At 52.4% G+C, this 116,621-nt stretch overlaps 4 protein-coding genes, 2 long non-coding RNA genes and 1 other non-coding gene across 10 annotated transcripts; 3 read left to right on the top strand and 4 right to left on the bottom strand.

The window, feature by feature from the left end:
- Window positions 1-3,796: 3,796 nt before the first annotated feature.
- On the bottom strand, window positions 3,797-8,406 carry LOC145544736 (uncharacterized). Its single transcript, XR_014081607.1, has 2 exons — window positions 7,171-8,406; window positions 3,797-4,630 (listed from the first exon to the last, which is right to left on the bottom strand). It is a non-coding gene; the product is annotated as an uncharacterized LOC145544736 (long non-coding RNA).
- A 21,112-nt stretch (window positions 8,407-29,518) lies between these two features.
- On the top strand, window positions 29,519-54,757 carry CYB5R3 (cytochrome b5 reductase 3). Of its 2 annotated transcripts, none has more exons than XM_081587842.1 (9): window positions 29,519-29,592; window positions 39,055-39,186; window positions 42,640-42,712; window positions 43,090-43,196; window positions 45,340-45,469; window positions 45,928-46,011; window positions 46,214-46,299; window positions 49,699-49,798; window positions 53,618-54,757. In XM_081587842.1, exons 1-9 carry the CDS (start codon window positions 29,572-29,574, stop codon window positions 53,788-53,790), a joined length of 906 nt encoding a protein of 301 aa, XP_081443968.1. In that variant the 5' UTR covers window positions 29,519-29,571; the 3' UTR covers window positions 53,791-54,757. The 2 variants fall into 2 exon arrangements, with proteins under 2 accessions (XP_081443968.1, XP_081443969.1); XM_081587843.1 differs by having other exon boundaries at window positions 46,214-46,303.
- On the bottom strand, window positions 48,836-59,581 carry LOC145544731 (uncharacterized). The gene is made up of 2 exons (XR_014081602.1): window positions 59,389-59,581; window positions 48,836-49,921 (listed from the first exon to the last, which is right to left on the bottom strand). It is a non-coding gene; the product is annotated as an uncharacterized LOC145544731 (long non-coding RNA).
- LOC145504151 (U12 minor spliceosomal RNA) lies at window positions 59,220-59,369 on the bottom strand. The gene has a single exon (XR_014052129.1). It is a non-coding gene; the product is annotated as a U12 minor spliceosomal RNA (small nuclear RNA).
- Window positions 59,582-59,675: 94 nt separating the features above from the next.
- On the top strand, window positions 59,676-80,957 carry POLDIP3 (DNA polymerase delta interacting protein 3). Of its 3 annotated transcripts, XM_081587835.1 has the most exons (9): window positions 59,676-59,810; window positions 69,989-70,379; window positions 71,135-71,221; window positions 72,181-72,276; window positions 74,088-74,267; window positions 74,860-74,937; window positions 76,466-76,595; window positions 77,698-77,764; window positions 78,702-80,957. In XM_081587835.1, the coding sequence occupies exons 1-9, from the start codon at window positions 59,752-59,754 to the stop codon at window positions 78,877-78,879; spliced, it is 1,266 nt and encodes a 421-aa protein (XP_081443961.1). In that variant the 5' UTR covers window positions 59,676-59,751; the 3' UTR covers window positions 78,880-80,957. The 3 variants fall into 3 exon arrangements, with proteins under 3 accessions (XP_081443961.1, XP_081443963.1, XP_081443964.1); XM_081587837.1 differs by lacking the exon at window positions 71,135-71,221; XM_081587838.1 differs by lacking the exon at window positions 74,088-74,267.
- Window positions 80,958-85,134: 4,177 nt separating this feature from the next.
- Window positions 85,135-93,204, top strand: RRP7A (ribosomal RNA processing 7 homolog A). Its single transcript, XM_081587805.1, has 7 exons — window positions 85,135-85,217; window positions 87,094-87,236; window positions 89,182-89,307; window positions 89,966-90,083; window positions 90,359-90,456; window positions 90,741-90,939; window positions 91,654-93,204. Exons 1-7 carry the CDS (start codon window positions 85,145-85,147, stop codon window positions 91,737-91,739), a joined length of 843 nt encoding a protein of 280 aa, XP_081443931.1. The 5' UTR covers window positions 85,135-85,144; the 3' UTR covers window positions 91,740-93,204.
- Window positions 92,128-113,680, bottom strand: SERHL2 (serine hydrolase like 2). Its single transcript, XM_081587803.1, has 12 exons — window positions 113,581-113,680; window positions 112,632-112,781; window positions 112,404-112,517; window positions 112,022-112,063; window positions 111,588-111,607; window positions 111,093-111,167; window positions 109,336-109,445; window positions 108,848-108,927; window positions 101,254-101,288; window positions 95,342-95,424; window positions 93,393-93,489; window positions 92,128-92,568 (listed from the first exon to the last, which is right to left on the bottom strand). The coding sequence occupies exons 1-12, from the start codon at window positions 113,582-113,584 to the stop codon at window positions 92,449-92,451; spliced, it is 930 nt and encodes a 309-aa protein (XP_081443929.1). The 5' UTR covers window positions 113,585-113,680; the 3' UTR covers window positions 92,128-92,448.
- Window positions 113,681-116,621: the final 2,941 nt, after the last annotated feature.

Here is a 116,621-nt window from a genome sequence, read left to right as displayed (position 1 = left end):
ATTTTTTTCCGGTGGGCGGGGTGGGGGGCGGTGCTTGTAGGATCCTCCTGCGTGGGTTGTAGGATCTTAGTCCCTCCACCAAGGATGGAACTCTGCCCTGTGCAGTGGAAGTGCAAGCATTGAACCACCGTGGAATTCCCTGGAACCAATTATAAATTTTTATCAATCATATATCTGAGAAGGGACTTGTATCTAGAATATAGAGAGAATTCTTACAACTGAAAAACGGCAACAACAAAAAACAATTAAAAATGGACAATGGATTTGAAGACATTTCTCCAAGGAAGATATACAGTGACCCAAAAGTACGTAAAAAGATGTTCAACATCATTAATCATTTGGGGAATGGAACCAAAGCCACAGTGAGATCCCAACTTCACCCCCACTAGGATGGCTATAATCAGAAAGATGAGGCTGGAGGACATAAAATGGTGTAGCCGCTTTGGAAAACAGTTGGGTAATTCCTCAAAAAGCTAAGCATGGAATTACCTCATGACCCAGAAATTCCCTTCACCAGTATATACCCAAGAGAACTGAAAACGTGTATCCGCACAAAAACACGTATATGAATGTTCTTTTGTTTGGCTGTGCCGGATCTTAGTTGCAGCATGTGGTATCGAGTTCCCCAACCAGGCATATAACCCAGGCCCCAGGCATTGGGAGCACAGAGTCTTAGCCACTAGACCACCAGGGGAAGTCCTGTGTACTTGAGTGTTTATAGCAGTGTTATCATTATAGCCAAAAGCGATAACAGTCCAAATATCCACCAACTGATGAATGGATATATCCATACAACGGAATATTATTCTGCAATAAAATGGAAGGAAGTACTGACACATAATATAACACAGATGAACCTTGAAAACATGCAGAGTGAAAAAAGCCAGAGAGAAAAGGCTTTAGAATCGTATGAATGATTCTAATAGAATCATATGATTCTATTTATATAGAATGTACCAAATAGGCAAATCCACAGAGACAGAAAACAGATTAGTGGTTGCCAGGGAGGGGCTGGAGGGAAAGAGGAAGGGAAGTGACTGCTAATAGGAACGGCGGTTCTTTTTGGAATGATGAAAATGTTCTAAAATTAGTAATGATGGTTGCCTAATTCTGTGTATATACTTTAAAAAAAAAAACAATGGGGCAAATGTTATGGTAATAATATTATTTTTAAATGTATAATTTATATTTTATATATTATATGTTTACTTTATCTGTTTACTTTGGTCCCAGGGATAAGGAGATTAACATGGCCTTGTGGCAGTCCCAGCTTCCAATTCGGTGAAACCGTTGATCTGTCCACTGTTGGAAATATTCCCCCCTGCAAGTTTCAGGAGAAGGAAACAAAAATTCTGTGAGCAATAGCTGGGTATAGTCATGATTCCTGACTGTGTGTTTTGTTACAGAATATGTTGGTCTCTGATTCATAGACAGTGTAGCCTCTAAGTCAGGGCCCTGTTCTTCAGGTGTCCCTTCCCAACTAGTCATGCCTTGAGTCTTCATGGTATGGGTCATGCCCCGTTCTCTTGGACCAGCTGTTTCCTTCTCTTTTTAAAAAAAAATTTATTTATTTTTGGCCATGCTGGGTCTTTGTTGCTGTGCACGGGCTTTCTCTGGTTGCAGAGAGTGGGGTCTTATTGCAGAGGCTTCTTTTGCTGCAGAGCACGGGTTCTAGAGCGTTCAGGCATCAGTAAAACACGATACATGGGTTTAGCTGCCCCCTGGGATGTGGGATCTTCCTGAACCAGGGATCGAACCTGTGTCCCCTGCATTGGCAGGTGTATTCTTAACCACTGGACCACCAGGGAAGTCCTGAACCTGCTGTTTCTGAGTGGCAAAGCATCTTAGAGACAATAGGTTAATAAAGGCCCACTCTGCCCTGGCTTGTAGATGAAGTGTGCACAGCTGGGCTCGCCCAGCTATCGAGCAGGACAGGGGTAGGGGAAGCCGCAGCTCTGACCCCAGCTCACTTTAAAGTCATGAATGAGATGTGACCCCCCCATCCCCACCCCACCCCCACCCCCACCTCAGCTGAAACGTTTAGGAAGAGTTCATTTTACTGGAAAGGAAACAAGGATTGAATAGTGATGGCTGAGAGAGAAAGAATTTTACCATCAAGATCCTGCAAGATAATATTCAAAACGGAAACGATGATGAACCAAAACAATGTGAATGGACTGAAAAATTATTGTTGTTGTTGTTCAGTTGCGAGTCGTATCTGACTCTTTTGCAACCCCATGGACTGTCACCCACCAGGAAAGCTCCTCTGTCCATGGGATTTCCCAGGCAAGAATACTGGAGTGGGTTGTCATTTCCTTCTCCAAGGGATCTTCATGACCCAGAGATTGAACCCGAATCTCCTGCATTGGCAGGTGGGTTCTTTACCACTGAGCCACCAGGAAGCCTATACTGAACACTGCTGAACTTTATACTTAAAAATGCCTGAGAGGGGACTTCCCTGGTGGTCCAGTTGTCAAGATTCCACGCTTCCAATGCAGAGGGCACAGGTTCAATCCTTGGTCTGGGAACTAAGATCCCATATGCCTTGCAACCAAAAACAATTATTTTTAAATGAGAGGATACATTATATGTTATGCATATTTTACCACAATTAAGTTTTTAAAAATGATAATAAAAAGGAGATGGGAAGTGTGAGGCCAGGTCAAGAAGCTCTATGGCAAAGTCAGTGGCTGAATTTGAAAGCCATCCAACAGATATGTGTCAAGGCTGACTTGTGCTTAAAAGCCAGAAATCCCAAACTAGAAGGCCCTCAAATTTCAGGGAAATTGAAACCACTCACTATTTGCCTTGAGCAATCCACTGTTTTTAAAGCAGCATGGAACTCTCTCATGACAAAACTTTCTTGGTCTGAAAGATCACAGCTGACTCCAGTGAATAACCATCTGTTTCAATGGGGACGGTGGGAGGGGAGGATGATGACAATGATAATGGTGATGATTGATGATGGTGGTGGCAGTGGCAGCTAACATTTTCCAGCCTTTATTCTCAACTAAGCACTATCATGGCGTGCTAAGTCATTTCAGTCGTGTCTGACTCTGTGCGATCCTATGGACTGTAGCCCTCCAGGTTCCTCTGTCCATGTGATTCTCCAGGCAAAAATACTGGAGTGGGTTGCCATGCCCTCCTCCAGGGGATCTTCCCAAGCCAGGGATCAAACCCGCGTCTCTTACCCGCGTTTCCTGCACTGGCAGGCATGTTCTTTACCACCAGCGCCACCTAAGCACTTTTTATATGCTAACTCATTTACTCCTCACGTTCAGCCTTTGAGGAAGAGTGTATATTGACCCCACTTCGCAAGATCTGGAAACACCTTCTAAGTCAGGATGTTTCATTTGTAGTCAATGTCATTTTGACATTGGTCTTTCCACTTCTGTGTTTGGCCAGTCTCTGACTCCTGATGAGGCACGCGAGGTGAGTCCCCCTGGATAAGATCAGAGAGAGGCCAGCATGGGGATGTGCCCCTGGAACCAGCTACCTGGCTTTCCTGCCCTCAGACCTCTGTTCTCTGCCAATGCTGCCCTGTCACCCTCTCTTCCATTTCTGCCTCTGCCTTAGCCTCGCCATGCTGGGGCTCCAGGCTCCATCTCCTGGCAACCCCACTGCCCCTTTCACTTCTGCATTTGTCTCCCCCACCCCCCCAGCCTCCCCATTCTGTTCCCTGTCCCTCCCCATTCTGTTCCCTGTCCCAGGAAAGTCCCCACATGCCCAGAAACCTAAGAGAAGCCAAATAAACCTGAATAGTTCATCACCAGGAAACTCCACATCCTAGCCATACTGGAAAAACAAGCGTTTTTGTTTTGTTTTGTTTAATCAGAGTTCATGAAACCTCCAATTACTTCACAATGTTTTGGCAGAGAACAAAACAAACAAAAACCAGCATTTCCCAAAATGGATTTCTGGCTATTGCAAAATGATCGTAAACTGTCCCTACTTCCCAGAGAGACTGAAAGGAAAATTCGTTTGCAAACAGCTTCTTACTTTTCATTTGGGTTTTAAATATAGTCTGACCCCTAGTTCAATTACAGAAGGTCAGAACTGAGGTTGAGGGAAAATATTCACACAAAGAAAAGGAAGACAAGATCAGCATCCAGTCCAGAGCCAAGAAACTGCTGGAAGCCCTCAGCCCAGCCCAACCCTTTCCCATCAAAAAGCCACAGAATTTCAGGACTGAAAGTTACTGTAGACCTACTGGTCCAGCTGTTATATCCCTGGACAAGCATTTTCCCTTCCATTTGGATTGTCTACAAATTACCATGATTTGATATGTGAAAACAAACACTGAAGTTAACAATGGCTTAAAGAAGGTAGACTCTTGAGAGTCCCTTGGACAGCAAGGAGATCAAACCAGTCACTCCTAAAGGAAATCAACCCTGAATATTCATTGGAAGAATTGATGCTGAAGCGGAAGCTCCAATACTTTGGCCACCTCATGCGATGAGCTGACTCACTGGAAAGACTGAGGGCAGGAGGAGAAGGGGACGACAGAGGATGAGATGGCTGGATGGCATCGCCGACTCAATGGACATGAGTTTGAGCAAGCTCCGGGAGATGGAGAAGGACAGGGAAGCCTGGCGTGCTGCAGTCCACTGGGTTGGACACGACTGAGTGACTGAACAACAAAAGAAGGCAGAATTATTTCTCTTTTCTCTTAGGTAAGAGGCCAGAAGGGGGAAGTCAGGGCTCCAGGATTTATCTACTCCCCAAATTCATTCAAACACCCCAGGCTTTGGCTACCCTGTCTGTCCATTCACACTCAGTTTTCATCTCATGGTTCAAAGCAGTTGCTGCACCTCCTGTCATTGCACCCATACTCAGCCAGCAGACCTGACCCAGAGATCACTCTAGTCACTTCTGCTCTCAAGGGGAGCTGGAGGAAAACAAAAACAGTTGTTAGTTGGGAAGCCAGGTGCCCAACCGAAAAATCTCTTGCTATATAAGATAGAAAAATGGGTATTAGGGAGGAACTGGCCATGTCTGCAATAGAGGGCTCCTATGGGAAAATGCAAGTCATTTTATGACACAAATTTCCAGAATTCATTGTGCTGAAGCATGAAGAATGTCACATTTTGTTTTATTTGGAACTTGCTAGCATCTTGGGCACAGTTCCACTTTGTTGTTAATGCCAAAATCACATCTCAAGAAAAAAATGTAATGGCTATTGGACTTGGCTGCTGGTGGACTCTGGACTGTTTAGGCTTGATTCTGGGCTCTCTTTCTTACAAGGCAAATGGCTTTGGGCAAGTTACCTACCTGCTTGTGACTCAGTTTCCTCATCTGTAAAATCAGGGATGTGGTAGTGTCCAAAGATGACCCCAAACAGACCCAGCCCCCCATTCACACGGACTCCTCCTTCATCAAGACTGAAGCTTACATCTAACCCTTGAGTCTGGGATGAGACTAGGACCCAGCAGAAGTGCTGGGCATGCCACTCTGGGCCAGACTGTTTAAGAAAACCGGCAGTTTCTACTTCTTCCCTCTTGTACCTGATGCCATGCTGTGAGGAAGCCTAAGCAGCTGCCTGGACAGGCCCGCATGGAAGATAACTAGGCTCCTAGCTCATCCAACAGTCTCCACTGAGCTCCCAGCCTTGTGAGGGAGCACTGTGGGAAGGGAATCTTCCGGGCAGTCAGCTATCCCAGTTGATGCCATGTAGAGCTGAGGGATGATCCTGCCAAGTCTATGAAATTGCAAACTGTGAGCAAAGAAATGATTGTTGTTTTAAGCTGCTAAATTTGGGGATGGTTTTTAATGCAGCAACAGATGTTGTTGTTTAAGCACTAAGTTGTGTCCACCTCTTTTGCAACCCCATGGACTGTAGCCTGCCAGGCTCCTCTGTCCACGGGATTTTCCAGGCAAGGATACTGAAGTGGGGTGCCATTTCCTTATCCAGGGCATCTTCCTAACCTAGGGATCGAATTCCCCTCTCTTGCGTTGTAGGCGGATTCTTTACCACTGAGCCACCGCTGAAACTCACAGCAGTAGATGACCAGAAGGCAATTTGATATGTACAAATAGGATGCTGTTGAAATAAAAACTTTAAACATGTGGCACTGGTTTAGGAACCAGATGGTAAGAAGGGCCTCGAGGAAACTGTTAGTGAAGCTTAAAGAACCATGAGGAGATTGCTATTGGATACTGAAGAAAATAGGACCCCAAGAAAAACAAACATCATATATTAACACATATATGGGGAATCTAGAAAAATGATATAGGTGAACTTATTTGCAAAGCAGAAATAGAGACACAGACATAGAGAGCAAACATATGGACACCAAGAGGACAAGGAGTGGGGGAAAGAACTGGGAGAGTGGGGTTGACATATATACAATACTATGTATAAAACAACTAGTAAGAACCGACTGTACAGCACAGGGAACTCTACGCAGTGCTCTGCGGTGACCAAAATGGAAAGGAAATCCAAAAAAGAGGGGATATATGTATACGCACAGCTGTACAGCAGAAACTAACACATTGTAAAGCGACTATAATCCAATAAAAATAAAAATAAAGTAAGTGAAAATAACATTTGAAGAAAAAACTAGGACCCCAGTAGGTAGCCAAGGTTGGATAAAAGCAGACACTTGTGAGTAGATGCTGAGTGAGTAGGTGGCCTCAGTTTCCTCATCTGTGGAATGGTGGTAATATAGACATCCTCCTCCCAGAGCGGTCGAAGGAATGGATGAGTTAAGGTGTGTGCACAGTGTCCGGCATATAGCAAACATTCCGCTTTCCATCATCAGCATAATCATCTGGTGAACAGATGAATGGAATCCATTGCAAGACCACAAGGTAGACAGGAAAAGCTATAATTAACCCCATTTTACAGATGAGAAAATTGAAGCTCAGAGGTATTAAAAAGGTTGCCAGAGAGAGAATGGGTACAATTATTCTCATTTTAAAGATGAGGAAACTGAGGCTCAGGCAGTTAAGTAAGAAACTCAAGGTCAAAGGCAGTGTCAAAGGCGGTCCCAGGCTCCCCCACTGTCCTCAGTCACAACCCCCTCTTTAGAATTCTGCCCTAACCCAGCAGGATTTCACAGAAGGCACAGGTGGCCGTTGTCACCAATGGCCAGGAGGACAAGTGGCCTGAGGTGATGGGAGGTTCTGCAGTAGCTTGAATTTTCCAGTCAAATCTGCCCTGGGACTCACCGGCTCAGGTCTCACTGGCTCAGGTCTCATCTGCTCAATGCTGCAGGGAGTCCCCTGGGAAAAGTTGGCTCAGGAACACCCCACCTCCCTCCCAGTGGGCTCAGAACCTGCGCCTGCCTAGGTGGATGGAGGTGGGGGTGGGGGAGTGTAGTAGGCGGGGGCCGGGGACGGCTTGGGGTGGGAGGCTGCACTTGGAGACCCTCAGGACCTCACCCCCAGCTGGCTGGTGCACCATTATTGCGTCCTTTGGGTTTAAGGTGCTGTGTGGTTGGAACTTCGTCAAGAAACAGAAATTACCCGGAGGGGAGTGTTAAGAGTTCCTAATGGGTAGCAGACAGCAAGGGCTGGGTGTCTTTCTGGATTTTTAGTCAAAGGATGTAGTCTGTTTGGAAGGAAGGGAAGTGGAAAGGCATGGAAGGAAAGTCCAGAGTGTGGAAGTCAGAGGCGGGGTGGACTGGCACCTACGGGAGGTTTGGGGTCGGGGGCACTGCAGTTCGGAAAGGCTCACGCGGATGAAGAACGTTCTTTGTGCCCGGCTCTGAGCTCCATGAACCCGTCAGGTGGGGACGCCCAGCGGCGAGCCGTCCACAGGTCCCGCCCCACGGACCCCGCCCGGCGCGGCCTCCGTGCAAGCTCTCCATCCCACCGACCTCTGGAGAACCAGGGGCGCAGGAGAACTAGGGGGACCCGGCTAGACGAGCTGAGCGCAGCGGGGCAATAAACCGGAGAAAGGCAGACGCGGGAAGGAGCTGGAGGGGGACAGGAAAGGATTTTTGTCTTGAGCGCTGGGGGGGCTCGGTGCTGCCTCCTGGGATGCGGACGGCGGGGCTCGGAGGCGCCCGGGGACACCAGCCGCCTCCCGGGGAGTCTGCGGGCGCCCTCGACGACGGCCGCGGGGCGGGGGACTCAGGTCTCGGCAGGTGGACCCCCGCCCCTCACAGGCGCCCCAGCGGGCCTCTCCCACCCTGGCTTAGGGCCCCCCACCCCCAGATCTCGCAACCTCAGGGCTGTGCCCCCGGCCTGGAACCCTTCCTCCACGCGTTTAACTGCGCGTCCTCCCAGGCCTCCCCAGCAGCTTCCCTCGGCCGTGCACCTCGCCCGGGGACAGCTTCCCCAGAGCCCCACAGCCCTCGGGTCCAGCGTCCTCTCCCCTCCCTATCGAGGGGTCCGCAGGCTCCGACAGACAGACGCCGAATGAACTGGAACAGCTGGAGCGCCGGGGACGCGGGGCGCGGCGGGTCAGCCCCCCTCCTCCCCTGCGCCAATGGACCCCAACGCCCGCCTCCCAGGGGCGGCCACGTGGGTGGAGGCAGAGACCGCAGGACCCGGCGCCGCCGCCGGGAGCCCTTTCCTGGCCCGAGGCCGCCCCCTGGAGGCCAGAGCCTCCCAGCGGGCACGTTCCCCGGCTCGAAGCGCCCCCTAAGTCTAATCTCTGGCCGGGTGCGCCCCTGAGAGCCCCCCTCTCCCCAGCATCCGCACGTGCAGGTCTCTGAATCAGACCGGGCGCCTCCTGGTGAACACTGGAGCAGGAGCGGCCCGGAGGGCAGATCTGAATCCGCCAGCAACCGGCCTCTCCTCTCAGATTCCCTCCTCTGGGTGACACGCACACACCCTGGGCACACACGCCCGTGCCGGCTGCACATACTTGACACAGCCCACCCCACACATGCAGACAGACCCTCGCTGGTGACACGCGCTCACCCACATCCACCTGTGCCTGCTCGCACACGCGGCCACAGCAGCGCCCCTTCTGGAAGGATGGTCCACCCTTCTGCCCACCTCACCTCGCCTGGGTCATCCCCAGATGGTGCTCCCCAGGCCTTGCACCCCCTCTCAATCCATCTTGCTCAGGTTAGCTGCAGGGGAGGGATATGCCCCTGCTCAGTCCCTCCGTCCTGTCTGTAGCCCACCAGGCTCCTCTATCCAGGGCATTTCCCAGACAAGAATACTGGAGTGGGTTGCCGTTTCCCCCTCCAGGGGAGTCTCCCTGACCCAGGGATGTAACCAGAGTCTCCTGTGTCTCCTGCATTGGCAGGGTCTTTACCCCTGAGCCACCTGGGAAGCGGGGGCTGGGGTAGTATTGGTAGTTCCCAGAATCCCCCGGGGATGTCCGCCTTCCAGACTAGGCCCTTCCACTGCCTACTCGCACATAACCCACTCATGAACCTGGCCCCTGGGAACAGAATACGGGATAAGTTAGCCCTGCTGTAAGAGTGGGATTGACAATGACTAGTGTGATTGCACCTTAACTCAGCGTGAGGGGCTATGTTGGTGGAATTTTAGGTCATGTGAAGGGCTGTGGCGGGGGAGGAGATCTCAGTAATCTCCCCCAACCTCTTTATTGACTAATTTATCATCTTTCCTCCTTGATTTGAAACGCCACCTGTATCCTTTGGTCTGTTTCTGGACTCGCAAATGGTTCCATTGATGTCCACTCTGCACTGGATAGGGCTTCCCAGGTGGCGCTAGTGGTAAAGAACCCACCTGCAATGCAGGAGACATAATGAAATGCAGGTTTGATCCCTGGGTTGGGAAGATCCCCTGGAGGAGGACATGGCAACCCACTCTGGTGTTCTTGCCTAAAGAATCCCAGGGATACTGGAAGGGGAAAACATGTACACCCATGGTGGATTCATGTCAATGTATAGCAAAACAAATACAATATTGTAAAGTTAAAAAATAGAAAATAAACTAATTAAAAAAAATTAAAAAAAAATAGATGAACAACAGGGACAAAAAAAAAAAGAAAAGAAACTAATTAAAAAAAAAAGAATCCCAGGCATGGAAGAACCTGGAGGGCTACAGTCCGTAGGGTTGCAAAGAGTTGGACACGATTGAGTGAGCACACACACATACGCAATTTGCATTACAGTTCACACTTGGTGTTACAGAGCGCTGTGGGCTTAGACAAACGCATAATGTCAGGGGTCCACCATTATGGAATCACACAGAATAATTTCACTGCTCTGAACATCCACTGTTCATCCTTCTCCCCACTCCCCTAGGATCCCAGGCATTGATCTTTTTATTGTCTGCATAGTTTTGCCTTTTCCAGAATGTCATATAGCTGGAATCATACAGTAAATAGCCTTTCCAGACTGACCTCTTTAACTAATTGATAGTTTGAAGTTACTCGACATCTTTTTTGTGGCTTGCTAGCCACATTTCATTTTAGTGCTGAATAATATTCCGCTTTATGGATGTATATTTCACTATTCATTCACCTATGGAAGGACGTCATGGCTGCTTTTAGGTTTCAGCAATTATGAAAATATTATGAAATTAATAATTTAATATTAATAAATCATGAAATCATAGAACTGCTAAAATATCCATGTGCAGGTTTTTGTGTGGACATAAGTTTTCAAGTCCTTTCAGTAAATACTTTGGAGTGTGATTGCTGGATCATATAGTAAGGCTGTTTAGCTCTGTAAGAAACCGCCAAGCTATCTTCCAAAGGGGCTGCTGTGCATTTCCACCAACGATGATGAGACTTCCTGTTGCTCCACCTCCACGTCGGTACTTGGTACTTGGAGCTGAGGGTTTTGTTTTGTTTTTCAGTTTTTTAGATTTTAGCCATTTGGATTTTAATAGGTATGTAGTGGTATTTGGACTGCAAGGAGATCCAACCAGTCCATCCTAAAGGAGATCAGGCCTGGGTGTTCATTGGAAGGACTGATGTTGAAGCTGAAACTCCAATACTTTGGCCACCTCATGCAAAGAGTTGACTCATTGGAAAAGACCCTGATGCTGGGTAGGATTGGGGGCAGGAGAAGGGGACGACAGAGGATGAGATGGCTGGATGGCATCACCGACTCGATGGACATGAGTTTGGGTAACTCCGGGAGTTGGTGATGGACAGGGAGGCCTGGTGTGCTGCGATTCATGGGGTCGCAAAGAGTCGGACACGACTGAGCGACTGAACTGAACTGAACTGAACAGAACTGAATTGAACTGAACTTAGTGGTATCTCACTATTTTAATTTGCAACTGCCTAATATGTATTATATTGGCCATTTTTTCCTATGCTTATGTGCTTATGTGCTTCTTTGGTGAGGTGTCTGCTTAGATCTTTTGCCCATTTTAAACTGGGTCATTCTTTTTTTTCTCATTGTTGAGTTAGAAGAGTTCTTTGTATATTTTGCATATAAGTTACCAGATATGTGTTTTTAATATTTTCTCCCAGCGTCTGACTGGTCTGTTTGTTCGCTTGATGGATTTCTACTTAAAAAGCCTGTTGCTGGGCTTCCCTGGTGGCTCAGTGGTACAGAATTCGCCTGTCCATGCAAGAGACATGGGTTCAATCTCTGATCTGGGAAGATTCCACATGTCGTGGAGCAGCGAAGCCCATGTGCCACAGCTACCGAAGCCCACAAGCCCTCATGCCCCTGCTCCATGAGAGAAGCCACCACAATGAGAAGCCTGAGCATCTCAACGAAGAGTAGTCCCCACTCGCCGCAACTAGAGAAAACCCATGCTCAGTAACAAACACCCACCACAGTAAAAAAAAAAAAAATCTTAAAAAAAAAACCCCCAAACGCCAAGACTTCCCTGGTGATCCAGTGGCTAAGACTCCATGCTCCCAATGCTGCCTGAGTTTAATCCCTGATCAGGGAACTAGATCCCATATGCTGCAACTAAGGCCCAGTGCAGTCAAATAAATAAATATTAAAGAAAAAAGAAGCCCATTGTTGCCACTGCCTCTGGCTTGGCCTCTAACCCAGCTTCTATCAGTAGTAAGGATATATTGATCCCTGACTTCCTTGTCTTCCTCTCAGTGGATCTGAACCTTTGCAGGAGAAAACGGTCCATGTATTAAGCCCCTACTTCCGCACGTGTTGTAATGAAGACTGAACGCTTTCATCTTTATAAAGCCCTTGGAACAGGGCCTGTGGAAAATTGTAATAACAAGCATTACATCTTTTAATAGCGAATAGAGTCAATCCTTCCTCATTACTCTTCCTTTTCAGAATTTTCCTAGCTATTTTCACACATTTACTCTTCTAGATGAATCATTTGATTGATTTTTAAATATCCTGTTTGGATTTTTTAAATGAGTAAGTAATTCAGAAAAAAAAATGGGCATTTTAATGCTGTTGATTAGATTTCTCATTCAAGAATAAAGCCTGTCTTTTTATTTCAGTCTTTCTTCACATAGGACTTACACAATCCTTACCTGGGGTTATTCAGGGGGGGCCGTGGTGAAGGAGGAAACAGACAGAACAGGCTCCCTCTTGAAAGCAGGACTCCATCTTGGGCCGGACTGTGGACTTTGGGCTATACGCCCAGTATCTATGGAAATGACATACCAACGGGAAAACCAGACCCCCCTCCCCTCCACCAAAGGAAGAGCCCAAGAGCTCGTATCTAGACTCTCTATCACCTAAAAGAATACCCGAATTATCTATGTAATCGAATAAAATCATACATTCTATTATGCTTATGGGAGTATGACCACAGGCCTATTGATAATTGTCTACTGTTAACTACCTAGGCTTAAGGCATATGAATCATGGGTAACCTTTGATTATATCTTTCTTTTCTTTAGTTCAGACTAGTTTCAGGGAATTTGAGGAGGTGGGTTTGGGCATGTACACTTAAGGTATACAAGGTTTTCACAAAAACTGGTCGGGGTCCTTGGCTAAGAGGAGACTCTGCATTGGGCCAGCCGGTGTAATAAACTGCACTCCACTATCTGCATTGGTCCTTCTGAGTGAGTTTGTTTCCCGGAACACGTGGCTACAACAGTGTCAGGGGTGTTAGTATTCCAGCCTTCTGCAGACTTTCTGGGACCTGAAAGGTCACCTTTGCCATCCTGTCCACACCAGTGAAAACACGGTGTCAGGGGGCGGGGAGGGATAGCCAGTTAGCTGATGACCTCCTGGGACTGAATCCCACTTTACAAATTACAAAGCTGAAAATTCCAGGGGCCTGCCTAAGACCCAGAGCAGGTAAGAGGTGGAGACGGGATTCAGAGGGGTTTGCCTGTGGCTGTCCCTCGTGGGAAGGAAAGGCAATGCTTGTTTCCTCTCCTTTCAGGATTTTCTGTCATTCTCATATTGTCCACCTGGGGGCGCCGGATAACAAAGTTGTGAAGGGAGCTTTGCCGAGAGCTCTGGTCCCCCTATTCCCTCTTGCTTCCGCTCACCGGCTCCTCCTCCACGCCCGCCCAGGGGCCCAAGCGAGAGGCCTGGCCTGTGCAAGGTCACACATCAAGACGCAGGCGGTCTGCCCCACTCGCTGGCCTCTCACGGGGCAAGCCAGGCCCTGGGCCCTGCCCCCTCACCTCCTCCATCGCCAGAATTCCCTTTCCTTCTCTTTTCTCCTCCCTTTCCTTCTCCATCTTTGTCTTAAAGCCGAGGGCCCACACAGGTGACCTCCTGGGGCTGCTCACAGGCTTGCAGGAGCTGCCTGGCCTTCCCTCCTCCTTGGTGCCCCCCTCTGCCATCTCCCTCTGTCACACCTGTTTCTGGGCCTGCACCCCTTCCCTGCAGCTCCCAAAGGCAGGCCCACAGGGGTCTCCACGCAGTGTGTAGGGCACACTGACAGCATGAGGTCCCCTGGGGTAGAGAAGTGTGTCTGGACAGAACAGCGCTCCACAGGACTAAACCTCAGGGGGGCTGCCTGGGGTCCTTTGCCCTTGGCATTGCCAGCAGGAATGGACTGTGGGACTTGACTTTCTAGTAACCAGACCCCGAGCAACTGACCAAGAACCCAGAGTGGCCAGGTTTTAGTTTACACAGAGGACACACCTTAGTTTATACAAAGGGACTCACCTGAGTGTGGGCACATCCCACTGGGGCTAGGGGTTCCTTGAGTCAAAACCTAAATAGTGTATTAAAAAGCAGAGACATCGCTTTGCTGACAAAGGTCCATGTAATCAAAGCTATGGTTTTTCCAGTAGTCATGTATGGAGGTGAGAGTTGGACCATAAAGAAGGCTGAGCACCAAAGAATTGATGCTTTTAAACTGTGGTGTTGGAGAAGACTCTTGAGAGTCCCTTGGACTGCAAGGAGATCCAACAAGTCACTTCTAAAGGAAATCAACCCTAAATACTCATTGGAAGGACTGATGCTGAAGCTGAAGCTCCAATACTTTGGTCATCTGATGTGAAGAGCTGACTCACTGGAAGAGACCGTGATGCTGGGCAAGATTGAAGGCAGGAGGAGAAGGAGGTGACAGAGGCTGAGATGGTTGCATGGCATCACCGACTCCATGGACGTGAGTTTGCACAAACTCCGGGAGATAGCGATGGACAGGGAAACGTGGCGTGCTGCAGTTCACGGGGTCACAAAGAGCTGGACACGGCTGAGCGACTGAACAAGATGTGGTGGGCATTAACTAATGTGGACTGTCACGGAGAGACTTCTGTGAAGAAAGCTCAGTTCAGGGTGAGGACACCTGGCCACCTCTGACCACTCTTTCTGTCCAGAGGACAGCGGGCCCCCCTCGGGCCTCTGGTCATCCCAGCGCACAGCTAGAATGTAGTCCCATAATCTCTGCTGTGCTTATCTTTATGGTTACTTTCTATTTCTGACAAGGGATATTTGTCCTCTACTTGTGATGACATAGTTTCTTTTTTAAGGAAAAAGCAAATCGATTTAAGGACTTAACAGAGGAGGTGGGGCTTAGGGGAACAAACCTGTCAGAGGCCCTGGGGTGGCTGGAGTTTGGGAAATGGAAGGTGTGCTCTTCTGAGCCTCCCAGCCACCAGGTAGGTGGTATCGTCCCATTGCACAGATGAGGAAACTGAGCCCCGGAGCAGGGAAGTGACCGTGACAGTGAAAGCCCTTTGGGTGGGAATGTGCTTCCCTCTTTCCCCCACTGCCCTCACCTGGCATCCCAGAGCCTGGGCCCCTTCTCATGGGCCCAGGAGCCCACACCTTGGCTGGTACCTGGGCTTCGGGGCTGGGATGGCAAAGCCCTGGATGTCGGGGGCCTGAGCAGCAGTTCTGTCGCCAAAGCACTGGGCTCCTGAGAGGTACCCCCTAGTGGAGGAGGGAGCACAGACCCACAGGAGGGGTGTGTCCCACAGAGGATCTGTGTGTGTCTGTCTCCACGCTGCATGGGCTTAGTTAGGTGGGATCCTCCCGGACCAGGAATCGAACCTGTGTCCTCTGCACCAGCAGGTGGATTCTTAACCACTGGACCACCAGGAAAGCCTGGATTCAATTCTTTATGCTGTGCTTGTTCCCATGAGGTTAGGGCCAGAGCCAGAAGCATAAAAGAGCCCTGAATGCCAGTCCACACACCAGCCGTGGGGCCGCTCCTGCCCTGCTGTGGGCATGTCACAGCCCCTGGGAAACGGGGCTGCTAACTCTGTCTGTAGCCCACCCAGGGCTGCAGTGTGGGCCCAGGGACGTGGTAGGCAAGCTGAGACTGAAACCCGGCCCTCACCAAGCTCTTCTCCTCTCCTGGACCCTGGGTCTCTCCCGCCCATCTCCCCACTCAGGATGCCGTCATGTAGTCAGGCTCCCTCTTCTCCCTGGTGGCTCGTGGACGGTCAGTTAGTGAAGGAGCTCGCGGACTCAGAGGTGCATGCGTGCCTGAAGCAGCTTGCCTTAACTGGACATCCCCTTGGAATGTGTTGATGAGGACCCCAGACGTCTCTGGAGGTTGGGGCTGCTGCCTGGAGACAGGCCCTTGCTTTTGGCCTAACCCACCCCCATCAGGTGGGGCTTCCCTGGTGACACCGTGGCCAAGAATCTGCCTGCCAGTGCAAGAGATGCAGGTTCGATCTCTGGGTCAGGAAGCTCCTCTGGAGAAGGAAACAATAACCCATTCCAGCATTCTTGCCTGGGAAATCCCATGGACAGAGGAGCCTGGCGGGCTACAGTCCATGGGGTTGCAAAAGGGTCAGACTAAAGCGGCTAAACAGCAACAGTAACCCCCACCAAGGCAGCGTGTGGGACTTCCAGGCTTGGCTCCCAGGGAGAGCTCGAATCTTCAGCGATTTGAGAAGCCATCCGAGTGCAGAGTTAAGCAGTCATTTCACCCACCTAATTTGCAGGGTTTTTTTTTTTTTTTTTGGCTGCACCATGCAGCGTGCAGGATCTTCGTTCCCCAAGCAGGGATCAAACCCATTTCCTCTGCAGTGGAAGCATGGAGTCTTAACCACTGGGCCAGCAGGGAATTTCCTGTCCTGTGGAAACGTTTTAAGCAAGTTGCCTATATCAAACTTTTCCATGGAATTCAAGTTTGTTTTCACAGAAACCCCCACAATTCTTCTGTTAGCCCTCAAGTTTCAGCAGCTTGTGTAACACTGAATTACTTGAAGGGTTACAGTAGAAAGGACTCAACAGGCACAAACGGGTTTGGGGACAAACATCCTGGAGCTGGCTCGGGTGGGGATGACCTGGGGAGGCGCACAGTAGGGCTCCTGCAGGCATGGAGGGACAGGGGTGTCAGAGAAGCGAGCAGGTTGTGCCAGCTCTGGGTCAGCTCTTCAAGCCCGGATGCCCTGATAGTTTCCACTCCCTTTCTATGGGCCAAGTGAGCCCTCCAGCGCCCCCCACCCCTCCCACACACCAGGACCTCCACCCCCCGCCCTGGAGTTGGGACTCCTCATCCTTGTGGCTGCCACATTCTCATCCCACATCTGGTGACCAAAACCTCTGGGAAGTGATGAGACGCCCCCTCACTAAAGTCCACCTCACCCCATTCGTTTCTTTAAAACTAAGGTCAGGACTGGGTGAAGCCAGAGAGGCTGTCTCCTCAGGCCCCAAATTGAAGGGGTGCCCAAAAGCAGTGATTAAGACACCCAGTTAACAGTGGGCAAATCCCTGTAGCTCATGGGGTAAAAAATCTGCCTGCAATGCAAGAGACCCAGTTTCAGTCCCTGGGTTGGGAAGATTCTCTGGAGAAGGAAATGGCAGCCCACTCCAGTATTCTTGCCTGGAGAATCCCATGGACAGAGGAGCCTGGCGGGCTATAGTCTGTGGGGTTGCAAAGAGTCGAACATGACTGAGCAACTAACACCACCCATAGGGTCTGAATGGACATTTCTCCGAGGTACGCAGAGTCCAACAAGCATATAAAAAGATGCCCTTGAGATCATCAGCTCTTAGGGAAATACAAGTCAGTACCACATCACACCCACTAGCATGGCTATAATCGAAAAGACATGATAACAAGCACTGGTGAGAACATGGAGAAATTGGAACCCTCATACACTGCTGGTGGTTATGGAAAATGCTTTAGCAAACCGGTGGTTCCTCAGTAAGATAAACACAGAATTATATGACGCAGGAACTCCACTCCTAGGTATGCCACCAGGAGAAATGAAAACATGCCCGCACAAAAATTTGTACACAAATGCTGTTCATAGTAGCATTACTCATAATAGCCAATAAGTGGAAAACAGCCCAAATATCCATAAATAGATGGATGGATAAATAAGTATTTATCCACGCAATGGAGTATCACGCAGCCAGATCTTGGCTTCTAATGCCATTCTCCAATAAAAGGAACCTGGTCTCCTTGGAGAAATGCCTGATCTTAGAACTAGGACAGAGATTATACAGAATGTCTGGGCTTGTCTGGGCTTCCTGCTGTAGCTCAGTCAGTAAAGCATCTGCCTGCAATGCCGGAGACCTGGATTCAATTCTTGGGTAGGGAAGATCCCCTGGAGAAGGAAATGGCAACCCACTCCAGTATTCTTGCCTGGAGAATCCCATGGACAGAGGAGCCTGGCAAGCTACAGTTCATGGGATCGCAAGAGTCGGACACGACTTAGCACTATCCTTCTTCTTTCTTGTACAGTATGAGCCTAGAGCATTTTGTAATGCCAGAAACTATGGAAAGACTCACACACACACACACATACAGACATGTATACTGTGTAAAAGGGACACGGGCCAACTGAAAGAGCTCCCAACAGGCAAAGGTTGAATAATCTGAAGAACATAAGAAAGGAAGGAAGGGAGGGAGGAAGTTTCAGATGAGGTACTGGGTGGGGCTAGCCTTGGTCACCGGTCCTCGGAGGCTTCTGCTGGTCACCTGTCTTCACGAATCAGCATGGAAGAGCTGAAACCGAGTAGCTCTTTGCTTCTTCCTCCATGTGCCCAAGAGGCTTCTCTGGGGAGACTGCCTGGGTCCCGGTGGCCCATGTACACCAGGAAGACCCCTGTGCTATGGCAATATAGCCCACCGGGAAGCAGGAGCAGTCAGAACCATCTTGTCTTGTTGTGCAGGGACCCAGTGGAGGCGGGAGTGGAAATCCAGCTCGACACCCAGTGTGGTCACTCATCAAGCCCTGGATCCCAGCGTGGGGCCGCGGTGGGGGCCTCCCCCAGAGAGGCGCCTTTCCCTAACTCACACAGGGCGTCCCATGGGCCAGCGCTAGTGCTGCACGCAGACCCCTTGGCCGCAGGATCTGCATTCTCCCTTAGCCTCTCCCCTCTTGGTCCAGCCCTGGGTCCATCTCGCCAGGCAGGGCTGGGAGCCTTCCCTCCTCCGTGTGTCCTCAGGGAGCCCTGCCCGTGCCGGGAACCGTCCCCCTGGCCCAGACTGCTGGCTTTCCACTCTCCCAGGCTTTCCCCTGGGGCGGTGAGCACATGGAAAGGGAAAGAGAAAAATACAGGGAAACGAGAGAAAGCAGAGCCCCGATCAGCATCTCGGATCCTATCTCTCCACACAGGCAAAGTGCCTGGCACCAGGGGCTGGCCCCCTTCCTCCTTGGTTTGTACAGAATCACAGTGTTTTTTGTTTTTTTAATTTATTGATTGGTTGTATTTGGCTGTGTTGGGTCTTTGCTGCTGTGTGCGGTCGGTCTCTAGTTGTGGCAAGCAGGGGCCACTCTTCGCTGCAGTCTTCAGGCTTCTCATTCCGATGATTTCTCTTGTTCCTGATCAAGGGCTCTAGGTACACAGGCTTCGGGAGTTGTGGCGCGTGGGCTTAGCATATGGGATCTTCCAGGATCAGAGATCAAACCCATGTCTCCTGCATAGGCAGTGGATTCTTTACCACTGAGCCACCAGGGAAGCCCAACAATAGTCTTTTAATTTGCTTACGGATGTGAAATTTGAGCAGGGCTTGTGGGGGGCGGCTTGTCTGCTCCACAAGGTATCAGCTGGGGTGCTTAAGGGGGGCAGGGGGCGGGGCAGCTGGAGGTCCTGCTTCCGGGATGACACACTCACATGGCTGGCAAATTGCTATTGACTGTTGGCTGGGGAGCTCAGCGGAGCTGAGGGTCAGAGACCTCGGTTCCTTGCCACATGGACCTCCCTGTGGACTGCTTGGGATTCCTCACAGCATGGAGGCTGGGTTTCAAGAGCTAGCTCCCGAGGGGTGGGGGTGGGGGATACCTTGGAAGATTGGGATTGACAAAAACACACGATTATATATAAAATTTATAATTAATCTACCGTATAGGACAGGGAACTCTACTCAATGCTCTGTAATAGTCTACATGGGAGAAGAATCTGAAAAAGAGTGAACGTATGTGTATGCATAACAGATTCACTTCGCTGTACACCTGAAACTAACACACCGCTGTAAATCAACTACACCACGATAAGAATCTGAAAAAAGAGCAAGCATCCCAAGAGACAAGTGGAAGCCACCAATCTCTTATGGTCTGGCCCCCACCACAATGGCAGCGTGACACTCAGTCAACAGAGCTTCTATTGGTCAAGAAGTCACAGAACTCAGATTCAAGGGGAGGAGACACAGATTCCCATCTATCAACGGATGGAAAGTCAAAGAATTTACAGATACGTTTTAAAACGCTTTAGGGTTGCTAATGAGGATTAAGTCAAATCATGTAATCATGGTCTCAAAAGACCACTCCATGGATGACTTTAAATACAAAGAGGGGGCAAAAAAGACCTTTATATGGAGAAGCCTGGCAGACATGGCTGGGCCAAGTGATCAAAGCTGGCCTCACAGTCAAGGAACAAACTGACATCATTGCTGCTTCTTTAAGAAGCCAGGCACCCTCCCACCTCAGGGCCTTTGCACTTGCTGTTCTCACTGTGGAATGCTCTTTCCCCCGTTATCCACAGGGCTTGCTTGTTGACTTCCTGCAAGTCTGTGCTTTAATAGCATCACCCCTGGAAGGCCTCCGTGGCTGCTAAATAAAACAGCAACTCCCCCCTACTAGCTGTGTCCCTGTGACTCTGGTCTGCTGCTCCTTTCTCCAGTGAAGTCACATGTCTATTTTTTAAAATTATTTTTTATTTACTCTCCACCTACCCCCAATGTCAGCTCTTCCAAGGCACTTTTGTCTGTCTTGCTCACTGCTCCAGCACCTGGAATAGTGCCTGAAAAGAGAAGGGACTCAGTAAAGATACGAGGAATGAGGGAATTCCCCGGTGGTCCAGTGGTCCAAGAGTTCCATGTTTTTGCTGCCGAAGGCATGGGTTCAGATTGGGAACTATGATCCTGTAAGCCATACAGCATAGCTCCCCCACTCAAAAAAAGATATGAGAAATGAATGAAGGAATCTGGTGGCAGCATCTCGGTGTCACCTCCTCAGTGAGGTCTCCCTTGATTTCACTCATAAGTGAAATACCCAGACCCAGGGTTCCTCCCTACTGTTCTCAGCTCAGTCCTTCTGTGTGTCTCTGGGGACTAAGCCGCATTCAGGTGTGATTCCTCAGCCTAGCATTCAGCATAACATAAACACTCAGGTAATGATGCTTCTAATTTCCACCTGTCCATAGAACTGGTTTTGTAAAGCAGGTTGACACCTGACATCTGAATTCATCCTCCCCATAGACTTTTGAGATGGATGTGTCACCCCTGTTTATAGCTGGTGACTGGCATAAGATCAGACAGCTGATTGGGAGCTGAGCCATGCCTAGAACCCGTTTCCCGCTTCCTCAGAAGCAAAGAGTATGAAAATTACACTGTGGGAGCACCTCAGGAGGATGTTAGAATCAGCAGCACCAGAGGTTGTGACTCCAGCACCTGCAAGGCCTGCCGCTGGAAGCTGGTACGGCAGGAGCCTCAGATTTGTCACAAGAAGCGAGAAATCCTAGCTTGGCAATTGACTCAAATGCAGCTCAAACCCAGAACAGACTCTACGTGGGCGGGATGCCGACCTTCGGCCAACAATTTGCAACCTTTGCTCTATCGGATTCTACTAGGTTATAGATAATCCCTCACTTTACAGCCGATAAAACTGAGGCCCAGAAAGGAGAGGAATTTGCCCAAGGTCACACAGCAAGAGTCAAGATTTGGAAATCTCTGATCTGGAGAAGGCAAGCTTTGGAGGAAGTGACACAGACCCCCTCACCCCCTAGTCAGTCTCTGACCTTCTCTGGAAGGTGGCTCAGGCCAGCAAAGAATAGGAAAACAGATGCCTAATTCCAGGGGCAGGAGGCTGTGGGGAGAGCTGAGTTTCAGAACCCAATAGACCTGGGTTCAAACTCCATTCCCAAGCCTTGCCAGCTTTGTGACTTTGGGCCAGGCTCTTCCCTCTCTGAGCCACGGCCTCTCCTCTGTAAGAAGGAGACAGAATGCCCTGATGACTCACTCTCAGGCTCGCTGGCCCAGGGGTGCTGGCCAGATGCCACTGGCTCCATGGGGTTTGAGATCCTGCTGGCCGGGCCTGGAGGCCTCTGGAGAACTTGGCGCGGTTGCCACAGTGCACACAGTGCACCAGTTCCTGTTGCATCAACATTCCAGCTCCGCTGGCACAGGGACTGCACCAGAGCGGACTGTGTGGCTTCCAGAAAGGTCTCCGGTGACACCGAAGCCGCCCTCCGGTCCCAGCGCCCCCTCCCTGCTGAAGCCCATTCGCAGCCTGAACAGGTGCTTAATTCTACCAGTAAAGCCTCGGTCACTGGCTAAAAAGCGATTCCAGTCCCTGCTGCTCATTCCTTCTTTTTTTTTTAAAAAAAAAAAAACAAACTCTCTCCATGGACAGAGGAGCCTGGTGGGCTTCAGTCCCTGGGGTCGCAAAGAGTTGGACACGACTGAGCGACTGAGCACACATGTTCTCTTCGGATTGCAAATGCCCAAGGGGATTAACACATCAGCTCCCAACATATCATCTCACTGGTCTCTCCAGACACTCAGCTCTGAGTGCAGGTAGGCGGGTGGTGAGGCTGGTTCTGGCTGCACCCCCTCCTGCCTCCAGGAGCCAGGAGACACAGCCCTCCTCTCCCACGGCCCTTAGATCCAGCCATCTCCTCCCACAGCAGGAATGTGGCGGCGGAATACTTTGGGCAGAAATGCCTCCCAGGCGGTCACTCCAGAGTCCACCATCTGCCCTGGCCCCATGTCCCTCCTCCCCTGCCGCAGAGCCACTCTCTCTCCTTCTGAACTTCAGATGCTGGTCTCTACTGCCGCTCAGACTTTCCCTGCCCCCCTCAAAGTCCCGCCAAAACTTGCCCCTCTCCCATGCCAGGAGAGAAGCCTCCTGCCTACTTGCCTACTCGCCCCAGCTGGGGGGCCTCGGGCCCCAGCAGTCCTGCCTCCTGAATGCTCTCTGCATCCCCTGACCACTGGCCTGAGCCTCATAGCATGTTGCCGGCCACCGCAGTCTCCCCCGACTGGTCCCTGGCCTTTAGTTTTGCTCCCCTCTGCCCATGCTCCATAGCCAGAGAACTTTCTAGAACTCTTGGGAAGTGGACCTCCGAGCTTTCATCCCTTCTTTCAAAGCTGTCAGCTACTATCAGAAGAGCAGCTCAGCCTAGCATTCAAGGCCCCGCTGACTTTACCTGCCTCATTTCCTACACGTGGTAACACGTGCCATACATTTTTAAAATTTACTTATTTATTTTACCAAAATTTGTGAGATCACCGTCTGCCCCTTTTGAAAGTGCTTTCTTTTTTAAAAAAAAAAAAGAAAAACATTTATTTGGCTTCCTCGAGTCTTAGCTACAGCAGGTGGGATCTTTCATTGCAGTGTGTGGACTGAGCACTTGGGGCACACAGGCTTGCTCCTTCACAACATGTGGAATCTTAGTTCCCTGACCAGGGATTGAACCTCCGTCCCCAGCATTTCAAGACAGATTCCTAACCACTGGGCCACTGGGGAAGTTCCTTGAAAGTGCTTTTAACTCTGATTTCTTCCTGATGATTTTCTTTCTTTCTTTTTAAATTTAGGTATAGTTGCTTTACAATGTTGTATTAGTTTCTGCTGTATCACTAAGTGAATCAGCTCTATGTGCCATACGTTATTTATTTATTTATTTATTTATTTATGTGGCCATTCCACCCAGCATGTGAAATCTTAGTTCCCCAACCAGGGGTCAACCATGCCCCCTGCAGTGGAAGCCTGGAGTTTTAACCATTGGACCACCACGGAAGTCCCATATGGGCCATACATTTTTTTAATTCCCCATACCCGGGTGAAAAATTATTCACTGTTTCTCTGAAATTAAATTTGAACTATGTCCCATATTTTACCTGGCAACCCTAATGTCAGTCCAAACCTGCTGGACATCTTGAGGTTTTAGTTTAATTTTTTTTAAATATAGGTATGTTTAAGTGCATAGGTTCCAAAATCACTGCAGATGGTGATTGCAGCCATGAAATTAAAAGACACTTACTCCTTGGAAGGAAAGTTATGACCAACCTAGACAGCATATTAAAAAGCAGAGACATTACTTTGTCAACAAAGGTCCACCTAGTCAAGGCTACGGTTTTTCCAGTAGTCATGTATGGATGTGAGAGTTGGACTATAAAGAAGGCTGAGTGCCAAAGCATTAATGCATTTGAACTGTGGTGCTGGAGAAAGCACTTGAGAATCCCTTGGACTGCAAGGAGATCCAACCAGTCCATCCTAAAGGAGATCAGCCCTGGGTGTTCATTGGAAGGACTGATGTTGAAGCTGAAACTCCAATACTTTGGCCACCTGATGCGAAGAGCTGACTCATTTGAAAAGACCCTGATGCTGGGAAAGATTGAGGGCAGGAGGGGAAGGGGATGACAGAGGATGAGATGGTTGGATGGCACCATTGATTCAATGGACATGAGTTTGGGTAGGCTCCGGGAGTTGGTGATGGACAGGGAGGCCTGGCGTGCTGTGGTTCATGGGGTAGCAAAGAGTCCGACATGAATGAGAGACTGAACTGAACTGAACTGAAGTGCATAGGCATGTATAGGTATGTTTAAGGCTTCCCAGGTGGTGCTAGTGGTAAAGAATCTGCCTGCCAATGCAGGAGACATAAGAGACTCAGGTTTGATCCCTGGGTTGGGAAGTTCCCCTGGAGTAGGAAATGGCAACCCACTCCAGTATTCTTGCCTGCAGAATCCCATGGACAGAGAAGCCTGGTGGGCTACAGTCCATGGGGTCTCAAATGACTGAACGACTTTCACTTCATGTATAAGGGCAGAATCTTGGAATACTTGAACTAACTAAAAAACGACTCATCCTTTAGCTGAAATTAAAATCTAATTGGGCATCCTGAATTTTTATTTGCCAAATCTGGCAACCTAGGTCCTACATAGGTAACAGAGACCAGGGGGGCTGGCAGGGGTTAGACAATCCCAACCTGGCCCCTGATGCTCTGCCCCGTAGTTGGCCTGAAAGCCTCCTTTCCCGGACTCCTGCCCTGGTCCATGGAAGGGATGGGAGCCCAGAGACTCCTTGGGAGGAATCATTCCACAGCTTCCCACTTCTCTCCTCTCTCTGGACCTAGTTTTCTCCTATATCAAAGTTTCCTCCTACACAAAAAGAAGCTCATGGTTTCTCTGCCCTGTTTCCCCGCCTCTCCCAGGGATCTGAGACCTGGGTAGAGCAGGGGATTCTCAGCCTACCAGCCACACCCTGAAGGCAAACAGGCTTGTGAGAGTTTCTGTTCTTGGGCTCGCTGAAGGGCCTTGAGGAATGAATAAGACAAAGGTCCTTTCTCCCCCCCCCCCCCAAAGTACCTTGTAAACCTGGCTTCCCAGGTGGCTCAGTGGTCAACAATCCATCTGCCAAGCAGGAGTCATGGGTTCAATCCTTGGGTAGGGAAGATCCCCTGGAGAAGGAAATGGCAACCCACTCCAGTATTCTTGCCTGCAGAATCCCATGGACAGAGGAGCCTGGTGGGCTACAGTCCATGGGGTCGAAAAGAGTCGGACATGATTTAGCGACTAAACAGCAACCTTGTAAACCAATTAAACCACCTTAATGAGAATTGTTTCAGACAAAGATCATCAACGGATGCTAAAACCATTGGAGGAAAGTTTGTTGGGAATTAGGGCATTCACACAGTATCAAAAGAAAAGTTACCTTTACAATAGGGAGACCAAGCAGGTGCCAACAGATCCGTCACCTGCCCCGTAATCCAATCTGTCCACTGGTTAAAGGAGACTAAAGACACCTGCCAAGTAAACACCAAGCCTGACCTGGGATTGGAGCCTGGACCAGAGAAAACAATGGCTAGAGAGGACATTATGGACCAACTGGGACAAGTGGAATGTAGACTGGAGATAAGATAACTGTGCTGTTTCAGTGTTACATTCCCTGAATTTGGTGCTTGCATAGTGATATGTAGGAGAATGGCCTTGTTCTTGGGAGACACGTGGTGAACGGTTCAGAGGTGAAGGGCCATTTATCTGCAACTAAATTCTCCATGGTTCAGCCAAAGCAAACAGATAGGTAGGGAAGAAAGAAGGAAGATGTCAAATGCTGCTGTTGTTGTCCTTCAGTCACTAAGCTGTGTCCGACTCCTTGTGACCCTGTGGACTAGAGCACACCAGGCTCCTCTGTCCGTCACTATCTCCCAGGGTTCGCTCAAATTCATATCCATTGAGTCAGTGATGGCATCCAATCATCTTATCCTCTGTCACCCCCTTATTTTCCTGCCCTCAATCTTTCCCAGCATCAGGATCTTTTCGACTGAGTCGGATCTTCGAATCAAGTGGCCAAAGTATTGGAGCTTTAGCTTCACAACAGTCCTTCCAGTGAATATTCAGGGCTGATTTCCTTTAGGATTGACTGGTTTGATGTCCTTTCAGTTCAAGGGACTCTCGAGAGTCTTCTCCAGCATCACAATTTGAAAGCATCGATTCTTTGGCGACCAATCTTGTTTACAGACCAACTCTCACATCCATACCTGACTACTGGAAAAACCATATAAGAGTTGGTGAATCTGGCCAGTTTATCATATTGTTCTTGCAACTTCTTTGTACATTGGACATCCTTCCAAATACAAAGCCTGAAGGAGGACTTTCCTGGTAGTCCAATGGTTAAGAATCTGCCTGCCAACACAGGGGACACGGGTTTGATCCCTGGTCCGGGAAGATTTCACACGCCCTGGGGCAACTAAGCCAGTGTGCCACAACACTGAAGCCCGCTTGCCCTTCGTGCTCTGCAGCAAAAGAAGCGGCTGCAGTGAAACATCCGCCCACCACAACGAAGGGTGGCTCCCATTCGCCTCAACTGGACAAAGTCCAGGTGCGGCAATAAAGACCCGGTGCAGCCAAAATAAATAAATAAAACAAAATTTGTAAAAGCTGAAGGAATGCGCACCCAGAATAAAATACCAGAAGTAGCCCTTTACCAGAGAAAGGTCTTGGCCTGTGGTCATATAGTGAATTGGCTGCTGAACCCGCCCCACTGGGTCTGAGTCCCCAGAGTAGGGATGGGCCCCCTAATCAATGTCACCCCTCGTTCTTCTCACGGCTCCCTCTCACTTGCCAACATTCTGCCACTGAGGCCTCCCTACAGTTAAGCAAGAAGTGAAGAGCCCCTTTGGAGTCTGGGGAGAAATTTACCCTGCAACCCTACAAAGAAACTGGGCCACAACTCCCTCCTGCGAGGCCAAGCCTGGCATGCGGGTTATTTTCTAGAGAAGCCTTCAGATGTAAGCAGAAGTGAAATCCTCTTTGCACTTTACACATAGAAGTGTGTCAGCAGGGTGAGGTGTAAACACAACAGGTTTTACTGTAGGGAGAGTAAAATGCTTCAGTAATTTATATTGATTGTTATCGTGTAAATTTTATATATCAAAACATTGATGAAAAGGCTCAAAAAGATAAACAGGAAAAGAAATGAGCAGTTAATATGACCTTCAGAGAGGCAACAACAGCAATGATAACTTTAAGAGGAATGCTATTTCCTTTTTGAGTCTACTAGTGCATATAGTAATTTAAGTGAGAATATAAGACAGAAAAAGAGATTCAATCTTAATTGTAATCTTGTAGGATTTTTTGTTGGACTAGTGTCTATAGCCTTGATCTAAATAGGATTTAAGTTTTGTTGATTTAATGCCACTTAGGTGATGAGTCTTTAGAGGAAAAGCCCTCTGGGACTCCTTCACGGCTTGTGAGAGGATGATTAAAAGGGGAAAGCCAACTTAGTCACCTCCAAATTTCACAAGGAGAAGAAAACTCAGCATCACACATCCACATTCGCCAGAGCCGTCATCGGTCCAGGTGTGACAAAAAACAGGGAGAAAATTAGAAGTGACTGGGGGAGACGCAGAGGTTGGGGGTGACCTGCTGCTCTCCCGGCCTCTGTGGAAGGTGGCTCTGGAGAGGGTACCTGTGCCGTGGGTAGCCTAGGAAGCACCCAGCACTGGGAACTTACCGGCTGCACACGCTGATGTCAAGCTTTCCTGTTTGTAATATGAAAATTGTGATCCTCAAAGCTGAAAGCATACCTAACTGATCTGCAGTGACATTTACCCTCATGCTCTATGGTAAGAGGTCTCTCTCCCTGTCCCTCTCTCCATGCTGTGCCCAGTGTTCCCTTCTTAAAAATGATTTATTTATTCATTAATTTATTTTTAGCTGTGCTGGGTCTTTGTTGCTGAGTGCTGGCTTTCTTTGTTTGCAGGTGGTGTGGGCTTCTCATTGCAGTGGCTTCTCTTGCTGTGGAGCACGGGCTCTAGGCGCGTGGGCTTCAGTCGTTGCAGCACGCAGGCTCAGTAGTTGTGGCTCATGGGCTTAGCTGCTCCATCGCCTTATGGACACTTCCTGGACCGACCAGGGATTGAACCTGTGTACCCTGCATTGGCAGGCGAATTTCTAACCACTGGACCACCAGGGAAGTCCCAGTTTCCCCTTTCAAAACCAGCTGGTCACTCCCCCACCTGCCTAAATCCTCCAGGGTTCCCTACAACCCCCTATCTCCCAGTTCCCTCCACCTGGGTCCCCAGACTGCCTCACCCTGACCTCACATCACACCAGTGCCTCCAGGTCCCACTGTATTAGCCCCTCTGGTCTTGCTGACCCTGCGTCTGTCCACCTGTTCCCCAGGCTCTGCCCAGCTCCTTCTGCCGGGAAGGCCCAGCTGTCCTCTGCCTTGCTAGCTCCACACTGCAGGAACACACTGCCTGCTGCAGGCTGCTGGTCACAGTACCAGGAGCTCATGTTCCGGTCCAAGACCATTCCAGAAGAGCAAGGCTAGAGAGCCCCGTGGGGCCGGCATGGGTTCATCCAGAACAGATGCCCACTGCCTGGTTTTAAGTCACTCAGTCAACAAGTATTTATTGAGCACCAACTATATGCAACTGGGCTTCCCAGGTGGCTCAGACGGTAAAGAATCTGCCTGCAATGTGGGAGATGTGGGTTCGATCCCTGGGTTAGGAAGATCCCCTGGAAAAGGAAACGGCTACCCATTCCAGCGTTCTTGCCTAGAGAATCCCTATGGACAGAGGAGCCTGGCGTGCTACAGTCCATGGGGAGTCACAAAGAGTCGGACAGGACTGAACGACTAACACAATCCTTTCACTGCCCCCCCCCAACCCCCTTTGCTACCATATGCTCTGTGCTAGGCTCCAGGCATGCAGGCAGCCCAGAGTTCACTGTGATGGCGTAGGACAAGGGGCAGGCCACCCTTGAGGAAACACACGGGATGACTTCAGCTCAAGGCTAAGTGCTGGGAAGACCACCAGGGGCGGCCTGCAGGGGGCGGGCGGGTCAGGGTCGCTTACTGAGGAGGGAGCATCTGACCTGATGCCCAAGCAGTAAGGCGCGACTGACCCTGAGGCAAGTGGGGATGGTCTTCCAGGGAGAGGAAACGGCCTGGAGGTGGGAGCCGGCCAGTTTGAGGAACGAACGAGAAGGCCCCGGGGAGGCTCAGGGGCGCGATCAGAAGGCAGGCCAAGCGAGGGCTTCCTCCTGCCAGCCTGGGAAGCCACAGAGTTTCCGGGTTTTATTTTAGAGCCCAACAATGGGGCAGGGGGCGCCACCTTCTCCCCTTTGGGGACGGCCGACGAGGCCCAGAGACCGCCAGCGTCCTACTGGAGGCCACGCAGCGGGTCGGCGGGCGGGCTTTGCGCGGGGGCGGCGGCCGACAGCGCCGGCCGGCCACGCGTCCCGCCGGCCGCTCTCCGGGGCAGCTTCTGGCCGCGGACGGAAGCGGGCGGGGCGGGGCCTGGAGGCCGGCCTCCCGCCCCCCGCGCGCCGCCACTGGGCCGGGCTCGGCGCGCCCCTCCTCCGGGGTGACGCGGCCGCGGGCGGGCCCGGGGCGCGGCGGTGTCGGCGGCGGAGCGAGCGCATCGCGGCACCAACATGGGGGCCCAGCTGAGCACGGTAGGCGGGGAGCGGGGCGCCGGCCGCCGCGGGCCGGGGGGCATCGCTGCAGACCGGAGCCGCGGGCACCGGGCCTCCATCTCGGGCAGGGCCGACTGCGGCCGGCCTCGGGGGCGGGGGCCCGGCTCGGACGTGGGGCGCAGGACCCCACCCGGCCCCGCCCTGCCCGCCGCGCCCCGGCCGTCCCCTGGCGGCCGTGACTCAGGCCCCGGGCTCCTGCCCTCCGGCCCGGCCCTCCCGGCCGAGGGGCGTCGCCCGGAGCCGGGGTTGGGGTGGCGGGGGTGGCCGAGCCTTCCGGGGGAGCCCCGCCCCTCTGCCCGGCCCAGGAGGGCGGGCGTGCCCGCCAAGGATGGGCGAGTGCGGGGTGGAGGCGGTGAGACAGACTGGTGACCCCGCGTGTGAGTTCACGCGTGTGAACACGTGTGAAGTGTGAGCGGTCGCCTCTGAGCGAGTGTGAGATGTGTGTGTGACGGGGGTGTGGGTGTGACGTGTGTGCGTGTGCAACCGTGTGCTCAGGGGTGAGGGACGCTAAGTGAGTGTGCAGCTGTGCGGGAGCGTACACAGGTGCGTACCTGCGAGTGTGGGCGTGTGGAATGGGGGTGTGTGTGTGCACACGTGCGATGTTGCTGGATCACGGAGTGTGTTTTTTTACCACCCACCACCCCTGAGCCCTGTCCTGGGCTGCATGCTGGGCTCTGGTTTCTCTTAACCCAACAAACTGGCGAGGCCCCATTTTACAGATGAAGAAAATGCCGCCGGGGCCTTGGCCTCCCGCCCGGCTGGCGGAGTCTGAACTCCCGGGGCCACAAAGTCCACTGTCACGCTGTCACGTCGGCCGGGCCCGGGGCCGCCTCCTTTGGGATTCCTCAGAAGCCGCAGTGGGGGTGGGCGGCCCGTGTTCCGCCTGGGGCCTGTGGCCAGGTCCGCCCCCCGCCCCGCACACTCTTGTCCCTGGGGCTGGCTGGGCTTCTCGGGGAGCAGGAGGCCCTGAGCCTCTTGCCTGGCCTCCTCCCCCACCTCGTCCCTCCGGCTCTGGGGCTCCCCCTTGGATGAGGCAGAAAGCCTCCTGGCCTGGCGCGTTTGCTCCTGAGCGAGTGGCCCAGCCTGGGACTCTGGGGGCCATTCAGACCGAGGGGCAGCTTTGCTCAGGGCAAGCTTGGGGGCATCAGCCCAGCTCAGTCCAACGTCCTGACCGTGTTCCCAGAAATCGTCTTCCTCCCTCACCACTCAGCCTCCCATCCCCCAGCCCAGACACCCCCCCACCCCTTGCTGTTTTCCCACAGGGCTTCTCACCTTCTAGCCATCCGCGTTGCCTGGATTTGTCTCTGGATCCCTTCGAGGGGCTTTTCCTGGTAGCTCAGACGGTAAAGAATCCGCCTGCAATGCAGGAAACCTGGGTTCCATCCCTGGGCTGGAAAGATCCCCTGCAGGAGGGCATGGCAACCCACTTCTTGCCTGGAGAATCCCACGGACAGAGGAGCCTGGCGGGCTGCAGTCCACGGAGTCGCACAGAGTCAGACAGGACTGAGTGACTAAGCACGCACCCTGGGATGTGGCTGCTCAGTATTTTTGCTGAGTAGCCAAGGACCCCTTGTAGCCCCTCCGTGAGGGACAGAGCCCCATCTGAGCGTCAGGAAAGCTGCCCCAACTCCTGAGCCTCCTCTGTCCAAGGGGTGGTGGGGTGGCCCCTTCCTCGCGCGCCCTGCTGGGGTCCCCGCTTGGCCCAGAATACCCGGAGCAGACCCCAGCCCTGCCTCCAGGCACAGAGGCTCCGCACAGTCTGCAGGAGGCCCGCTCCGGCTCAGGGCACCAGACTTCTTATCAGGGAAGTGCAGGCCCTGCAAGAGGCCTCCTCCCACTCAGGGAAGAGGGGTTAGCTCTGGAGTCTGCCAGCCACCTGGGGGTACACACTGGGGGGCTTAGCCGGCCAGCCCCGACTCTGGGTCCCCCACCCCCAGCACAGTCGTGAGCACTCAGTGGACCCGGACAGGGCGCCACCACAGGTAGAATCCAAGGCTTTCTCCTGCCCTTGGCAGCCCTGTGCCTAGTCCGTGGTCCCAACCCCCCGCCCCTGGGCAGCAGGGCTGGGTCTCCCTTGCGGAGGGTGGATCGGTTCTGCACCCGCCCCTCCTCCTGGGTTCCCTTCACCCCAAGCCCTGAGCCAGGAGCCCTTTGCTGCAGGACTTCCTCTGATCCCTCCTACCTCCTGAGAAGGGGGCTATGAGGGAGGTGGACGCTCAGATCCCAGCTGGACAGCTGGTGGGCGGGCAGCAGGCAGGTAAGCCTCAGCACAGGCGGCTGGCACCTTGGGAGGAACACGCCTGCCAGGTGGAGGTCCTGGCAGGTCCCTTTGCTGGCAGGTCCCTTTCCCTGCTGAGACCTGACCTGGGTAGAGAGGATGGCAGGGTCCCAAGGTGGGGTGGGGGAATTCCAGGGGGTGAGCAGCTGGCAGGGTGCCACACAGGGGTGGCAGGGCTACCCAGCCTCTCCGCTATGTTGGGCAGGCTGGGGGCTCCCTGGAGACACCCTGGCACCCCGTTTTCCTCTCCCTGTCCTATGTTATCAGAGGCGGGGAAAGATAGGTGGGTTCCCTGGTGGGCAGAGTGTGACCTTTGGGGCACCAGGTCAAGGCCTGGGAGGCAGCTGTCCCCTAGCCCCCCGGGTGGCTGGGGGAGGTGGTGTGTGTGTGTGTGTGTGTGTGCGCGCGCCCGCTCCTGCGTGTGTGTGCAGTGCACTGAGGAGCTGGGGTGGGGCCTTAGCCTCGTCCGTCCTGTTTACTCTGCCCACTGTTTGCAGGGGTGGCAGGGCGTCCCAACCCCTTGTGAGTCTGGTGAAGTCTCCAGTTTCCCAGAGACAAAGCTTTGGCCTTTCCACGGCCCCCTTTTCTCTGCCCATGTCCGTCTCCCACCCTGGCTTGAGCTCCCCAGGAAGGAGGACCTCTGCCCTGTGTCCCCCGCATTCCACACAGGCCCTGCCACCTGTGCCCACTGGGGTTTGTGTCCTGAAGGACCAACTGACAGCGAGAGTCTGCCCACAGCTGCCCCTTAGGAAGGACTTTGTGCCAAGTCCACCCCTGCTCTCTCCAGTGGCCACACTGTCCGCGGGGGCAGAGATGTGGTCGCGGAGCTCAGTCCACAGACCGAACTGGCCGCCAGTTCTCACTCTGCCTCAGTGTCCTCACTGAAGTAGGGTAGCTGTAGTGCCCGCGTGCTGGGCTCAAGGACCAGTGCTCATGCGGGGCGGCTGGGCGCTGGGACTGGAAAGGCTGCTAATGTTTACCCATCAGTCCCGGGTCAGCTCCTTCCAGCAGCGGCTCTAGCCCCACCTCTGGGAGGCAGGTGTGTCTGGCAGGTTTGGAAAGAGCCAGGAATTCAGGATCCACCCCTCTGGCCAGTGCCTGGTGGAGGGCCGATTCCCACCCTCCCCCTGGGGGCATCTGATCTTTTGTCCTGGTTACTGGAACTTCAGACAAAGTAAGAGAAGTCAGAGAGACTGCAGGGTAGGGGCTGGTGCTTGTCCCCTTGTGAATTTATCCACAGATATTTACCAAGTCTCTGCTCTGACTGCTGGAGATGAGACACCAGGTCCCTCGCCTCCCTGTGTCTGCCATTCTGCATTGTGATCACGCGTGGGGAGCTGGCCCAGCCGTGTGAGCCCCAGGCTGGCATCCAAGGCACACAGAGCTGGTGCCTGGAATGTGCAAGTTCTGTGTGAGGGCCAAGGCCAGTGTTGAGGGCTCGCCTTCAGAGCTGTTAACGAATGAGCCTTTTTCACAGCTCAGTACTGCCCTGGGTTGGCACTTGGGGCAGGTGAGAGATTGGTGGGGAGAGACAGAAACTGGGGAACCGGAGCCCAGACTCTACCCTGGGCCTCGCCGAGCCGATGAAGAAGCCACCTGGCCCGTCTCCCACAGCTGAGGGTCGGTGAGGAAACACGGAAGGTGCTTTGCAGACTGCGCAGCGAACTGCAGGCCATGGGTGTGTGTGAGTCACTCAGTCCCGTCTGACTCTTTGTGACCCCATGGACTATAGCTCGCCAGGCTCCTCTGGTCCATGGAATTCTCCAGACAAGAATACTGGAGTGGGTTGCCATTTCCTTCTCCAGGGATCTTCCCAAACCAGGGATCGAACCCGGGTCCCCTGCATCGCGGGCAGATTCTTTACCTGCCGGCCAGGGATCTTGGTTATCAAACCTGGCTGTACATGCACTTAAACAGCTGTGCTGGGAGGAAGTAAAACTCCTGGGAGCACAGCTCCACTTGGCTCTTAATGTCTTGTAAGTTTATTTCCAGGGCTGCCAACAATAGTGATTTCCTGCAAATGTAACTTGGCTCAACTTTTTTCCTAAACAATGTTCCCAGTGGATATGCCTTCCCTGATAGACGTGGAAGGGGCCTGGAGCAAAGGAATCATCAGAGTGCCCCACCCACATCCCCGGGGAGTTGGCAGAGGGCAATGGGGGCTCCGGAAGTCTGCTAAGGGCTTGATTAGCCAGGAAGGGGCCAGGCAGGTGAGATTTGAAGTTTGAGCCGGACTCTTGGAAACTAAAAAGGAAAGATATGTCCTGGTTGGATGAGGGAAGAGTGTGCAGAGGCCTGAGGCAAAAAAGGGTGGTGACCAGGTGGTAGGGACCTTGAGTGTAGGTAGTGGGGAGCCGTGGTGGTGGGTGTTTGGGGGTCGGAGGGAGCAGCCTGTTTGTTTGGGCAGCTGGGGCCTGGCTGCGGGAGGTGGGAGATGGGATTTTGGTGGAGCCGGGGATTTGGGCTGTGGGCTCCAGGGAACCTGTCCTGGGAGGTGCCTCCAAAAGAACCAGACTACACCAGACTGGGTTTCATGGCCTTTGGCAAGTCACTTAACCTCCCTGAAAAACAGGGACAGCAGTCTCACTTGTTTTGAGCATGGTCCCTTGAGGTCAGACTTCCCTTATGCTTAACTGGATGATAGTCACGGCTGCAGCCTAGGGTTGAAGTGAGAATTAGCTCAGGATTCACAGCCCACTCGTGGAGCAGTGACAGCTCGGGGACACTGGCCACGTGTGCTCTGTGCATGGCCTTTTCCAGCCTCGATTCCGCCCCCCAGCCTTAGGTGGGACCGTCCTCACAAACTGCAGGAAGGTGGAGCCTGGGGAGGTGAAGATTCTCTCCTGAAGTCCTGAGTTGAGTCTCAAACCCAGGTCTCCTGACCCTGGAGTCTTGGGCTGCCATCGGGCCTTTTTTTCCCCGATATTTATCTTATTCATTTATTTATTTGGCTGTGTCCGGTCTTAGTTGTGGCACATGGGATCTAGTTCCCTGACCAGGGATTGAACTTGGACCCTCTGCATTGGGAGCGAGGAGTCTTAGCCACTGGACCTCCAGGAAAGTCCCCCCAAATGGGCCCTAAATGAAATTCATGGTGGGAGAAATAGCACGTGGTGGTCAGGACATAGTAGGTGCTGGGTCAATGAGCAGGAGGCCAGAGACGCTGTGTGTGGCCCTGGGCAGGCCCGGAGTTGGGGGGGGTGGTTGTGCCGGGGTGTGTGCTGGGGCCAGCTCCCTCAGGCCTTCCCTTTACACCCACTGGTACAGACCAGGGGCCCCGTGGGATGAGGCCTTGGTTGCATGCAGCCTGGAGGCCCTGTCTGCGGGAGAGGCACTGTCGATGGTGTTCTGAGCCCAACAAAAGGCTTGTAACCAAAGCTGCAGCTGGGCAACTTGAAGCCGCTGGGCCGGTTTGGGGGGCAGGGCCAGGCCTGGTGTGGAATTCCTGTTGCCTGTGCTCTTCCTTTGCTTGTGGTGGGGGCCCCGTGAGGGCAGTAGAGAAAGTTGCTGTGTGTGTGTATGCACGCACGCACATGTGCCCACATTCCCCAGGTTATAGACCCCTCCGTGACCCTAGCTCCCTACCTCATCTCATGTGCCAGCTCCCCTGGGTGGTAGGCCAGTCAGTAGCCCTGACCTTCTTTCCATAGATAAGAACACCAGGGCTCAGAGAGGCCTCAGGTACTGGCAGGGCTTCTAGGAAGGGAGGGAGCAGTGAGGCTCGGCCTAGAGAGGGCAGGATCTTCTCAAGGTCTGCAGAGGAAGCAGAGAGGCCTCCCTGCAGGCAAGGAACTTGGCTCTGAGCTTCCTGGTGGCCAAGGAAAAAGGGGAACTTGTGCAGGTGTGATGAGAAGAATACGCACGGTCATCTACTGTGAGAACTAAGCTCAAGGAGGTACCCTAGGGAGGATGAGTGAACAAGCTGTGAGACCGTTTTCTTGAGAACCAGTGTTTTGGGAGAACTTTTGGTTCTTCACTTTTTATTTTGAAATAATTTCAAACTTACAGTAAGTTTGGAAGAATGCATAAAAGAACCTTTATATACTCTTCACCAAAATACACCAGATGTTGACATTTGCTCTATTTACTTTATTATTGTATGTGTGTATTTTAAACCGTTTGAGAGTAAATGACATTATGTTAATTCTTTGCCTCTGAATACTTATGTCTGTCTCCTAAGAACAAGGACTTGCTTTTGCATAACTGCAGGCTGGTGATCAAATCAGTAACATACAGTGCTATTGTCTAATCCATGGGCCTTAATGCGTATTCCGCCAGTTGTCTCAGGATTGTCCTTTACAGCTGTGTTTTTTTTTTCTTCCCCCCTGGCCCAGAATCAAATTCAAAACCACACATTGCATTCAGTTTTTCTGTCCTTTTGGGCTCTGTACAGTAAGTCTCCACCATACGATACGAACCTTGTCCCTGATCCTCAGGGGAAGTGGAGGTTTTCCCAATGACTAGAAACACAGGGGTGAAGACTACGTCCATACACAAGAGCCTTCAAGTTGCAGACTTTGAAAGATGTGAACGTGTGTTCCATCAGCGTCAGGCGTGAATGAAATTAACATTGTCTTGCTCGCCCTCTGTCTCCTCTTGCTGACAATCCTTCAGTTCTACCTTCTCCCACCTCTTCTCCTGCCTCCAGTCTGTAACTCTTCTTGTCTGTTTACTGATGCCAGACCCTGTGTGCCAGCTGTTGTACTGGACTACTGAATTGATCAAGGTACTCTACTGTAGGATTAAAAACGTCTTTATTTTTTGTTTGTGATTCATTTGTGTGAGAAGTATTATAAGCCCATTACAGTACAGTACTACATAGCCGATTGTGCGAGTCGGGTGCCTGTGTCAGACTTACGAACAAATTGGACTTAACAAAAGCGCTCTTGGAACAGAACTTGTTGGTAGGTAGGGGACTTCCCTGTCTTCATTTCCTCTGACTGCACATAAATTGTTGCAAACTAGATGGCACAAAGCAATCGAAATTCCTTCTCTCACTCTCTGGAGGCCCAAAGTCTGAAATCGGGGTATCGGCAGGGCGCGCTTGGGGGGCCGAGGGGAGGGTCCTTTGCTTCTTCGTGCAGCCCTCTCCCCTGAATCTTCTCTTTCTTAGAAGGACACTTGTCATGGGATTTGGGGCCTACTGGCAGAATCCAAGAGGATCTCACGTCCAGATCCTTAGTTGTGTTTTTTTCCCGGTTCATTTATTTCGGCGGCACTGGGTCTTCGTGGCTCTGAGAGCTTTCTCTTGTCATGGCAAGCGGGGGCTGCTCTCCATTGGGGTGCCTGGGCTTCTCATTGCGGCGGCTTCTCTCGTTGTGGAGACGGGCTGTAGGTGTGTGTGTTTCAGTAGCTGCAGCAAGGGGACTCTGGCAGTTGCAGCTGTGGGCTCTAGGGCGCAGGCTCAGGATTTGTGGCGCTCGGGCTTTCGTTACCCTGCAGCATGTGTGATCTTAGTTCCCCAACCAGGGATCGAACCCGTGTCCCCTTCATTGACAGGCAGATTCTCATCCACTGTACCACCAGTGAAGTCCTCGTTGGTTTGATTACAGTTGCAAAACCTCTTTTTCCGTCCCCCAGATCTGGGTGGACAGGTCTTTTGGGGGCCACCCTGCAACCCACCAGAGCCTCCTTTAATCTGGAACCCGTTCCTCAGCCTTCGTTTCTCGTGGCTTTGATATTTTTGAAGGGTCGTGCCAGTGGTCCCAGAGGACAGCCCTCCGGTGTTGCCTTGCGTTAGAGGCGGGTCCTGAAGAAGGCACGGGGTGGTGTTGGCCCCTCTCTCTCCATATCAGGAGTTGCCTGGTGTTGCCTGGCCCCTTTCCTATGCTGCTCGCTGTTTGGGGTGGGGTCTGCCAGGTTCCCTGCTGAAGGGCTGGTCTTGAGGCTGTTCTTGTCTTCTCCTTGGGTCTTGCTTGTGGTCCAGTTTGTGGAGGCTGCCCAGGACACGGCTTCCGGATGGCCCCGGGTAGCCGCTGCAGCCACATACATGCCCGGCGAGGTTGCACGCCTGCTGGGGGACAGCCCGGGTTAGCCACTCTTCAGGGCTGATTTCCATCCTGACAGCCAGGAAGTGTGACTTCTGACCCCCATTTCTCAGATGGGGAAGCGGGGCAGAGAGGCTCGGTGGGCTTCCCAGGGACAAACACAGCTGGAAAGAGCAGCAGGCCAGTTGCCTTTCTTTGCAAGGATGTCCTCTCCAGGGAAAACCTAAGCATTTTTATCTGGCCGTGTGATTTGAGTTTTCTCTGTTTTCCAAGTATCCATACCACCTCAGAGGGTCTTTGTGAGGCTGAGAGTATAGGGGGGAGGGGGCTGGTGAGGAAGAGCCTCTTAGAGCCACATAGCAGAGTGGGCATGATGTTGAGGGCGAGGACCGATGTTTTAAGAGCATGGCTGGGGAGGCGGGTGGACTCAGGCTTGAATTCCAGCTCCCCACCTGCCAGCTGTGTGCCTCTCTGAGCTGTTCCCTTGTCTGTAAAGCGGTGGCGATGTCAGCACCTTCTTCAGGGTCGTCATGAGGTTAACCCCCGTGTGGGGCTCAGCATGGTGCGGAGAGCTTCAGGGGACCTTGCAGATCACCTTTGTCCGGTTTGGTTCAGAGGAGGGGAAAGGACTCGACCAGGGTAACCCAGCCAGCAAGGAGTAGAGCTTCCCAGCGTCCAGTTTAGTGCCCCAGCTGCCCGTCACACCTGAAAGCAGAACCCCAGGGCTCAGGGGTTTGTCTGTAGAGAACTAGCACTTGACATCACTTAATGGGGTCAGGGAGATTGACTCGAGGGGGGAGGAAGGGAGCACAGGTACGCAGTACTCAAGGTTAAGCACAGGTACTTGGGAACTTTGTGCTGAGCTCCCTGGCAGCCAAAGTGAAAAGGGGCTACATGCTCAGTTATGTAGCTTTCTTTGTCCCTGTGCCTCAGGGGAAATGGAGCTTTTCCAGTGACTCAGTAACACAGTGATGGGTTTCATGAGTTTGAGTTTTGTATTAATAGCATCTCCCAGCTGGCACCAAGATGGTGCCAGCGTCCCTGGATGAAGTGGGGAGAGGGTGTTCCTGGCAGAGGAGCAGTCTGGAGGTGTGGACCAACTGGTGTATTTGGGGAAGGGCAGGGGGCAGGCCCTCCCCGGGGCCAAGCTGACCTCTTGGGTCTGCCTTGTTTCAGTTGGGCCACGTGGTCCTCTCCCCAGTCTGGTTCCTGTACAGCCTGCTCATGAAGCTGTTCCAGCGCTCCACCCCGGCCATCACGCTCGAGAATCCAGACATCAAGTACCCGCTGCGGCTGATCGACAAGGAGGTCAGTGCGGGGCCCGAGGGGTGAAGGGGCACAGGCACCTCTCTCTGCTTCTCAGCATCACAGCATTTTGTGGGCTTCTACTATGTGCTCAGGGCATGGCCCTTCTTGAAGTAGATCCCGTTATTTGCCCATTTTACAGATGGGGAAAATGAAGTGATGTCCATTTCTAAGGGCTTCCAAGGTGGCACTAGTGGTAAAGAACCTGCCTGCCAATGCAGGAGGCATAAGAGATGTGGGTTCAATCCCCTGGAGGAGGGCCTGGCATCCTACTCCAGTATTCTTGCCTGGAGAATCCTGTGGACAGAGGAGCCTGGTGGGCTACAGTCCATGGGGTCACAAAGAGTCGGACATGACTGAAGCAACTTGGCATGCATGCACGCATGTCCATTTCTAAGGCTACCAGTAAATTACTGAGGGATTTGAACCCGAGTCTTTGATCACAGAGCAGGTTCTCTGAACCACACTTACTAACCCACAGAAAGTCAGAGTGGGAGGGATGCTGTAAGGACTTTTGGGTCCAGGTACCCATTTAACAGATGTGAAAACAGAGGGCAAGACAGGAGTAACTCGGGTCACATTGTGAGTCAGGGGCTGGGTTAGGACTCAGGTCTAGGCCTCGTGGTCATCCGAGGTGCCGCATCCCAGGGCCCCTTCCTTAAAGACAAGGTCTCCTCCCTTCTCCTTCCCTCACTCCCAGGCCCACTCACTCAGGGCCCCTAGAGTCCTCCTTCCCTGTGTGTTCCTGTGATCTCGCGTGTGGCTCGGTCTGCACCTCCGGCAGGCTCACTCCTGCCCTTCCCGTGATGCTTTTCCTTTTTTCAAACCTCCGATCGTGATTTTGATCTAAAACCATCCTCTCGCCATCTTTGCCCAGCCGCCTACCCTGTAAGGCCGTCTCCCTCCTCACTCTCCCCCATCAAAGCCTCTCCCTCGTGCTATTTCTGGCCACAGGCAGCTGTCTCAGAAGGGGAGTGGCAGGGAGGACTGAGTCACGGGGCAGAGAAAGCCAGTCACCTGCTACAAGCCTGAATCCTGGGCTCTGGTCTCTGTGCTGGGCTCCACATTAGAGCTGGAGCACCTGTGACTGTAATTGTACCAGGAGTTCTTAGAAGTCAAAAACCAGAAAAAGGCCCCCCCCTAAAAAAATGACCACTTTCCAGATAAGACCATACTTATCCTTTCAATATACCGTATACACAGTTTTTTCTTACTAAAATGAAACCACAACATTTTGAATCCTTTTGCTTTTATAAAGTTCTTTTTCCTTGTTTTTTTCACCACGTGGCTTGTGGGATCTTAGTTCCCCGACCAGGGATTGAACCCTGGCCACGGCAGTGAAAGGCCACAATTCTAACCAGTAGGCCACCGGGGAACGCCCTTGTTACTGTTTTTTAAACCCAGAAGTAGTGTATGATTTACATGTGCTCACTATAAAAATTGTCCTTTTATAAAAGAAAAGCACATGTTTATACGTGCCCTGTTCTCGAGTGTGAACGTTCCCCTCCCCCCACCATGACCCCTGTGCAGAGGGTCCCATTCACGGGTCATCGTGAGCCTTTCTGGTGTCACATTGGTTATGTGCGTGACATATGGACGTTCAGGTGTGTGTATACTTAGTTTCTCTTTTTAAATAACCTGATGTTTTTACCTGGCTGTACAACATGGACTTCCCTGGTGGCTCAGACAATAAAGAATCCACCTGCAATGCAGGAGATGCGGGTTCGATCCCTGGGTCGGGAAGATCCCCTGGAGGAGGAAATGGCAACCCACCCCAGTATTCTTGCCTGGAGAATCCCCATGGACAGAGGAGCCTGGTGGGCTAAGGTCCATGGGATTGCAAAGAGGCAGACACGGCTGAGCGACTAACACTTTCACTTTTACACACAACACAGACACCTTTTCATGTCTAACCTGAAGCCAGTTCCTTCTGTTTGACAGCTCTCTGGTGTTTTGCCACAGGGGTGTCCACAGCGGGCCCTCCAGGCCCCTTTGATTGAGCAGGTGGCGAATGTCCTAGCAGTCACCACCCCCGTTGTAGCCTCCTGGTGGCTTTGCAGGGTCAGCGGGTGGGCTTGTTCTTGCTACTTGCTGTGGCACAGGGAGAGGTCCCGGCTGCCCGCCCTTCCCCTCGCTGAACGGGACTGGACCAGGTGATGGGCAGGGTCGCCCTTAGCCTCGAGAGTCCACTGCTTGGCTTGTCATGGCCAGTGGCTTCCTGGAAGCAGCAGCGTGCCAAGCCCTCACAGGCGTTAGCCTCGTGACTTTTGCTGTCCTGGGCTAGAGGTTGTTGAACACAGTAATCATCAGGGTCTTTGCCTCATTTCTGTTCTTCCTCCAAAAATGTCTGGCATGTGGGTTTCTGACCTCGAACCCCAGGAGTGGTTGATAATCCTGGAATCCACTTGCAGGAGGCCTTGGGCCTCTGTTTGCAGCTGGACTGTGGGGCAGAGAGACCCGCCGGCTGCCAACAAGCCCTGCATCCCGAGTAGGGGATGGGCTCCGGCTTTCCTGAGATCCAGGCCTCCTGCCCCAGCTTGCTCACTCCAGTGATGCTCTGGCCCTTTGGAAAGGTCACTTGACCCTCCCTGGATGGTAGCACTGTCCATCACTGGACCTTGCCTCATGTGAGCGTGAACACAAGTGCTGGACAGCTAGCTGCCTGTCTTTCCAACGGCCCCTCCGCACCCACCGTCCTGCAGCTCCTGGTGCAGGGGAGACCCCCAGGGGCCTTCTGGAGCCCAGTCAGGGTCTGGGCACTGGGTTCACTTTCTAGCTCTGACACTGTGGGATGATTGCCTCCCTGGCCTCTGTTAAGACCAGGCCCCGTCCTCGGCCCAGCCTTGGTCCTAAGCTGCCTCTGCCCCGCCCTGGAGGGGAAATGGCCTTTGCCCATTGACCATGCCCTGGGTGCACATGGCCATGTCCACCTCCCAGGCAGCGAGGCTGCTATGCTTCTTGCCCTGTGTAGCCCCGCCACAGTCATGCCATCCTGCCTTTTGGGGGCTTTTAATTTAGTGGCTCCTAGAGCCCTTCTCTTGAGTCTCAGTCCCAAAACTCAGGAGCCTTGTCTCAGCCCTTCCCCACTCTGTGGCCAACCCCCGAGTTCTTCCCGCCACCCCAGGACAGGACACTTCTCAAGCTATGGCAGAGGTGGGTCCTTCCCTCCTGCCCCTGGAAACCCTGGAATTTTCTGGGCCATTTGGCAGCCTCCCTTTGGGATCTGGAGCTCGCTCCCTGCTCCAGCCGCCTTGCTCTGTGGCCCTGGGCGGGTCACTGCCCTTCTCCGGGCCAACGAGAACAGAGTACTTCTTGCCATGTGTGGCTGACCTCTGTGCCCTCACACACATGTGTGTCCACCTGTCAGTGTCACCCTGGTGCTGGGGCAGGGTGGGGGCTCTGGGTCCGGTGGCCCCTCTGTCCTGGGTGTCGTCCAGCAACTCGGCCTCCTTGCAGGTCATCAGCCATGACACCCGGCGGTTCCGCTTCGCACTGCCGTCGCCCCAGCACATCCTGGGCCTCCCCGTCGGTGAGTGCAGCCCTGACCCAGCCCACACGGAGCCAGCCAGCGCTGGGAAAGGGAGGTGGGGCGGGGCTTTGCATTTTCAGTAAAAGCAGGGAGGGCTTCAAGGAGGCGGTGTCAGCCATCCAGGCCTTCGAGGGTGGGTGTCAGAATGAGAGAGCAAAATGCCCCAGTGTCCCTGGCAGTAGCCCCAGCATGAGCAAAGGCAGAGAGCTGAGACGCGATGGGAGTCCCTGGGATGGGGGGGCGGTGAAGGGTACAGCGGGAGCCAACGTCAGTCCAGGCTGTGGATGCTGGGTGGGGCGCAGGGAAGTGGGTTGACAAGACCCAGGGGACGCTGCAGGGGTGGTCCCCGGCCCATACTCACCCCTGCTGCCCTACAGGCCAGCACATCTACCTCTCAGCTCGAATCGACGGGAACCTGGTCATTCGGCCCTACACGCCCGTCTCCAGCGATGATGACAAGGGCTTTGTGGACCTGGTCATCAAGGTGAGGCCTTGGGGGCCGCAGCTGCGTGGGGCGGGGGTGACCACATCACAGCCCAGGCCTCCACGGGGTGCACGCGCCCCAGAGTCTGGTCTCTGAAAGCCCTGTGCTTGCTGAGCCTGGTCTCGGAGTGAGGAGTCCCCAGTGGTTCTCAGCACAAGCTGAGCGTGGGGGTCTCAGCAGAGGGCGGGGGGGGGCGCTGGATTCAGGCTCAGTGTCTTCAAACCAGGACAGATGGTCTGCCGGAGAGGAAGCAGGCAGGCCCGCCTTCCCGCTCGCAGACGGGGAAGCCTGGGGAGCTGGGCGCCCGCTCACCCTTGAGAAGCACCCCACAGGCCCACTGGGGCTGCAGTGTGAGGGGCTCGTGGGTCCTTGTCTGGGCGCTGGGGTGAGGGGCTTTCTGGGATCCCCCACCAGTCAGGGGATGGGTGCACACCACGGGGAAGATGCAGCCGTTAGAAGCAACAGACCAGAGAGACGCAGACCACCCAGAAAGGATCTTAAAAAACAAGACACTGAGTGGAAGGAGAAGTGACACCTCTAACCCAGTACATTTTTGTGAAAATTAGAAACACAAGCTGTGCAGCAGTGAGTCACTTTCTCTGATTACACACCCAAAAAGTGTGAACCTGCCAGAGCTGGTGGTGGGCGTGGGGTGTTAGACACCTTCCCCAGTCAAGGCCCAAACCACAACCCCCACCCACTGCCACCCTGGCTCAGCACCCCCGGGGGCCAGGCTTATTGTCCCAATGCCGCTGTGCAGGCCCCAGGCCCCCTCACTGGACCCCAGGGTGGGGGCGCAGAAACAGACCCCCACTGGGCCGCAGCTTCAGTCCCGGAGGTTTCAGGGTCCCGGGCCGGGTGCTGGGTCTGTGAGGGCAGGAAGGGAGCCGGCCTGGCAGTCCTAGATCTGGCCTGGGTCCCTTCTTCGCTCGGTGTCACTCAGGCCGCACGCCGGGTGCCCAGCCCACCCGGCCTTGGGAGCCTGTCTTTGGCTGGGGAGTGGACACTGAACAGGTGGGCACACGGGTCAGTGTTGTTCAGAGGACGGACACTGGAGCTGGGGTGGGGTGATGACAGCTGTTCCCCCCGCCCCATCCCTCTGAGCAGGCAACAGTGAGGCGAGCAGGTGGAGATGGAGGGAAAGGACCCTCCTGGTGCAAAGGCCTGGGGTCAGGAGGAGGCTTGAGGACTTGAGGGCCAAGAAAGGGAGAGGTCAGCAGGGCCGGGCAGAGCCTTGGAGGCCCTGGGCGGCGGGGGCTTTGTCCAGAAGGAACGGGAAGGTGGTGAGGGTTCATGCATCTCTTCTTGCTGAACTTACCCCAGCAGGATGTGGAGGTGTTGGGGGGGATTCAAGTAGAGGATGAAACACTCACGAGGACCAGGTCCTTCCTGTCTTGGAGACCTCGTGGCCCCCTTGGTTCGCCCTGGCTAAAGGTCAGAGCACTGGCCTGGCACACAGTGGGCTCTGCCCACTCTCCTCCCCGACCCCAGACACACAGACACGCCCGCTGTCCTGCAGCCACGAGTTCTCCCCTCCCCACCCCCGAAGCTCCAAGGCCTGTGAGGCCCATGGCCTGGGCACACCCTGCCCCTGCCCCCTCTCTGCCCATCACTCCTGCTTGCCCTTCAAGGCCCAGCACAGATGCCCCCTCTGCCCTGGAGCTCCTCCTCCGTCTGCCCATCTCTTTGTCGAGGGTCGTAGCTCCATCCTCTTTTCCCAAAGCTGAAATCCCAAAAGGCACAGAGAAGGAAGTTGTTCCAAGAGTGACGTTTTCATGGCAGCACAAAGTGGAAAGAACTGAACATCCACCAGCAGGGCCCGCCCTGGGCTGACAGCCGTGGGAATCTCCTGCTGGGAGGGGTCACAGACACGGGTCTTGGCGGAACGTTATACATCAGGCCCTCGGGTCGGCTGCCGTGGACACCAGGCTGATGCTTTGCCCTCTGAGGGGACGTTATGGGGAAGGCAGGCCCCCGGGGGGGACGGGACACAGACAGGTAAGTTCTGATGGGTGGGAGGATCACCAAGTGAGCAGGCCACATGTGGCCGCAGAAGACCCCAGAAGAGGGTCTTCCCGCTGTGCCCAGAGCTCACCCTGGCAGCCTGGGAACGGGGGCTGAGGACGGTGCGTGTGTCTTGCAGGTTTACTTCAAAGACACCCATCCCAAGTTTCCCGCTGGAGGGAAGATGTCCCAGTACCTGGAAAGCATGAAGATTGGCGACACCATTGAGTTCCGGGGCCCCAACGGGCTGCTGGTCTACCAGGGCAAAGGTGATCTGGGTTGGACTCCCCGAGGACCCGGCGCCCGGCGGGTGCGGTGGATGTTGGTGCAGGTCCCGCCCCTGCTGCTGTCTGGACGGGTGACTCCTGTCTGGCAGGCCACCTCCTCTCCAGGGCCTCAGTTTCCCTAGCTGCTGGGAATCAAGGTGGCCAGTGCAGGGGTTGCAGACCAGCCTTGGGGGGCACATCCAGCCCACAGACTAGCTTTGTTAGGCTGAAAACAAACCAGGGGAGGGCTGAACTGGGACCCCCTGCTTCTCTAGCCTCCTGCTCCTCTTGGCATATGAGCTGGTCCTAGTCCCCCCTTCCCATCCTCCTCACCTGACTGGCTGGCGGTGGTATGGTGGTCGCCACATCCAAGCCCTTGAGATGGGGAGAGTCTGCAGCCCGTCTGACCCCCAAGCATGGTGTGTTTGAGAGCTGGGCCTCACCCCGTCTGCTCTCCCCAGGAAAGTTTGCCATCCGTCCAGACAAGAAGTCCGACCCTGTCATCAAGACGGTGAAGTCTGTGGGCATGATTGCGGGAGGAACGGGTATGTGGACGTGGAGCCCCTCCTGAGTCCCTGGTGGGCGGAGGTGTCGAGTCGGGGGCAGGGTGTGGGATGCTGCACAGGTTACAAGCGCCTGGGAACTGCCTGAGGTCAGGGTTGTCCTGGCACCTCCCCGGGCATCTGCCTGGTGCTGTGTGTATGCAGCAGGTGCTCACACAGCATGTGGGGGTGGCTTGTTTTGCAGGCATCACCCCAATGCTGCAGGTGATCCGCGCCATCATGAAGGACCCTGATGACCACACCGTGTGCCACCTGCTCTTTGCCAACCAGGTCAGTGGGTGGTCCTGAGGTCTGCAGACCCGAGGGTGGGGTGCCGGGCAGGCACTGCTCAGGGGTCTGTGAGGAACTGCGGAGATGCCCAGGGTGGCTGGAAGGTGTGTTGAGTGTCCTGTGCACAGCAGCCTTGCAGCAGCTGGTGGGGTTGGGCAGAGCTAGAGTGTCTGACCTGAGCCGGGCCGCTTGGGTGGATGGGGTGAGGCCCCTGGAGCACCCCCACACCGAGACTGGCTCCCCTGGCCGCTTTTTCGGCACCTTAGTGCTCCCTCCACCGCACACGGAATTAGGGACCCACCAGGGACATGGGAAGAGCCTGAGGGTGTATCTGCACAGATGCGATGCTGAGGACACACCCGCACGAGGTCCCTGGGCTGGGGGTATTGGGATTGGGTTCGGACCTGGGCTCTCTGGCTCCCGAGCACATGACCTCCTCCCCATGCCTGCAGCTTGCCTGCCTGCCCTGGCCTGCTGTGTGGCCTTGGACAAGTCATTCTCCCTCTCTGGGCTTCCCTGTCTCACTGAGCAATGAGCTGATAAAGCCAGGTCATCACAAGGATCTCTCCAGGCTCAGCGTTTCATGACAGTATGTGGATTTTGTAGTAAGGCCCCTTTGTGGGGAGGCTCAGATGGGACACCCCCTGCCTGCGTGGGGGGCGTGCACCAGGTCCCCCACACCTCTCAGATACGGTTCAGGTCAGCCTGCCCCCGGGTCCGTCTGGCTCAGGTTCTGCCCCATCCATCTGCGAGGACGCTGAGCCCGGAGGGGAAGGGTTGGCCTGAGGTCCCTGGACTCCCACAGCTACAGAAAACTGCCCTGAGGTCAACCAGCGTGGCCTTGACCAGGCCCAGGGGTGGGTGGAAAGAGCCAGAAATTCCAGGCTGGCTGGTGGGGTGAGAGGGTGGTCTGCACTCAGCTTGGTGGTGCTGGGCAGTCTCCATCCGGGCCCTCTGTCGCCTGAAGTGGCATCTCTGTGCCCGTCGGCGGGGGCGGGGGCTTCCGTTATCTGCATTTAGTCAGTGCGGTGTCACAAGTCACGCAGCCTCTGAAAGTTCCACTCCACGCTTGCAAGGGAGGGAAGGTGAAAAAAATGCAAAAAAAAAAGGATCATGTGAAAATCATTCTGACCTCAGGGTCCCGCTGGAGGGTCTCAGGGACCCCGGGGGTCCGCAGGGAACCCCACACTGGGAACTGCCGCTTTGCTCCAGTCGAGTCGTTGCCTCTCCCTCCTTCCCCCTGAGTGACGTGCGTGCTCTGCTGGGACGGGGGCCGCAGCCCCTTCAATTCCCCATCTGCAAGGTAGGGTAATGGGGACCCACCTCTCAGGACGGTTGTGAGGACTGAGGTGGCCTGGGACAGGAGCGCTTAACATTGCAGATGTGTGCGTTCTCTCTGGAGGGACGGGGTGACCGGGAGTGGAGGCTGGCGGGGACCCAGGGTGAGGAGGGTGTCCTGGGTGGGTGAAAGCTCAAGCTCTTCCCCCAGCCTTAAGGAAGCCCCACTTTCAGAAGGGCGTCGAGGAGACAGTAAAGAGCAGGGCAGCCTGGTTCTTGGGCAGGGAGACTGATGCTCTGAAGGCGTCGGTTCTTCAGAAATTAATACTCAGAAGTCCCAGTGGGATAATTTTTTTCCTGTTATAATATGACAAAATGATGCACAATGCCCTGGAAGACAGAGTGTACATGTGCAGCCAACAAAGTTTTGAAAAAGAAGAGTGATGAGGAAGAATACTAAGAAATGTCAGTGATAAAAATAGCGCGGCTCCGGAGCCACACGTGCGACCTGGGTTTACTGGACTGGCTGTGTTTCTGGGTAATACAGCAGGAAGTCTGCTCTGTGCTGGAACATGCTAGAATACGTGGCTATTTACACTGAGGTTAGTTAAGACTAAATAAAATTAAAAACTCACTTTCCCAGCCTCACTAGGCGCTTTTTGTTGGTTCCACAATCTCATGTGACCAGTGGTTAGTTACCCTGTTGGCTAACACAGATCTAGAACATGCCCATCCTTGTAGAAAGCTCGGTTGAACAGCCCTGGCCTAGAAGCAGACCTGAGTGTAAATGAGACTCGGTATCTGATGCAGGTGACATGTCAGACCCAAGGAGAGAGACAAAAAGGAGTGTTGGGTTAGTTGCTGTGCTCTTGGGAAAAATGAAGTAGATCCCTACCTTACCTTATAGAAAAATGAAGTGTCGGTTAAGGATGTATGTGTGAAAAAGTGAAGCTTTAAAAGTAGAGGGTGAACACTTTTAAATACAAGAAGTATTATTGAATGAGTGAACAAAGATGGTCGGGCTAAGCAAGACACTGAGGGAGAGCCCGTCAAGGAAAAGTCTGATGGAGCCATCTGCTTAAAAATGAAAAGCTCCTCTGGGGAAAAAGCACAAACTATAAATAGGGTAGAAAGATAAACAACTGAGGATGAGACACGTAATGTATCATCAATAAAAATTAATATCCTTCATATAAAAAGAGTTTTTACAAACTAATAAGAAAAAATGTGAGCAGACCAGTGACAAGCTTACTAATAATAAAAGATAAAACACAAGCTTTACTTTCCATCAATCTGAATGGCAAAGCTTAAATGATCATTACCCAGTCCTGGTAGAGGTGTAGAGGGGTGAGTACCCCAGGACTCCCTGCTGGCATGTCTGTTGGTTGTAACCTACCTGGGGAATAAAGCAGCGGCTTGTATCGAAGGCCCTAACCATGTGGAATTTTCTGCCCTGGACTCCACTTCCTCCAGTTGACCCTAAGGAACTGACGGGGCACTGAGGATGGTCAGAGAGGTGTTGTTCACAAAGGAGGATGCTCAGAACAATTTCCATGCCTCTCTCGTTGCCTGCCTGTCCCAGCGGGTGACCTTTGCTGGTTGACGGAGCTCTTTGGCCCCAGTTTCACAACAGTCCTGTGAGTCAGTCATACTGCTCACTGACCAGAGGAGCCAGATCTGTGAGTGACCTGCAAACATTCCGGGCAAAGTCTGTGCTTAGGAATGGGAAGAGGGAATGTTTCCGGAGTAGACTGCTAACGCTCCCTGGGGGTCTAGGAAGTCTTCCCGGAGGAGGTGACACAAGCTGAACTCTACAGGGCCACGTGGGGCTGGCTGAGTGAAATCAGTGGGGGTGAAGGTGGGGACCTGCAGGCCAAGCAGAGGGATTGACATGGGCAAGGTTGTGTGATTTGGGGAGTCACATCTATATTCCTTAAATTATGGACCTATTGCATTGATACAGCCCGAGACACCAGAACATAAAACGACTTGGACTTTCCCTGGAAGCTCTGCCAAGCATGTGGCCCACAGGTGGGCGGGATGACAAGGGTCTCCAAGGGCAGTCCCTGTCGCCGTCCCTCCTGACCACTGGGCCCTGTCTGCCCCCCGCCCCCCGCCTAGACCGAGAAGGACATCCTGCTGCGGCCCGAGCTGGAGGAACTGAGGAACGAGCACTCGGCGCGCTTCAAGCTCTGGTACACGGTGGACAAAGCCCCTGAAGGTGAGCGTGCCCGGGCGGGCGGGCTGGGGTGGGGCGCTGGCCCACGCCCGCCTGTGCTGTGAGCCCTCTGCCAGGTGGAGCCTTCTGTCTGCATGGTCTCCCTTGGTCCAGCTCCCCATGGCCCTGTGAGAGAAGGGCAGTGAGGAAAGAGGGATCAGAGAGGGGAGGTAAGTGCCCCTCAGCGCACAGTGAGAAAACCCCAGAGCTGAGACTTGAACTTGTGTCTGCCTCTTACGGAGCCCTAGGCCTCCCCCTGCCTGCACGGCTGGACACAGAAGGCCAGCGTTCTCCCCTTGAGCTGGGGCTAGCGCTGAGGGCGAAGGGTGATCGTTTCTACACAGTGCAATCATCAGCCCTGGGGGGTGGGCTGCACTAATGTACAGCTACCTTCACTCTACCTGTCCAGGTGTTTGGGCTGTTTGCCAAGGACACATAGGAGGCAGGGAGTGAAGGCTGCCCCCAAAACTCGAAACAAGGTTGTTCTCTGGGAGCTAGATTCTGCTCCAGTCTCCTGCCAGGCCACACTGTTAGTTGGAGAAGGGCATGGCAACCCACTCCAGTATTCTTGCCTGGAGAATCCCACGGACAGAGGAGGCTTGTGGGCTACAGTCCATGGGGTCGCAAAGAGTCAACTGAAAAAGACACGACTGAAGCAACTTAGCGTGCCTAGCATGCAAGCATGCACTGTTTGTGGACACTGCCCTCTGGTGGTGGCACCTGGCAACGCCAAAACCAAAGTGCCGCCTCCTGCTGCTGCTACTAAGTCGCTTCAGTCGTGTCCGACTCTGTGCGACCCCATAGACGGCAGCCCACCAGGCTCTGCCGTCCCTGGGATTCTCCAGGCAAGAACACTGGAGTGGGTTGCCATTTCCTTCTCCCGTGCATGAAAGGGAAAAGTGAAAGTGAAGTCGCTCAGTCGTGTCCGACTCTTAGCGACCCCATGGACTGCAGCCCACCAGGCTCCTCCATCCATGGGATTTTCCAGGCAAGAGGACTGGAGTGGGGTGCCATTGCTTCCTCTTAGGGAGAGTTTTAAGAGGGACCAAGCAGTCCAGACCAGGAAGAGATCCAGTTGGGTAGTTTTCTGGTATTTTACACTTCTGTTTGTTATTACCCTGACCATGATTGGAGAGTAGTTGGAGGACTGCTGTAGCATCAGGCATAAACTGGAAAAGGTAGATGCTGAGAAGGAACCTGGTACCAGGCCAGCGTGGTGATTGTGGAGCTAGAGGAGTTGGGGGAGGGGCCCGCTGATCGTGTTTCCCCCACAAAGTCTCCTTCAGTATACAGGTAAAGAGAAATATTTACCTAAAAAAAAATCCTCGTAAAACTGCTGCTGCTGCTGCTAAGTCGCTTCAGTTGTGTCCAACTCTGTGCAACCCCATAGACGGCAGCCCACCAGGCTCCTTCTGTAGCTTATACACCTGTACATTTCATACACTAGCAAATAGGGTTTAATCCCATGAAGTTTTTTACAAAGTACTTTGAGGTCTGTTAATAAAATGGGATCTACCTGCCTATGTCCCACCCCATTCCAGAGGGATTTTAGGCAGCTTACAGAGACTTGTGGAGTGAGTCAGAGTGAAAGAAAAACAAGGCAGGCCCATAAAATGCAATCTAGAGTGAGGTTTGTGCAAGAGCATGGGCTACGGTGTACCCTTACCAGGACTGACCAGGCGTATGACTCTGAGCTTCCCAGAAGCCAACGTGAAGGGGGAGACATGGTCGGTTACTGAGCACAGTGCCGGCGAGGTAGAGAATATACCCCGTTGCTCAGCACAGCAGACGCTGCCTCATCCAGGACCAGCTGGGACTGACTTGCCCCCCCTTCTCCTAAGCGACCCCCCCACACCGCCATGGGGTGTACACAGTGTGATACAGGGAGCGATGTCCATTTAGACAAGGTCCCTCGGTGACCTCCGTGTGACCTTGGACTTCCGCAGCTGCGTTTCTGTTGGCGTCAAGGGCTTTAGTGAGGTTCTTCCAGATTTTGAAGAACAGAGAGAAGCCAGATAATTAGGTGTTTGGAGCCGGAGGGACTCAGGGTACAGGAACCACCCCCCAGCCTCGGGCGGGCCTGGTTTGAGCCCTGTCGTCTGATCGACGCAGTGTTGCTCTGTGTGCTGCTTGCACTGCCGCACAGCCCTTGGCCTGCTGTCTCACGGGAGCCAAGCCAGAGGGCTGGCCTAGGTAGGCCCCCCACTCATTGGCTGGGGCTCGGAGGCTGGCCTGGGGTCAGGCGCCCACCAGGTGACTAATGGTGGCTTCTCAGAGGGGAGGGAGCGTGCAGCAGGTGGCGGGCATCCGGTGAGTCCCTCTGTCTGAGCCGCTCGGCACAGGGGTCATTTGAGGGGCCAGCATGCGCCCTCAGTCCCCAAGCAGTGTTTGTCCCAACTGACCATTGAAGAACTGCGGAGCGAGGTGAGCTTCAGACTGGGTCGCTCCTCACGCATCTGCAAAAGGGAGCCACGCTGTTGGGCAGTACAGATGATGGGGGCAGGGAGCCGTGCACCAGGACTGGCTGGTCCCCCTCCCTGAGCAGCCCCCGTCGGCGGGTCAGTCCTGAGAGTCCGTGTGGGACTAGAGTCCTGCCGGCCCCGGGCCGCTGGATTCTAACCGTGGGCACCGGCAGTCACTGGGAGGAATAAAAGGCAGCTCTGGATCTCAAGTGAAGCCTGGAGACACAACTGCACATGTGTGTGTGCAAGACAGGGAGGCGAGCAGGACTTCGAGGAGGCTGCTGTTTTGAGGACCCTGCATCTGGAACTTCAGCCTGTGTCCTGGCCTTGCTGTTTTCCAGCTCAGTTCAGTTCAGTTCAGTCGCTCAGTTGTGTCTGACTCTTTGTGACCCCATGGACTGCAGCACGCCAGGCCTCCCTGTCCATCACCAACTCCCAGAGTTTACTCAAATTCATGTCCATTGAGTCGGTGATGCCGTCCAACCATCTCATCCTCTGTCGTCCCCTTCTCCTCCTGCCTTCAATCTTTCCCAGCCTCAAGGTCTTTTCAAATGAGTCAGTTCTTCGCATTAGGTGGCCAGACTATTGGAGTTTCAGCTTCAGCATCAGTCCTTCCAATGAATACTCAGGGTTGATTTCCTTTAGCATGGACTGGTTGGATCTCCTTGCAGTCCAAGGGACTCTCAAGAGTCTCTTCCAACACCACTGTTCAAAAGCATCTAATGCTTATTTGGGACACATTCCTTTGTTCATTATTTATTGAGCAACTACTCTGTGCTTGGCAGTCTAGGCACTGAGACTACAGCTGTGGACCAGACATGGCTCCTCGTGGGCCGATGCCCAGTGGAGGGAAGAGTCAGACAGTAGGCATGGGGCTGGTAGGTAGCAAGAAGTGTGGTGGGGAGTCGGCAGTGTCACCCTGACCAGCCTGGCACTTAGCACTGGCTGGGGGACCTCTGGGACCTGGGGTTAATGTCCCAGCCCTGTCCATGCCTCACTGTGTGACCTGAGACAACTCAATTCTGGGTCCTCTGAGCCTCAGTTTCCACATCTGTAAAATGGGATCAGTAAGCCCTGCCCTGTCCATCCATGAGGATCACACAGGAGGCGAGTAGAAGTGAAAGGCTTTGCAAACTGTAAAGTGTGGTTAGGAAACCTTGACAGGCTTGCATTTGTAATCCAGGTGGGCCAGGCTTGGGGGCAGGGGATCAGGGCTGAGGTCTGCTGCAGTCTTCCGTGTTTGTTGAAAGAAAGGAGGAATTCACGGGCACAGCAGCTTCATCACGGAGGAGGGAGCGGTGGGCAGTTGGTGGTCGATCACATGGCCACCGTTGGGCTCACCTGGTCTCCCGCCCCGCAGCCTGGGACTACAGCCAGGGCTTTGTGAACGAGGAGATGATCCGGGACCACCTGCCACCCCCGGAGGAGGAACCGCTGGTGCTGATGTGCGGACCCCCACCCATGATCCAGTACGCCTGCCTGCCCAACCTGGACCGCGTGGGCCACCCCAAGGAGCGCTGCTTCGCCTTCTGATGGACGGGCCCTGGCCACCGGGCCTGCCCGCTCTCACTGTGCCCTGGCCGTACCCACCCCTCCTGACACTGTTCATTAACACCACCCGCCCCGTGTCTCCTGCTGCGGCCGGGTTCAGCCTGGCCTGCCCGTGCCTGAGAGGTCACCCTGCTGGCTGGCCCTGAGGGGCCCCTTTGGGAGCAGGTGTCTGTTACAGGTGGGCCGCCATTGGCCACCTTTAAGGCAGATACCTGTCTAGGCCTCGCGGGAGATGTTCCTTCCCTCTCCCCACCCCACAAAATACACACTACTGGGCGGAGGCTGCCAGCACCACACTCCCCAACCTCCCCAGAGCATCCCACACCCTGGAAATAAGCAGAAATGTACAGGCAACCCTTAGCTGCAGGTCCCAGGCCCTGACCCTTGGCCTCAGACCCTTGCCTGCCACCCCTGCCTGCTTCAGGGCCACGGCCAGGCTTCCACACCTGACACTACGTGGTAGGTGACACCAATAAGTCCCCTTGGCAGGGGCTGCTGGGGTGAGAGGTTGCCCCCAACCACCCAGGGCCAAGCAAATCCGGGCAGCAGGGAGGTGGGCTTGTCCCTCGGGCTGGTGTGGGAGGAGGGGGCTGGCCTAGGGCCCTTCCAGCTGGCACATGGGCCTTCCCAAAGCCTCAGCAAAAACACCCAAACATTCGGGCAGCTTTGGAAGTTCCAAGCAGTCCATCTCCCATCGACTGCTTTAGCGTCCTGGGCAGCCAGCCCTGATGGCAGATCTGAGGTGGTGTGCATTTATTCATCCGTCCTAGAGGCCCCCTGCTGCCCCTGCCCCAGGTCAGGGAGATTTCCAGCAGAGCCCCTTGTCTGAAGGACATTCACAGTGGCCTCAACGTTGCCTTAGACACAGCGTGTTAGCCTCTTGCTTATCGGCTTTTTCAGAGTCATTTATGAGCAAATATAACGTTGAAGTAAAACTTTGCTAGTTTGACCCCTTTTGGAACTCTTGGAGGCTCTGTGACCTACGTTGTTGGGAAGACGGGGGGGAAGGGGCTATGCAAGACCTGGCATTTATTTCTGAGGTTTGTTTGTGTTTGTAGTAGAACTTTGGGGAACTCCTTGGCTGTCCTTCCACTCCATGCTTCCACTGCAGGGGGCACGGATTTTATCCCTGGTCAGGGAACTAAGGTCCCACAGGCTCTGCAGCACAGCCAAAAAAAAGAAAATTTGTGGAGAGTACAGAAGAATATACACAGGAAAAGAAATATTCACAGGAAAAAATATACATGCAGGAAAAATAAAAACTATACCCAGGAAAATAGTGGGCATCCAAAGGCAAACACTTACAACTTAGATGAAACCACACGGTCCCCTGTGCGGCCGCTGCTCGCCCTAATGGCAGGAATGCTTTCCCTCTGTGGTCAGAAACTTGCCATAGGCCTGCTGGATCATGGCTTTTTGGTAGCAGATCCCTGCTGTTGGACAGTTAGGCTGTTTCCAGTTTGCGGATTTTGTAAATAACAGTGGCTGTCTTCAGCCTCCTCTCTGGTGGTTTCTTTTAGGATAGATTCTTGGAAAACAGAGTGTGGACACTGGGAGTTCAACGTCCCTCACACCCAGTCTTATACAGATCATCTCAGCCATGTCCCCAGTCCTAACTTCAGACAACCCCACGTGACCCCAGTCTTTTACATTGTAGGCTCTCTGGACACCCTGAGAGAAGTAGGAAGAAGTTAGTAGCCCCCCTCTCCCACAGAGAGACTGAGGCTGAGGGCAGTGAGTAGCTTTCAGGGTGGTGGTGGGGGGAAGGGTGGCCTGAGGTGAGGTGGGTGTCACCTTGTCCTGTGGAGGCTATAGGTGGGGAAGGGAGTTCCTTCATTCAGGGTCCAGGTAAAGAATCTGCCTGCAATGCAGGAGACCTGGGTTTGATCCCTGGGTCAGGAAGATCCCCTGGAGAAGGGAATGGCAACCCACTCTGGTGTTCTTGCCTGGAGGATCCCATGGACAGAGGAGACTGGTGGGCTACAGTCCATGGTTGCAAAGAGTCCAACATGACTGAGCAACTTCCACTTTAACAGTGCCTTTACTCTCCTGAAGTGAATTCACCGGTGATATCACTTACCCATACAGAATTTTTAAGAAATCAACGCAAAGCTCCAACTATATTATAAAAGCAAAAAAAAAAGGCGATCTAGTAGGTTAAGACTCAGTGCTTCCACTGCGGCGGGTAACGAGTTTCATCTCTGGTCGGGGAACGAAGATCTCACAAGCCGCTGGGCCATAAAAAAAAAAAAATGGAATGTATAAAGTGATGCACATTTCAGCATGTCAGTGCTGGGCACAGGCCCCAGAGGAAGCACCGGCCTGTGCCCAGACACAGGGGCTCCGCGTGGCTCAGAGGGCTCCTCCGCTCGCCTCCCGGGCTCTGCCTCCCAGGTGCAGGTCTCCCAGGCCCTGGTACAATCCTTGCTTAGTCTCCAAGGAAGGCAGGACCCAGTACCTTTGGCTACAGCGCAGCTGCACTGCTGGCAATCCATGTGTGCGCTCACTGAGCAAAAAGTCCTGCATGTTAGTACAAGAAACGTAGCGAAATCTCGGCCCAGAGAATCGTAACCGGCGCCTCTGGCCCCGGGATGTCTCGGGCGTGGGAGGGCCAGCGGGACGGTCCACCCTGCGCATCCTTCACGTGACCAGATCCCAGCCGCCCAGGCCGCCAGGTGCGACCCACAGAGTTGCAAAACCTCCCTGGCGGAGGGCCATCCCGCTCACTGTCACAGATATGGTATCAGTTAAGGACCACACTCTAGTGGTAGTTTAGGGGGCCGGCACCCAGTCTCGGCAGGGCAGACGCGACCTGGATTTTCCCCCTCCGTCTGGAGCCCAATCTCAGACCCCCTCTGGCTTCACCAGCTCGTTTTTCCACTGACCTTCTGATGCCAGATTTTTTTTTTTATTGTGTTGTGGTGCTCTGTCAAGAGTAACTAACTCCACTGAGGGACTTCAGTTCAGTTCAGTCGCTCAGTCGTGTCCGACTCTCTGTGACCCCATGAATTGCAGCACGCCAGGCCTCTCTGTCCATCACCAACTCCCGGAATCTACTCAAACCCATGTTCATCGAGTCAGTGATGCCATCCAACCATCTCATCCTCTGTCGTCCCCTTCTCCTCCCGCCCCCAACCCTACCCAGCATTAGGGTCTTTTCCAATGAGTCAACCCTTCGCATGAGGTGGCCAAAGTATTGGAGCTTCAGCTTCAACACCAGACCTTCCAATGAACACCCAGGATTGATCTCTTTTAGGATGGATTGATTGGATCTCCTTGCAGTCCAAGGGACTCTCAAGAGTCTTCTCCAACACCACAGTTCAAAAGCATCAATTCTGCGGCGCTCAGCTTTCTTCACCGTCCAACTCTCACATCCATACATGACCACTGGAAAAACCATAGCCTTGACTAGACGGACTTTTGTTGGCAAAGTAATGTCTCTGCTTTTAAACATGCCATCTAGGTTGGCCATAACCTTCCTTCCAAGGAATAAGCGTCTTTTAATTTCATGGCTGCAGTCACCATCAGCAGTGATTCTGGAGCCCAAAAAAGTAAAGTCTGATACTGTTTCCACTGTTTCCCCATCTATTTCCCATGGAGTGATGGGACCAGATGCCATGATCTTAGTTTTCTGAACATTGAGCTTTAAGCCAACTTTTTCACTCTCCTCCTTCACCTTCATCAAGAGGCTCTTTAGTTCTTCACTTTCTGCCATATGGGTGGTGTCATCCGCATATCTGAGGTTATTGATATTTCTCCCAGCAATCTTGATTCCAGCTTGTGTTTCTTCCAGCCCAGCGTTTCTCATGACTGAGGGACTTAGAAAAGAATAACAGTAGGGACTCACAGGGCACTCAGTTCATGCCTGGCACTGTGCTCAAGGCATTGCCTGTATTTTACATTGACTGTGTGTGTTAGTCTCTCAGTTGTGTCCGCCTCTTTGCGACCCCATGAACCACAGCACGCCAGGCCTCCCTGTCCATCACCAACTCCGGGAGTCCACCCAAACCCATGTCCATCAAGTCGATGATGCCATCCAACCATCTCATTCTCTGTCGTCCTCTTCTCCTCCTGCCCTCAATCTTTCCCAGCATCAGGGTCTTTTCCAATGAGTCAGCTCTTCGCATTAGGTGGCCAAAGTATTGGAGTTTCAGCTTCAACATCAGTCCTTCCAATGAATATTTAGGACTGATTTCCTTTAGGATGGACTGGTTGGATCTCCTTGCAGTCCACGGGACTCTCAAGAGTCTTCTCCAACACCACAGTTCAAAAGTTTGTTGGCAAAGTAATGTCTCTGCTTTTTAATATGCTGTCTAGGTTGGTCATAACTTTCTTTCCAAGGAGTAAGTGTCTTTTAATTTCATGGCTGCAGTCACCATCTGCAGTGATTTTGGAGCCCAGAAAAATAAAGTCAGCCACTGTTTACACTGTTTGCCCATCTATATGCCATGAAGTGATGGGGCCGGATGCCATGATCTTAGTTTTCTGAGTGTTGAGCTTTAAGCCAACTTTTTCACTCTCCTCTTTCACTTTCATCAAGAGGCTCTTTAGTTCTTCACTTTCTGCCATAAGGGTGTTGTCATCTGCATATCTGAGGTTATTGATATTTCTCCCAGCAATCTTGATTCCACCTTGTGCTTCCTCCAGCCCAGCGTTTCTCGTGATGTACTGCTGCTACTGCTAAGTCACTTCAGTCGTGTCCGACTCACTGCGACCCCATAGACGGAAGCCCACCAGGCTCCCCCATCCCTGGGATTCTCCAGGCAAGAACACTGGTGTGGGTTCCTATTTCCTTCTCCAGTGCATGAAAGGGAAAAGGGAAAGTGAAGTCGCTCAGTCGTGTTCTACTCTTAGTGACCCCATGGACTGCAGCCTACCAGTCTCCTCCGTCCATGGGATTTTCCAGGTAAGAGTACTGGAGGGGGGTGCCATTGCCTTCTCCACTCATGAAGTACACTGCATATAATATAATCTGGCATTTTAGGCAAATTCTTCACTGTCTGAACCACAAGGGACCCCGGGTTTCATTAACTCCTCAGATACGACTGAATACCCGTCTCACGCCAGGGTCAGTGCAGGAGATTCAATGAAAAGGCAATTCCGTATGTCGCAAAAGCCCGTGTTATTTGCCCTACTTTAACATTATAGACCAGGAAAACACAGGAGCAGACACACACGTGAAAGAAAAACGGCTGGCTTCTGAAGGTTATACAATCCGGAAGCATAACACTTGAGACTGGGAGCTGTTTGACCCCGTGCGCTACACTCAAACATAAACTGTTAACATTAAAAATGGCAGCCGTTCTCCCCACCTCTTTTAAAAACCAGCATCAAATTGTCCCCTACAAAATTAATCCGTAGTAGACACACTGCCACTGATTAACGTTCTACTTTTTAAAGTAAGAAGGGGACGGGCAGATCGCAACTCCCAGGCATCCCGCAAAGTAGGCGGGTCACCTTAGGGGCAACCTTTACCCGCTCAAAAATTCGTCTCACATTAGCAGTGAGGATTCGGGCGTCACCCCGAATCGTTATTTTCCTTACTCATAAGTTTAAGGCATAAAGACGTATTTCACTTACTTCCTAGGTAATGAATCCCATTCTCATTAGCCATACGGTGAGTATAAAAGTGGAACGTTGAACCCAGTACTTTGTTCGTTGAAGGTTGCCTTATTCATTTCATTGTTTTATGTCGCTTTTCATTTTACTTTTTTTTGTCGCGAGAGAGGGGGGAATGGTAGGGCCACAATATGCAGATAAGCAACCGGCTCGCAAAGATTCACGGGGAGAGCCCCGCCCCTTCCGGTTCCTTTCTCAGTCGGAACTGTCGCGAGAGTTCATCTGCCGAACGCCGGAAGCCGCTAGTCGCTCCACAGCGGCCGAAGGGGCGGGCTCGAAGGCTGAGAGAACCTAAGCTGCTCTCGTCTCGCTCGGAGGTGCAAGATGGCCGACATTTCTCTGGACGAGCTCATCCGAAAGCGAGGAGCTGCAGCGAAGGGGCGGTGAGTGGACTTTTCTCCCTTCGGGTTTCAGGGTCCTAGTCTTAGCGGGGCTTGGGGCGGAGGAGGGAGCGGCCCGGGAGCGACGCGGAGGGCCGGTCTGCGCCCGCCCCCCTACCTCAGCCGCGCTCCTCATTGGCCCGGCCGCCCACTGGCTGCAGGCGCCGTCGCTCCGGCTGGCCGGAGGAGGCTGGTGGGGCCGCCGCGGATGAAGGGGCAGGACTGCTGGGCTTGTGCGAGCGGCCCGAGGGCGGCACGCCGGGTGTGGAGCTGCGGCCGCGGACGGGACACGCTGCCCCGCGGCCTGCCTGGGGTCCAGAGGGTCTCCCCGGCGCGGCCCGCTCATCCTCTAAGGAGGCCCGCGCGGCTCCAAGGTCTCAGCGCGGCCTTCGAGTTAGGACGACTGGAGTTTCTCGGGGAAGTGACTTGCTCAGACTCTCCGGGTCTGTTCCTGCCGAAACCGCCACCCAAAGCCAGACCTTTAAAATTTACAAATCCTTCGCCCGGTTCCCCGCTGTTCACACTCGCCGCCCTTTGTGAGGCGTTCCAGGTTCTCGAGGGAGCTTTGCCGCCGACGCACAGTCCTGTCAGCCAGCTATTAATGTTTTCGAAATGAGGGGCTTGAGGTGGAATTTGCCCGCGGCCGCGGAGAGCTCAGAGCACTCTTGCCGAGTGCGCTCTGACAGTTGGCCTCAGGCTTGGGCAAGACAAACTGGCGGGACGGGGCGGGAGGCCGGCCGTTTCTTGATGACTCTCAGAGAACCCTGTTCTGTGTCGGGGTGAAGAGTCGCGGAGCTGGTTTTCAGTTCTGTGATCCAAACTTCCTCTGGACCCTCAAAATATTGATAGTCATTTCCAGACTCTGTAGGGGCTCCAGTTCATCTGTGTGAAAGAGATGGGAAACCTGGGCCGGTAGTTTTCTAGCACGCGTTAGATTAGTTCAGATGTCCTTGTGGAGAAGCCAGGCTGTAAAGAAGGATGTTGTTTTCTCAGACAGTCGTTCACTCGGCAGATGTTTATTAATACCGCCTGTGTGCCCGTGGCTGGAAAATGGATTATTTTCACTGTGTGAAAGGTATCCCCCACCCTCAACCTGTACACACAGATCCACCACAACTGTTCCCGCCCCCGCCTAATTCCCTAGGCAGCCCTTCACGAGGTTTCTGGCTCATAATAGGCACGCAGCATTAATTTTCTCTCTCCTTGTTGTGGTTGTGTTGTGTGCTCAGTCGTGTGAGATTCTTGGCGACCCCATAGACTGTAGCCTGCCAGGCTCTGGTCCATGGGATTTTCCAGGCAAGAATATTGGAGTGTGTTGCCACTTCCTTCTCCAGGGGTTTCTCCCCACTCAGGGATCGAACTCACATCTCGTGTCTCCTGCATCGGCCAGCCGATTTTTTACCACTGCGCCACCTGGGAAGCCCTCTTTTAGGTCTACCCTCTAGTAACTGGCATGTAATTGGTACTGGGTTCTCTGGTCATGTCTAAGCCCATCCAGGTTTCACAGGTTTGCTGGACAGTTGCTGAGGGAGCCAGCTTCCCAGGACCTGGGCTTCCTGCAGGCGCTCCCCTTAGTTCCTGACTGCAGGCAGTCTGTACCTGCAGTTGGTGTTGATGTGTGCAGTGTCTTGTGTTGGGCCTTGGATAGGACTGCAGGGAAGGGAGGTTGTATGGATCCATGACAAGAGCAGAGACTCTGCAGCCAAGTAGACCTGGTCCCTTGGCGGGCCCCGTTGTGAGGTTCTGTGCTTCTGTGGCCTGATGACCTCTGATTTAGGCAGTTTCCTCCTTTGTAATAATGGTTCCAGGTAGGTAGTTGAGAAGATTAAATATGAGGATGTAAGAGTGTATGTTTTAAAGTTTGTACCAGATAGTAAAGTGTTCAGCAGTTGGCTTTAAAGGAGTAGAAGTCCAAATCCCTCCTCTAGAGGTCATAATAAGTAAGCATTGGGGTCCTAGAGTCAGACTGCCAAGTTTCAATCCCACTTGCCGTATGAAAGTTATTTAACCATTCCATGCCTCTCTTTTCTTATCTGTAAAACATGGATAATATTTACTGGGTATTGTCAGAACTAAGTGAATTAATGTATCTAAAGTACTTCAGAAAGCTTCTAATGGGTACTAAGTGCCCAGTAGATGTTAGCTCTCATCATCATTGTTAATGAAGGCTTTTAAGGAAAAAAGTAATATCCAGTCTTCAGTGTGAGAATATTGCATTGCTATTATGTAAAGATTGAATTTGGGGAAATGCAGGCAAAGAGACAGTGTGAAACAAACTGGACCACATGCTGGGTTTGGATTAAACCTACTGGAAACTCCATTTTGCTTGCACAGCCAACAGAGAAAAACTAGATAGGGGGTGAGGGGGTTAGGGTTCTTGTCAAGAACTGTGAAAGGTCTGAACAAATGGCATTTCCTGCAGTAAATAAATGCTGTTTACTTGCTTCTTAGAAGAAATCTCCTTACTGACACCTTGGTGTAGTGTAGGGATGTCACAGGGAGAACTTTGTGCTTATTAATTTAGGAAGAGCCTATGACCATCTCAGAAAACTTCTTTCCTCTTCTTAAAGGAAATAGCAAAGGACTGAGCCTCTGCAAGTGTAAATAACCCCTTTTCAAAAGTCGTGGAATGTGCTTGTTCTTCAGAACAGCCATGCTGTTTTGTGTTCATTGTACTGTGCAAGTCAAGAAAGGTGTCATTACCATCATTATCATTTGGCCCTCAATTAATCATCAGAAAGTTTTTTGATTAATATGAATTTTGAGAAAGTGGGGAATTATTTTATGATACTTCATCCAGGCTGTGGTGAGGTGCTGTCCTTCCTCCTCCCCCACAGCATGTCTCTAGTGGTTTCAGTTGTTCAAGACCCATAGATGAGTCTCCCCAGGGTAGCACTGGGCACCAGTTGCAGTGACTTGGGCCTGCCTCTCTTGTCAGTTTCTTCCTTTGGGTGTAATTGGTTAGTCAAGGCACCCTCCTCTTTGGTTTGCTTAGTTCAACCCTCAGAGGATAGCTGTCACTGCTTCCATGCAGGTAGATGGTGACCAGCTGTCTTAGTGGTGAAGTTGGGCCTAGAGTGTGCTGGAGGTGAGTGGCTCTGAGCTAGATACATATGTGGAGAATCCTTGGAGCTGTGGGGAGAGGAGGTTAGGGAATTTTCCAGTTCAGCCCAGGGCTCTGCTCCCAGTACTCTCTGCTGGTTTCCTTATTGAAATAAGGTAAAAGAAATTAGACCTAAAACAAAGAGGAGGGAAATGAGTTGTTATGTTAGCTTGGAAGGGAAGAATTATAATTTAAAATGAAACATCTTCACAAAGGTAAGAGGATCCTGTCTTGTTTTTCCTTGTGTCTCTAAAGCACATAGTTCAGAATTGACCCTCAGTAATTGTTAGAACTAAACTCTATTTTCTAAGATGACCTCAACACACACATTCTAACCCAGAGACCTCATGGGTTAAAATCCACTTTGAACAATTCAGGGTCCCTCCAAATCCTTTGGACTGTACATCTGTCCAGAGCCAGGGGCCACTGTGCCCTCCATAGGCAGATCCAAGAGGGTGAGGCATTCCTAGCCCCAGACAGACCTTCCCTGGTCATATGTCTGCCAGGCTCCAGTGGAGAGGGGGTTCTGGGGGAGAGGGCTCAGGCTCCAGTAAGTGTCTGCTCTCTTGCCCACACCACTCTTCCTAGGACCTGGTAGGGTACCTGGTGAGCGCCTGGAAGCAGTGCACAGTTGCACTGTTACAGGTATCATGAGGCAGGGCAGTAAAGAGACTTGCTCAAAACCTTCCTCTCTCCCCCTCCCAAACATTTACTGGGGCCAAAAACCCAGAATGTGTTCAGGAACATCAGATACCCTGCAGTGGGAAGGGAGGCTGCAGTCAGTGGGAGACAGACTGGGGGTTCCACTGAGGGGTTGTGCTTTTTTTAGGGAGTCCTTAGCAGTTATTGGAGCCAGGAGGGGAACAGAATTGGCTCTATGTTTTAGAGACCTGCTCCTAGCAGGAGTGTTTACTTGAAAAGTTCCTGATGACTAATGCCTGCCATATAAGCAGTACCACTGCCTGCTGGGATGAATAGCTGTCTTCTCATTCAGGGAGAGGAGCAATGATTAGAAAAATCCTGAACACTGAAACCCCCTAAAGCTGCTCATGAAAAGAGTTGAAAGAAGTGATGTAACCAGGGAACCGAATATATGTAATTGAGGGAAAGTAGCTTACTGAGTGGAGAAGGAAATGGCAACCCACTCCAGCACTCTTGCCTGGAAAATCCCATGGGCGGAGGAGCCTGGTAGGCTGTAGTCCATGGGGTGTTGAAGAGTCGGACACGACTGGGCGACTTCACTTTCACTTTTCACTTTCATGCATTGGAGAAGGAAATGGCAACCCACTCCAGTGTTCTTGCCTGGAGAATCCCAGGGACGGCAGAGCCTGTGGGCTGCCATCTGTGGGGTCGCACAGAGTCAGACACGACTAAAGTGACTTAGCAGCAGCAGCAGCTTACTTAGGCTCCTACATCCACAACTGTATCACCTCCCTCCTGAAAATTTACCTTTTGTGCTGTTCAAGTAGATAAAAATACCAGCATGGGCCATCATGGTGGTATTTCTTGCCAGACAAGCAGTATGGTGTGTGGGTCTCTGGTGAGTCCACCATCCTTAGTGTGTGTGTTCATCCTCTGGTCACTAGAGGGTGCCCTGTGTCCCTGGATGTAACTGGAGTCCTCATTTTTTTCTTAGTCTGAGGACAGTATTCACCCTTTCTTAACTTTTCTAGTCTTGTTCTTTGTTTTTGACCCACGCTTGATTTATTGGTATTTTAACTAGGTGTGGTGGTGGTTTTGTCGCTAAGTTGTGTCTGGCTCTTGGGACCCCATGGACTGTAGCCCACCAGGCTCCTCTGTCCATTGGATTTCCCAGGCAAGAATACTGGAGTGGGTTGCCATTTCCTTTTCCAGGGACCCAGGGATCAAATTAACATCTCCTGCATTGTAGGCGGATTCTTTACCGACTGAGCCATCAGAGAAACCCTTAATTAGGTATAGTGAAGTTCAAATCACATTATAGCTCTATGGTTTGAAATAGTTACTCTCCTTGAATCTCAGTTTCCCCATCTATAAAATGTGGATAATAATCTAATTCTCAACGTTGTGAGGGTTAAAGGAGGTGCGTCAAAGTTTATGGATCTGCAGTTAAGTGCTCAAAACGATTAGTTGAGAGTGCCTTCGTTGTAAAATCTTTTCATAAACCGTGGTAGCCAGTTGCCCCTTATGTGGCCATGGTAGACATTGCTTTTCAAGCATAAACTCCTGTGAATTTTCAGTACTCACATTTCAAACAGCCATTTCAGTTTATCAGAGAAAGGAAATTGTTGAGGAATATGAGTAAATTAAGGTTGCAGAGACCTAATCTCCCTTGCTCCTCCTACTGCAGAGGTTTACTGTCCAGACCCAGTTGGAATGAACCAGAAAACTTTTGAATCTGCCCCTTTCCTCATTTTTTTTGTTCAGGGATATGAATTTTGTTTTCAGGAATCTCAGTTGTTCCTTTAATTATTCAAAATAGTTGCTTTCAATAGCTTTTTCTTTTCCTTTGTTTCTTTTTTTTTTTTGGCAGTAATGTTTAATTGGTTGAATGGTGAAATTGGGTAACTAGATTTTTTGAAAGCATAATTTATGCCATGGGGTCTAGATGTGCCCAGTTTTACGGTATGGTAAGATCATTTGGCCACCTGATGCAAAGAACTGACTCATTGGAAAAGACCCTGATGCTGAGAAAGATTGAAGGCAGGAGGAGAAGGGGACAACAGAGTATGAGATGGTTGGATGGCATCACCAACTCGATGGACGTGAGTTTGAGCAAGCTCCATGAGCTGGTGATGGACAGGGAGGCCTGGCGTGCTGCAGTCCATGGGGTCGCAAAGAGTGGGACACGACTGAGCAACTGAACTGAACTGAAGATCATCGTGTATTACATGATAAGATCACCCCCACCTCCTATAGTTATAAATATCAGGAGCCTTTGGTGGGGGTACCCTGGTGATGGGAGAAGACAGGTGAAGATAGGAAATCTTCATTCAGGACCCACTCACATTTGGATATGGATGTGTCTGACCCCTACTGTGTGGTGGACCTGGTCATCAGTGATGCCTTCATTGTCAGTGTTTATGTAGCTTGGTTCCCTTTGTAATGTCCACTCAGAGACTAGCTGCTTTCTCTTCTAGAAGGCCTTTCCCGAAGATCCTGCAGTTCAACAAGATCCTTGTGGGTCCACTTTTGGGGTAAGGGCCAGAGGGGTCCCTGTGCCATGGCTCTGTGGGTCCCCTCTCTCAGCTGGGAGAGCAATTGGTGGCCAGGATCCTAGGGCACTGGATCAGTTGTTGAGGGCTGGTGGAGGACTGCCTTTGCAGAGGCAGTCTTCTCTAGGAGAAGCCCTTTCAGGGCAGCCATCCTTTCTCCCATCTTAACTCCCCTGAGGCTTGGAGTAGGAAAAGAGGGAAGCTTGAAATATGTTATTGGAAGACTGTGCTCTTTGATTTGATCTCTCCCCTTTAAGGGGGAACTAATGGCAGGTAATCTCAGAGATGGTGAGCCTAAAAGGAGAAGGTAAGATAGTAGCCCTGTGGGGTCCCTGACAGAGCTCTTAGAGACTTTGTCATTCCTCTGGGGCAGTATTGATTTGGAGGAGGAGACGTAGGATCTACCCTCAGACGCTCTTAGTCCTGTGGGAGATGCAGGCTTGGCCTGTAAACAAATCATTGTGATGCTGCATGGTAAGTGTTTTGATAGAAGCTTTGTCCAGTGCTTTGAGGGCTCCAAGAGCAAAGAAGCTGCAAGCCGTGGGCTGTTGGGGGTGCTTTCCATATTTGGTCTGCCTACGATGTCCTGTGACACTACTCTTTCCAGAAATCCTGGAAGCCTGCCCACAGACCTTGGCCCTTCCTCTCCTAAAGCGGGAGCATGCTGATTATTTGTTGATCTGTATGTCCCATCCGCTCCACCCCATAGTTTGGCGTCCCGTTCCTCACTGTGCTCCTTTTGGTACCCAACGTCTCTGCCTTCAGAGGGTTCCAGTGCTTGACAAGTGAGGAATTTCATCTGGAATACTTTCCACTAACCCGGGTTTCATCTGGATGTGCATGTGAATGTTGATCTAAATCTTTTCCCCCCATTTTATGAGTAGACTTCCAGTAGTAGCCCCTGGTCTGAACCGACAGCTTGTTGCTTTTTTTGATGGGCATCATCAACAGATACAGGGAGTTGAAAGCATTAAAAAAAAAAAACAGTGGAGGCCTTACCTGCCAGTTGGTCCTAGGGACAGGGCTTTGTTATGAAGTTTCCCCATAAATACCAAGGGCCCCTCTGTAGCTACAGGTTTCTGTGGTCACCACAGAGCACAGCCTCGCTATTTCCCGTGGCTTCACAGGATACAAAGCCTAGGGTAGCGCAGTTCAGGGACGAATAGATGCTCCTGCTGCACACAGCTGTTTCCCGCTCCCTGATTGTGCTTACTGGTCTCCCTAAACACCTCATTCCTTTGGGCCTTGCTTTTTCTAGCACCTCAGTCTCCCAGAGACTACATGGGAAAATAGAGCAGGGATGCGCAAGCAGTCCCACCCACCTTCAGCCTAATCTGATCGATTCTGTAAATGACCCCTTCCGTTCTCCCACCTGTTTTTTGTGTAAACTCACTGGAAAGTATTTAAATCCTAAAGTAATTTGTCGATTTTCAAAGAAAAATGGTACTGTACATCACTGCCTTAGGTCTGGCTCTGGCCTAATAGAGGCAGCAGGTATTTTTCCGCTGTGCTTAGGATAACAAGATGAAGGTCCAGATTTTCTTTTTCTGGTGCTAGGAAGACTCACCTTTGAGTGTGTTCCTGCTGTTAGCGGAAGAGCTGAGAAACAGTCTCACTCCAGCTTCCAGCTGAGGAAGAATGAGGTAATAGGAGAACCCAGAGGCTTGCTGATGATGATGAATGCCTCCTGAGAGGCTTGGGCTATGATGTGGGACATGATATAGGAACTTGTTTATTCAGCAGTGTTACCTTAAAACTCCAGGTCAGAGATTCTCAGCACTGCTATACTCCAGGATCACCTGTGGAGTGAAAAATGCGTATGCCCAGGCCTTTACACAAATTTTGGACTCAGTGGCTCTCGAGTGGGGTTTGGAGAGCTGTATCTTTTTGTTTGTTTTCTTTCTTGCTGGGTTTTTTTTTTGTTTTTTTAAGAGAGTTGTATTTTTAAGAAGCTCCTTAGACGTTTCTGATACTGAGCCAGGTCTTAGCAACACTTACATAGCACAGGGCTCAGAAACAGGAGTGATCCCCATCTGCCCCTTCCCTCCCAGTCCAAGGTGGGGAGAGAAAAGAACAACACAAACGGTTGTGATAATAGGCACAAAGGAGGTCTGTCCTGGAAGGATCAGAGAAGGTTTCCCAAAAAGGAGATGTTGCCGTGGAAGTCTGTGTCCCCAGGCAGGGCACCTGCCACAGGAGAAGTGTATGTGTAGCTGGAGGCTTTGTGGTGGGGTGGGCAGGTGGGGTGAAGCAGAAGCCCACAGACCCCAGGGAGGACTTTAAGGATTTTACTCAAAGGGCTCTTCTGTTTACTCTCAAGTCATTGAAGAGCCAACAAAGGAGCCCCAGAAAAGAATGGGGCTTATTTAATGGCGCTTTGTTCCTTTCCAATTTTAAGTTTCTGAACTTGATGTTTTTGTTGTTTCAGAGTGTAATGAATATATATTTGGTCTTTGTCCCTGGCATACAGTTTCTAAAACCCTTGGAATTTCCTGAGTGGTAAGGGTGTTAGGAGCATCTTTTGTTCTAATGAGGCAGCTCTCAGTGGGCCCCTAGATTGCTTCAGGATAGAGGCTGGCCTCCAGAAAGATGGAGTCCTGCTTAGCTTGTTGGAACTTGCAACTCTACCCACACTCTCTGCCCTGGACCTCCAGGGAGAAAAGAGGATCTAGAGATTAAGTGATTATCATCTGTGGCCAGTGATTTGATCAATTATGCTAGGTAATGGAACCTCCATAGAAACCCTTATACAGTTGAATTTGAAGAAATTTTGGGTTGGTGAACACATCCATGTGCCAGAAGGGTGGTGTTACCATACCCTTTCTCCATACCATGCCTTATACATCTCTTCTATTTGGCTGTTACTGAGTTGTATCATTTGTAATAAATTGGTAATAATAATAAGTAAAGTGTTTTCCTGAGTCCTTTGAGTTACTCTAGCAAATTATCTGACCTGGGGGGAGGGTCCTGTGAACCCTCCATTTTATGACCTGTTGTCAAATGAACAGGAAGCCTAGGACTTGAAATTGTTCTCTGAAGTGAGGGCAGTCTTGTGGGAATGAGCCTTTAACCGGTGGAGTCTGTGCCAGCTCTAGGTAGGTAGTGTCAGATTTGGGCTGTCAGACACCCAATTGGTGTCTCGAGAGTTGGAGAATTGGTTGGCATGAGGAAAAAACCTACACATTTGAAGTCACAGTGTTATGAATAGAAACGGTTCAGACAGAGTGATTATTTTTCTTTTCTTCCGAGTCTTTATGTCTTTGTTAGACCTCAGACTCCGAGACAGACCCGTGTGTTGACTTTCTTGGTCCCAGCCCATTGGGGGTGTCTACCTGCCCTGGAGGCACGAGACTGCCAGAGGCCAGCTGGGCACCCTTTGTTGATCATTGACCTCTCTAGGCCTGTGTCTTCCACTGTAAAATGGGCATGATACTGCTTGCTTCACAGGGTGCTGAGTGTGCTGATGGAGAGCAAGGATATGAAAGAATTTTGGAAACTGAAGTTACTCTTCGGCTGTGTGGGGTTACGATATCTGGGAAATATGCTTATTTTATTTGGTATTGTTTAGAGGTTATTGTCCATGATAGTGTCTCAAAGCAACCTGGTCTGGAGTGCAAAGCTGCTGCTGCTGCTAAGTCACTTCAGGTCTTGCCCAATGATAGAAACCACCAGGCCCTCCCCCCTTACTTTGTTTACCATGCAGACTTAAAAGGCATGAAAGTATGAAAGAAGTCTCTGTATAGACTTAATTGTTTCCTCTAAGAGGAAGCAGCTTTCTGGTTTCTCCAGGACCACCTCTGTTCCCAGTATTACCACGATTCTACTACTACCACAGGCTACTGTTGATACCCAGATTTTCTTAATATTGCAGTTTTTATTTGCAGGCTCAATGCCAGACCAGGAGTGGGAGGTGTCCGATCTCGTGTTGGGATCCAACAGAGCCTTCTTAGCCAGCCAACACGCACAGCCACCTTCCAGCAGAGGTTTGATGCCCGGCAGAAAATTGGCCTCTCGGATGCCCGCCTCAAGCTGGGAGTCAAGGATGCCCGGGAAAAGCTTTTGCAGAAAGATGCTCGGTTCCGGATCAAAGGGAAAGTGCAGGATGCCAGAGAGATGCTGAACTCACGCAAGCAACAGAGCACAGTGCCCCAGAAGCCCCACCAGGTTGCTGATGCCCGGGAGAAAATCAGCTTGAAGCGGAATTCCCCTGCTGCCTTCATGAGAACACCCATCGGGACAGTGACCCCTGCTCTGAAGCTCACTAAAACCATCCAGGTAGGTTGAGACTCCTGCCAGAAACACCTCAAACCCAGTAACAGCTGTGGAATCAGGCAGAGACCAGGTGTGTTTAAGCAAAATGACAGCCCCCCCAACTGTCTGTAGAGTAACCATATGTGGAGGCAAGATATCATCTCAGTTTTCTGTAAAAGAAAATGGGCAGGGTGGTGGTAGGCATTTGTCCAGAGAAATTAAGTGACTTTCCAGGTGAAATAGTGGTAGAGGGAAGAGAGGAGAGGACAGACATTTGTTGAGCTAGTGCTATGTGGAGGCACTGAATATTTATTCCTCATGCAACCCAGTTATTACCACAGTTGATAAAAGAAGAATCTAAGTCTCAAAGATGTGAATCATTGTGCGCAGTTACACAGCTGGTCAATGGAAGCATCAGGATAGAAGCCCTGTCAGACCTGGCTCTTAGTGCAGAGTCCTGGCCACCTGCGGAGCCCCTGCCCCAAAGGGAATGGAAACAGTATCATTTCATCTTCACAGCAACTTTGGTAATAGGAACTACTAAAGCAGTGAACATTTATTAAGCCAAGTTCATTGAGCCCTGCAGTTGCATTGTTACATGATCTCTGGGATGATGAGTGTTCCTGTCACTTTCCTGCTTTACGAATGAGGCACTCTGTAGGGCCTTTTACCACAGACCAAAACTGAATGCCCACCATATTTAAAGTTCAGTTATCCCCTACTCGTAGAGAACCCCTGTAGGCCAAGTGGGATGAATTGTGACCACTGGGTGTTTCTAGGTTCCACAGCAGAAGGCCATGGCACCAATTCATGCTCATCCTGCTGGAATGAGGATCAATGTCGTCAATAACCACCAGGCCAAACAGGTGGAGTGTGTGTGTGTGTGTATGAGAGAGAGAGAGACTGCACACAAGTGTGTGTTTTGATATGGTCTTCCAAGTGGATTAACTGAGGCCTGGCCCAGGGTTCCAATTTGAAGAGTTGGAGGTTGACACTTTTTGCAGTTTGTAAGTTTTAAGAATAAATTCTTAAATGCATAGAAGCAGAGATGTAAATTGAAAATCTTTTTATATTTTTAAAGTAAAAATAATGTGTGCTTATTATAGAAAATTAGCAAAACAGAAAGATTGGGGGTGGGGGGTGGGGGTAGTTCTTAACGCTATGGCTCTCCATAGCAAGCCCGTGTTGAAATTCTGCCCTGAATTATTCCTGTGTTTTTCTTGTTTGTGTGTGTGTATATGTGAAAGAGATTATTATTTATTTCATTCATAGCTGTAGTTGTGATTATGTTATTATCCAGTTTCATATTGTTCTGTTTTCACTTTATAACTCGAGCATTTTTCTGTGATTCACATGTACTGGAAACATTTTAATAACTGCTTGATCCTATGAGTATACATTTAGTTAATTTCAACCATTTTCCTGTAATTTTCACTGTTAGACATCCTTCTATGAACATCTTGGAGGATAAAGATCTTTCTGCAGTTTGAGTTTGTTTCTATAGACCAGTTTGCCCAGCACAGACTTTCTAAGCCAAAGGATATAAACAGGCATTTTAGGGATCTGTAATAGATATTGCCCAGTTGTAGAAAGGTACTTTTGCTGTACCTGAAATTACACAGCATTTTCATTCAGCTCTTATGGGGAGGGAGCCTGCCAGAACTGAGCTCCAGTCGCCCAGGCCAGTTTGCCCAGGCACTCCACGTGTACCCACTTCTGCCTCCACGTCGTTTAATTACTCCAGCTCTCATCTCCCTGTTGTCCTTGCTCCAGTTGTCTGCTGAGAGCCTGCATGCTACATTAGCATGTATTTCTTTATTTTCAGAATTTATATGACCTGGATGATGACGACGATGTTATAGCTCCCATTCCTACTAAACAGATGAAATTTGCAGCCTCAGGCAGCTTTCTCCACCACATGGTATGTCATCTTACATTCTTCTTACACTCTGTGTGTGTCTGATCAGTACATGAGAGACATGGTGGAGGGTAGGACCTTTCAATTCAGAAATACTCGCTCATTTGGGTCCTGAGATTATCAGAACTGGAACTAATCCAACCCCTGGTTTTTATAAATACTGAGACTTAGCGTGTGCAGACTTGTTCAAGATCCAACAGACAGTGAAGTGCAGGCTCTAGTTCCCAATTGCCGTGTTTGGAGACTTCAGGGGAAATGTGAGTGATCCCACAGGACAGAATCACATTTTATTTCCTTTAGGGCAGGACATTCTGCCGGTTCCCTTCTTTCCGTGGTCATCAGCTCTGGCCCCATTCTTGAATCTGGATTCCCTCGGTTGGTGTGTTAGCAAGAATAAACTGAACCTTTCCTGAAAGCTCCACCAGGTGCCGCCTGCGTGGAGGGAAAGTTTGATGTATGTTCTGCCATGCAGAGAAGGAAAGAAAGCGGTATATTTGGGAACATAAGGGAGCTCTGCACTGCTTGGCTCAGTGCATATGACCAAATCACACACAGGAGGCGAGTGGGTATCCAAGCTAAGTGCCTTTGTTTGGTCTTCAGGCACCCAAAGACTCAGTTTTAGTCACTGCACTGAATATGTGGACCAATTTCCTGGTTACCCTTGAAGCTCTTAACTTTGAAATGTGAAGCTGAATGATGCCAGTTTGTTACAAAGGGGCTGAGCCTTTCTAGTCATTAGAGTGGTTGTGTCTATTACCAGGGAGGCTGTCAGCTAACTCAGTTAGTGGCTAACTCTAATTGGAAAAAACTGTTTATATTAACTTATTTAAGAGTTCCCTTTCTCCCCACCCTGTGAAATGGGTACTGTTGCTACCCCTATTTTATGGACTAGGAGTTAGACACAGAGAGGTTAAATAAATCTGCTCAGCTTGTAAGTAGTGGATCTAGGATTTAAGCCTCAGCAATCTGGCTCCCAAGCCACATTAAAACCACTGCACTCTGCTGGCTCTTGAGACTCAGAAAACAGCTTGAGAAGTGTGGGAACCTCACTGAGTCACCTGGGTTGGGAGAAGCTGGTGAATTAACCCTGTTCCATCATCTGTCTCTCTGGCTGCTGCATTCCTCCTTTCTCCCGGAATCAATGCCTGGTATACACTGTCCTCAGTCAGCAAGACCACTAACCACTTCTGCCTCATGCATTTTTTTCCTCCAGACACATTAAAACCAGGCAGTTCACTGGTGTATATTTCTAAGGGATCACTTCCCCAGTTAAGGGTAGCAGGGGAGGGAGGGAGGGAATGGTTTCTGCTGGTTTGCACATGCTGACGCTGCTAGCATTTACCTGACCATCTGGGAGCTGCAAAGGTGAGCTACTTGTGGTTTCTCTATGTGACCAAACAGGGACCAAAAAGCGGGGCTCTGGGCCTTCTTAAAGAGTGACTTCATAGTCCCAGCCTGCCCATGGTGATAGAAGCATATCTGGGAATGAACTTGATTCCAAGCTTTTGGACTCTGACTAACTCCAGATTGTAGGTTTTTATAAAGTCTAAATGGTATGGCTGAGCTGTGGCTTCTGTTCAGGAATTGCTTGGATGCTTCTTGTCAAGGGCTCCCAACACTGGAACGTGGCTTCTGTGAGCACTTGTGCAGTCTGCTTTTCTCTCCTCCTGTCCCTTCCCTGGCAGCTGGTACCTTTCTGGCTTTAGATCAGTAATGGAACTGGGGAGGTAGGAGGCCTTGAGATTGGGGGTCGTCAGTCCCCTAGGGTATCTGGGTCCCTGGCTTCTCAGATTCCTGTCTGCCTCTTTGTTTAGGCCGGGGTGAGCAGTTCCAAGCTCTCCATGTCCAAGGCCCTTCCTCTCACCAAAGTGGTTCAGAATGATGCGTACACTGCTCCTGCTCTCTCCTCCTCTGTTCGGACAAAAGCCTTGACCAACATGTCCCGGACATTAGTGAACAAGGAGGAGCCCCCCAAAGAGCTGCCGCCTGCAGAGGTGAGGTGAAGGCAAAGGAGAAGTGCTCACACTAGTCGAGAGTTAGCCTGAGCGGGGTGGGCAGTGTGCATCCCGTTGGGTCCTCATAGTGCCTCTGTGAGGTAGGTGTTGCCACCTCTGTTTTACAAATGAGCAAACCAAGATCCAGTAGCCCCTGCTCTCAGAGAGCCCACAGGCAAGCAAGTAGGGAAAACAGAGCTGCAGACAGAGCACTGTGTCTGTGGTACAGCAGAGGGCTGCCAGGAGCACTGAGGAAAGAACATCTCATTCCACTGGGCAAATACAGGAAGGCTTTAAGGAGAAAGTGCCATCTGAGCCGGATGGTTCTTGAAACATGAGTGGCATTCTGTGCAGAGGTTCAGGCCTGAAAGGGCCTGGAATATTTGGGAAATATGAGAGGTTCCATTCCTTAGCATAAAGTGACGGGGACATGATTAGAGGGGCCCAGCTGTGATAGGAAACTCTTCAGAGAGGTTCCCTCTGGGCTTTCCTCGTGGTTTGCTGAAGTGAGTTCTGCTGTTCGAGCACAGCTGTTCTCTGGTAACATTCTGTTCTCTGGTAATTTCTGGTAATGTTCTTCTATCTGTGACAGCCTGTCCTCAGCCCTTTGGAAGGCACCAAGATGACCGTGAATAATCTGCACCCTCGAGTCACCGAGGAGGACATTGTTGTGAGTACTGTGGCCTGCCAGAATTTCAGATCTCAAGCCACTTCTGTTCCAAGGGTCCCCAAGACCACCCCCAGGTTAGCTGATTGTCTAAGAGGACTCACAGGACTTAGCATAGAGTTGTATCAGGGCTGAGATGCATTACAGGATGCAAAGCAAAATCAGCAGAGGGAGTCAACTTGTGGAGGAAAAGCTAGAGGAAAGCAGACTCAAACTTCTGGAGTCCTCTCCTAGGGGAGTCACACAGGATGCACTTACTTCCCCAGCAATCAGTTGTAAAGACACTTGTAAAACCAGGGAAGCTCATTAGAGACTCAGTCCCCAGAGTTTTTCTCAGGGACTAATCACATATGCACCCTCTGCCTGCCACATACCAAAATTCCAGACACAAAAGGAAATCAAGTGTTTGACATGAACCACATTGTTGGCACAGTTTAGGCACAGGGCGCCACTCTTACCGGTTACAGTGATGAGAGCCCTCCCAGAATCCAAGATCCCAGACGCAAGCCAAGGGTCAACCTTGGAAGCAGGCCTTCCAGAAGAGAGCAGGCAGGCCAGATATGTTAATCGCTTTTCCTCACAGCTTGTAAACCAGAGCCAAGGGAATTCCCTGGTGGCCAGTGGTTAGGACTTGGCACTTTCACTGCTGGGGCCTCGGTTAAATCCCTGCTTGGAGAACTAAGATCCCACGTGCTGCACAGCATGGCCTAAAGTAGATCTTTAAAAACAGTAATAATAGTAAAATTGGGATCATACTTAGTATTCAATTTTATGTCTTGGTTTTGATATGTATCATTTTCCCTTTTATCGTTGGAAATCATTTCAACCACTTTTTCACAAATCTTCCCTTTGTTCTCATTACAACCTTGTGAAGGCAGTTGCAGGTGAAGAAATGGTATGGTTGTTCATTAGCCTTTGTAGTCTGTATCCATACTGTGGTCCCTCTCTGACTTCAGTCTCTTCATCTGAGAAATGAGGGATTGGAGTAACGGGTGATGATGACACGTGTACAAAGCACTGCCTTGAAAATGATTTCAGTTGAAACACCTCAATCTAGCCAACCAGGATGCTTGGTCACCCTGCATAGAACTGCGGAGATTCTAACTGATTCCCGGGTAATATATTAGCCACTCTTTGTCCATCCATGTGGACATCCAGTGGAGCCTACATGTCCATCCATTTTCATGACACAGCACTCTTGACAGAAATTCCATATTCCATAACTATTACCCTTTTTGAGAAAGTGGGCACTGAGGCAGGAGGACTTTGGGGGTGACTTGGAGTCATAGGGGTCCCAAGGCTTATGAGCCCAGCACAGCTCATCCCCTCATCTGGCCCCAGGTTGAGGCCTCTGGATGTCCCAGGAACACCACCTGACATGGAGCCTTCCTGAAATCTTGGCTGCTTGGCATGTTCAATCAGAGTGAAGCCACCTGTCAACCCAGAGCCCTGTCTGGAGTATGTGAATTACAGGCAGGGAGGACGACCGCCTGAAATTCTTCCCCAACCCACGCCCTCTTGCTCTTCATAGGAGCTTTTTTGTGTTTGTGGAGCCCTGAAGCGAGCTCGGCTGGTCCATCCTGGAGTAGCAGAGGTGGTGTTTGTGAAAAAGGACGATGCCATCACCGCGTATAAGAAGTATAACAACCGGTGTCTGGATGGTAAGTCAGAGAAAGCAGCCTCCTCACCTTGATGCTCCTCGCCGCTCACAGCAGGCCTTCAGGGGAAGCCTTCCTCTGGGACGAGTGGGTGAACATCCTAGTGCTTTAAACTCTCCAGGGCCTCCTGTGTACTAAGAACCAGCAGTGATGTTTTGTTTTTAATTGAAGTGTGGTTGATTTACAATGTTGTGTTAGTTTAAGATGTACAGCACAGTGATTCAGTTATATATGTCTTCTTTTTCAGATTCTTATCCCTTAAAGGTCATTACAAAATACTGAGAATAGTCCCCTGTGCTATGCTATGCAGTAGATCCTTGTTGGTTATCGCAGCCTTTGCTTTTTGATTGTATTTTTTAATCCATTTACATTTTATGTGGCCTTTTTTGCATTATATAAGTATTTTTTAGTGTAGCATTTTAGTTCCTTTAATGATTTTTTCCACTATATTTTTGAGTCACTTTCTCAACAGTTGCTCAAGGATTTATAGTATATATTGTAGGTTATCAGAGTCTATTTCAGATTAATATTAATGTAGCTACAGTGAAATTTAGAAATGTTACTCCAATCAGGCTATATTCCCACTTTTTCCTTTTTTGTACTGTTATTGTTATACCTACTACCTAAAATGCAAAGTGGGAGTCTGGTTACCTTGGTTAACCACACTGGTTAACTTATAAGGATTAACTTGTAAGGTTAATCCTTCATGGACAAAGTAGAAGTCTGAACATACACTTTCGAATTTTTTTTTTCACTTAATTTTGTACCATAAACATTTCCCCTTTCTGCTTGCTTCACAAGCAAGTTTGGGTTGTTCCCATGCTGTGTGTACTTTTTCCGTTACTTTGATTCTGATCTCCTTCTGCATGAAGCAGGGTCTGTTGCCAGTTTGCTTTTTGACACTGTCATTACCAAAGTTTCATGGACCTCATAACCCTCATAGTCTCTGGGCTTTGCTAAAACCTGACAGCCCCAGCCCTAGCTGTGAAGCCAGAGCTGCCAGCAGTGGGTGCTTTGACTCCTGGTAATGAAAGTAGCAGTCCCTGTCCTTCCGTGTGAGGAGCTGAGGGCTCATGGCAGAGCTTTTTCTTTTTTGGTTTTTCAGGGCAACCAATGAAGTGCAACCTCCACATGAATGGGAACGTTATCACCTCAGACCAGCCCATCCTGCTGTAAGTTCCAAAGGCAGAGGTGCTGGGGACCATGTGGGGCTTTTCTGCTTGCTTACTGGGCATCATACATCTCTCTGTTCTGAGGGGTAAAATGCCTGCATCACAGCTCCATTCCATTTCCTCTGCTCTGAGAGCAGGCAGCCGACTAGCAATCTTAAATTTGTACAGAGTGGGTTGTTACATCATTTCTACAGGAGATTGACCCCACAGGGGCTAACTTAACCTCATTCCCTGCCTTATAATTTAGAAAGTGGAGAGCAGGCTGGTGTGTCCCTGTTTGCACGATTGTGTGTGCAATGAGCAGAAAACCCACCTCCTCATAATAGACTCTCATGGGGACTGTGCTGGGTGCTCCCCCTTGTTTTGTTACACACCCAGTGTACATGCCTGGCCCAGGACTGAGGACTTTTTGAAGCCTGAGATGCAGAAAATGTCTAGATTGATATGTAAAAGGAAGTCCTTTTGAGGAGGAGACAGAGACCCAGGGAGAAGATTAGGCTTGCCAACATGGGTGTAGTGAGGGGCAGGCCTGTAATAGACTTTGAAATTTAGAAAGACTGCTGTTTGAACTCCGGATATTGAATCGTGTGGTTTAAATAAGTTTCTTAAACTGTGTTCCAGGATTAAGTTGTATTCTGAAAAATGTGGGTTTTATGACCTAGTGGATTTGGGAACCACTGGGCTAGACCCAATTTAATCTACTGGACTTCTCAGAATGTGTAATATGCTGATGTGTGTTTGACTATCCTTGAGGCTTAAACTTAAAACCCCAGATCTTAGCAGGCTGCATCTCAACTTTCTTAGCAAATTTTCCATAAGGGTATGGAAAGCATTATGTTTGGTGCCTAGCTTATAACAGATCTCCACCTAATGGTGGGACCCTTCTCTACTGAAGGGGGACCCGACGAAGATTTTGATTCTTCTCTGCCCTCTACAGACGGCTGAGTGATAGCCCCTCAGTGAAAAAGGAGAGTGAGCTGCCTCGCAGAGTGAATTCTGCTCCCTCATCCAACCCTCCAGCCGAAGTGGATCCTGACACCATCCTGAAGGCGCTTTTCAAGTCATCGGGGGCCTCTGTGACCACACAGCCCACAGAATTCAAAATCAAACTTTGAGCGGGGGAGCGAGACAGCCAGAAGCGGGGGCAGAGGAGGGTGGCTCTGTTTCCCTAAACACAGGTTGTGACCAATGGGCCATTGGCTGGGGGGCCCCCAAGTGCGGGAAGGGTCACCGGGGGTAGAAAGCCTCCTCACTGGACGGAACCCGCCTCTCTGTGTCGTGTTCCGCCTTGTGCTCTCCTGTATGTTAACGTTTCCTGTAGTACGTTTCTTCTCTCTCCACCTCATCACCAAGGTAGACTTGTGTTGTTCAGAGTGTTTCCCCCTAAACGCAGCCCCAAATAGATTTTTTAAAATCTGGAAATGGTGCCCTAAATTCTCTGGGTGGCCTTCTTGTGGCCCCATAGAATGCAGGGCAGGGGCTGTTTGAAGGATACTGCTTTCTTCAGGGTGAGAGTTTGACTCCTCTTTCTCTTTTTAAAATTTTTCAAAGTAGGGAATGGAAGCCCCTGCCATCCTAATAGGAACCACATCAGCTCAAGAGCTCTGCCACTCACTGTCCTGGTCATTGGAGATGGCCTAGGTGGGGATCAGGTCACGGGCTCCTTGTCCTCTCCCCGCAGTTGGCTCCAGACCAGTGCTCTCTGGAGAGAGCCCTGTGGCAAGGGCTGGGTGAGGCTACTGCTCTGCTGGGAAGAGTGCACCCCTAGCTCTTGGTTTGGGGGACCCTACTGTCTCAGTTGACCCAGAGTAAATTCTTGAGCTCACATTCCCCCTTTCCCTGAGTTGTGCCAAGTGGCCCAGCCCAGCTCTCTTGGCCTTCCGGGTGTCACTGCTGGGCGGGGCTGCCTTGTTAGCCTCCCATTTCTCACCCAGCCTTGCACTCGTCACACTTGGTTTTGGTGCAAATGCCAGCTCTCTGCTAGTTGGGTTTTCAAAGGGTCTGCCTCCTGTTCTGTGACAGTGAGGACCTTGGGGGTTATTTGAATGTGAGATGTTGGCTTGCTCCAAGATGTTTTTTTCCTGGCCTCAGGTTCATGCACTAGTCAGGGGTGCTGAGAGGTGGCAAATATCCAGCAGCCACCAGGGGGCACTGTCTCCACTACTGTGAGTGACCCATCCATCCTGACCCGAGGGGCATTTTCCTGCCTTGACGGTGGGAGGGGAGCAGGGGGTGGTGGGGAGGGAGTTGAGAGAGCGGAGCAGCCTTTCCAGGAAACAGACAGGTTGTCCCCTCAGTGTGGTTCCAGGCATTGGGGACACAACTCTAGAACCAAGGGGGCAGCCCTGAATACACCAGGACAGCGTTACTCCAGGGGCATTCCTCCTCAGTTTCTTGCTGGTTTGTTGGGACTGTAGAGGGAGTCCAGCCTAGCCGAGCTGGTGAGTCTTGGGGAGCAAGATTCTGTAAGTAAGTAGTGTGAAAGGCACAAGCCTAGAAAGTGTAAGGGGGCCCTGAGACACAGTCTCTCATGACCTACATGGGGCCAGTCCAGCAAAGAAACACCTGGAAACTCACGTTTCCACAGAGTTAGATCAAGCAGCAACGACCTAGGGTTTGAACTCAGCTCAGTCCTCCAGCTCTGAGGTTGCCCAGGCCTGGGAAGTCCAGGGAATATGCCTGATGGTGGTCCACTTTCCAGTTCTTTGGAGAAGGCTGCTTTTGTTCACTTCTCCCTCTTTGAATGGGTGCAAACTAAGCTCTCTACTACATCAGCTAGAAGACATTCCTCCTACACTTTCCCCTTCTTGACCCCAGAGAGTGTCCATAAGACACTAGGAGCTGGCTTCTCAGGTCTGAGACAGACAGATCACTGCTTGGACTCTGCGTTCAGTAGGGAAGGTAACTACCCTGCCTGTATGCCTTCATCCTCCCACTGGCCCTCTGGACCCTGTCCTCTGGGTAGCTGTGTGGCCTGTTGCCGGGTAGAGTGTTTGCCCCCCTGTTCTGCTGGTGTCCTCGTGGGAAACAGAAGGGAAGGCTGTAGGCCAGTCCTTGTGTCCCTCTCCACCTCCGCTCCCCTACATGCCCCGTCTGTCTCTATTTTTTTTCCAAAAGGAGAGGAAGAGGCGTTAAGGGATGGAGGAGACTATGTGTTACTTACCCATTTCTGAATAAACATTTGTTATTCCTACTTTTGAGCTGTCATTTCTTAAAAGATTATGTGAGATTTGCCTCTGCTTTGCTGCTCACCAGCTATGACCTTCGGACAGTTCCTCACAGGACTCTTTGAACTTCAGTCTCCACGGTTGAGAGAAGATGAGCATTAATGTCTGGAAGGACCTAGCACAGGAACTCAGTACCTCCTGGGCCTAAAGTGCTTCACTGAGTATAAGCATGGTCAATTCGAACATAGTTAGGTCTATTCATAGGGAACAAGGGAGTCTCTGCGTTGAAGTTACACTTGTGGGTAAAATTTACCTTAGATCAACTATGCACTAGAAAAAAATTAGTTGTTGGTAGGTCTTTTGATTTTGTGGTAAAATACACATAAAGTTTATAATGTTAACTATCTTTTAAGTTTACAGTTCAGTGGTATTAAATACATTCACAAAGTTGTACAACCATCACCACCATCCATCTCCAGAGCTTTTTCACCTTGTGGAGCTGAAACTGTTTCCATTAAATACCAGGTCCTTATTCTCATTCCACCCTCCCTCCAGCCCCTGGCAACTACTAGTCTACATCCTGCCTTCATGATTTGAACTACTCACGTAGGTGGAATCATACAATATTTGTCTTTCTGTGACTGTTTTCTTGGGCTCTAAAATCACTGCAGATGGTGACTGCAGCTATGAAATTTAAAAGACGCTTGCTCCTTGCAAGGAAAGCTATGACAAACCTAGACAGCATATTAAAAAGCAGAGACATTACTTTGCCAACAAAGATCCGTATAGTCAAAGCTATGGTTTTTCCAGTAGTCATGTATGGATATGAGAGCTGGACCATAAAGCTGAGTGCTGAAGAATTGATGCTTCTGAACTGTGGTGTTGGAGAAGACTTGAGAGTCCCTTGGACTGCAAGGAGATCCAACCAGTCCGTCCTAAAGGAGATCAGTCCTGAATATTCATTGGAAGGACTGATGCTGAAGCTGAAACTCCAATAATTTGGCCACCTGATGTGAAGAACTGACTCATTTGAAAAGACCCTGGTGCTGGGAAAGATGGAAGGCATGAGGAGAAGGGGACAACAGAGGATGAGATGATTGGATGGCATCATCGACTTGATGGACATGAGTTTGAGTAAGCTCTGGGAGTTGGTGATGGACAGGGAAGCCTGGCATGCTGCAGGCTTCCCTGTCCATCGGGACACCAGGCTTCCCTGTCCATCAGGTCGCAAAGAGTTGGACATGACTGAACGACTGAACTGATGTTCACTTAGCATAATGTCCTCAAGGTTTGTCCATGTTGTAGCAAGTGTCATTTCTTTTTAAGTCTAAATAATATTCTGCTGTGTCCATATACCATATTTTCCTTATCCATCTGTTGGACACTTGGGTTGCTTCCATGTTTTAGCGATTGTGAATAATGCTGTGAATATGGGTGTACAAATATCTCTTCAAGACTCTGTTTTCAACTCTTTGGGTATATACCCAGAAGAGGAATTGCTGGATATGTGGCAGTTCTATCTTTAATTTTTTGAAGAGTCAACCATTTTGATGTCCACAGTGGCTGCACCATTTTACATTCTTTTATGGGAAGATGGAATGAAAGTATTTTATCCCTATCCTTTCCACTAAATACAACCTTGGATATTTTATATAAAACATAAGACTGAAAGGTGGAAAGAAAAAAGACTGGCTGGGGCCCCAATGCATGACCAGCATTGAGTTCCCAGGGTTTCCTTTTGCTTCGTATGTGCCAAGCTGGGTGCTGAATAAGCAGACCAACAAACAACAAAAAACCCAAGTGAGGACCGGAAAAGGGATAGCTTAACAAGATTGAAAGAAAACTAGTGAAACACCACAGGAAAAACTGCAGCCTCACCTTCACTAGTAAATGCCAAGTTGAGTCCTAGACATGCATCCTCACTCAGTAAGCTGTATTGAGGGCACCCCCAAATGTGCAGGGGTGGAGTCAGAGAAGGCCAAACAGGGAGGTGGGACTTTAAGTTGGTGTCAGTGGAGGCCACAGGAGGAGAAATGGACCCCTCTCCCCCCCACAGCTCCTCCCAACCAGGGTATTCGCAGAGGGTAGTGGGATGGTGGAGCTCAGTTCAGTTCAGTCGCTCAGTTGTGTCCGACTCTTTGCGACCCCATGAACTGCAGCACGCCAGGCCTCTCTGTCCATCACCAACTCCCGGGGTTTACCCGAACCCATGTCCATCGAGTTGGTGATGCCATCCAACCATCTCATCCTCTGTCGTCCCCTTCTCCTCCTGCCCCCAATCCTACCCAGCATTAGGGTCTTTTCCAATGAGTCAACTCTTCGCATGAGGTGGCCAAAGTATTGGAGTTTCAGCTTCAACATCAGTCCTTCCAATGAACACCCAGGATTGATCTCCTTTAGGATGGATTGATTGGATCTCCTTGCAGTCCAAGGGACTCTCAAGAGTCTTCTCCAACACCACAGTTCAAAAGCATCAATTCTGGGCGCTCAGCTTTCTTCACCATCCAACTCTCACATCCATACATGACCACTGGAAAAATCATAGCCTTGACTAGACAGACTTTTGTTGGCAAAGTAATGTCTCTGCTTTTAAATATGCTATCTAGGTTGGCCATAACCTTCCTTCCACGGAGTAAGCGTCTTTTAATTTCATGGCTGCAGTCACCATCAGCAGTGATTTTGGAGCCCAAAAAAATAAAGTCTGACACTGTTTCCACTGTTTCTCCATCTATTTCCCATGACGTGATGGGACCAGATGCCATGATCTTAGTTTTCTGAACGTTAAGCTTTAAGCCAGCTTTTGCACTCTCCTCTTTCACTTTCATCAAGAGGCTCTTTAGTTCTTCTTCACTTTCTGCCATAAGGGTAGTAATGAAGCAGTTCCTTTCCATGCCCATTAGAGCAGGTGTGCTGTAACATTTAAATAAGATCCAGAGCTTTCATAATACCCATGTTTCAGTCAATAGTCTGATCAAAAGATCAGGAAAATTTCACCCTGAAGGAGAAAAGACAATGGGTGTTAACTCCATGATGACAGAGATGTTAGTTACTGATAAGGATTTAAAAGCAACCATTAAAAATGTGTCAATGAGCCATTAACATGAAACAATTGAAGAAATATTTGAACTTCAAACATGAAGTAAAGAAATGTAAAACCATTTCTAGTTGGTTTCAAAGGTAGAGAAGAACCATTTCAAGTTGAAAAATACACCAAATTCCCTGGAGGTCCAGTGGTTAGAACTTTGCACTCACTGCTGGAGCTGTGGACTTGATTTCTGGTTAGGGAACTAAGATCCTACAAGCTGCACAGTGCAGCCAAATAAAGTTGAAAAGTACAAGTACCATTCTCCCCCTCCCACTCCCCAAAAAAGCAATGGAGAAGAATCCGTGAACTTGAAGGTGAAACAATAGAAACTACCCAATCTGAACAATAAGGAAAAATAGACTTAAAAATAATGGACTTTGGGGGCCTATGGTAACGATAATAATAAGTCTAAAATCTGTGTCATGAGTCCCAGAAAGAGAAAAGTAAAAGTTGAAGAAATAATGGCTATTGGGAGTTCTCTGGTGGCCTAGTGGTTAGTAGAAATAATAACATTGATGTTCTCAATGAATGTAAAGGAAATATTTAAAACAATTATTTTATAAATGGGAAAGGGCTAAGGGATTTCTAGAAAAGGAATGTTTCTGCGCTTGGAAATATCAACAACACTGATAAAATATCAACAACAGTATACTGTGGTAACTTTTTAATATATTTATTTATTTACATAATAAATAATGAATGTTTACATATTTATGTATTGTTTTACACATACATAACGTAATCATGTACTTGGTGGCTCAGATGGTAAAGCGTCTGCCTGCAATTGCGGGAGACCTGGGTTCAATCCCTGGGTCAGGAAGATCCACTGGAGAAGGAAATGGCAACCCACTCCAGTACTCATGCCTGGAAAATTCCATGGATGGAGAAGCCTGGTGGGCTACAGTTCATGGGGTCGCAAAGAGTCGGACACGACTAAGCGACTGAACTGGACTGAACTGAAGGTTGGGCCCCGGGAGGACCGCGGGAGGGGGCAGGCGGGGAGTAGGGGCCGCAAGAGGCGGGCCTGGAACCGAGAGGGCGGGGCCCCAGGCGGCGCCGTCGTCACGGAAACGGCTACCAGCGACCAACTACAACTCCCAGCATCCCCCGCAGCTTCCGATCGGCAAGATGGTGGCGCGCAGAAGGAAGCGTGCGGCGCGGGAGTCTGATTCCGGGGTTCCAATCCTGCCCGGCTACTCAGGTGAGGGGCTGTGGGACGCGACCCCGGGGAGCGGCCAGGCTTCTCCAGGAAGAGGCTGGGGGGGTCGGCAGTGGCTCAGGATCCCGAGGACGTGAGCCCCAGAAGGTTCTGAAGCCCCAGGCCTCCTCAGCCCACGCGGCGCCTCTTCCCGTCTGGCTTCACTTGGCTCGGGACGAGCCTAGTTTGGCCAACGCTTTCCTTGAGTGAACCCGCCTCTGTCTACAGTTTTCCAGGGCGAACTTGTGTCCGTCTACATTCTCCCCCGCTGAGATACACCCATCCACTTATCAGCCCCTCTTTGCCATTCCTGGCCCAGCCCCCTGAGCGCTCACCTCGCCGGTTGTTATGTGTCCTCCTCACTGGTTCTCCTGCCTTCTGTTTTTCACCCAGCTGCCAAAATGTTCTTTCTAAAGCCAGATTTAACTCAGATCTTGCCTCACACGCCCATCCCCGCCGAATTCTCTTCAGTGACTAAAGTTAGCACGTAAAACAATCCAGACTTAACATCCCTCGTATCCTGGCTCTAGCTAACCTACAGCTCTTTCTGTTTCTCCGAAACAAGCTCTTTACACCCACAGAGTTTTTGTACTTGCTGTTTCTTTTTCGTCTGAGTTCCTCAGACAGCTCTGCCCTGTTACAGGGCTTCGTGTCATTCTGGTCGAAGCTTGAATATTACTTCCTCAAAGAGGTGGTCCCGATAGATACCTGTCTAAAGGCCTCTGTCACCCATTACCCTGCGCTACTTCAATCTGTGTTTCCTTCCTGTTTGTAACTGTATTTATTTATTTATTTTTGCCTGTGCAGGGTCTTCTTGCTGCTCAGGCTGTTCTCTAGTTGCAGTGCGCTTCTCATTGCAATGGTTTCTTTTGGGGAGCACGGGCTCTCTCTGGGTAGGGCATGCAGGCTTCAGCAGTTGCCGCTCCCGGGCTCTAGAGCACAGACTCAGTAGTTGTGGTGCACAGGCTTAGTTGCTCTGTGGCATGTGGGATCTTCCCGAATCCGGGATCCAACCTGTGTCTCCTGCATTGACAGGTGTGTATTCTTTACCACTGAGCCACCAGGGAAGCCTCTGGTGGAAGCTTTAATGTTACTTCCTCAAAGAGGTGGTCCCAAAAGGCCTCTGCCACCCATCAGCCTGCTCTGCTTCACTCTGTGTGTTTTCTTCCTATTCGATACCACCTTGTTACATGCTGACTTGTTCTGTCTTCTCACTTTACCACGCGAGCTTCCTGAGTGCAGGGCTTGCAACTGGATCCTCTGGATCCTCTCCCTGCTCTGAAGAAGGTGGTGAGACAGACAAAACAGTCCTTAGCTTTTCTGAGGATTAAAGTTTATGGCAATGCCAGCAATTTTCCAAATCATCACACACCAAGGGACTTAGAGACCGAGAGAGATGTTAAGAAGGCACAAAGCAGGTAGATCTAACCTGGCATGTAGGGCTCTCCCGAGGAAGTGAAACGTGAAGAATGGCTGGAAGGATGAGGGTTGATGTTTCAGAACAGCAGGGGTGAGGCCCTGGCTGGTGGAGCAACAGAGAGGAGGCATGTGGTGTGGAGAGGGGAAGATGGGGTGAAGAGAGGCTACATGGAGGACCGTGGTAAGGATTTGGGGTTTACCCCCAGAGCAGCAGAGTTTGAACCTCCTTTCACATCCCATTGACATTCTCTCTACTACCTGCTTTGGAGCCCCTCCTGGGCAGATGATGTTCATTCAGCTGCGTAGCCTGCCCAAGCATCTTGCACAGGCCTTGCCTAGGAGAAGAGCTCAGTGAAGGATGGATGGGTGGATGGACGGACAGACAGGCACACAGGACTAGAAAGGGACAGCCTGAACCTGACTCACGTGTTGTCCCTCCCCATCCCCATGTTCCTTCCAGCCATTCCGATCAAATTCTCTGAAAAGCAGCAGTCTTCTCATTACCTCTATGTGAGAGAGCACAAAGTCCGAGAAGGCACCAAGTCTCCCTGGCCTCAGAAGCGGACCCTTTTTGTCCTCAACGTGCCCCCGTACTGCACAGAGGTAAACGGGTGTCTGGGAGGGAACCTGAGCCTGGGGCAGGGGCTCCTGCGGGCCCCCCACCCCCTGGGCCTCAGCAGCTAACTGCAGCCCCGAGGGGTTGTGTCTGGAAGTCTGCATCTCTTGTGACAGGAAGTTGGCTTTTTAAAGGTGTGCTTTTTTAAATAGAATTCTCTAGGGAGCCCAAAGCTTTTTATATGTTCCCCAAAAGTGTTTGAGTTATGTGTTTTTTCCCCTGATTATAAAATTGATACATGTCCATTGCAGGTAGTGTTATAGTACAGCTGAAGTGTTCTGTTGTCTAAAGTAGTTGTTGCATAACTATGTCTGCCAAACATAATTCCACCCGAAGACAGAGACACTTGAAAGTGAAGTGTTAGTCATTCAGTGGTGTCCTACTCTTTGCAACCCCATGAACAGGAGCCTGCCAGGCTCCCTGTCCATGGAATTCTCCAGGCAAAAATGCTGGAGTGGGTTGTCATGCCCTCCTCCAGGACAGACACTTGTTCTCAAACATTTTTTCTGGAGTATTGTAAAGGTTGTGCAAACTACTTGTGTGAAGTCTGACAACATAAGCATTCTTTTTTTTTTTTTAATTTTTATGTGTCCATAGTAGTAAAAATAAGAAAAGTAGGAGAAAAAGTAGCCCTTTGAGCCTACTAGGCAGAGGTTTCCCAGGTGGTGCTAGTGTTAAAGAACCCGCCTGCCACTGCAGGAGACATAAGAGACTCAGGTTCAGTCCCTCCAGGCAGATCCCCTGGAGGAGGGCATGGCAACCCACGCCAGTGTTCTAGCCTGGAGAATTCCATGGACAGAGGAGCCTGGTGGGCTGCAGGCCATAGGGTTGCAAAAAGTTGAACATGACTAAGTGACTTAGCATGCACGCCTGCTATGCAGACATGTCTGTTACTTTTTTTTCTTCACAAAAGCTGTTAAATTTAGTATTTCTTTAATTTACAGAAGAGAAACTAAAGGAATTGCTGGATTTTCGATTTTTTTTTTCCAGAAAGGAAATATTAATTTCTAAAAGATTCCTCTGCAGTTAAAGAGAGAAACAGTGAGAGGGGAGGATGTCGTTTTAGCCTTTCCTGAAGACTAGTGTGTGAACAGAGAAGCACCCGGGCCCAAGTGTAGCGCTTGCTGCACTTCACAGATTAAGCAAATCTGTGTCATCAGTGCCCAGACTGAAAAACAGAGCATCACCCACACCCTAGAAATCCCCCTGTGCCCCTTCCCCCTGGCCAGGATAACCACCATCCTGATTCCAACAGGGTAGATTTAATTATTTCTAAATGGCTGATTCAGGTAGTAAAATTTATAAAATCAGAATACAACTAAAAACATCCTCATCTCTTCTTAGAGACTTGGGTTTGATCCCTGGGTCGGGAAGATCCCCTGGAGGAGGGCATGGCAACCCACTCCAGTGTACTTGCCTGGAGAATCCCATGGACAAGAGGAGCCTGGAGGGCTACAGTCCATAGGGTCACAAAGAGTCAGACACAAGCAGAGTGACTTAGCACACACGCATTCTTGTAATAGTGGGAAAAAGAAAAGTTGAGAACCCACTCCTCCTTTGGAGATCCTTCAGAGAAATTGACAGGGGAAGAGAGATCTTCCAGCCAGATGGCCTTTCAGAGGGAGCAGTCCCTTTCTGGAACAGACAAGCATACCCTGGACACATGCTTCCAGCAGGGTCCGGTCGTAAAGCCAAAAAAATTATACCTGAATTCTGTCTCCCCTCTGTCTCCTCCTTCCAGAGTCCTTTTTTACCCACAGCTTTGAACACAAAGTCAAAAAAGGTGGTCCCTTTGGGCCGTGGGGGTCTGGGGTTGTGAGCTCGATGTTGAGGAGGGGGTGGCGTGCCCAGGCCCTCTGTGCGCGCCCCCAGGCTGGACTCTGAGGCTCCGGCGTGGCGGGAGGCTCACCCTGCACTTCTCCGGCCTGGCAGGAGTGCCTCTCCCGCCTCCTCTCCCGCTGTGGGCCCGTCCAGTCGGTGGAGTTACAGGAGAAGCCGGAGCTTGCTGAGAGCCCAAAGGAGCCACCATCGAAGTTCTTTCACCCCAAACCAGTTCCCGTAAGCCTGCAGGCCTAGGGCCGCACCAGTGAGGGCATGGGCGGGGCTCGAGCGGTGTCCCCAGCGTGTGAGGGAAGATGGCATCGGGGGTGGCCGCGGCACTTCAGGTGTTGCCTGTGGCCAGGCCCGTCCTGACCTGTGTGGTCTAGGAGGCCTGTCAGCTGAGCGGCCTCCACCCGGATTTGCCACGTCCTGGAGCTTCTCCTCTGGCTCTTTCCATTGTCCTGGGGGGAAGCTCAGAGACATCTCTGCTCCCTGCCCGAAGGGCCTCCCCAAGCACCCCCACCTCTGGCTTCCCCCTGCAGAATTCGATTCTTCCTTAGGCTGGGTGGCCCTGGTCTCCTTTCTCTGCATCCGGGAGCCCACACCTCCTCCTGTTGAGGGGACTTTGCACTAGCGGGCACCCCCGCCCCGTCTGTCCATCCACTCCTGGCGCCGGAGAGCACGCCCTCCCCTGAGTTCCTCCCACAAGTGGAACAGGGGCCCCCGGGGTCAGCCTCTGCCTGGTGAAGACGTGGGATCGAGTCATTCTTAGCAGAAGTTGCGTAGCTAGGAGTGTGGGCTCCCCACCCCGGGTTAGAACAGCCCTTCTCCCCCTGGTCCCGTGACAAGTCAGGCTGAGGGCGGGCTCCGGCTGCTGACACCTCTCCTCCTCCAGGGCTTCCAGGTGGCATATGTGCTGTTCCAGAAGCCAGGCGGCGTGTCGGCTGCCTTGGCCCTGAAGGGCCCCCTGCTGGTCTCCACTGAGAGTCACCCTGTGAGGAGCGGTGTCCTCAGTCAGTACCGTGGGCCCCAGGGCAGGGAGGGCAGCTTTGGGGGCAGTGTCTGCCCATGTCGCCTAGCCCTGAGGGCGGGGGTGGGAGGCCCTCAGGGTGGGCAGGGGTGAGGGCCCCCGCTCACCACCACCAGACTTCCTCAGCCGTGAACCCGGCCCCACCCGACGGCATCCCTGCGGCCTGGGCAAGGAGATCCTGACCAGCTGCCAGGTCCTGGGGGGCCCCTGAGGGGTGGGCCTAGGAATCCCCGTCTCCCTTGCCCCCTTCTCCCTCAGAGTGGATCCAAGACTACACGGACTCCGTGCCGGACCCCGAGGCCCTGAGGGTTGAGGTGGACGCCTTCATGGAGACGTACGACCAGAAGATAGCGGAGGTGGGACTTCCGCACAAGCGGCAGCTGGCTGGGCCTCCTAGCTCATAATATCCAGTCTCGAAACGGCCTCTCGGGGGAAATAGTCTCTGGGGGGCGGGCAGTCAGGGCTGGAGGGGAGCAGTGTGAGGGCACACAGTGCTGGGCGCAGAGGGAGCAGCCAGGGCCCAAGATGCCAGGCTGGTGCCAGGCGTGGGAGGGAGAGCGGAGAAGAGGTGGTGAGGAGCTCCTGGGGCTGCAGGGTGGTTCCCAGGCCCCCGCCGATCACCGGGCCTTGTTCCCTGCAGGAGGAGGCCAAGGCCAAGGAGGAAGAAGGCGTCCCCGATGAGGAGGGCTGGGTGAAGGTGACCCGCCGGGGCCGCCGGCCAGTGCTCCCGAGGACGGAGGCAGCCAGCCTGCGGGTGCTGGAGCGGGAGAGGCGGAAGCGCGCCCGCAAGGAGCTGCTCAACTTCTACGCCTGGCAGCACCGCGAGACCAAGATGGAGCGTAAGGGCACCCCAGGGCCCTGTCCTTCACCCCCCTGCCTGGGTGCCCAGGCTGTGGTCTTGTGGCCGCTCTGCCAGCCCCAGCCGTGTGGAGCTCCCTGGTCTCTTAGGCTGGGAGAGGGGTCCTGGGGGGTCTCCCAGCACCCGCAAAGCCTTCTTCCTTCACCTTGGGGTGTGTGTTGGGGATGGGGGGGAATGACAGATTTTTTGGTTTTAATTATTTGGCTTTGTTGGGTCTTACCTGCAATGAGCAGGCTCTTAATTGATGCATGGGTTTCTCTCTAGTTGAGGTGTCTGGGCTCGGGTAGTTGTGGCATGAGGGCTTAGTGGCCCTGCTGCGTGCGGGACCTGAGTCCCCAGACCAGGGATTGAACCCGAGTCCCCAGCATTGCAAGGCGGATTCTTAGTCCTTGGGCTACCAGGGAAGCCCTGTCGACCTGGTGAAGTTTCTGTCTGAAACCTCAGGCATGCCATCTTCTCCGCTTCAGCCGCCGCCCTCTGACCGGGTTGCAGCCCAGTTCCATTTCCTGGCAGCGTCCACACCGTTTCCCACCACAGAGGCAATGGGGGAAGGCATGCTGAGCACCCACCCAGAGGGGCGTGGGGGCTGAGGGGACAAGCTGCTGTCCTTTTGAGTGGGGGCTGCGGGGCATAGCTCCCGCCCGGCCTGCTGTCTGACCCCAGCCCTGTTTCCCCTCCTGCCTTCCTGCCCCAGATCTCGCGCAGCTGCGCAAGAAGTTCGAGGAGGACAAGCAGAGAATCGAGCTGATGCGGGCCCAGCGCAAGTTCCGACCCTACTGAGCCTCGCCCACCCACGGGCCCCGAGGAGCAGGGTGGTGACCGGGTGGCAGTATGTGGCCAGGCTGGACCCGGGGTCCTGGAACACTCGTCTCAACAGCTGTGCCCAGGCTGAGGGGCTGCTGTGTGAAACCCCAGAGACCTGAGCCCACAGGGTGGGGTGAAGGACAGAGTCACCTGTCAGTTCCCATCTGCTTCGGCCCGGAGCAAGGACTTGGCCTCTGGAAGCCCCTGGCCCAGAGCTGGTTCCTTCCCTGTCCTGGGTCCCGTCCCCCCCCAACCCCCCCCCCGCCATCTACAGACTCTCCTCTCAGGGCTGACTGTCCACTGTGTTCGCCCCTTCCTCCTGATGGAGAAGCCCCTGTGGGCAGTGAGACAGCCTCACAAGCAGTGAGAGTACAAGAACGTTTTATTTTTCATCCAGCTGGTTGGCAAGAAAGGACTACAAAAGCCAGCTGGGCCTATCCCAGGCCACACACACCCACACCCACTGCCCAGTCACAAAACAGACACCATGCCCGCCCCCGGAAGTCACAGATACTGAAGTCAGAATCTTACACCCCTCCGCACCCCCACCCCCAGCTCTGCCATAGCACTCGCCTCTGACCGTGCTGGGCTTCGGGACCAGGGGCCCTGTCCCCAGCATGCTGGCCTGGGCTCAGGAGCTGGGAGTCCGGTGCTGAAGCAGGCGGCTGTAGCCCCAGGCCCAGGGCTACAGGGGGGCAGGAGTCCCCTCCTCGCTCTGTATAAAGGAGCCGATGATACCAGCCACTTGCTGGGGTTGGTTCATGTGGATGTAGTGATTGCCTGGGACTTCCACGTACTGGAACCTCTGGGGAGGGGAGGGGACATGGGATGAGGTGACCCAGCAGAGGGCCGCCTCCCAGCGGTTCCGTGTGTCCACAGCTCTGCGGGCCCTAGTCAGTCAGAGGAGGGGGCAGTTGGGCCTGGTTCGACTGTGGGAAAGGTCTTCCTGGGAGGGAAGCGCCCAGCCCTGGGATTCTAGGCCATTCCGAGCTGAGGTTGTAGAGCTCGGCTGGGGAGGAGCCAGCAGTCCAGGGGCTGCTCCTGGGTCTGGTCATCGAATAATATTCACTTGAAGAAAGAACAAGCAGCCTTTCCAACCCGCCCAGGAGAAAGGCCCTCAGGGCAGGAAGAAACACACTGAACATTGCCCAGCCAGTCACATGGGCTTCCCCTTTGTGATGACGCCCAGCCGTCTGCTCGGGCCCCAGGGTCAGCTGTCTGTACTGGATGATGCTCCTAAAATGCCAGGTGTTCCCGGGAGCCCAGGCAAACATCAAAGTCACAGTGCACGTCCCAGCCCTCCAACTTGGAGGCTGGCACCCACTGGCGGGACTGGGCATCTGTGCCCATTTGAGACCCTAGGAAATTGTAGCACCACTCAGTTGGGCGTGGCCCAGGAATACAGGAGGACAATAAAACCAGGAGATTCTGCCAATGAAAAGCCTGCTTTCTGTGCTGATTTATATGTTATTGCAGGGACCACAGCGGAACATGAGGCCTGGTAGCTCCTGGTGTTACCTGTTAGACCTGGGCCCAGGTCCCAATGTGAGAAAAGAGATGCAGAGGTGGAGCCCAGGGTGGCCTGGCAGTCCCTCCCGCCTCCAGCTGCCCTGAGCCCTGGGCACCCACCTCTTTCAGGACAGACTTAAGTGAGCTGATCACGAACATCATGGGCTCCCTGTCAGCGTCGTTCTCTCTCCTCACGGCATAATATCCTTCGGTTGCTCTGCAAGAGGAGAAGGAAGGTTCCCTGGGACCACTCCCTGCATGCCCTGCCTCTGCCCTGGGCTCTAGGCTCTGAGACCAGCCCAAGCCCGAGCATCCCTCTGACCATCCCACCGCCAGGCCCTTCAAGCCCGGGCTGAGTTCAGGGCTGAGTCCTTCCGTGCCCTCTGGCCCTCACAGCTCAGCGAGGCCTGCACAAGGTTCATCTCGGGACCTGCCCACTGAAGGGTGCAGCAGGATCTGACCAGGCTTCCGAGTGCGCGCTTGCTCTTTATTGAGTTAATTCCACCCATTTAAAATGTACAGCTCCATGGATTTTGGTACATTCAGAGGTGAGCAACCATCACTACAGTCAATTTTACATCATATTTATCACCTCAGCTGAGCCACGGGGGATCCTTCAATGCAGGAGGTCCAGTTCCTGGGTTGGAAGATCCCCTGGGGAGGAAATGGCAGCCCACTCCTGTTTTCTTGCCTGGGAAATCCCATGGACAGAGGAGCCTGGCAGGCTACAGTCCATGGGGTCACAACAGTCTGACACGACTTAAGTGACTAGACCACAACCACCACCACCATCACCTCAATAAAATCCTAAACCTCAAGTTTGCCCACAGAGCTCCAGGTCTTACACAATCACCATTGGCCTTGTCTCTACATTTCCCCAATAGCTCAAGCGATAAAGAATTTGCCTGCAAGGCAGGAGATCTAGATGTGGGTTTGATCCCTGGGTCAGGGAGATCCCCTGGAGGAAGAAAAGGCAACCCACTCCAGTATCCTTGCCTGGGAAATGGCCGTGGACAGAGGAGCCTGGAGGGCTACAGTCCACGGGGTCGCAAAGAGTTAGATAGACATGACTGAGCACATGATGGATGTGGACTTGCAAGTGAATGGAATCACACAGTACGTGGACTTTCCCAACTGGCTTCTTTCAAAGAGTCTGATGTTTTCAAGGTTCCTCCCTGCTGTAGTGTCAGTACTTCATTCCATCTTATCGCGGAAAACAGTCCATCGTGTGGATGGAGCCTGTTTGCTTGTCAGTGAGCTGAGGGACGTCGGAGTTGCCTCCAACCCTCGGTTCATTCTGTTCTGAAGGACACCGCTGTGAGCCACCAGCACTCGCTGTGGTGTGGACAGATGCTGGGATCACACCGAGGAGTGGAACTGCTGGGTCACATGGTAATTCCAGGGCTTGAAAAACTGCCAGGCCTTGCCACAGTGGCTGCACCGTTTTGCAGTCGCACAGAAGCATGGCAGGGTTCTCGTTTCTAGCTCCTCCACACCCTCACCAGCGCTAGTTATCTCACGTGTAAAGTCTAGATGGGTGTGCAGCGTCCCTCCCTGTGGTTGGATTTGCCCCCGTTGAGTCCCTGACTTCTGAACCCCTGTGCTCAGCAGACGTGTCCCCGGAAGTCACGGTTCCTGCCAGGTCCCAGGTCCAGGATGAATGCAGTGGAGTGGGGGTGGCACCTGAGCCCCCCCCACAAGGAGGTTCCATGGGCTGTGGGGCCCGGAGGCGGCGGATGGCCTCTGGCTGAGGATGGGGGAGGAGGGGACAGCAGATGGAGGCGCAGAGCCGGCCTGGGGATGCGGGGGCCAGTGTGGCCGGAGGGTTTGGGGACGGGGCCAGGCAGTACCGCCTGCCGGTCCCTCTGCCCCCCAGACACAGGCGCCTCGGTGTGCTGCCGTCCCTGCCCACCCCCGGTGCCCTCCCCCGCCCCCTCCCCTCGCCTGCCTTCCACGCACCAGCAACCGGTGGGGGGGCTGCCCAGGAAAGATGGCAGAGTGGGCTCACACCAGGAGACCTGGGCATTCCTGAAACTCAGGTCTGCCTGGGGCGCTTGGTTCCGACTTACTTGACAAGCAGGACGCGGGCCTGCAGATTTTTGATGTAGCGCACAAACAGCTCCCTGCTGACGAAGTCGAAGCAGTGCTCTGGCTGCAGAGACAAAAACCCCCATGAACTCTCGCCACGAGGCCCCAGGCGCCGCTGTGGGCGGAAACCCAGCTCTCTTGGGAGCAGCGGACGCCCCCTCAGGCACCCAAGCAGGACCAAGCCCACTGCCTAACCACATCACCACCTCAACAGAGGCTTCACCTCCCTCAGACTGGAGACTCTTGTCCCCATAATTGTGCCCCCTCCTCCTGGGCTCGTGGCTGCCCAGGCAGACGACATGTCCAGGCCCCTCTCAGCCAGGTGTGGCCATGCAACTACATGCAGAGAAGTGACCTGGGCCTCTTCGGGCTTAGGTTTTAGGACTGAGGCATGACACGGTAACCACAGGTGGCTACTGAGGGCTTGACATGGGGCTCGTCCAGCCTGAGACGTGCTGTCTCACTGGATTGTAAAGACTTGGTATGAAAAAATAATGTCAACTATCTCGACTATTTTTTTATGTTGATTCCATGCTGAAGTGACGACACCCTGGATACACTGAGTTAGAAGGTATTATGAAAGTCGACTTCACCTGTTTCTTTTCACTGTTTTTGTATGGCCACTAGAAGGTGTGACTTGAACATGAGCTCACATCATACTTCTACTGGACTGCGCTGCTCTGGGCCAAGAGCCCTCTGAGGGCGGGAGCTCTCGGGATTTCCTGTGTCCACAGCTTTCGGCACACGTGTGACAGGCACAGGGTTCAGTGAGCATGTGCCGAGTGGGTTAATTCAAGAGCACCCCCACATGGACTGCCTGTTAATGTCCAGTTCCCCTACAGCATCTCGAGGAAGCTGCACACACACACCCAACCATCTGGTCAGCCCAGAAAACTCATCCTTGTTCTGCACTGACCCCTCCTAGCTGTCTCCTTCTCCTCAGGCTGCAATATCCAGAAACAGAGGTCCCCCTGTCAACTACAAGGCCTGATGGATGAAGATTTACTGAGGACCCAGACATGCCACACGTCTCCTCCCCAGAGGATCAGAAAGGCAAAGCAACCGTGTCACAGTCAGCAGCTGAGCAGCTTCCCAGGTGGCTCAGCGGTAGGGAATTCATCTGTCAAGGCAGGAGATGTGGGTTCCATCCCTGGGTTGGAAAGATCCCCTAGAGAAGGAAATGGCAACCCACTCCAGTATTCTTGCCTGGAAAATCCCATGGACAGAGGAGCCTGATAGGCTATAGTCATTGGGGCTACAAAAGAGTCAGACAACTTAGCAACTCAACCACAACAATAAATTCAAATGTAACTTATAATGAAGTCCACAGACCTGAGTGTTACCTCATCATGGCCTCTGACGCATGGATACACGTGTCACGTTAGGATGTAACCGTGATCCAGATGGAGGTTGGAACTGCTCAGCAACCAGCCGGCTCCCTCTGGGGGTCTTCTCCATGGACACCACCTGTTCTGACCTCTAGCTCCCTAGATCAATTCTGCCGCTGTTCGAACTTCATATACGTGGAGTCATAGTGTTCTTTTTGGGTTCGGGCTTCTTTCGGTCTGTATGTGTGTTTTCCACATTCCTGTATGAATGTGTGACAGTGTATGCATTGTATTGTTGACAGATATTTGGATGATCTCCACTTTGGGGCTATTATGAAGCAGGCTGCCATGTCTTCTGGAGCACACAGCATGCAGCGTTGCTGGGCATGTATCTAGGACTGAGATTGCTGGGCACAGAATTTGCATATATTTTCCTTCAGTAGTTAACTGCCAGTTTTCCTAAATGGCTGCATCAACTTATACTTCCTCCCGCAGTGTGGGACAGTTATGGATTCTCCACATCCCCACTGAGACTTGGTATTTACTGTCAGGACTTCGATTTTAGCTGCTCTGGAGCAGGTGTGGAGGTCTCCCGCTGGGGCTTTGATTTACGTTGCCCTAATAACTGACGGTGTCCAGCACCGTTCATGTACTCATTGGCCACCTGGATGGCCTCTTTCATAAAGGGTCTGTTCAAATCTTTTGCCAGTTTTTAAAAATGAGGTTGTCAGCCTCTAATCTTATTGATTTGTGGGAGTTCCTTACATATTCCGGATGTGAGTCCTTCAGCAAACCTGTGCATTTCAATAGTTATTTATTTGGCTGTGCCATGTCTTAGGTGTGGCATGTGGGCTCTAGTTCCCTGACCAGGGATCGAACCTGGGCCCTCGGCATTGGGGGCACAGTGTCTTAGCCACCGGACCACCGGGAAAGTCCCCTTTTTCATTAGTATTCTGTTTTTTAAAAAATATTTATTCACATTTATTTGACTGCACTGGGTCTTAGTTGCAGCATGTGGGATCTAGTTCCCTGACCAGGCATTGAACCCAGGCCCCCTGCATTAGGAGAATGAAGTCTTAGCCACTGGACCACCAGGGAAGTCCCTCTTTTTTTTTTTTAGTGTTCTTTTTTGATGAATAGAAATTCTAAATTTTAATAACGCTGTATTTATCAACATTTTCACTGATTCATGGTCTGTGTGCGTGTATTGTTCTGCTTAAAACATATCTGTCTGCCTCAAGGTCATGAAGCCCTTCCCTAATTTTTCTTCTATAACATTACTGTTTCACCCTTCATATTTGATCTGTGATCCATGGTGAATTAATTTTTTGTATATTGTGTGAGGCAGGGACCTAGGGTCATATTTTCCCATCTAGATAACCCACTGCCTGCCCCCCACTGAACTGAGGTGGTGCCTTTATTACAAGTTTGGAGATCCTCATTCATAACTTTCATAATTAAATTTCCAAAGTATTCTACAAATTCATCCCAATGTAATTTTTAACAAAAGTCAATGATTCTAAACTTCATTCAGAAGGGAGAATATGCAAGAAAAACCAAGAAAATGTGTGAAAGAACAACGAGAGTGGACTCGTTCTACTATCAAAACGTATTAGAAACGGGAATTAGAACGTGTGACTTGACGTGGACAAAGCGATCGATGGGATGCGATCGATGGGACATACAGAGCAGGGACAGGTCCACCCTGGAATTTGTCTCTTTGGTGATTCAGTTTCTGCCCCAGGGGGAGTCTTCCCACCTGTGGGCGGTCCTCTCCCTTGGGCCCTGTGATGACCACGCGGCTCCCCCTGCAGAACAGCTGTGGGCCGGTGGGCGCAGTCCCTGAGGCTGGAAGGGCATTTCCAAACACCCTCAAAAACAAACAAACCGACTTCCCTGTGGTCCAGCGGCTAAGAATCCGCCTTGCAATGCAGGTGATGGAGGTTCGACCCTGGGTCGGGGAACTAAGACTCTACAGGCAGCAGAGCAGCTCAGCCCACGCACCCCAACGGCTGAGCCCACAGATACGGCGGGGACTCCCTGTGCCGCAACGAAGAACCTACACAGCCAAGCAAATAAAACAGTAAATAAATAGTCTAAAAAATAATAAACTGGCAAGAGTAGTACTACTACAAAACTTAAAAACACAAAACCCCAACTGCACTCTGGGAGGCGGACAGCTGGGCCAGTGGCCCGACTCGGGCCCGGGGGGCCAGCCAGGAGACTCTCCCTGGAGGAAGACTTCTCCATCAGGGCCTCCGGGACCCTGCTGATTGGGATCAAGCCATAAGCTCCGCCTCCCCCGCCAAGGATGGGCACCCAGAAGACAAGCCACAGAGAGCGAGCCCCGCGGTGGGGACGGCCCGGGTAACTGGCGGTGGACCCACTGGTGTTCCTCTGGGGAGAAAATGAAAATGGATCTCTATCCCTCCATGGGCTTCCCCAGTGTCTCAGTGGTAAAGAACCTGCCTGCCAATGCAGGAGACCTGGGTTCGATCCCTGGGTTGGGAAGATCCCCTGGAGGAGGAAATAGCAACCCACTCCAGTATTCTTGTCTGGGAAATCCCATGGACCGAGGAGCCTGGTGGGCTACAGTCCATGAGTTGGACTCGACTGAACAACTAAACAACAAACAACCCCTCCTTGCTTGAGAACAAATTCCAGCTGGATCAAAAACAAAACTCAAACATTCCCATCCCCTTGGCTGATGCCCTGGTTCAAGCCTTGCATCCATGCCTGGGCCTGGGCAACAGCTCTCAGCGGGCTCCGTGGGGCCAGAACGTCCCTCCTCTAGTGCTAGCGTCTCACAGGGTAGAGCATTTTACCCTCTTACACGGTCGCAGAAAGAGCCTCATCTGCGAGTGCCGGAAGTGACAGCACAGGGCCTGGTCACTCAGCACGTGACCTTAGCTAGTCTTCACAGCCACCCCAGGAAGGCATGCACAGGGGCTGGCACCTCCTGGCAGCTCTCCAACTGGCTGTGTGAATGAATAAATGAATGAATGCATATTCTTTCTGCACACAAGACAGCTGAGGCTCAGAGAGGGTAAGTGCCTTGCCCAAGGTCACACAGCCTCTCTGTGGCAGAGATGACTGAGTTTCTAGAGTACTCCTGTCACATACCTGCAGGCCTCCAGACTGCCTGCCGGTTTCTAAGGCCTTTAGTTTGCTTTTTTTTTTGGCCACACCCTGCGGCATGCAGAACTTCCCCAGCGAGGCATCAAACCTGAGCCCTCAAGTGCAGAGTCATAACCACTGGACGGCCAGGGAAGTCCTCTAAGTCCTTTTGTTAACCAGTCCCTCTCTCTCCTCTTTCAGTCTTCAAACCCTCCAGCAGGAGCCCCCCTCAGATGCCCAGAACCGACGCCAAGGCCTCACCTGTGTGGTCACACGTACCTGAGCGCCCTTCCCTTCTCCACTGCCCTTCTGGGGCCTGGCATGGCCCACCTGCTCTAAGGGACTTCTGACCACGCCCTCCCCCAGGTGCCGGCTGGCTTGCCCTGGAACTCCTACTGCCCTTCCGGTCATTCCAAATCCATCTAAGCATTTGCAACCATTTGGCAACCCACTCCAGTATTCTTGCTTGGAATATCCCATGCACAGAGGAGCCTGGTGGGCTACAGTCCATGGGGTCCCAAAGCAGCAGACACGACTTCGCGACTAAACAACATATAAACACCTAAACAATAAAAAAAAAAGCCCTAGAACAAGAGTTTGTCTTTGTAGAGTGTCTGTGTTTGTCTGTGTAGAGTGTCTTTCTACACAGACACTCATAAGAAAAGAGATGGAACTGCAAGTCTGCCCACGACATAGCTGACAGCAGGCCTTGCCTTCATGGATGAATGGTATATCCATATTTTTTGTTGTTGTTTAGCTGCTAAGTTGTGGCGAGTTTTTTTGATCCCATGGACTATAGCCCACCAAGCTCCCCTGCCCACAGGATTTTCCAGGCAAAAAAAAATCTTTCCCAGGTAAAGATCCCATGGACTGTAGCCCACCAAGCTCCTCTGTCCACTGGCATTTCCCAAGCAAAAATGCCCTTCCCTTCTCCAGGGGATCTTCCCGACCCAGGGATCGAATATGTGTCTCCTGCATTGGCAGGGGGATTCTTTACTGCTAAGCCACCAGGGAGGCCCACGTCCATGTTACTCAGACACAAAAGGGATGAAATTCCGACACATGCTATAACACGAGGGAACCTTAAAAACATCTGTTTAAGTGAAAGAAGCCAGACTCAAAAAGTCACACACTGTGTGATCCCACTTATATGAGGCGCCTAGAGGAGTCAACTGAGAGGGGCAGGGAACAGGCTGGTGGCTGCCAGGGGCTGGGGAGGGGAGTTGGTGTTTAGCGGGTATGGAGGCTTTATTGGGGATGATGAACAATTTTTGGGTGGTGACAACTGCACAACATCATGAATGCATTTAATGCCACTGAGTAGTACCCTTACGCATGGTTTGCAAACGGTTCTTTATCACGCTATCTATATATCTATCTCTTACTACCATAACAGAGGATAGAGGTTGACAGGCACTGTGAAGGGTCGGGAAGACAGCAGCACTCACCCAAGCGATCCTCCGATCTCTGTTCAGCCACACACCTGGAAGGAAGCAGAGAGACGAGGAGTCAGCACCGCCTGTTCCAAGTGGAGGGGGGTGGAGACACAGCTCGGCTTCCCAGGGACCCTGGGTCCTTCCAGCCAGGGCTCATCTCCTCTTCCGTCTGGGCCCGCAGGGAACACCCTGAGCACCCTCTCAGGCTCCCTCAGAGTAGAGCTTGCCCATAGCCACCCTGCCATGGACTGGAGTGGCCCATGTGGATGCCTCTGGGCCATCCTGGAGGGAGCACAGAGTGACCGTGGTGGTGGGAACAACTACCCGCCTGGCATCACAGTCTCATCTCTGGGAATCCTGAAATGTTCACTGGGATCTTAGGTACCAGGAAGTACCAAAGAGCTAAGAAGAACATCATCACTTGTTGGAGAGAAACTGAGCCAAAAAAGAAAGGTTGTGTGTCAGGGGGAGGCCTGGGTGGTCCCAGCTCCATCTGGGTTCTCTGCTGCGGCCCCTATGGGGGCCACCTATGCCCTGTGTGGCTCAGACGGTAAAGAATCTGTCTGCAATGCGGAAGGCCCAGGTTCGATCCCTGGGTGGGGAAGATCCCTGGAGAAGGAAATGGCAATCCATTCCAGTATTCTTGCCTGGAGACTCTCATGGACAGAGGAGCCTGGTGGGCTACAGCCCATAGGGTTGCAAAGAGTCTGACACAACTGAGCAACTAAGCGCAGCATAGAACAGCGACATACGACCCAGCAATTCCTGCCTGGGCAATGTCCCCTCAAGAAAGGGCTGCGGGAGTCAAGATGGCAGCCGCCATCAGCTCATGTAGCCGAACACTCCCAACTATTCTGTCACAAGTGTCCATGTCCCCAGGGTGAGTCGCGCAGCCACCTCATGCCTGCCTAGGAGACTCTCCAAGACCGGTAGGCATTAAATCAACAGCTGAAAAAAAAAAAAAAAAGAAGTGGAAGAACGTGAAAAGAGAAAGATAATTGCTGAAGAAAAGCACAAGGAATGGGATCAGAAAAAGAATGAACAGGTTTTTACAGTGGGAATTCTTATCCAGAACCAGCCTTTTATAACCCAATTTCATGGAAACCAATTCCTATGCCTCCCCCCAAAGAAGTGAAGGAGCTCTCAGGAAAGAAGGCTAAGAGGCCCTGATAAGCCAGCCACACGGGTCATCCTCTCTGGTAAGGCATAAAGTTTTGAAGCAATCTTTGCCTTGGAACTCTGTGCAGAATACAAAGATAATAGATGCAGGAAATTACATGCTTTCACCTGGAGCTGTTTAATTTTAAAATCAGAATTTTTTTCTTTTTTTTTTTTTTACTGCTCAGTTATTAGTCATGCAACATTTTGATAGGTCATTGATAAGTTCAAGTTTTCGCATTTGTATACGGAGGCCTTAGAGTTAATTGAGGACTCTCTAAAAATGAAAACATTTTCATTTGTATAAATGTTTCAAGGTTGACTTTGGCATATTGTTTGGCAAGATAAGTGACTGAATACCTAACAATCATTTGTGTTTAGCTTATATTAAAACTACCCTCTAATACCAATAGAACCAACAGTTTTTCATGTGTTCTTTCATACTTAAAAAAAAAGAAAGGGCTGCAGGGTGTCAGGGAGGGTACAGAATCTCAGAGCCTGGAGGCAGCCTGACCTGAGTAGTGCAGGGCCTGAGTAGGGGAGAGAATGCAGTGACATAGGTCACCTCACAGACGTGCTGCCTGAGAGAAGCAAGGCTGCTCCCTCCTTTGCACACGCCTGTGCACAAACACCACGCTCCCAGCCAGGCCTCGGGGACCTTTCTTCACACCCGACCTCCCTGCACAGATGACTGCAGATGAATTCTTTCTCTCCCTTCTTCCCAGTAATTTCTAATGCATTCTGTCATCTACCCTCTGTGCTGCTTTCCTCTGCTAGGTCACAGCTTCCACGAGGACAAGGGGATTTGGTCTCTTTTTTTGTTCACAGCTGATTTTTTAAATGTGTTTTTGCCTGCGCTGGGTCTTCGTCGTGCACTTGACTTTCTCTAGTTGCGGGGGCCACTCTTCACTGCGGTGCGGGCTTCTCACCGCCGTGGCTTCTCTTGTTGTGGGGCGCGGGCTCACAGGCTCAGCGGCCCCTCGCCAAGTGGAGTCTACCAGGATCAGCGACAGAACCCGTGTCCCCTGATTGGCAGGTGGATTCTTCACCACTGGCCCACCAAGGCAGTCCCATAGCTAATTGTTGGTAGGGGTTCTTAGGCATTCGTGACTCAAAATACTTAGAAGGAGCGTGTAATTGGAAGACTCCCTGGTCACTGCGCTACTAGATCACCTCCGTCTGATGTAACCACGGCCGAGGCCTCTGGGCCACCTTCAGCTCCGGCCACGACCTCCCTGCACAGATGACCAGCTCTGCTGCGTGTGCAGGACTGGAGCTGACCCCTGGGTCCCCTGGCCTCCAGGCTCACTGCCTGCCTCCCTCCTCCAAGCCTGAGCTTCTGCTGCTCAGAGGATGTGAAAAGACTTAAAAGGGGGGGGTGGTTATCTTGGGGGTGGGGTGACCCCCAAGGTACTGGGGACCCCACAGTGCTGTTTTCTCTGCCCTGAGGCCCTGCCCCTCCCTGAGGTCTTCATCCATCTCTTCCAAGCCTCGCCTCCAGCTGACACCTGCCCCGCCTGGGCACTCCCGAACCTGTCTGTTTTTCTGCCTGCCTCTCAAGTGACCTTTGTGAGGGCAGGAACGGTGTTTCTCAGACCGGTGGGCCACAGCAGATGTCACTTAAATAAGGAGTCCAGGTCCCAGGTCAAAGAGCAAGTGGCCCTGGCGCTCCTGGTCGTGAAAGAGACTGGTGTGTGGTGTTCTCTCAGTTAAGATTCCAACCCCACCGTCACCGCATGCCAGCAGCCATGAGCAGGGCTTTGTGCCAATTCACCTCATTTAATTCCCTCAACAACCACACAGAGGCAGGCGCCAGCATCTGTTTTACTGGGAAGGAACCAGGGAGGGTTGGGGTTGAGCTCGGCCTGGCGGCTGGGACCCCTCAGGCTCGCCCACACCCTGACTTGTGAGGGACGCCCCCTCCAAGGGTTTAGAAATCCCTGGAAAGTTGCATGAAATATACATTTTATAAGAAAATAGTTTTGAAGGCAGGAGATGTTATGAGAACCCTAGACTCCCCCCTTTCCTGTAACAACCAATAGTTCGAGACTGTGCCATGGTGATATAATACAACATATTTTTTAGTCCTGCTCTTTGGCTCCTGGCCAGAGTTCCTAAAAACTGTCCCTTCCTAAAGCGGTAGAAATGCTAGGGGCATCTTTTGTCCTAACACTTGGTCTCTGATACAGAACTCCTAAATCCCTTGAAATTTCCTGGGCAATAGGGGTCTCTTTTGTTCAAACGGGGTGATCCTGGGTGGTTCTTGGAAGGCTTTAGGATGGGGGCTGGTCACCAGGAAGATCAAGTCATGATTAGGAGCTTGGAATTTTCAGCCCCACACTGGTCCTTTGGGAAAAAGAGAGGGACTAGAGGCTGAATTGGGAGAAGGAAATGGCAACCCACTCCAGTATTCTTGCCTGGAAAATCCCAGGGACAGAGGAGCCTGGTGGACTGCCGTCTATGGGGTTGCACAGAGCGGGAAACAACTGAAGCGACTTAGCAGCAGCAGCAGCAGCAGAGGCTGAATTAACAATCAATCATGCCTCTGGGGTAAAGCCCCATAGAAATCTCTGCGTTTGGAGAGCTTGCAGGAGGTGTTGGGAAGGTGGCGCACCACTCCCTTTCTCTGCTGGGACCTGCCAAAGTCACGGACTCGAACACCCACAGGAGCTGGGCAGAGTGGGTGTTTCAAGTGCACAAGTCAAAACAAACCACGCTTGCAGCCCCAGTGGCACGTAGTGGGGTCTCCGTCCAGCTGCTGTTGCCATGGGGAAGGTGTTGCCAGGTCTTTCTGTTTTTCAAAAGAAAACCTCCCTGATGGTCCACTGGCTAAGACTCTGTGCTCCCAATGCCGGGGGGCTTGGGTTTGGTACTCGGTTGGGGAACTAGATCCCACACTCCACAACTAAGAGTTTGCAGGCCACAACTAAACATCCTGCATGCCGCAACTAAGACCCAGCACAGCCAAACCAATGAACAAAAAGAAATTGGAACTCTCCATTTTCACACACAATCTTTCTGTTCCAAATACGAGGGACCTATTCAAAATTCCCCCTCATGTCAAATTTTTGTGTTTCAAGTGCACAAGTCAAAACAAACCACGCTTGCAGCCCCAGGGCAGCCCAGCTGGTGACTGAGTCAGAGCTGCGGCAGCTGGGTGCTGACACAGGGCTGTCCATGGTACCGAAAACCACCCGAAGCAGGACTCTCCCAACTTCATGCCAACACCTGAGCTTGTTTCTAGACGCCCTGGGCCAGGGCTGTGACAGGAATGCAGATAAGAGGCAGATAAAATCGGAGCTGACCTCCCTCCTCGCCCTGCTCGCTGCCTCCTGCTTTTCCCAAAGCCTGATCAAGCTCTATATGGTTCCAAATAGGAAAAGGAGTCCGTCAAGGCTGTATATTGTCACCCTGCTTATTTAACTTATATGCAGAGTACATCATGAGAAACGCTGGGCTGGAGGAAACGAAAGCTGGAATCAAGATTGCCGGGAGAAATATCAATAACCTCAGATATGCGGATGACACCACCCTTATGGCAGAAAGTGAAGAGGAACTAAAGAGCCTCTTGATGAAGGTGAAGGAGGAGAGTGAAAAAGTTGGCTTAAAGCTCAACGTTCAGAAAACTAAGATCATGGCATCTGGTCCCATCACTCCATGGGAAGTAGATGGGGAAACAGTGGAAACAGTGTCAGACTTTACTTTTTTGGGCTCCAGAATCACTGCTGATGGTGACTGCAGCCATGAAATTAAAAGACGCTTACTCCTTGGAAGGAAGGTTATGGCCAACCTAGATAGCATGTTTAAAAGCAGAGACATTACTTTGCCAACAAAAGTCCGTCTAGTCAAGGCTATGGTTTTTCCAGTGGTGATGTATGGATGTGAGAGTTGGACGGTGAAGAAAGCTGAGCGCCGCAGAATTGATGCTTTTGAACTGTGGTGTTGGAGAAGACTCTTGAGAGTCCCTTGGACTGCAAGGAGATCCAATCAATCCATCCTAAAAGAGATCAATCCTGGGTGTTCATTGGAAGGACTGATGTTGAAGCTGAAACTCCAATACTTTGGCCACCTCATGCGAAGGGTTGACTCATTGGAAAAGACCCTAATGCTGGGTAGGATTGGGGGCGGGAGGAGAAGGGGACGACAGAGGATGAGATGGTTGGATGGCATCACCGACGCGATGAACATGGGTTTGGGTAGACTCTGGGAGTTGGTGATGGACAGAGAGGCCTGGCGTGCTGCAATTCATGGGGTCGCAGAGAGTCGGACACGACTGAGCGACTGAACTGAACTGAACTGAACTGATCAAGCTCTTGCCCTAAGCCTTTCCTGGAGGTTTCCCTGCATCGCTGGGTTCAGAGGTCACCTTCTCCACGAGGTCAACCCAGATCCTTCTATTGAAGAGAGCAAAGGACAAGCTCAGCCCCAACTCTGGCCTCCCTTATGGGCTGTGTTTTTTTTTGTTGTTGTTTTTTTTTACAGAGCGCTCTCATCTCAGGCTCTGGGAAGACTTGGGGAGAGAGACGGGGCCACACACGGCCAAGGAACGCCTGAGGCCACCAGATGCCAGGAGAGAGGCTCAGATGGCCTGTCACAGCCCTGCCAACACTCTGATCTTGACTTCTGGCCTCAAACTGTGAGGGAGTAAATGACTGCTGTGTAGGCTGCCCTGCCTGTGGGGCTTTGTATCAGCAGCCCTAGGAAAGAACCACACATCCTGGGGGTTGGGCTGGATGATGGGGGTGTGACCTGCTCCAGAATGCAGTGGGGGGGTGTCAGGGGTTCGGGACTCAGGAGGAGCCTGGAACACCAGCTTTCCGGGGTCACCCTGTCTGGCTGGGTCTGGGAGGCTGCTTGGTCTGCTTTTAGGTTAACCCTGGGCCTCCGAGGGCCACACTACCGCGGAGGGGCTTGTCCCGACACAGCCATCCAGCAGCCTGCCCAGTGCCCAGGACCCCTCTCTCCTCTGCTCCCACCCCCTTGACACCTGGCTCAGTGTCTGCTCACCATCTCACGTGACCCAGGGCTGCCCTAATCGGCTTCCCCAGCCTCTTCAGGCGCCCTGTCTTATTCCAGATTAGCCCACTTCTGCCTCGAGGCCCCTCCAGTCTGCCATCAGGGGAGCCGGAGCCCATAGGCCTCTACCCTCCACCTCCCTCTCCATGATGGATTTGCAGGGAGGGGCAGAGATGGTGACTAAGACAAGACCAGGTCGCAAACCCCCTCAGGTATATTCCCCTTGACCTAATGATGGGTTGGCAACTTCTGGGAAAAACTACAGCACTGCAGGCACTTCCCTGGTGGCCCGGTGGTTAAGGCACTGTGCTTCCCCTCCAGAGGGCACAGGTTCTATTCCTGGTCGGCAAGCTAAGATCCCATATGCCGCACCACGTGGCCCAAAAAAAAAAGAAAAAAAAAAATTACAGCGCAGCAGACCTTTGGCTTCCCTTGAGCAACTAGAAATTCTGGCCACCAGAGTCCCCATGTGATGACCACTGGGGGCTGCACTGCCGTCTCCATTCATTCAAGGTCCCCATCACTTCCCAAGGCCCCACCCCGGGCAGGTGGGGTAATTTCACAACTCCTTCAGCTCCCCCTGCCCCCCCCCACCCTGAGGGCACTTGGACTTTGGACTCCGGCCTATTTGGTTCTTCATAAACTGAAGTCACCTGAGAAGGTCTAGGAGTCTGACAGCGTGAGGAGCCTACCCACTATCATGAGCTCCTCAGGGAGTCATTGCCAGCGAGGGCACTTGTGGATGGCCCCCCCCGGGGTTGTGCCAGCCAGGTGTCAGCTCGGCTCACCACCCTCGGGGCTGGGCACAGGGCAGACTCTGGGTGAAGATTTCCTGATTGAATATATTGGGAAATAACACAGGCTTGATGCTGCCCCCAAACCAAGGTGCCACCAACTCGACTTCTCCATTCTGAAAAACATCTTCAAAGTCGCCTGCCCCGTGGGGGTCCTCAAAGCCTCGCCTCGGACAGTGGGCACCCAGAACCCAGGGTCAGCAGAGCAGGGCTGCGTTGTGCCTCTACAATGAGCCCCCAGACCCCTGACCAAATTCTCCATAGGATGTGGCTTTCTGGGATGTGCAGCAGCCATCTGACCTAGCACAAGCTGCTTGGCCCTTCCGAGTCTCTGTTTCTCCTGCTTTAAATGGGACGAGTATAGCGCAGTGGGCATGGCAACCCACTCCAGTATTCTTGCCTGGAGAACCCCATAGACAGAGGAGCCTGGCGGGCTACAGTCCACGGGGTCACAAAGAGTCAGACACGACTGAAGCAACTTAGCATGCATAAATCAGTAGGAGCATTAAAGGAGGTACTTTTGCAAAGCACTCAGGATCACGCCTGGTACAGAGCAAGCAGCGGTAAAGCTTAGCCACTGTCATTCCTCAGAAAGGACAGTGCCCATAAGCAACGGCCTTGGACAGCGAGTCCCTTACCTGTGGCCACCTGTGTGGTTCCTCTCTGCAGGAGATGCTTCCCGCATGCCTCGCCCACGTGGCTGTTGTTTTTCAGGAACCTGGGGAAGAGGGGACACTGGACGCCTGGGGCGGGGGTGGGGGGCCAGGCGAAAGGAGAGGAAGGTGGGGAAAGGCCATCCGCCAAGGACATGCGCCTGTACCAATGGGGATGTTCGCGTCAGTGTTGTGTGAGTGTGTGTGTGTGTGTGTGTGTGTGGGTATCGGGCATGGCAGAGAGCCTGTGGAGGGGTGGGGCGAAGGGCACGGCTACAGGGTGGAGTGAATGAGGGCAGACAAAGTCCCAGCCGGGGTGGCTAAGGAGCAGCAGGTGAGCACACAGAGAAACAAGCGTGCTGCAGATTTGGGACTAGGAGACGGAGCTTCCTCCAGGCCCCGAGACCTCCCCCATTCGGTGGTCCATAGCTTCCCCAGGTCTCCGACCCCCACCGGTCCCACCCGCCACTCACCCCTGCAGCATCTCTTCCGGGCTGACCACCTGCGTGGGCTTCCTGGAGGCCTCCACCTGCAGCACGTGCTCTATGGCCCTCCGCTTGTAGGTGAGCAAGTTGTCCATCTCCTAAGGGCCCGTGGGTTCTGCTGGGCGGCTGGGGACCCAGCTCCTCCCCCAGCCCCACCCTCCACTCAGCGGCACACCCTCTTAGCCAGAGAATACTCTGAACCCGAGAGAGGCAGGGCACCAGATCAGCCCCTGCCCGTCAGCCCTGTGACCTGGAGCAAGCTGTCTGCCTCGGTCACAGCTGCCCAGCCCAGCCTGCAGCCCAGGAGAGCTGGAGGGGTCGGGCTGAAGATGGAGGGGAAGGGAGAGTTCTGTCAACTGCCAAGTGCTTTGCAAAGGTGCACTATTAGGGTCCAACCGAATGGCATTTTCATCTGTTCTGACACTCTCACGCTACATGGTGGAGAGGAACTGGCGGAGGGGATACAGCCCGGAGGGGATACAGCCCGGCGGGGAGCCTCCAGGGCACCCATCTCCAGCCCAGCTCACTCTCAGCACGGCCTGGCCTCCTCCCAGGTCCACTGCCTGGAGCAGCAATGGGAAGTGACACCCCCATCCACCCAGGGAGGAGGCAGGAGACAGGGAGGAGCAAAGAGTCACCAGAAAGCCCCGAGGAAGCCGCCCCGGGCACGGTGTTTGTCAGCTCAGTGGGTGAACCCAATAGACGCCAGAGTGGTGGTTACCACGGTCTCGGAGATCCTCACTGTAACCCACGAGCTCTCCCCTCACGCAATGCACACTTACTGAGCACTTACTGTGTGCCGGGACTGGGTGTGTGGTGGTAAAGAGTCAGCTGTGGTTCTTGCCCTATGGAATCTGTGGGCATCTTATGGACAAGAAAACTGAAACTGATGAAGGAGCTGTGTGAGGCTAAGCCCTTGGGAACAGAAAGACTCCTGTCAGAGCTGGAGGGTGCCTCCACATCTAGTCCAGGGGACCCCAATCTTCCTGGTACCAGGGACCAGTTTCGTGGAAGACAATTTTTCCTCAGACCAGGGCGGGGGAGGGAGACGGTGTCGGAATGAGTTGAGCAGTTTACACTTACTGTGCACTTTATGTCTAGTATTATTACAGCAGCTCCACCTCAGATCATCTGGCATTAGGTCCCAGAGGCTGTAGACCCCTGCCCTAGTCCAACCTCCTCATTTTACAGGTGAGGAAACTGAAGCCCAGAGAGGCAAAGTGACTTGCCTGCAGTCACACAGCAGAGAAAATGGCAGAGCCAGGACTCAGATACAGAGACAGCCCTGCTCATCGTCACTGGTGGTGCTGGCGGGAAGGGTCAACGCTTTGCCCACCAGTCCACACTCAGGCCTCCTGTGTGCAGTTGTACAGTGCGTGCACACCTCGAGGGCACTTGAGTGCAGATGGGCCCGCCCAATGGTGCCCCTAAGGGCTTCCTCAGCCCACTGCTCCTCCCCGCTCCCACCCCTGCCCTTGTGCTCAACCTGGCCTTCTGCAGACTCCAGGCCACAAGCAGGGCCTCCGAGGATGACACAGGCCCATGACTCTGTTCCCTGCCCAGTCCGAGGGAATAGGTAGCACAACCTGCCCTCAGGGGCCGGGAAGGGGGAACCCTGAGCCCTCTTGTCCACCGTCTGCCACCTCCTCCTGCCTCCCTAGTATCTACCAAGGAGGGTAGGGCTGAGGACACTATCTGGGACCCAGGTACCCCAGCGACACCATACGCGCAAGCCCCATCCTTACATCCGTGTCCAGGGCAAATGGTGAGGTGTCCAGCAAGACGAGTTTATCCACCATCTCAGGGAAGATACAGGAAAACTATGATGAGACCCAGAAGAAAGGAAGCATGAAGAGGAGAGGAAGGAGGAAAAGGACTCAGACTGTCCCCTGGGGACACTGGCGTTCAAGTGGGGACAGGGTACTGACCACTAGGTCACCAGGAATCTCCTATCCTTTCAGGGCACCTTTCTCTCCCCTCCCCCAACAGTCCACACCCAGCATCGACCCTGGTGACGGCTGGATTCTCCAGGGTTCTCTGTGACAGAGGGGATGAGCAGTGGAAACACTTAACTCCATCAGGAATGTCCTCACAATAGTGACTATCATGGGTCCTTCCAAAGGAAGCTGGCACAAGCCACTAACGCACTGCCTGGAACTCACTACCCCTTCCTCTTCCTACTCTCCCCATCCCACCGGGAGGAGGGGCCAGAGGTGGTCACTGCAAAGCCATCTACTCACCATTCCACCCACAGTGCCACCTGGGGGACAAAAGAGTAGTTGGCGGATATTCCCCAGCTCTCCTACCAAGACTCCTTCCCAGAAGCGGACCTACCCCCAGCCAGGCCCCCCAGCTCCTGTCTCCCACCAGCAGGCGGGGCTCTGCATTCACCATCAAACTTGAGGCTCCCTCTCTGGGGCCACGTGGCCCCTGCATCAGACCTGACTCTGTTTCCCTTCTCAAATCAGGAGACAACGGCCATCCATGGGGCCACCTGTCCCTTAGGGAGCTGCCTGAGGCCCCTGGGCATGGTGCCCACAGGTCAGTGTCTAACGAACTCCTTTATGTCTCCTTGCAGTTCCCAGGGATGCAGGGGAAAGGTACCTGTGTACTAGTCCTCTCCCTCTCAGCCCCACAGCTTGAGACCAGTCACATCCTGGCAAAGCGTACTCACCAAAACTGTGGCCCAGGAGGGAAAACCGGTTCCATTTCAGGGCTGAAAACACATGGAGCCAGGTCGGGGTGGGCCCAGCCTCCCCCACCTGCCCTCGGCCCCGCAGTCCCTGTGCCCTGGGATGCTCCACTCAGGAAACACCCTGGAAAGGCCCCCAGTGCCACTGAGGGGTTGGAACTCATGGGAAGAAGCGAGCTTTCTCCAGCTTGCACAAAGTCACCCATGAGTTGCTGGCAGAATTGGGGCCAGACCCCAAAGCACTCTCAGACCAGCGTTGCTTCCTGGCCATCACACCCCACTCGCAGAGCACCTCCCCAATTCCCTACCCTCACCCCACCCCCGACCCCTACAGACAAACACAGAGGCTCTGTCTCTTGCTCACCTGCCGCAACTCTCCGGACCTCACTCACAAAGTTTTGATGGTAATACGGGAAACCTGAGCTGTAGTGGGATGAGAGCCCATGACCCCCGAAGTCCACGGCAACATAATAAAAGTCTGAGACAGAGGGAGAGGGTCGGGGGGAGTCCAGGTCAGCCATCTCCCCCACTCCTGATTCTCCTGCAGCCTTGCTGCCTCATCCCATGGCTTCCCTTCAGCCCCCAGACCCACCTTTCGGGAGAAGAGGGATGAGTCTGTCAAAGGAGTTGGCATTGTCCAGCCAGCCGTGAAGGCAGAGGATGGGGGCGGCTTGATGGGAGCCCCAGGCTTTGGCCGCAATGTGGCCCCAGGGAACAGCGAGCTTCAGCTCTGAGAAGAGACCTGAAATATAGAGCCGGATGTGCGTGTGGGGCTACCCGGAGAAGGGAGAGGTAAGCTGGGTCCAGTGGGTGAGGAAAAACCTTGGGAGGGCTTCACAGTAGAATTTTCTAGAATAAGTTGGGGGTGGGGGTTAGCTAGGCCTGGGCTCTGTAACTTATGGCTGTGTGACCTGGAGCAAGTTACTAAAACCTCTTGACCCAGTTTCCTTTCCTGTAAAACTGAAGTAAACAGAGTAATAAGCAATGGCCAAGGTTTTCTAAGCCTTCGCGGAGGGCCCAATGGGGTGGCCCATCTCCCCACATCTTCACAGTAAATTGGAGCACTCTTGCCCTCCCTTCCCAAACCCATAAGCTGAGGCACAGGGAGGTGCAGCCCACGCCCTAGGTCACACAGGGGCAATCAGGTGGAGCGCGGATTCAGCGCGGGCGGCACGACCCTAGGCCCCTTACCCTGACCCCCGGGGCACCGGCCCGTTCAGGTCCAGCTGCCTCCTCCATCGCCAGGGCTGACCTTTTCACCCGCAGGCACTCCTGGCCAGGCCTGAGACCCGCGTGCCCCCAGCGCCCCCGCGAGCTTGCTTCTCTAACTTAGAGCTCCTGGAATCCTGAGACCACGTGCGACCCGTTCTCGGGGCCCCACCCTCGCGCCAGTGGGGCTGGGCCTGCTCCGCAGGCTGCAGACGGAGGACGCGCTACCGCCGAGAGGGCGGCATGCCCACCCCGCTTCCGCGGTCCCAAGCAGGTGGTTGGCCTCGCCCATCCCACTCCGGTCTAAGGAGTCCGGGACTGCGGAGCCTCACCCATCGTTCGCGTCCCAAGGTCTCACGGAGGCCGTCAATCCAGCTAAATCTCGCCCCGGGCGATAGACACCTACGTTCTGGCTCGGGCTCCCCGCGGACCGGCCCCGCCCTGGTCCCGCCCACCAATGGTCGGGGCCCGTCCCGCCCACCAGCTGTCGTCCCCGCCCCGACCCCGCCCCGACCCCGCCCATAAACGGCCTGTCTGCCCCGCCCCGCCCCGCCCACCAGCGTCCGTTCTTCCGCCCCGCCCACCAGTGACCGGCCCCGCCCCGCCCCCGGCACCGCCCACCAATGCCGCCCCACTTGCAGGACTTTCGGCGGGCCGGCTGGATTCCCGCCGAGACCTGATCCCCGATCGTGCTTGCAGTGGGAAGCCCCCAAGCGCCCACCCGGAGCTGAGCGCTCAGCTGTGAGCAGAGCGGCTGGCGAGCCCGCGGGCTCTGGCCAAACGACCTCCAAAGTCTTGGACTGCACCCGGGCCGTGTCGCGTCGCAGGTAACAGATCCGGCTCTGCCTGACACGGGGGTGATAGGACCAGACCCTTGCGCAGTCCCCATGGCCACCCTTACCCCTGCGCGGGAGCAGGAGCTGGAGAAGGCCCAGGAAGCTGTCCCAGCGATCGGGGCACTTCCTGGGTCCTCACGGACCCCCACTGGAGGGCTAAAGGTGGGGAGGCTCTTTAGTGGTTTAACGTTCTCCTGGAAGGCGGGACTTCCTCCATTGTGTTCTCACCGTGTCCTGGGGTCTTCAAGGTGTCTGGCACGAGCCAGCTTAGTATTGGTTGTACCAGTGAACCAATGAATGTGTAAATTGGGAACATGGAGGAACCCCCAGGTGAGGGAGGATTATAGACAATGACATTGAGCTTGGAGAGGATCAAGAACTCCAAGTCATGAAGGGGATATTTGGGGTACCAAATCGTATAATAAAGGCGCAAAAGTGCATCCTTTGAGCCTCTGAAAGTGACAGGTCTAGGACAAATAAGGGGAAATACTTCCTCTTTGTTTAGCACCATTTGATAGTTGGAAAGCCTAGGACCCTGAAGGGTCATGGCCCAGCAGAGCCCCTAACTGGAGCCCAGAATCCAGCCGGCTGAGGGCTAGGAATAGAGCTATACAGTGGATTCTCCCTGGGGTGTGGGGGTGTGGTGGGAGGAGGAGATCAGAGACCCAGGCTCTGAAGACAGGGCGGGTGGGGGACGTGCTGGCAGTGAGTCACAGTGCAGGGAAAGATGTTGGTGGCTGGATAGTGTGCATAAAAGTGAGGATGGGGCCAAGTGTGGAGCTAAGGAGGTTGGACCTTACTAAGTGGTGGGGGTCAGCTGGGAGCTGGGGTTGACAACACCATCTCTCATTGGGTACATGCACGGTGGTGTCCATGAGTTACAGAAATGCTGTGGCCTCCTGGACAAGTTAAGCAGGGGCCACAGACCCTGAGGTTTAGAAGCCATGGGGAGGGACATGGCCCCTGTGAAGAGGCTTCTTCCTCCACTGCCCTGGGCACCACTTCTTTGTCATGGATGATGCCACATTTATACCTGGCACCAGGCTCCAGCCTGACCTCTGAGTGGGGACTTCTCTAGCTAGCACATTGACCTCAAATTCTCTTAGTCCAGGTGGTTCAGTGGGTAAAGAATCGGCCTGCAATGCAGGAGACGCAGGCAGACGCAAGTTCGATCCCCCAGTCGGGAAGATCCCTTGGAGGAGGGCATGGCAACACACTCCAGTATTCTTGCCTGGAGAATCCCATGGACAGAGGAGCCTGGTGGGCTGCAGTCCATGGGGTTCCGAAGAGTCAGATGTGACTGAAGTGACTGAGCATTCATGCACCCCTCTGCACCCCTCAGTCCAGTCGGCCCTTCCCGCACAGACCTTATCTGCTGCCTCAACTCTGTCCCTCAGGCTCCCCTCAGTCACCGCACCCCATCCTCTTCCTCATCCTCACATTCACATCTTGACCTGGATCCACGGCACCCTTTCACTGTCTGCCTCTGACCCCTCCCATTCCAGTGACCCCCTGGGCTGGGTGCCCATCACTCCAGGAAGACAAGGACTCCCTTCGGCCAGGCCCCCTGCTCCAACTCACATGTCCTGCCGACACCAGCTCCCCCTGAAGCATGGCCACAGCTCTGCCCTTTGGCATCACTGCCCGCTGAAGGGAGTGGATCTCCCGCCTAGCATTGGAGACTGTCCCTGAGGCCCATCTCCCCTTCTTTGTTTTAACATTTACTTATTTGACTGTGCTGGGTCTTAATTGTGGGATCATTTTTTTTTTTTTGACTGTTCTGGGTCTTCGTTGCTGGGCACAGGCTTGCTCTAGTTGCAGAGAGTGGAGACTGCTCTCTAGTTGTGATGCGGAGGCCTCTCACTGAGTTGCTTCTCTTATTGGGGAGCACAGGCTTCAGTTTCATGGGCTTTAGTACCTGCAGAACATGGTAGTTGCAGTTCCTGGGTACCGGGGCACAGGCTCACCAGTTGTGGCACACGGGCTCAGTTGTCGCCCAGAGACACGTGGGATCTTCCCATACCAGGGATTGAACTGGTGTCCCCTGCGTTGCAGGGCGGATTCTTAACCACTGGACCACCAGGGAAGTCCTGGCATGCAGGATCTTTGCATTGCGGCATGCAGACTTTTCGTTGCGGCACGTGGGATCTAACTCCCTGACCAAGGATTGAACTCAGGCCCCTTGAGTTCATTGGGAGTGTGGAGTCTTAGCCACTGAACCACCAGGGAAGTCCCCTTCTCCCTGCCTTTTGGGGCACACATCCAGCTCCAGGAAGCCCGGGCTATGGGTTCTCTGCTTGTGGCCACATTTTCTCACTGCTGCACCTTTGCTTACGCCATTTCTTCAGTCCAGAATCAGTTCAGTTCAGTTCAGTCACTCATTCATGTCTGACTCTGCGACCCCATGAATCGCAGCACTCCAGGCCTCCCTGTCCATCACCAACTCCCAGAGTTTACCCAAACCCATGTCCATAGAGTCTGGTGATGCCATCCAACCATCTCATCCTCTGTCATCCCCTTCTCTTCCTGCTCCCAAT

The sequence above is a fragment of the Giraffa tippelskirchi genome, chromosome 4 (assembly GCF_054371585.1).
Source record: "Giraffa tippelskirchi isolate mGirTip1 chromosome 4, T2T-mGirTip1v1.2.pri, whole genome shotgun sequence".
Lineage (NCBI taxonomy): Eukaryota > Metazoa > Chordata > Mammalia > Artiodactyla > Giraffidae > Giraffa > Giraffa tippelskirchi.
The sequence above is the reverse complement of the archived record's forward strand: the minus strand, read 5'-3'. Positions and strand labels throughout refer to the sequence as shown.

Coding starts and splice junctions, on each gene's coding strand:
- SERHL2 (XM_081587803.1), bottom strand. Junction 111,608..112,021: donor CCTCCTGGGCCACAGTTTTG/GTGAGTACGCTT, acceptor TTTGTCCCCCAG/GTGGCACTGTGGGTGGAATG. Junction 93,490..95,341: donor GCCCGCGTCCTGCTTGTCAA/GTAAGTCGGAAC, acceptor CTCCTCTTGCAG/AGCAACCGAAGGATATTATG.
- CYB5R3 (XM_081587842.1), top strand. CDS start 29,572: ATGGGGGCCCAGCTGAGCACG. Junction 42,713..43,089: donor CATCCTGGGCCTCCCCGTCG/GTGAGTGCAGCC, acceptor GCTGCCCTACAG/GCCAGCACATCTACCTCTCA. Junction 49,799..53,617: donor GGTGGACAAAGCCCCTGAAG/GTGAGCGTGCCC, acceptor CCCGCCCCGCAG/CCTGGGACTACAGCCAGGGC.
- POLDIP3 (XM_081587835.1), top strand. CDS start 59,752: ATGGCCGACATTTCTCTGGACGAGCTCATCCGAAAGCGAGGAGCTGCA. Junction 59,811..69,988: donor GGAGCTGCAGCGAAGGGGCG/GTGAGTGGACTT, acceptor TTTTATTTGCAG/GCTCAATGCCAGACCAGGAG. Junction 77,765..78,701: donor TCAGACCAGCCCATCCTGCT/GTAAGTTCCAAA, acceptor TGCCCTCTACAG/ACGGCTGAGTGATAGCCCCT.
- RRP7A (XM_081587805.1), top strand. CDS start 85,145: ATGGTGGCGCGCAGAAGGAAGCGTGCGGCGCGGGAGTCTGATTCCGGG. Junction 89,308..89,965: donor TTCACCCCAAACCAGTTCCC/GTAAGCCTGCAG, acceptor CTCCTCCTCCAG/GGCTTCCAGGTGGCATATGT. Junction 90,940..91,653: donor CCGCGAGACCAAGATGGAGC/GTAAGGGCACCC, acceptor TTCCTGCCCCAG/ATCTCGCGCAGCTGCGCAAG.